The sequence below is a fragment of the Python bivittatus genome, unplaced genomic scaffold, assembly GCF_059951505.1.
Source record: "Python bivittatus isolate LINGU-HERP-01145 unplaced genomic scaffold, Pbiv_v1 ctg000610_np1212, whole genome shotgun sequence".
In the NCBI taxonomy this organism is placed as follows: domain Eukaryota; kingdom Metazoa; phylum Chordata; class Lepidosauria; order Squamata; family Pythonidae; genus Python; species Python bivittatus.
Window position 1 is genome coordinate 28,323,206 of NW_028277088.1, and position 144,179 is coordinate 28,467,384.

General features: G+C 37.3%; 2 protein-coding genes and 1 pseudogene across 3 annotated transcripts; 1 reads left to right on the forward strand and 2 right to left on the reverse strand.

Annotated features, from left to right (window-relative positions):
- Positions 1–17,316: 17,316 nt before the first annotated feature.
- Positions 17,317–22,442, forward strand: LOC112540506 (nucleobindin-2-like; annotated as a pseudogene).
- A 20,403-nt stretch (positions 22,443–42,845) lies between these two features.
- CRPPA (CDP-L-ribitol pyrophosphorylase A) lies at positions 42,846–98,803 on the reverse strand. Of its 2 annotated transcripts, XM_088150660.1 has the most exons (11): positions 98,209–98,803; positions 92,112–92,391; positions 82,584–82,733; positions 72,617–72,721; positions 71,131–71,176; positions 62,311–62,408; positions 61,088–61,177; positions 59,748–59,840; positions 59,144–59,224; positions 58,595–58,717; positions 42,846–46,452 (listed from the first exon to the last, which is right to left on the reverse strand). In XM_088150660.1, the coding sequence occupies exons 1-11, from the start codon at positions 98,415–98,417 to the stop codon at positions 46,348–46,350; spliced, it is 1,380 nt and encodes a 459-aa protein (XP_088006786.1). In that variant the 5' UTR covers positions 98,418–98,803; the 3' UTR covers positions 42,846–46,347. The 2 variants fall into 2 exon arrangements, with proteins under 2 accessions (XP_088006786.1, XP_007439018.1); XM_007438956.4 differs by lacking the exon at positions 59,144–59,224 and having other exon boundaries at positions 42,847–46,452; positions 98,209–98,802.
- An 11,868-nt stretch (positions 98,804–110,671) lies between these two features.
- Positions 110,672–115,578, reverse strand: SOSTDC1 (sclerostin domain containing 1). Its single transcript, XM_007438955.3, has 2 exons — positions 115,169–115,578; positions 110,672–112,110 (listed from the first exon to the last, which is right to left on the reverse strand). The coding sequence occupies exons 1-2, from the start codon at positions 115,365–115,367 to the stop codon at positions 111,695–111,697; spliced, it is 615 nt and encodes a 204-aa protein (XP_007439017.1). The 5' UTR covers positions 115,368–115,578; the 3' UTR covers positions 110,672–111,694.
- Between the last annotated feature and the right edge of the window lie 28,601 nt (positions 115,579–144,179).

Here is a 144,179-nt window from a genome sequence, read left to right on the forward strand (position 1 = left end):
GAAAAACACTATACTCCTTCTATCTAGGATGGTTGTTCTGCTTCTGAAAGATGCACTTGGAGTGGTGAGGGAGGAAGAGGACCCCCATTTAGATCAGCAACTAAATCAGATGAATCAACCCTGGCAATCAATCTGATAATAGATGCTGCAACCAAATTGGTTTCACATGCCCACTAACCATAAGGTAAATGGAAGGAGTGCTTACTGCCATCCCCTGTAGCCCTATCCCCTAGACAAGTGAGACCTCCAGTGTAAGGACCTCACGTACTATAGGACTGTCCATTAAAATGATGGTGAAAAGACCTACTGCCAAAGTAGATAATACTAGGTCAGTGATCTGAGTTAATTTAAATGAGCTTCATGTATTTGTGTATGTTCAGTATTTTGTGGGTTTAGCTGAATTGGTTGAATATTATTGTTTTTATTAAAGATATTACTGTTGATGTAAGTTTAACTAGTAATTTAAACATTTAGGTGAACTTATAAAAATCTGGAGCAACAATATAGGGTTTATTTAAGATTATTGCTGAATGTGAAACATTGCTTCACCAAATGCAGCTAACTTTAGAGTTGCTTTGGGGCTACATACAGCATCTGTTTTGTGGGTCTGAATGTGTACATGTTTTTTTAAAGTATGCACAAGACCTTGCTGTATTTCAAAGTAGGAGGTGACTGCAATGGACCTGAAGAACAATTCTGCATCTGGCTGTTACGTTTTGTTATTATGCCACTTAGCAATAACCTTTCTTTCCACTGCCCCAACATTCTCTTCAATAAATCTGTGGAGTTCTTTTCTCAAAAGATAATTGTACCTGGATTTGTTCTGGCTTGTAAATATATAATAGAGCAGGATGAGCTTGTCAGATATCAAATAATATGTTGGTGGGCTCTTTGGGTTTTTTTCCAGGTGCCATGTTGGGGATACAGAATTCGATGTCAGGGTGTCTGTGTAGTATGTGGTTGACCAGATACTGATCTCAGTTGAGGTATCATTAATCATTCTTTCGTTTCATATGCATATGAGTTGGGAGAATTGGAAAACAAAATCCCTGGGAAAAAAAGTCTCGCACCCTGTCTTTAATGGTAATATTCTGGATTGCGGCTTCACCTTCTCATTTTGCTTTATTAAGCTTAAGAGGTACAAGGGGAGAAAACCACAAACTTCAGGTGCAATATTTTCATATATTGTAAGACAATATGATTGTACTTAACAAGGTAATAGCTACAGATGCTTAGTTTAGTTTAGTTTAGTTTATTGATTAGTCTAATGACCAAATAAGATACAAATGCAATATATCTTGTCTACATAAAAAAGGAAAGGATTGTATTGTCGATTATCCATAATTATGAATGAAACAGGGACATCTGACTGATTTGAAAAGCCTATTTTTTGCTTGTCGGTTGTAAAAGAACCAATTCAAACACAGAGAAAAAGACGTAGACATAATAAACCTTGCTGAATTTCAGAATGGGAGGCGGCTGCAAGGGAAAGAAGAACAATTTGCATCAGGCTGTTAGATTTTGTTATTTTGCAACTTAGCAATAACCTTTCCTTCCACTGTCCCAATATACTTGCCAATAAATCTGTGGGTTGGTTTGTTTGTTTTTTCAAAACATCACAATTGTAGCTGTCGCTGTTCTGGAATTTGGAAATCCATTAAAATTAGAAAATCAACTTTGATGATGTGCAGGAAAAAGATAATTGCAGTAATATGTGATTATCAGCTTTCTACTTTAATTTCAACAGAACAATACAACATATGTTTGTGTAAAATATACAATGTACCGAGCATTTACAATGAAGGCAAATTAAGAATTTATATACCAGAACATAATTGCATTAAAAATTTTTAATAAATAATATATTGTGGATAATAAGTTAAAACCCTGCTAAACAAATATATTTGAATAACTCATTTGACTTTTTCATGAATTGCTCTTGTTTTTGTTACCCCCATAAATCACCAGGACCGTTAAGCAGAGAAGTCATGGTTTTGTGATCAAAAACGTACTTAGCTAAGTTAAAACAATCATGAAAATCCTGGGTGAATGTTGAATATTTTGGTTTCCCTTTTAGTTTCTGGTTCAGTGCCACATACACTGCCTCCAACTGTAACCATGACTGAAAATATTATTTCACTCATTTTAGCAATGACACCATTTGTTACTTTTGCTTTGCCAAAGGACTGGTAAGAGTCAAAATCAATCGACCCTTTTGACACTTCCACCATGGAGAGACATTGCAGCCAACACAACGTGCAAAAGGAGATACAGTAAAATGATGTCATTTCATAAACTGGTAAGCAGAAATGTCAGAATTAACCCTCTTAAGCTTTTCCATCCTTCCAAGATTTTGGAATAGGAATCCTAAAGCTGATAAATAATTCAAAAACATGTTTGTTGGTTAGATTTATATTTAACAAATAACAGAGAACAATAGAGAAGGAATTCATATATTTCCTTTATCTTAAATTGAATCATGATCAGGACAGCTATATGCAAGTCTTCCCAGCTTCATACCCTCCACATGGTTAGTACAGTTTATGGCAGTCTTTCTCAACCCAACATCTCTACTAACCATATGAGCTGAAAATTCTGGAAGTTGGAATCCCAGCACCTCTGAGGGTTTCCTGATGTTGGGGAAGACAACATTTGTCACTTTGATTAGTGATCTCACTAGGTGCCAGGAAAAGCATGGGAGTTGCTAGGTCAACACTGTACAGAGTTGCCAACAACACCTAGATGAACTACTGGCCTCAAGTCTCTTCCTAGTTAGTCAATTGCATACTGTATGCACAACTCAATACTCATGACCCAACCAGTGGCTCATCCAGATGTTGTTGACCACTCAGTAGATGGTGCTTGCACAGTATTAATGTAGCATAAATCATGTTCCATAAATGGAAGATGAAGCAAGCAAGGCGAAGGAACAAATAAGCTGTTTCTTTATTTATGGGAATTGCTAATATAATTGGGTTTTATTTTTATAGTTTTTGTTGCCTGATCAGCCACCTTCTGCTTTTCTCCTCTTTTTACAGGTGCTCTCTAGGAACAAGAGAAAATCTATCTACAGTATGTGGTCACTAAGAGTTGAAAACAACTTAGTGGCACCTAATCAATCTCTAGGAGCAAGGTAGAAAAAATATTTGTACTGAAAATAAAATAAGTCAAGAAAGGTCCTTAAGGATCCTACCCATAAGGATACCACTCTCAGCAGTACTACATTTTTAAGGTGCAACACTGAATGCAGCTATCCACACATTAAGTGGAGCCAGAAATAGAGCTTTTGAAACAGCTTTGACCTGCTTCATTTGGCACTATGCAAAGCAGGGAAGCCGTGATGGCAGAAAGTAGGGTCTGAATGTATACAAATATTGAAAGCATTGAACCTAATGAAGAATAGGTGTTGTTAGGTTCCTGCTTGGACTAGCATTGATGTTATCCAGGATTATCTATCTATATTGGGATCGAACTGCATGTTATATGAATTATTATCAAGCCACTGAATACACACACACCCTTTTTTACTTAAGATAAATGCATGGGCCCTCAGTCTGAACTTGGATCAACATCTGTGGAAGAAAGATTTAAATATTTTAATCCAGCCTTCTCATTCCTGAAGTCTTCCTTCCTGCCATGTGTGGAGGTTTAGAATAGGAGATGAGCTCAGCTGGCATCAATGCAGGCTTTTGAAAAGACCAGCAGGAGAAAAGGTGAAATTTGGAGAGAAAGTAGCAACAGGAGAAAATTTGAACCTTACTACATAAATCCCAGATTTAAGAAGGCTTTTTCCTCATTACCACTACTTGAAAGAACCCTGTTTTGAACCATAAACAGCCATTGCCATTTAGAGGAGACTAAAGTAGGCAGCCTGGTGGCCTCTGGATATGTTGGAACTCAATTCCCACCAGTCTAAGCCAGCACGGCCAATGACATATTTTGGAGGTACTGCAATCCAAAATACAGAGAAGTCACCAAGCGTAGATTCTACTGAGCTGGATGCACTGATAAGGAAACGGCCTATGGGCACGTATTTTTATTTAGATCAGTATTTTCCAAGCTCAGCAACTTCAAGATGTTTATCTGTCAATTTCCAGAATTCTCAGCAACAGCTGAGCTGGTTGGGGAATAACAAACATCCCCATCTTAGGGGCTGGACGGGATCATTATTAATCTGGAAATATTTATTATTTTGATAGATCTTTTTATGAAATCTGAATGGTTTAAAAGAGAATGGAGAGAGCAAAATCATGAAAATTAGTTTTCAGAAATGGGGTTTATCTTGGTAATTATGACACACTGGAGTAACAAAACAGGATGCCATGTCACAGAAAGCCATATACCAACAGATTAATCAACTAAAATACAAAAAATAGTATCACCCCTTTGTATTCTTATAGTGAAACTACTTGCCCATTTCTTTATTTCTTCATTTATTGTATATAATTAATGGCACACTCTCTGAAACTCATCTCTTTATTCTTTGTGGTTTATTCCCCGGCAACAGTGCATATGATTACATATATATATATATATATAAATATATATATATATATATTTAAAAATAATTATTTCCTAGTAAGTGGGCTTATTGTGACAGCTCTGGCAAGATGGAAAAGGTGGAGGAAGAAGAGGTGAAGGAGGATGCAATGCAAATTTTCATGGTTATCTCTCATATGTTCCATAATGTAATAAAACATTTATGATACGCTCAAACTAGAAGGAACCCTGCAGATACTTTGATATTTTTTTCAGTGTTCAGCATTTTACAGTTTAAGAGGGCAACAGTAGAGACAAAGATTTGATTAATATGATTATTCATATTTTAGCACTTCAGAAACTTCGTCTGTTTTTTATATTCAGACTGTATGCTATTGCGATTTCTGTTTGGCTGGCATGGAATACTGTTTTGGAAATTGAGACTGAAGCAGCCCTACAGCCTGAAGGCACGTTGCAAATCCCATAAAGCATTGTTAAAAGCACCTGGTTAGTGTTCCGTACACCTGTTTAATGTCTCCCCTCCCCCTAAGCCACAAAAGTCAAATGTTTTGGCAACGTAATCGGGTTTGAATGACAGCAGTTGTTGGAGTTTTTTTTCAAAACCCAACTGGATCATAAATGATGAAGAAAAGGTCAAAAAGGAAATACAGAGGCAAACAAATTTGAAAAGGAAAACTGCTAATAGCTGTAAACTTTGCATAATCAAAGAGCCGACATGTCATTGTGAATTACCTGCCCTATGAATTACTGATCAAACTGCATCATGATATAGAATTTTCCAGTTCCTTTCATCTGTCACGCCACACTTTCTAATGATTCCCAGGTTTAAACACATACTCTTGCCAGAAGAATTCCTTGCCAGAAGGAACTCCAAATGCCAGGCATTTATTTGTGAGATCGCATGATTACTTATTGATCTGACTATGGGCCTCACAGTGGTGTGCGGGCTTGTTGCCTTCTTCTTTTGCAAGGGAGGGCAACATTTTTCAATCTGTATTCCTATAATTCCTCCATTCGTCCTGCCTGGGCTGGTGGTCACAAGAGGTATAGACGGTACTGTGATATTGCCAAAGTAAGTGGAGAGCAAATTTTCTGATTTATTTTTGAGGAGGAGCTTTGGGAAAATTTTAAGAGACAAAATGAATGTCTTAAACCTTGCTGTAATCTTCCTCCAAGAAAAACAGAGACAACGGGCTTAGTTTCTCAGGGTTGTTTTTTTTTTTTTTAAAGGGGTGTCATGAGTGTCTTAAGTCTCTGGAAAGCTTAAACCATTAATTTTGGTCTTTAAGCCCACTTTCCTCCCAAAATAAAAAATGGTGGTAAGTTTAATTTCTGGGGGGTTCTGAAACCTCTGGAGGCCCCAAATGTGGTGCTGAATCTAGTTGCAGTCCATAGACAGAAAATAAACCAGCCCACCCTAATGCCCATTAATCACATGACCATGCAGGTGATCAATAAATAAATCAATAAAAAATAGGGCTGGTAGATTATCCTTCTGTCCAAATTTTTGTCCTTACCCATAGGTATCCATGGGAGTACAAGGAGGGGGGGGCAAGCAATGACATGTGCGCCATGATACAGTATTTCTATTTGGTATGTGCATGTATCTAAGGGCAATACAAGAACAACCCTGTGAGATAGGCTCAGCTGAAAGAAAGGGATTGGCCCATAGTTAAGGGGGATTTGAAACTGGGCTTCTCTGTTCCTAATCCACTTTACTACACTGGCTCTCAGCATCATCACAGAAATGACAAGACTTATACGTCGCATCAGACATCATAAGCCCAATACGTTATTGCATCATTTGCACATTTTGACATTACTACAGCTTGTTACAGATACTGATAGCCCTGCCTGTCTGGGGGAGCTTTGTGGATGATGGGGGGGGGCACTTATATTCTACACATTGTTTTTTCCCCGCGAGAATATAACTTTTGGGAGGACCCTGTTGTGATATTAGTGATATCTGCTGACCTGACTGTATCTCTCAATGATACTCAGGAACTAAAAGAACATCAAATATCTTTCAGTACTCTAATTCCAAAAATATATTAACTGTCTTTGAGAAATGTTTTCAGTCTTCTGGGATTCTGCACAGTAAGGAAGATGTGTATATGGTTTACAGCTTGGCCTAGAAAACAACAACAACAACATTTTGAATGACTAGAGCAGTGTTTCTCAATCTTAGCAACTGAAGATGTGTGGACTTCAACTCCCAGAAATGCTGGCTGGGAATTTCTGGGAGTTGAAGTCCATGCATCTTAAATTGCTAAGACTGAGAAACGCTGGGCTAGAGACTGAACTCATTTTTCCTAAATGACTTGTAAAGTCTAATTGGAGCAGCAGTCCCCATCTTGGAACACCTATTTTTCTGATGGCACTACTGAAGGCTGTTTCCAAAAAAGAAAAGAAAAGACATTGTTAAGTCCCATTCCTGAAGTCTCACAAATTATTGGAATAGCCTGAAGGAATGTTTTTTTCTGAGCAAAAATCATAGGCCCTGAATTGCCTCTGGGAGAGGAACACTGCAGAAGATGTAAAAACAGGAAGGTAGATAAGCTAATTTGTCCTTGTCAACAATGTTTGGCTGCAAAGTGGTGGAACAAGTTGCAGGGGGAAATGAAATGAGAGAATTAATAAAGTTGGGTGATGAGATCATCCTGCAACAACTGTCTCCCTTACTTTCAATGACCTAAATTCATTCACTAAAACCGACATAATAAAACTGCTTGTGCTAAGATAAGCTCAAAGAATGTATGGTTTTATGAAAAGTCCAATTTGTGATTACACTTATAGCAGAACTACTGTCTCTATAGCTTCACTCAGAAGGACTCAGGTGGGAAAAAGGCACCTTTAAAACAATAGATACAGAAAATAAATCATCCAAGCAAACCTGCAAACAGATTCCAAAACTCACAATGATTAAACAACTAGCTAGAACAGCACTATCTGTGAAAAGTCAGTGATGGGGTTCTGCATTACTCTGAGAGGTTGAGGAATTTGCAGTAAATAACCAACAGGACTGTCTAGTAGTTATCTGCAAGACGGAGGAGCTTCAACTTCTTGAGGCGCAGAAACTTGAGGTGTTTTGTGGTGCTTTTGGGGACTATTCCAACATGTCTAGTAACAGATTTTTCAACATGCACTACTCACATACAGAATCCTCTTTAAGAGCAGATGATTGTGTTGCTTCACAAAACAGCTTTGAAGGGGTACTCTGCTTGAAGTGTGAGTGAAACAAAGTAGCCTCTTGTAGCTTTGCACATTCCTAATCTGTAGGAGAAAGCAAGTTTGGTGTTGCTGTTAAAGGTACTGCATTAGAAACTGAAAAACGGTGAGGATGCAGCTGGGTGACCTTGGGCCACTCACTCTCTCTTAGCCCTAGGAAGAAGATAATGGCAAACTACTTCTGTAAATCTTGCCAAGAAAATTGCAGGATTTGTTCAGGCAGTTGCTAGGAATCAGGGCTGATTTGAAGACACACACACACACAACCCAACAACCCTCTAGTAATATCTGCTGGAAGGACTGCATGGAGAGGAGATTCTGGTCCCCCACCATTTAGAACTTTTAACATCCTTTGCATAAAACTTATGGTTCTATGATTGCACTATGAGACAGAGTTTTATGCAACTTCTCAAACATGAAAAATGGGGTATCTGCAGAAATCGGAAAAAAAGTCAAAATTACAGCCAGGTCCATGTTAACCAATCCTTATTCCTTATGTTTATTATTGTTCACATGGTCCTGGCTGCCATCTTGACTTTATTGATACCCCTCTGCCCCTACCGTCAGAAACCATCACATGCAGAAGATTATTTTGCATGGAGAAATAACCAAATACATTTTATCCCAGTTAAAGATATAGTGAAATCCTGTTGTGCTTTCCTTTCTTGTCGTAAAGCATTCAAGGGGTAGAACAAAGTGGCTAAATTTGGCAAGGATCTGATTATAATAATAAATGAATCCTAGAAAGAATTGTGCCTCTGGCATGTCTTGTGCACTTGGCCATTCAAAGTTTGCTTGCATTTTCTCTGGGTAAGCCTTGTGCATCAGTGATATGACCACAAAATATAATATTAAATATAAAGAAGTCACATTTGTAGTATCCACACAAAGCCACAGTCTGTCAGTCTCTTGAGGTTTTGCAGATGCTTCTCACTGTTTTCTCTAGTGACAATGATGTCATCTAAATAACACGGGATGCCTGGACAGCATTGTAGCACTTGGTCTATGGCTCTTTGCCAAACGGCTGGTATAGATGCTAGTCCAAAACAAGTTTCTATAATGATATAGTCCTTTGTGTGTGTTTATAATCAGAAACACCTTGGAATATTCCTACTTTTTCATCTGTAAATAACCTTCTAGTGTTTCTATTTTGCTGACATTTGCCCGCTGGTGATGTTACCAAAAATGTTCTTAGGTAATGGGTATTAGCCTGTAACAGTAGATTAATTGTAACTTTAAAATCACCATAGATCCTGATAGTTCCATCCTTCTTAGCTACTGGAACCACAGGTGTAGCTCCGGTCAACTTTTGTAAAGAATTCCTTAGCTTCTATCCAATCCAAGTCATTTTCTATCTTTGCATGTGGCACATGAAACAGGACGTTTTGTGAAACTTCCATGTGGCATTTTCATGTAACCCTATTTTACCTTTGATGTTCTTCAGTATGCTAGTGCCAGCTTTGAACACAGGCACAGCATTATCCAGTACCCTTTTCACCTAATGCTTGTTGTCAGAGGGATCAGAAATATAGTTCACAGGCTGTTGATGGAACTCCAATCCAACAGCAGCTTCTTCAGTCAGTCATGACCCTAGAGTGCTGATTCACCTGTTTGTAATATGTCTATATTATATAAGTCCCAATAATCATAGCTGGTTGTTGTATTTTACAGTTACAGGTATCACTCAGTTTGGAATTATCTTTTTTTCCCAGCATAAGTTTTAATTGTATTTCTGATTATTTTAGCATCTCTGAATTGATGTTCGGACTCACACTGTGATATACAGCTGAATCAATGTCCAATTGTATTAATATGGTTTTGCTGTTTGATTTTGGTGTGAGCCTTATGGGTGGCCTTATTTCAACTTTTATGCTATAGATGCCATACATTCTAGATTAGTTATCTTTGTTTCATTAACAAACTCTTTACCTATGGCATATACCTCTGCATTCCTGTTAAAATAGTAACTTAGCTGTTTATCTTTAACAAAGGATTTTTCCCCCCTTGAGCTACAGGGTCTCTGAATATGTTCCACTTTATTACATTTTCTGCAGGTTTCATCTTTAAATCTACCTTGAACTGGTATGCATGAACCTCTGCCTCAAGGATAGCACAGTTCATTTTAGCTGTTAAAGTTTGTATGTTATTGTAACCTTTCACTCCTGACTGAAACTCTAATGTATCTGTAATAGTAGTCTCCATAGAAATGACAATTTTAAATATCATTTTAAATGTTAAATTTGCCTGTTTTCTGAATGCTTTCTTTCAGAATTCCCTAGACTAGTCAGTCTCTGTTTAGTTCTTTATCAAATTTACAATGTTCAGATAGCTTTTTAAGTTCAGTAGCATACGCTTCAATAAACTCTCCCTGTTTCTGTTTGTCTTATGAAACTTGAAACATTCTGCAATCAATAATGATTTTGTCACCAAATATTGCTACATTATTTTTATAATTCTGCAAAGTTGAATTGTGAAGGAGTTCTGGGGCAATCAATAACTTGAATGTTTGCTTCTCATAACACTCAGCAAAACAGGCATCTTTTTTTCAGCAACTATCTCATTTGCTTCAAAAAATGGGAGAAGTCTTTCTGCATATAATGTCCAGCGATCTGTGGAACTATCAAATACATTAAGCTTCCCAACAGCTGAGCTCTTTTTTCCCTCTGTCTTTACTCAGTGCCATCAGTTCAGCATTACCTTCCTGCCCTGCCCTGCCCTGCCCTGCCCTTTCTCCCTCTTCATAGATAAAAGGAAGTTTGTGATGCTTTTTTTAAATATATCCCAGTTAGCCACTACTGTTGTGTCTTTTCTACTGATTAAGCAAAAGATACTTGAGTCAGGAGTAGTTATTTTTGCAGCTTGCTTTACTGAAACCTCTAGAAAACCCAACTCCAGTGAGTCTGAAATAATTACTACAGGCTGCCTACAGTAATACAGCAATAGACAAAAGGCATGGTTAATCAACCAATAACAATAATATCCCAGTACACTACAGCTGCCTATGGCTTGCTGTGATTTCTTGCCTTTATACTCTGCCTTTTTTCTCAGAATGCATGGGCTGAGAGAGACTGAGTGGTGTAAAGTCACTGTTGAACTTCTGCCCAGCCCTACTTCACTCATAATGCTAAGCCAAGATTTTTAAATTATGGTTTATTCAGTAAGCCACAGTAGCAAGCATAATTTGAAGACATAATGGGTCATTCACTATTTCCCTTACCCCAAAATAAACAAGCTACATTATAGCTCTATACCCAAAAAAGTTTTTAAAAAATCATTTGGCCAGTCAATTACATTTTAAGAAAAACATAAAATGAAAGGAATCACTATTTTCTAAACTTCATTGTAGAAACCTTTTAAATATCAATCACTATTTTCTTCATGCCTGGAGACTATGACTGTATTCTGGAATCGAAAATGGAAACCTGATAAAAATTTGATGGATGTTATCAAATCACATTCTAGACAAGAAGGGCATCAATTTCTGTACTTCCAAAAATTTCTAGGTCTGCTTTTCTTCTCATTTAAGCCAGACAAAAACAACTCCTTTCATCTCCTAGACTGAATTGCCTCAGGTATTTGAGGCACACCCTTCTCCTTTCTCTGAGAATAAGAGAGAGAAAAAGATATTGTACCCCAAAGTAAACACACCCAACAGACGAATAGAGGGTCATATTGACAACAATAATGCACAATACTTGTAGAGGGTGGAAAGAAAACTTGACCTTCAGCCAGCAACTCAACCCTTTGGACTGTGATTCCATACAGCAGCCCAATAAAAGGGGAAAGGGAAAAAAACACAAAAGAAAATTGTGTACTGCTATGGATCATCCATTAAACTGTCTGCTGAATCTGGTATAATGTTAAGCAGACCAAAGAGACTCTGGTATTATGCAGCCAGAATTCATAACACATTCAGCTGATCCACTGAGTCTTAGTGCTCTATAAACGTATTCGCTGAAGCCCATATTTCTCTTTTTATTTTAAGAGTGTGGACAGAGTCTGTCTACTCATCAGTATCCCACTGTCAGCCCTAACATCTACAAAGAGCAGACTTGCCGTTTGTTTTTAAACATGTCACTGAAAAAGTGTTTTTAAACTTTTATCTCAGTCTATTTGTTCATATATGTATGCATGAATGAAATTACTTTGATCATTTAAAATTAGGAATTGAATTTAATGTATTTTGACTAAGGATTGAACCAGATGGGTTTTTCAACTTCCTCAGTGTTTTGGTGTCGTCTGTATCAGGTTAGAAATTCACGTTTTTGATGGCTAACCCACAGTTCTTGAATACCCTCAAAAGAGGGTAAAGAGAGGACAAAAGAAGAAGACTATCCCAGTTTCAGACTTTGTGAAATCAGAATGTGTGTGCTAAATTTCACTTTTCAATCTATTTGTTAGGCAGAGAGATATAACCACAATTTACCTTGTTCTCCCTCCATCCTGCCCCAAGATTTTAAGACAGGCAGGTGTAGAAAACCAGATAACGTAAATTAATATAGCATTCAGTGATCCTTAATATAAAGAAACAATGTTGAATTTTGACAGGGAAGAATCTAAGTCTGATGTTCTGATCTTGGGACAGTCTCTGGCTGAGTTTACATATCACACAACCAAAATTTTAAAAAATGTTTAACATGATTGCCTTTCCCTGATTACATCAGCTTGTCCCATTAGATCTGGCAGAGAAGGCATGTTGCAAGTACCATCTGCTAGGGACTTACATTTGGTGGGTCCCAGGAGGCAGGCCTTCTCTGCTATGGTGCCTGCCTTATGGAACATACCGCCCCCCCCAAGTCAGGTTAGCTCCATCCCTGTTAATGTTTTGGTAGTCCCTCAAGACCTGGTTATATCACCAGGCCTGGGGTCCCAGGGAACCAGAGACATGTTTAGATGGCTCCACTACTGAGGTGGATATACTTACTCTCTCCATGCCTGGGGTTTATTTTAAATATTAAATGTTTTAAATTTAAATATTTTAAATATTTTAATTTTTAATAATGATTTTTATATTTTTATAATGATTTTTTTTATCTATTTGTAGTTTTATTTGATTGTTGTACGCTGCCCAGAGTTGCTTTTTGTGAGATGGGTGACTATATAAATTTGATTAATAAACAACTAAATAATTAAAATGATGTGGAAACCAAATGACTGATAATTTGTATTCAAAGATCGTCAAGTGGTACCACCATTCTTCCCCTCTCGCTATATTATACTAATAAGAAGAATGATTACAGTGACAACAGACTCTACCAATCTATATTTTACTGAAGAAATAAATCAGTTTCTTTTTATTGCTGCAAAAATACCATCTCCTCTATTAGTTTTCCATGAAAATGTCATTTAGTTTATGCTGACATTAGGACCAGATTTAGCATGATGGATACATTATGCAAAGATCTCTCTGGAAAAGGCTCTAATGCTGGGAAAGGTGGAAGGAAAGAGAAGAGGATGACCAGCAGCAAGGTGGATGGACTCAGTTACAGTGGTGATGGGTGCACTGTTGGAAGACCTGAAAGACCAGGTTAGGGACAGATTGTCATGGAGAAAATCTATCTGTGTGGTAGCTAAGAGTTGACAACAACTTGGTGCCACGTAATCAATCATTCACAAAATTCATATTATGAAGTTATTTTTTAAGCCAAGCAAATGAGCCATCAAACCCAATAAATAGCAAGTACAAGGGAAAGTATTTCTACACTTTCTTTTTTGATAATATACCTTGGTTCTGTAAGACTGTTTCAGTTCCTTCCTTCTGAATTTACAAGGAAACTGGAGCTCTATAACTGAAGAAATATATCCTTTAACACTTGATCGTTTTCCTGCAAGTGAAAGGTAACAAACTAAATTTCTTCCTGTTTTAAATCTGGAATTGTTTTTAGGCAAGACTGCTATTAATATTGATGGAGGAAAATGGTATGTATTTCTGTGCTGCTGAGTAACAAAACAAAACAATTACAACTTAATAAATTAAGTTGCTGCCTGCAATTAAATACTTATAAAAAGTGATACTTTGGAAGAACACCAAGATTTTATATCTATTCATTTAAAACTGTAGCTGAGATAGACAAATGCAGTTATAAAGTGATGGGTTAAAATAAATGAAATGAAGGCACTTTGTAAGTCAGATTTATAGATTTTTGCTTAGCAGGAAGTGAATATAAAAGCCATTTGTTAAGTCACATGTGGAAGCATTTAAGCAAAACACGGTCACCTATTACTGGGAATAAGCCTTACTCCTGCACTTTCTGACAAATGCTACCTTTTTCACTAACTTCCTGGCCTACAACTCTGAAACGCAAAACTTGCATATGGAAAATAAATTTGGGGTTGGTTTAAAAGGTAATGATGCAAATATTTTAAGATAATGTCAAAACAGTAGTGTAGCGATTATGACGTTTGTTCACCCAGAATTGACAATCTAGAGGCATGTCTGCATTGCATCCTAAAGTTGATCCTCTCCTGTGCTTATGCTGGCTTGACTCTAAGCTGTTTTAAGAAAATCCTGTCTGGCTGAGACACTTTGCAAAACCATTTGCAAATTAGTCAGTCCTCACTGCTGGTGTCCTCCCAACTTTCTGTTTCAGGAAATAATTGCCAGTTGCTTTTCTTCCTGTGGGTGAGTCTTAGTGAATATATGTACTGTTATGTGTTTGAGTCTCTCTCTATATATATACATGGTTAGACTATATAGATACAAAGTTAAAGCATCAAAATGCACATATATACAGGCACAAACAGCAGCTTTAAAATATAAAATCCTTTCTTGCCATCCTGTTGGTCTCTAATATCTTCTAGAGTTTCCTTTAAGAACAGTGCTGCAATAGTATAGGGGTTATAACATTTGCTTTCTAGAGAGAATGCTGCACTGGTGCACTGTTTCAATGACTTATTAAAGAAAAAAATGCTGAGTGGAAAGTAGGTAGCTCAGAGAAAGTAAAATAGTAATTTTAAATAATAATAACATTTCTGCTGGTTTTTGAAATACCAGTGTTTAATATCAGTGTTATAATTACTAAACTCTTGCACTATTGTTTTTAATGGTAGCTCTAGAAAACATTAGAGATCATGGCAGCCACTGAATCAGTTGAGGGGGGCATTCATTCCTCTGCAGGGTAGCTAGTCAAAGTGTAGGGACTGGACTAGAAGAAAGGAACATGCAAAGTGGACAGGAGTGTTTGAGGCAACCAAAGGGGGAAAACAGTCCTTTGAAACCATTTCAGTATATAGCCACCTAGAGTCACTTTGAGTGAGATGGGCAGCTATATAAATGTGAAAATAAATAAATAAATAAATAAATAAATAAATAAATAAATAAATAAATATCAGGAAAATGCAGCCATAGGTTGCTTTCCTGGTGAGTGATGTATGGTGAGTATAGCCCTATGAATAATTCATGAGTCTGAACAATGCACAATGTAGCAACCACTTATTCTATAAATCTTGCCCAAATTGGCCAAATGCTACAACTGGAAGGCCTCTTATTTTTGTGTTATAACAGAAGAATTGGCAGTGCAAATGTGTTTTTGGTGGAAGATCTAGTGCCATGTTTCTCAAGCTTGGCCAATTGAAGATGTGTGGGCTTCAACTCCCAGAATTCCCCAGCCAGCCATGTTGCAGAAATAAGGAAGAAATGGTGTTCATAGGATTACACTTTCTTAGCCCTTCTGAGAGCCCAGACATATGGATATTCATGCCTCCAGTCAAAATAATAATAATAATAATAATTTTAATTACAGGAGTCAAAGGCCATAGAAAAGCTTCTTTATGTCAGGTCAGAGACTGGTCCATGTAGCTCAAGACCATTTGTAGTGTCTTTATCAGTAGCAGGGAATGGGCAGCATATTCATTTGTAAATGAAAAATAAAGGATATCATGTATGTATGGTAATTTATTTGCATATCATCATCTCAAAATACCAACTGAATTTACACGTCTAAAAAGATTTGCTACCTAAGGTAGCGGCTTTCCTCTGTATTATGGATTTCTCACAGCAGGGGTATCATCTGGTACAAACAGCGCTGAGGAAAAAATGACGAAATGTGTATCATGATTTCATGCAATGCACATTCCATTATTTGCTCTCCTCCCCCATCTATCTGACCCTTACGTCTCATGGTTTTATACCCAGATTTTTAAAGAGGATAATATATCAGGCTTGGGTAAAGGATTAACTTGCTTAATTGAGAAAAAAGAATTTGGGAGGAAAAAAAAAAACCCATTTCCTTAGGTTCTATTTTATTTATTTATTTAAAAGGGTTGAGTGTGGAAAATAGGCATGTTTTAATGAAATCTGCAGATAATACCAAGCTAAGTATTGTTAACATAAGAAAAGGAGCAGGAAATTATGCAGAAATGAATTGGGATGACCTCATGAATTGGAACAATATAAATGGAATGCAATTTAATAGTACCAAAAATAAGATCATGAATGTGAGATCAAGCAGTATGTATTTTGTTACTGGCTGAAGGGTTATTAATTGAAAATAACTAAAGAGATACAGGGTTATTGCTTGATTATATGATGACAAAGATCACTGACAAGCCGCAGTTGCCAAAAGGGTAAATTAAGTTCTTGAGTATAATTGTGTGAGGTCTGCAGGTTGCCAACACAAGCAGTTCCAGTTGAGTCATCCTTGGCCCAACTAGAAGTAAAATACAGCCAAGCCAAAAAGAGAGAGTATAGTGTATGTGTACATTTGCTGCTTTTTCTCAGTCAGCAAAATGTCTTAAGACATTCGTGTGAGCACTGCATCTCTCTAGGGGTCATCTAAGGAAGAGAAATAGCAATAACATCCACTAGACACAATGGCTGGATTCAAACAACATCTTAAGCCACCATTGTGACAATCATGATTATTGAATTAGCAACAATTAGCTACCTTTATACACTACACTAGGCTAAAAATGCAAACCATGGTTTAGCATAATGTGTGAATCGTGTCATCAGATGAAGTCAAAACCAACCACATTACAGTTGACTAAGTTATGTACACCAAGAAACATGGTTTGTAAAACATATTTCATGGCTCAGCATTACATATGAATTCAGTCACGTGTGGTTTATTTAAAAACCATGGTTAAACAAATCTTACTTCTGAGTACAATGTATATATATGAACTCAATACCATCTATATAGATGAACGCATTTCTTCTTGTGCTACAAATGTTTGTCTCATAAGTATCTGATGCTCAGCAATGGGCCACAAATGGAAAAGTAATAAACTTGACATAATTAGATGATTATCACTACTGGCCATTATTAAACTTCACAACAATTTACAACAATTAACCTCTTCAGTTATAATTTGCTGTGCATTTGTCTTTTTATCCTCTTAGTAACCACAGGGATTCAACTTATGTTTTAAAATAGCAAAAGCTGTTTCTTCTTTTCCTTCCCCCTCCTATTTCAAATAGCCCCTGTGATTTCACTCTGAAGCCACTCAGATATTTAGTTATATTTTGACTTGTGATTTTCTATTCATTTTGTAGAAGATGACTGATTAAGGTTTCATAAGAGAATTTTGTGTATATATTCTTAGAGAGAGAGTATCTCAAATATAGACTATAGAAATAAAACGGTAATGAAGATTGTTCAAGATGACATCATGCTTAATGTGAACAAGACATGGCCACAAATAACCTACAATAACCTTTTAAAATTAGTTTTTTCCTGACTTTATAAAGTAATATTTGATTTGGCAGCTTTTCATTGGTATGCACGTCCAACAGTTTTGTTTGTTTTCTGTAACCAGGAAGACACAACCAGGATTTTCACGTAGGCTTCCTTTAGTTAATGTGGTTTAGCCATTTTTGGTCTCTTTATTACAAATTGCTGCTGTTGAATGTTTTTTTTCTTTGGAATGTGTATTAAGAACAAGAATATGAATACAAGAAAAAAAATTCTCTATACTTTAACTGTAACATCATTTCATCTAAAACACTTATAATGGGCTTTCAAATACAAGCTATAGCATTTTATGTTTTGAAGTTATGTGACACCATGCAACTGTAAACATAAAAATGGGTGGAAATCTGTCTCTTTCCACTGAAGCATTGCAAGACAGCAAGAGGCAACTGATTATCTGTGCATGTGAAAAAATAATTGCTAGACTGGGGACAGGCAGGTCATGGATGAAGATAAGAGTTGCTGTCATATAAAACTGAGCTACTTAGGCCATCAAATCCAACTCCCTATTCAGTGTAGAAATCCAAATAAAAGCATCTCTAACAGATAACTGTCTAGTCTCTGCTAGGGTAATTAGATCTAATGACAAACTTCTCTTAATGTTAGAAGGTTCCAGGTTTCAACTATAATCTGCCTTCCAATAATACAAAGAATATGGTCATCTCTCATGTAATCAACTTTTAGGTTTTGGAATACTTTAGTCTAGGAAAGAGAAAATAAGAAGAACAATATACTAGAGTGGTCATGTGTATAAAAAGGAATTGAAATATTGCAAAAATCTCATTGGAATCCTTTTCTCTCTCTCTCCAGTTGAAATAGGAAAAGTTCCACATTAAATGTTTGTTCTGAAACAGAAGTCCACACATACTTCTCTTTGTCCCTTATACCCATCTAATCATTTTCTGTCTTCCTGGGAGCAGATCCAGAAGCAACTGTATGCAAATGTTGAAGCCCTTCCAGAAATTAATTTGCAATTCCTATTATCCTTGATCATTAACCATCTGATTAAATCCAACACCTAAACGGCCACAGGTTCCTCATCCCTTGAAAAAAGAGTTTCTATGATACAACTTGCTTGACTTAGTTTTCTGGACTCATTTTACAACATACCAATTGCTCTTCTGGCACAGTGCACCTTGCTTTTTCCTTGAACATACTAAAATCTATTGATTTGGACTTGCTTTATGTGAAAATTGGGTCATTTGATCTTAAAATTAAGTTAAAATAATGGCAACCTTTGCTTCATATTTATTGGACACCTCTAGGCTATTAAGGTTATTTTGGTGTGAAATCCAAGGAACTCTTAACTTTGATTTTGGCACATTATTGTTCCTCTTAGCTATATCTGCAGTATTTGGAATTTTTTAAAATATCAAGAACTGTGGACTTTTCATATTGGAAAGTGGCCAAAAGAATAGTAATGGAAGAATAAATCTACCAGGGCTATAGAGTGCTTTGGATTCAATCTCCAAAAAGTGCTTTGGGGTGCATGGGAATGCAAGGATAGCACTTATATTGAGTGCATTAAAACAGCTGGATTTTTTTCCTGGGATCATGTGGCGGCTTTAAGATATTTCATGCTCCTGCATGCTCCAAAGCACCTTTTGGAAGCCGAGCACAAAGCACAGCTCAGCCCTAAAACCTGTGCCAAATTTGTAGCAGTGAATTGATCATGTGTATTTTTTGTCTATATATACCTTAACGAAAGGATAAACAAGAATTCTGAGCATTTTTAAAAGTCTTACTCTTTCTTTCTTCTTTTTAAAATGTTAATGTAACACACTATTATACACAAAGAGAGAATATTAATATATTTGGTTGGTTTATTTAATATAATAAACATTTTTAAATCTCAATTTTTGCTAAAGATCCATTCTTCTCAAAAGAAGAGGTGAGGTAGGCCAGCAGAAGAAGAAGAAAATATTTAGTATAATTTCCAGCATGACCCTTTTACTAAAAAAAAGTATCATAAGCTTCTTGTGGAGAGTCAGGAAATGACTGTCACTTCTTCAGTCTTATGATTTATCTATCAAAATGTTCCTATGTCCAAACTCTGCCCTGATCCATTTTCATGAGTTCAGCCTAAAAGCTATGACTTAGCATAGTTCATAATGGAAAGATCTCTTTTCATGGCCTGGCAGATGAGATGCTACCTACAATCACTGGAGCTGATTGGGTATTCTCTTCTTTTACCGAAGAATATTAAAATATTATAGTTTATTTCAATTAAAACTGAATCAGTATGAACTCTTTCTATTCTCCTCTTAAATAAACTGCTTAGTTTATCTCATGAAATTTTATTTTCATGACTACATTCAGTGCCGATCGTGCCAGTAAAAAGAGAGAAGAAAATGGGGCAACCTTGTTTTTGACCCCTTCAGTATGCTGCATTGTTGTGATAAAGAACAATTTATTATCTTGGTTTTTTATTCTTTATAAATACTCTATATCCATGTGAAAAAAAATAGAGCTATAACTAACATTTTCCAAAACTACAAGCATAATTGACCATTCTAAATTGTCAAAGGCTTTTTCTGCATCAAGAAAGTTACTAGCGACTTTGAGGGTTTATTTTAAATTTATGCCAATAACATTCAAAATATGTCTGGTGTTGTCTCCCATGTATCTCTTTGAAACAAATCCAGTCTGGTCAGGATATATCATTTTTATTTTAAAAAAATATGTTCTCTTTGAGAGTAAGTTCAATAATTAAATAGGTCTGTATGACCCTAGGTGACTCAACACTTTTCCTTCTTTACAAATCATGATTTGATCTAGCATCATCCATAGGGAAAACTATACCCTAAGAGCATCTACAATCCTCAGAAGGATAACAAATTAGAAATGAAAGTGGAATAGAACTACATGTGTACAGTAAATAGGTCTTGAAAAATGTGGATCAGCTAATGACACTGGTTGAGTTTCCCAAATCCACTCAAGAAAAAACTCTTATACATGTATGCAGTCACCTGTTTCCTTTATGTTTGCAGTCTTAAAGATCTGGATGTTCTCACCTACCTCTTGGATACTCACTTTTATTTTTGAAAATGGAGTTATTTCAAATAAGTATTGGTGTTTCCTTCCCCACATTTATTCAGTAAATTTATTTTAGTGAGATTTAAGTGAAAACTTACCTGCCTGATTTTACTTGTCTTTCTTTCAATATTTGGAAAACTTCTAAATATTTTTTTTAAACTTAAAGAGGATTCCTGGAGGGCTTATACATCCAGTTACACCCAAATACAGCTGTATTCCTATGAACTTAGATATTACTTTGTTTTACAAAGTAAATATAGTCAAAATAATTGATTAAATATGTCCCTTTCCAAGCAGTAATTACTGAAGAACTGAGGGGAACTTTTCATTTGCATAGTTATTGGAGCTAGAGCTCACACTTCCTTGGAAGGGCATTCATTAATTGGAAAACTTCAGTTCTGGATATATTGAAGAAGAAAAAAAGATTATGCCTTTCGGGGGATTAAGTGTCGTGTTGTCCTCTGAAGTTAATTAAAATGGCTATTTAGCTCCTGGCTGCAGCTTTATCTTTGCCACATTGGAAAAAAATTCCCACTTTGGTGCCATCATTTTCTTTTAGGTGAAAATGAAAAATGTGATATAGGAGCTCATTGCTTTTTCCCTTCTGTCTGGATTAAAACGCTGCCAGGTTCAGCCCAAAGAACTCCACGAGACAGTGCAATACAGTTCTGTTGCGTTTATTAGCTTCCACCTCAAGACAGAAATCTCTCCAGACTGAACCTAAGTTCCCAAGCCAGCAAGCCACAACACCATGAATTCCTTAGGGTGGTGCCAGTCTCATCTTCTTAAACTTCCCAAGCTCCTGTTGAGGGCTAAGGAAATGCTTATCTCCCTGAGCGTGGCCTTCATAACACCATTCCATCACAAAAGCTTTCATACAATTTCCATTTTGGACTTGCCGATCCACCTTAGCTATGACCCTTGTCAGCTGGAGTCATTTGTTCTAAATTCAATTAAAGCATTTGCTAAAGTAATTTAAGCATTTAGACCCTCAAAATCAGCATACATTTAAAGCCTGAGATTTGGAGATGCTCATTAATGTCTCTAGAGAAGTATGATGAGCTCACCATGAGAAATTCAAATGATAAACAGCATGAGTGTCAGGAACACCTAAACTTTTCAAATAAGAAGACACTTAAGAGGAGGAAGCACATTATAAACAGCTCAAGAAGTGTAAGAAGCATCTCAAGATCAATATGCTAGACAGCTGCAATCAGGGAAGAAAATCAACAGCTTGTATCCCAATGAATATAAATCAAAGACATTCTTCAAACTGAATGACACCAATGCTGATAGGATGTTACAGGAGGAGAATTTAGAGGCTCTTTTCTTTAAATTGCTGGAGAGCATCTACAATCCTCAGAAGGATGACAAATTAGAAATGGAAGTGAATAGAAGTACATGTGTAAATAGGTCTTGAAAAATGTGGATCAGCTAATGACACTGGTTGAGTTTCCCAAATCCAGTCAAGAAAAAAGTCTAATGAGCCTGAGGGATGGGAGATGGTGGAAGAAGTACAAATCTGCTTTGGCATTTTGAGGTGGAGCTGAGTTTCCATGAGAAAGAGTTAAGCCAACAAGCAAAGCATCTTCACCAGCATCATGAAGAGCTTCAGCAGTGGCCAGTGGATCTTGATGCTCAAAGGAAAGAATATCAACAGATGCATTCCAAATGGGCCAAAGACAATCCCAACAACTGCTTGATCAAGCACCCAAGTCAGTTCTGTGTGAGAGCTGAAATTTCAGACTCAGTCACCTCGTGTTCATGTTACTCTAATTCAACTCCACCTAAGAGCCCCAGAATGGGGTGGAAACTCTTCAAATATGACAAAGTAAAGAAGCATACGTTTTCTACTCATTTTACCACACTTATTTCATAATAACAATCCAAAATATCAAAAGTATTATACATTTTAAATCACATTCCACAATTTTTGAATTCAGGAGTATTTAGATATGGCAAATTACCATCAAATTTATAAGTGCATTAATGAGATCATACACTCACATAGATAAATTCATTATAATTCACATCATGTTTAATTTCATAGATATGCATGCTAGAAAATGATAAATTGAAAACAGAGAGCTGTGTCTGTACACATTATGTTGAAAATACTGCCATTTTGAGAAAATATTTGAAAATGGGGCAGTTTAATCAGTGTCAGAATTCAGGGCACTATGCATCTCATAACAGCAGAGGGCAAACAAATCCATATATATGTAGTTCCAAAGTAAGTGACTGGGAAGCTTGGAGAAAGGGGATTTTGTACTGACATCTAAGACTACGTTAATACGTCAAAGAAGCCATACATGTAACAAAATATACTAATATGGGGGTATAGAACTCTGTTTTACATAATTCTAGACTGGATGACTTTTGGAACAGCTAGGAACCTATCAAGCTTTACAAAATAACAGCATTTATCCATACTTCATAGACTATTTAAATGCAGCTCCCTTCTCTGAGGTCTTAATTATATTACTTTCTTACAACATATGTCTTGAATGGAAAGAAAAGTTTCACTAATGAAATGTGCTCTATTGACCTCGCCAAAATTAACTGGCTTTGTGAGAGTATAGCCATCCATGTAAAAACAGGAAGCTATATTTCCCCAAGTAATTCTGATTCACCATGAGAAAAACAGCTGGTTCTCTCTCTTCATCTGCAAACTTGTGGGCAGGGCTAAAAGGATATATATGTCTGATATCCTTTCTTAAAATGTGTGTGTGTGTGTGTGTGTGTGTGTTTCCAGTGGAAGTTTTCCAGCACTGATTAGGCAAAGTCTTTACTTTGCAAGATTACCATTATTCAGTAAGCTGGGCAGAAAAAAAACATTATTCCTCAACAAGCATAATTTCTCTAAAACTACAATAGGTGAGGGCTTTCTTCATCTCCGTATTCCTCCTCCCCACAAAAAATCCAGAAGGTAAATCTGCCTTAATATTCATTGTTCAAAAGAACAACCAGGGATTTTGTGACAGTTTCTCAGCAGTAACACTACATTTCCCCCCATAGATTAGAGATTAAAAAAAAAAAAATGCTCCACATGCTCACACATCTGCCTAACATGTGTGGTTGGTGGCTGGATTTTCAGGCAGAACGTCCTGCTTAAATGGACAGAGTGGGCAGATGATTCCTTTGAGAGGGGAGAATCTGCCTCAGGTGGATTGCTGCCAAATGCAGCAGTGTAATAAAGAGAAAGAAATCCGCTCATTCAAATTGCTCTGAAATGAACTGTGTCCTCTCCAGAAATGCCATCTGGCTATGATCCCTTGAAGCCTTGTCATCATAACACCTAGCTTTGGCAGACCCTATCTGATGACCGTAGGCAACTCTATGGAGCTTGAATGCTTGAATTGCTGGATCATTAAACATTGTAGGAAATGGGAAACCGTCTCTCTTGCTCACTCTCCTTGCTTTCAAGAAGCACAAATCAAATGATACTGATCAGTGATGACATATAATTAAAAACTGAAGTTTAAATATTGTGGCAGAAATATGCCATCCACACATGTGTTCAGGAACTATGACCAATTCATCAACCAAAGCAGGGTCTTGACCCAGTAGAACCACACACAGGATTTGACATGTCTTTGAAAGATCTGGGATAAATGAAGAGCTATGTCTTGGCCTAATCCCCCTTGGTTTCATTAGTGGTCAACCATTTCAACACTACTGAGGTGGCAGTGACTGAAATATAAATTGGACCTATGCTGAAAAAGTCACAGGAACATTTTGGAATATGCCCAACTTTACTCTCATCAACTCCACTTTTATTTCCATTTCAACCTTGTCAATATAGTTGTGTGAACTGGTCTTCAATCTAATGAAGTTAAACCCAAGGAAGCATACAGAGCAGCCTCCCCAACCTGGTGTCCTCCAGAAGTGATGATATTATAAAACTGAGACTGCTCAGAAGGACATTTGGATGGCACCAATGGGTTGAAGACTGATTTAATCAAGTGGCAATGCAGGTAACAGCTAATAATAAATAAAAAAGAATAATTCTACAGATATGGCCAGTTGACAGAAATCAATGTAGCCACTACTATTGCCTCCACAAATTGTAACACATTTATAGAAACTAAAAATATTTCTCATTATGTTTTATCTGAAGAATAAGAATATCCTTTGAAATAGAAATAGTATAAATACAGGTTCTTTATTACATCCATAGTATGACTTGTTAACAAATGAACAAATAACAGAAATTAAAATGTATTTCACAATGCTTCCTCTTGCAGCAGATGACCTGTACACAATTGGTTTCTTTAGTGCTGATTTATTAAGATTATAAAAGTTAGTGTGGGACAGTATATTGTTATGCGCTACAAAAAATGGAATATTGTCTACCTTAATTTGATGGTGCTTTTAATGTAGGTGGTAGGACAGTTACTGACAGTTTAGCAGTTTCATTTAAAAAGCTACTTAATCTCCTTGTTTACACAAAGTACAGTTCATGCCCTAAGGAAGTTGAATGGCTAATTTGCTATTGATCTAAATGGAACTAGATCTTGGTTGCTATTTCAGTAGTAGACGGAAACAGACATATTGAACTTCTGTTTCATGGTTCTGAAGGATTTGCAACATTGAGCTTTTTTGTAATAGAATCTAGTATTCTCTTCTGTCTTTTTCTCCACTCTTCAGTGCTTAGAGCATTGGTTATGCTCCCCTGTAGCATCTTTAAAAAGCCAAGCGAGCATTTCAAAGGCTTTGTTTAAAGTCAGAGGAGTTCAGAGCTTAAAAGCAAAGGCAATCTTCTATAAAAAGGCCTGACTGACTTCCTAAAAAAAAAGGTATGTGTACTTATCTCTTGTTCTTGTATGAATGTAGAGTTTTATCATGCAGTATTCATAGCTTTATCTGGGGTTTTATTTCTTCTTGTCTGTCTACACCTGCCTTCATTACAATTGATTAACTATTTTTACACTTTGATCACTTGAGGCATGATGTCAGATTGATAATAAAATGCAGAACACTAAACAACATAAACTGTTTAGATTTATAGAGGTATAAAGTGATTTATTGGGCAACAGTTGATCATGCTCTGATCTTGTGGGGAGGGTCAAGTGATAAGGAAAAAAAAATCTGTATTGGGATTTTTATCAATATTTGCTGGTTATTTATTTAGTCATTAACCAGCAAAATAGCTATAACACTAAAACAACGCATAAAAGCAGGCTTAAATACAATAACAAGAATAAAACCACAATATAGGCCTGCCAGTTAAAACATACATGTATAAGAAGTACACAAACGTGAACAAAATAAAGCAAAACAAAATAGATAAAATAAAAATAAAAGATAAAAGCATGAAAGGACTTCTCTGTGACCTCATTCCAAGATTAGGACACTTTATGGCAATAACTGCTGATAAGAACTTGGCAACTCTGTTCATAATAACAGAGTTCCAGTCTGAGAGCAGGAATTAAACCACCTTTCCCGCATTGAAAGCTACAAGTGGTCTGTGTCATGTACTTTTTGCACCACCGCCATAGAGGCATTCTTAGAAAATGAAACGATGAGTGATTGCAGCACAGTGCTTTGTCTTGAAATGTGTCTGTTCATCTGTGTCTGTAAATCCATCAAAAGTAAGCTAGATAGCATTCTAGGAGACTAGAGGATATAGGGAGGAGAGATCCTACCTGTCCCGCTTCTGATAAATGTAAAAGTGAAATGGGCGGCTATATAAATTGAATAAATCAAAAAAATCAAATGGTTGTTTGTTGATCGTCTGTGTCTACCATAACAACCAGTTTGAGAGGAGAGCATGTTAGCTTCTCAGTAAAATCAGAACCTCAATGCCTGCTCATTGCCAAGTATATAAACCTGGCATTCACCAGTCTTGAATGAAATTAACCAATGTGGCATAGTGGTTCCAGTTTTGGTTTAAGTTGTAAGACAAAATCCACAGTCAGGTAGAAAATTCCCTGGCTGATTCTGAACCTCTTGTCATTTCCCTTTTTATCAGAACTTTTATGGAGATCTAACTAGGTTGGGTATCAGAAATGAGGTAACCTCCTGAGCTTTTGGGAGAAAAGGTGAAATGCAACAGGTATAATAATGATTGAGCTTTAAATTTAGTGTTCCTATTTGGCACAATAGACATTGGCAGATTAAGATAAAGCAGATTTAAAGACAAAATACATATATGTACACACACACAAGTTTATGATAAACTGCGAAAGCAATTCACACCGACAACTTATGGAACCAATGCAGACAGGCTATATATCACCACAGTGATTACCAATTTTGCTATAAATCGGTAGCGTGAATTGCCTCCCACTTTTATAAAATCATTTTATAGGAGTATCTGTCAAGCTACAGCAAACTGTTCACAATGCTGAAATTAACCAGGATGGAATCCAGACTGATAATATTTAGATTAGATCCACTGAACTCTACAGGACATCATACAAGTAATTGATCTCTGATTTATTTCCAACTTCAAAAAAATTATTTACTCAATTTTATTGTTCTATTTATTCTCATTTCTTTTCCCTCTTTCAGCAACTACTTGTATCTTGGTAGAAAAAGTCTGAAAAGTTAACATGATTACTGGAGAATGTTGGTCTGAACTGCTATTTCATAAGGACGGGGAAGGGAGGACTGTATATTTTGATTTATCATTTATTATGCTATAGTCCCTCTGCTGGACCAAGGAAAAATAACACACGCTTGGCATTTCCTTTGGAATCTCTAAGTACAAACCAGTATAGCATGCTGGCTATGTAAGATGGCACTGTCAAGGTAGAGCAGCAAATGGTGTTCTCCACCATCCAATCATAATGCATGGTACTGTGAGCCAATCAAATTATTCCAGTACATAAAACAGGAAAACCCTTAAGCACCTCTCCCCATCCCTGATGGTAACAGAGTGACAATTAAATTAACGAGTAACTCTTTGCTTAGCTGCCTTTTCAAGACACCTCAGATCTGCTTCACTCTTATCTTTTGATGAAGGACAATGCAACAAAACTAATTCATGGCTAGAGTACCGTTTTAGATAGTCACCCTAGAGATGGTGTTTTACACCTGAGGAGGAGAGTGGCATCTGGTCTGGGGAGCATCTACACATGATAGCACACAAATGACATCATATGAGAACCAGAACTCCACATATGATTCAATCAATATGCATGAACAAGTTCTCTTCCCACATTGGTTCTGATGTATCAAAAGAAATAATGCCCTTGGAATGTATAATTAAATCAGAGTTGGGAACATGTGATCTTCCAGATGTCCTTAGATTTCAACTGCCATTAAAGCCAGTAAATCAGTAGTGAGGGATGATAGGAATTCTGGTCCAAAAACATCTAAACTATGTGATTTTTCTACACTTTTAGTAGTAAGAAAATTCAGCAAGTGGGATGAAGGCCACATAATTTGGTCAAGATTATGCAAACATGTCCAGCAGTTCCTTCCCTAAAGCATATGACAAATGATTTCCCATGCCCCTAGTTATATTAATTAGCCTTTTAACATTGGGATGTCTCCTATAAAGTTCACAGGTAAACATATTTGCCTACATTAATAAGGCAATTACTTAACTAAAACATATCACCTAAAACCAGGCTAATTTTACTGCTGCCCCTGATATGTACTAGTTGCATGAATTCCATAACACAACATGTTTTGATTGATTGTATTTTACACAGCTGCAATTCTCCCAGTCCTTCGTACAATCAACATATACCAATTTAGGTAAGAGAAAATCACAATCTAATATAAAGGTCAATAGATGCAAATAAGAGCAGTAGTGAAAATCTCATTCCCCAAACGCTGTCTAGAACTATTCAGGCTTAAGAAGTTTCTGGCTGGTGAACAGTGGGCATGCTAGTCTAATCTAGAGAGAGAGGCCGTTCCCACTGTGGAAAGTACAACTGAAAAAATTGCCTGCAGACCTTTACCCACTTTATCTCTTGGCCTGGGATCACCAGCAGACTATGATGGGATGTATACCTTGGGTGGGTTTGAAGACCAGACACTAAGGCACCAAGCCATTTAGGGCTTTCTAGATTAAAACATACACCTTGAATTGCAGGCATAATTCTGAGAAATGCAGCAACCACAAAACAAATGTTTATGGTTATGACAACTCTTCTTCACCAATATGTGGACTACTACATTTCAGGCTGTTGTGGTTTCTGGGTAGTTTTCAAAGGTAGCCCCATGTAGTTGGGTGGTGATAAGATCCTGCTGGATCATGTCAACAGCCATCTTAGTTCCATATCTGTGTCACAGCATAGGCAACCAGATGCATTCATGAAGCTCACAAGCATCAATATAACCCTTTTCTACTGCTGCTTTCCAACAGATGGTATTTTAAAGGTATGTTATCTGTGATTCACAATATAGCTATCAAAAGTGATACAGGTAGTCCTCATTTAGTGACCACAATTGGGACTGGCAACTCAGTCGTTAAGCAAAGTGGTCACTAAGTGCAACTGAGCTTATGATCTTAATTCAGCTTTCCTTTGCTTTACAGACCTGCAAAGGTCATAAACGCAAGGATTAGTCATAAAGTTATTTTTTCATTTTTTCATCACCATTGTAACTGCAAACAGTCACTAAATGAGGCAGTGGCTAAATGAGGACTACTTGTAGCCATAGAATTTGTCCATTTTTTAAATCCATCTAAAATGTAACTATATGTTAGATTAAAAAGTATTTCCTTTTATCAACCTTGAATTTAGTTTCAATGGCTTAACATTAGCTGCACTATTCTATTTTTTTTTCCTTGCAAGCTCTTTTCCAATCATGTCTTATATCAGATGAGTCTGTCATCAGAACAACAGTGTACTATATGGATAACAATGTGCTTTTAAGGCTAGAAATGAGGTTAGCAAAATAATCCCACAATAGAAGATGCAAAGATTGAAAATTGCTCATGTAGCCTGAAGAATACTGGATGCTAAATAATCCCAGTCTTTGGCCCAGGACACCAAGATGAGCTATTTCTATAGCAATCATCATGCAGAGAATGACAGTGTTGGCTACAGGTGGAATAAGGAATAGGATGCTGCTTGGATCTGAAGCTAACACAAGAAACAAGATGGTTGATGTAGTAGAGGTAAACAAACAATTAATTGCCACAAGATCAGATGGAGGACATTAATTTCTGTTTTAAAATGAGACGAAATAATAATAATGACTATATATGATGATAGCTGGTATATAACAATGGTTCTGTACCACAAGAACTAAATATATGCTTACAAGTCAGCAGTGTGAAATAGCTGAAAAAAAGCAAATATATAGTTATGCAAGTATAGTTTTGAAATCACGGAAATTGTTCCACTTTATTCCATATTGGTGGAATCCCACCTTCAGTATTGTGTCCAGATCTGCACAACACACTTTAAAGAGGATTCATGCAATCTAAAGCAGGTTGAAGAAATGCAGCAGTGATGTTCAGGGATCAAGAAATTAAATCTTATGAAAAGGTATTAAAGGGATTGGAAATTAAATCTTGTTGTTGTTGTTGTTTAGTCGTTAAGTCGTGTCCGACTCTTCGTGACCCCATGAACCATATTGCGCCAGGCCTTCCTGTCCTTCACTGCCTCCCTGAGTTTGCTCAGTTTCATGCTCATTGCTTCAGTGATGCTATCTAACCATCTCATCCTCTGCCGTCCTCTTCTCCTTTTGCCTTCAATCTTTCCCAGCATCAGGGTCTTCTCCAAAGAGATCTCTCTTCGCATTAGGTGACCAAAGTATCTGAGCTTGAGCTTCATTATCGATCCTTCCAATGAGCAATCAGGGTTGATTTCCTTTAAGATTGACTGGTTTGACCTCCTAGCAGTCCAGGGGACTCTCAAGAGTCTTCTCCAGCACCACAGTTCAAAGGCATCAATTCTTCGGCGCTCAGCCTTCTTTATGGTCCAGCTCTCTCAGCCATACATTACTACTGGAAAAACCATAGCTTTGACTATACGGATCTTTGTCGGCAAGGTGACGTCTCTGCTTTTTAATATGCTATCTAGGCTTGCCATAGCTTTCCTCCCAAGGAGCAAGCGTCTTTTAATTTCATGGCTGCAGTCTCTGTCTGCAGTGAACTTGGAACCCAAATAAATGAAGTCTGTTACTGCTTCCATTTCTACCCCTTCTATTTGCCAGGAATTGATGGGTCCAGATGCCATGATCTTAGTTTTTTTAACGCTGAGTTTCAAGCCAGCTTTCGCACTCTCCTCTTTCACCCTCATCAAGAGGCTCTTTAGTTCTTCTTCACTTTCTGCCATTAGGGTGGTATCGTCTGCATATCTGAGGTTGTTGATGATTCTCCATGCAATCTTAATTCCGGCTTGTGATTCTTCCAGCCTGGCATTTCTCATGATGTACTCTGCATATAGGTTAAATAAGCAGGGTGACAGTATACAGCCTTGTCGTACACCTTTCCCTATTTTGAACCAATCGGTTGTTCCATGACCGGTTCTAACTGTTGCTTCTTGGCCCGCATACAGATTTCTCAGGAGACAGGTAAGGTGGTCTGGTACTCCCATCTCTTTAAGAATTTGCCAGAGTTTGTTGTGATCCACACAATCAAAGGCTTTTGCATAGTCAATGAAGCAGAAGTAGATATTTTTCTGGAACTCTCGTGCTTTCTCCATGATCCAGCGAATGTTGGCGATTTGATCTCTAGTTCCTCTGCCTCTTCGAAACCCAGCTTGTACATCCGGTAGTTCTCGGTTCATGTATTGCTCAAGCCTAGCTTGTAGGATTTTGAGCATAACCTTGCTAGCATGTGAAATGAGTGCAATTGTGTGATAGTTTGAGCATTCTTTGGCATTGCCCTTTTTTGGAATTGGAACATAAACTGACCTTTTCCAATCCCGTGGCCACTCTTGCATTTTCCAAACTTGCTGGCATATTGAGTGCAGCACTTTAACAGCATCGTCTTTTAGTATTTTAAATAACTCAGCTGGAATACTGTCATCTCCACTAGCTTTGTTGTTAGCAATGCTTCCTAAGGCCCACTTGACTTTACTCTCTAGGATGTCTGGCTCAAGGTCAGTGATCACACCAGCGTGGACATCAGGGACATTAAGATCTTTCTTGTATAGTTCTTCTGTGTATTCTTGCCACCTCTTCTTAATCTCTTCTGCTTCTGTTAGGTCCCTGCCTTTTTGGTCCTTTATCATGCCCATCTTTGCACTAAACGTTCCTTTGATATCTCCAATTTTCTTGAAGAGATCTCTATTCTTCCCCATTCTATTGTTTTCCTCAATTTCTTTGCATTGTTCATTTAAGAAGGCCTTCTTATCTCTCCTTGCTATTCTCTGGAAATCTGCATTCAGTTGCTTATATCTTTCCCTTTCACCCTTGCTTTTCGCATTCCTTCTTTCCACAGCTATTTGTAAAGCCTCATCAGACAGCCATTTTGCTTTCTTGCATTCCTTTTTCTTTGGGATGGTTTTAGTTGCTGCCTCCTGTACAATGTTACGGACCTCCGTCCATAGTTCTTCAGGCACTCTGTCTACCAAATCTAATCCTCTAAATCTATTCATCACCTTCACTGTGTACTCACAAGGAATATGATCTAAGTCATACCTGAGTGGTCTAGTGGTTTTGCATACATTCTTCAGTTTAAGCCTAAATTTTGCAGTAAGAAGCTCATGATCTGAGCCACAGTCAGCTCCTGGTCTTGTTTTTGCTGTTCTCCATCTTTGGCTCCATACTTTATGATACATTATGATACTCCATAATCAATCTGGTTTCGGTATTGACCATCTGGTGATGTCCATGTGTAGAGTCGTCTCTTGTGTTGTTGGAAAAGAGTGTTTGCTATGACTAGCTTGTTCTCTTGACAGAACTCTATTAGCCTTTGCCCTGCTTCATTTCGTACTCCAAGGCCAAACTTGCCTGTTATTCCGATTACTCCTTGACTTCCTACTTTAGCATTCCAATCCCTATGATGAAAAGGACATCTTTTTTTGGTGCTAGTTCTAGAAGGTGTTGTAGGTCTTCATAGAAGCGGTCAACTTCAGCTCCTTCGGCATCAGTGGTTGGGGCATAGACTTGGATGACTGTGATATTAAATGGTTTGCCTTGGATATGCACTGAGATCATTCTGTCGTTTTTGAGGTTGTACCCCATTACTGCCTTTCCCACTCTCTTATTGACTATGAGTGCAACGCCATTTCTTCTAAGGGTTTCTTGCCCACAGTAGTAGATATAATGGTCACCCGAATTAAATTCACCCATTCCCGTCCATTTCAATTCGCTGATTCCCAAGATGTCGACATTCAATCTTGTCATCTGATGTTTGACCACATCCAGCTTGCCTTGGTTCATAGATCTTACATGCCAGGTACCTATACAATATTGTTCTTTACAGCATCGGACCTTCTTTTCGCTTCCAGATACATCCACAGCTGAACGTCCTTTCGGCTTTGGCCCAGCCGCTTCACTCTTTCTGGAGCTACTTGGAATTGCCCTCCGCTCTTCCCCTGTCGCATATTGGACACCTTCCGACCTGAGGGGCTCATCTTCCGGCATCATATCTTTTAGCCTTTTAACATTGTCCATGGGGTTTTCTTGGCAAGGATACTGGAGTGGGTTGCCATTTCCTTCTCCAGTGGACCACATTTTGTCAGAACTCTCTGTCATGACCTGTCCGTCTTGGGTGGCCCTGCACGGTATAGCTCATGGCTTCACTGAGTTACGCAAGCCCCTTCGCCACGACAAGGCAGTGATCCATGAAGGGGAATTAAATCTTACAATGAGATATTAAAGGGATTGGAATGCAGCCTTGAAAATAAGGAAGATATGGTAGCACTGCTTGAATACCCAGAAAGGTTGCATACAAAAAAGGGGCAGCATCTATTCTTTTTCATCCTAGAATGTAGGAGTTAGCTTTAATAATAATGACTTTAACTTGCAGGAAGGCAGATTCCAGTTGAACGTTGGGGAATATTTCCTAACAATAACGATAATGAAACCGGTTACCAGGAAAGGTTAAAATTTCCAAATATGTTCAAGTAGAGGCTAAGTAGACATTTGTTTTGCTTTCATTTAGATTGCTGAGCATGGGTTGAACTTGAAGGCCTGAATAGCCCCTTCATACTCTAATGATTCTATTATTCTAAACAAAATTGGACTCAAAACCATCTTAGAACTAAAGACCAGTGACTGGATAAGGTTAGCAAGAGCTAATGCTTTCATTATTAAATTTTTGGCTTCCAGGAAGTATCTGGTTAGCTACTTGTGGGCCAGCAAAATGTTATATCTACTGTCAAAATTCTTTCAAATATGCATTGAAATATGGCTATACAAACCATGTCTATTTCTAGACTGTATCACTCTCTAAACCGGTGTTTCTCAGCCTTGGCAGCTTTCAGATTGGTGGCCTCCAACTCTGCTGGGTGGGGAATTCTGGGAAGTGGGGGTACACCCATCTGAAAGGTGCCAAGCACTGCTTTAAACTAACCCTCTTGGGGACTTTTTGCTATCTGCAACTGGACAGGAAGTGCAATAAACTTCTAGGTCTGGTTCTCTTCTGGGCCAAAGCTAGATGAATCACTCTTGTACTCAATTAAGCATATATAAGCCAATCAGTTTCCTTTAACCCAAGTAAAAAGCCAGGAGAGACAAGGATTAAGGATACAGGTTGGGTGAAATACAAAGTCCTCAAAAATTAAAACCAGATCAGATGATGCCCTGGCAGCATATTTTGGAAAAGAGTCAATATTGGTATTTATATCAGAATGAATATGAGCAACCATGTTCTTTTAATACCCAGTGCAATTGTCATAGCTTTGTCTCAAGAACTGAAAGAGGTCTTTCGGGATATAACGGAGGTAGCAAATGAGTGATTCTTCAGTGCTGGTTCCTGATTATTGCTTATTCTTCAGTGCTGATCTTCTGTTTCAGTTGATTCCTGGACTCCTGCCTCATCTTCAAAATCCCACACAATGAGACATAAACAGTACCAGCAGCTTCCTATGAAGTGGCCTGGTTCCTTTCACACAAAGCAAAGAAGTATTAGAAAGAAATACTCTCTGCTTCTTGAATGACACTGATTTGGGCTCAACCCAGGATTGTTTTGATTGTGCTATACTGGATATGCTGTTACATATGCTGCCTTGAGCTGCTGAAGGAAAGATATAAAGATCTTTATAAATATAAAATATAAATCTAACAAATAAATACAGATTTCTTCAGTATAACACTATCATAAAGGCAGAGGAACAAATAGGAAAATTATATAGAGTGAATAGATGGGGTAAATAGCCTAGTGTCACTCAACAGATGTGGTCTTGGCATGGGTAATAACCACTTTACCACAGAAGCAGAGAGTATTTGTTTCTACCACTTCTTTACTCTCGCTGTTTAGCTGTTGCTGGTGGACCATAGCATCAGAACATAAAAAAATACAAAGATGCTTGTGAGTTGAGTTCTGCTTCTGGTGACTACATTCATGTAGTTTTTCTCACAGTATTAAGGAAATGGATTGCCACTGCCTTCTTCCAGGTAGTTGTGTTGACTTCTCAGTCTAGCCCAGAGCCCTGGGATTCTTAAGCTCTCTCCCATTCAAGAACTAATCAAGGTTGATGCTGCTGAGCTTCAGATCAGCCAAAGTTCAGTGGATTGCTCTCACTTGCTGAAGCTATGACCATACCTGTATTTATAAACAGGAGATTCTTCCAATACAGCCAGCCAGCCTCCAACATGCCTTTCCTTCTGCTTTGAATATTCTATCTGAAGATTGGAATCTGTAAGATTTACAAGCTAATAATGTGCAGCAATTTTTTTAAAAAAATTAGCCTTTGCTGTGAATTATAATTAGCATATACTGCAATATTGATCTGTGCTAAATACTGAATTTTAGTTGCAACAGTGTGAATATCGCAAATGCAATTTGAGCAACATCAGAGAGGTTTAGCAAGAGAAGGTATCTCCTGAAATCCTCTGCACCGGAACCTAATTTATAAATTGAAATATAAAGCTAGTAGTATATGGACATTTAAATAGACTCCTAATAATATTCAACTGCAGGGGGCGTGAAACTACCATTGCTGAATAGTTAAATGTGTTTTATTCATGGAAATGTTTTTCAGATCTCTGAACTTTCCCATTTTTAACAACTTGAATGTTGCCTCTTTATGTTCATTCTCATTTTCCAAGGCTTTCTGAAATAAAACATACAGGGCAAAACAACAACAAATATGCATTCTATAGTATGCAAACCACCTTTGGTGTTACAAAAGAGTATCACAAAAAGAACTAAAATCTTTTTTTTAGTTTTTGATCTTTAAATCAAGGCACAATCCACTGGGAACTCTTTTCAAGGGCACTTCCATCAGGTTGACATGGGAGAAATTCATAGTCTATGTCCCAGGAAACTGAAAACCCGATTCTATAGGCAATCAGCTGAACTATGTCTTCAGGAAGCAGTTGCTAATGTGACAGAAAGAGGAAACTATTTCATTAATTGGCTTTAAAAATTTAATTATACTATAATTAAGTTAGACAAATTATACCTTTTCTCTGAGACTAGCTAGCTACTGACTCAGGTTGCCCCATTTTGTTGCATTAAATAAATTGGCAGCACCTTTTGGAAGGGCTCTGAGGCAACTCCTTGGTGGGGCTGGTCAGGGGCTTCCTATAGTCTTGCTTTAGTGTTTGGACATATTATCAATGAATTAAAGATTTCAAGGCATACTTCACAACAACTCTCAGCCAAGTATTTAACGAAGGAACAGAGTCAGATCCAGCCTTTGCCTCTCTAGAAAAAGTACTTCCTGACATAGGAATAAAGATTTGGTAGACTATTAATGAAGTAGACTAAATTTTGACCGGAAATAGATATAACTATTTTTGTTTTCAATGAAAAGGAAAAAAAGAGAGAAGAAATCCTATTGTTTCCAAGGCAGTGCAAAATATGGTGCTTGTTGTACTTTGAATGATTGGTGCAGCAGCATCCTGGGTATTATCATAGCATTTCCAGGCACTGAAATCCTGGAACAGGTTGTCCCTGGAAATAGAGATGACTCTATTGTTCTGACATTCTAACTGGTGCTTCAAACTATTCTTTTTCAGCAGGCCTTTTGCCCAAAATGAAGATTATGAGCAGCCATCTCTTTCTTTTTATGCTTGTGTTCTTGCTTTGCTTTAGTCTGAAGATTGGGGCCACATACAAATATTTTAAAATTCAGCAAAACACAGCATTAAATCCTGCAACCACAAGTAATCTGGGATATCAGGGATCCTTGTGTACGAAGTCCTCACTGTTCTTTCTACTGAAACTGAACCTGAATGAAAAAGGAAAGGTGCTGGCTGCAGCAAGAGTGGTGCAGAGCCAAAGTCAAAGAAGAATTAGGCTTCATCTGTGACCTACCATTTTGCTATCATCACTATATGTTGTCATATGTCGTCAGACAGCAAATATCATTTTCACATATGGAGATAGGTAGAGGGGGAAAAAAATCTAAGCATAGGATATGAAAGCTAAAGAACTTCAAGGCCAGTATAGAAATTGATTTGTTACAATTCTATGAAGAATTCAAATGTACATAAGAAAATCAAAAGTGAACCAATCAGTGCTTTAATCCAGAACACTTTATGCCTCAGTGAAATTGTTCAAGCATCATTTCCCCATGTCCCCTACCCTCTCTATTCAAACTCTGGAAAATATTACCTCGCTTTAATAAAAATGAAAGGGTTGTATGTGACAGGATACACATAAGGAATGGTCGGTAGGTAGACTGCAGACAGTCTAATTGTTGACAAAAGAACATAACATGTGGCACAACTAGGAGGGGTTTCTATTTTGGCAATGAGATAACAATTATCTCTATCACTTTCCAAACAGATTGGTGACAATTCTTGCAGCGATTTTACTATATAACCAAAATGGATTGAGATAGGTATCATGACACGGTATCATGTTAGCAATGTGATCCATGATTGGTTGCAATTACAACATCAGTAGGTTACGGAACTGAAACACGTCTCACAGGAACAGTGAACTTAGATGAATAGATACAAAATCATAAAAACTGAGAGGGGACGAGGAAAACGTTGGATGGAAATTGCGCCCGTTAGGTAACTGAGCAGGTTGCTAGTTTTAAATACTTATTCTTGATGTTCAATAGCTGTATAGCTGGGAAGAATTCTCTAGGAAACAGCAAGAAGTCTCTAGGTGTTACAAATTATATGTTTATCACTGGAGATATCTAGGAAGATCCCCCCCCCCATTGGACATGCACAGAAGATTGTCTTAGATGGCAAATCAAAGGAGTTGAATATCATCCATGCTACTGAGCTGATCTTCATTTTCATGGCAAAAGGAGTTTATCCCACTTGTAGGAAGTTTGTTTACATTTTATTTTAAAGGAGGAGATCAGCTATACAATTAGCCTTGCCCAAGTGAGAGTTTAACTACATGTTTCAAGAATTAGACGACCTAGTTCCGGCTGGTGCCATAATAATTGGGAAATGGCACTACTTAGTTGAGGATAGAATACTGAGGGAATTTCCCATTCCTAGAGTATTATAGTGAGATAGGAACTGTGATTCATAACAAGATGACTATCTGTTGAGTTGTACTCAGTTTCCCAGAATTATTTAGACTATAGACAAGAGACATTCTCAAAGTGCTAGCTAATTCCAGGCAAACTGCAGGTTATTATAAACCAGTGATGGCAAACCTTTTGGGCTTGGTGTGTCAAAAATTCAGAAAATGCCTAACTTGACTCTGCTGGCATGTCACCCACCCACCCCCTGCCCACCCTCGAACAAAAGAGTAACAATTATGTATTCATTTATTTTTAAAAAAATACAGTCCAATCATGTGTGGTGCTATGTATCATATAAAGAAATGTCAAATAATTACAAAAATGAAATCCAAATAAACAAACTCAGTTTCTTTGGTAACTCAAGCAGAGAGAACAGTTGTCAGGTGTTGGTGAACACTGGCACGTCTCCTAAAACGTTGTGGCCTTTGACACGTGTGTCATAGGTTCACCATCACTGTCATAGACTCATATTTTTCTTGAAGTTATACAAGAACCATTGAAAAAGGGTTTACAGCAGGTGGCAGCACTTAGCTGATTATGAAACGCAAATAGGGTCAGATGTAGCTACTATTTGATGGGAGATCACTAGAAAATACCAGGTATATAGGTTAAAGTGGCAGTTAAAATACACTGGAAGGCAATGGCATATGATTTCCATCCATGAACATACAGGGACAGCATCAAGGGAGTCTTTACCTTGGTTATAGCATGTGACAGCATTTACCTGACCCTGGCTGATCCTAAAAAGCTAAGCAGGGTTCAGGCTGATCAGCACTTGAATCACCAGGACATCCCAGGGCTGTAGATTATATGGGGAAGCAGAAAGAACATTCCAGTAAAAAGCAATAACAAACCAATCATCCTGTCTCCAAGACACTTAACAGGGACATGTTCATGAAGTTACTAGGTATTAGGCTTAGCTCAAGGGGAATATTATAATGAATAACCCAAAATGGTTAAGCAGAATCTAGGATAGCTTGGAGAGGTAACTTGGTGCTTAATATAAATTACTCAACACATAATTGATTGAGTAGTTCTAGGCCACTAAGAATTCCAAACCATTAATTTGGAAGTTTAATCCTTAACTCAGAGGGGGCAATTGTTACATAATCAGGCTCATCCTTTTCAATATCCCTGAGGAATCTGGCTCAAATTAACCATGAAAGAGACTAACTCCTTACAAAATGAATTTATTTATTTTTTTAAAAAAGCAGATTTCTTTGGTAAACTGCACTGAATTTATTGCTTCATTGCTATTTTAATGTAATGGGTTTGGGGTTGTTGTTTTTTTTTAAAAGCTTCTTTAAGAAATTCATTTCCCTGACAATCACGGACTGCCAGTTGGTTTTACTTATTAAGAGCAGGAAATGCAATAATTCTTGCCTTTGTATTTTAAACCTTTGTGGGAAGGAAAGAAATGTCACTGGAGTCTCTGGGTGGCAGCTTGCATGAAGCTACACAAAACACACACTGGATTAACGAGGGATTGTTGCGATTTCAAACAACAGGGAAAAGGAGGCTTTTGCGTTGTTGACTCAAGGTATTAGGAAGGTTTGTTTTTTCCAGCTTAGTATGATTTCCTTGAGCGGGTGTTAAGCAGCCACTCCCCAGCTCCTTTACAGACAGTTGGCTTCCTTCCTCTCTTTTCTTTCGCCTACCAAATAGGAAAAAACCAAAACAAAATGTAAAACCCACCCTTCAACCCTTAAATCTTTTTAAATATTGTTTTCATGGCAATTTTTAGAGAAAAGCCAGTGGAGGTCTGGAGTGCATTGAAATTGGTCTATTCATCTAATGCATTTACATACAGAAATGGGTTTTGAACAATCCAGGGAAGAAAGGGTGGGTGGATTGACTTAGTTAAGAGCTGGTATGCACACAACTCAGCAACAAACAAACAGCTGTAGTGGTAGTTATCCCTTCCACCAGCTGCTCTTCATCTGTAGTTTATTGGCAGGAGAAGCACCATCTGCTCTCTGAGCCCCACCAAGCAGAGCTGAGAGGTGCCAAAGACTAACAGCCTCAGTTCCTGATCCAAAGAGGCGAGGAAAGAATTCTTGTGCCAGACCACGGAAGGGGACCATTTAAATCAAGCAGGGTGGGCTTATAACAAGAAAGGCTGGCCAAGAGAAGCACAGAAACCATGGAAGTCGGTAAAAAACTGGTTGAGGACAAAATGCTCTGAAAGCTGATGAGATTCTGAGAAAGATGATCAAGAACAAGTGGTGTGAAACATACACTTCCTTTTCTGGTACAGCTTGAACAGAACAGCATTCTATGTCAGGAGGAATTGACTGAGTTAAATTATCATGAGTGTACTCAATGCTGGAGATGCACCTACAGCAGTGATGAAGGCTCAGAGGCAAGAACCTGAAGCCATGTGTGTAAAGATGCAACTCGTTGGGTCTTGACCAATGGTAGCTAAACCATTGCTTTAATCTATCAGGAAAAATAGAAAATAGAAACAAGCAGAAATCAGAAGGTCTTAATTATCATTTCTGGTATTTAGATTCCTGCCTTTCTGAACAAGCTCTTCCAATTGGAGAGAGAATGGGACAAAGTTTCAGATCAAAGCGCCTTCCCACTATTAGACAGTATTTTCTTGTTGCTGAAGTTACTAGAAGGAAATCTTAGCCATCTCCTTCTCCACTTCTTTTTCTCTAAACTACACGGTGCCTTGAAAAGAAAGGAAAAGCCAGCTCTGTCTCTTTTCTCCTAAAGCCCCACTTGGGCCACAACCATTGATATCACCCTCAATAGAAATAGCCACTGAATTATTATGAAAATTGGAGTACTTACCAATAGTGTCATATGTTGGTTTTTTTACAAGACAGGAATCTGTATTATCAGGGTTTGGTTTATGTGGAAACTGAGTGGCACAAACCTCTCCAGTAGAAAAGTATTACTGGAGCAATGTCACTAGGCAAAATGTCTTATCATTTGGTGGACACTCCAGATTTCATAATGCATTGAACAGAGCTAAATTAACCTGTTAAATCTCTGGAAAAATAACATTCCTGACTTCAATCATAGCAAGTGCAGGGTTTAGTGCCTGAAAAAAAAATGTGATGCATAAGTAAACAATATTTTGAGCTGGAGAACATTGCCACAAAATGTGACGTTATTTGCAACTATTAACAAAATGGCAGCCATAGTGGGTGTGATCAATCAAAAAACTTCCATTTAACTAGAAGGCAAATGGGTGAGGTTCCTGTCTTCTACTAATTTAGTTTTGTTCTTTGAGGGAAGCTGAACAAGTTTCCAAACAACATACTAAGCTGCATCCACCCATTTCAATTTTTAAAGAATACTTATTCTCGTAAATAAAGATGCTTTCAGTGGTTGACATTTGCTTTGTAGATTCCCCTTAATTTTTATTACAAATATCTTTGAAATAAAAGCAGGAGAGAGCAACAAGACTAGAGGGCATCAAAGGAAATTTCCACAGGTACCTTGGTACACACAAACCCTACCCTGCCTATTATCTGACGGAAAGTTCACAAGCCTAGGAGTACCTGCTACACTTATTTTCCCTTTTGATTATTTTAAACATGTGTCATGAGGAATTAATATTCCTTTCCAGTTATGCAGATAACTGCTTGGATTCACTTCTCATCAGTGGAAATGGACACACCCAACTCTGACTCATTTTTCTTACAAATCCATGATTGCTCTGTATTAACTTGCTCTCCTTGACTCCAATTGGATAGGATTAGGCCACTTCTAATTGATTTATCATGCACTTAATTGCTTTCATTTTCTTTTCCTCAGCCACACTGCAGAAAGCTAATTTCTGCAAGTATGCTGATATATACTCTCAACTTTTTAATTCCTGCAAATGCTGAACTTTTGTGTTTTTTCAGGACATTTTTTATCCTTTGCCAAGAAAACATGGCTTTGGGCACTTTTCAACACTCCCTTGGCTAAAGGTTGGAAAGTTGTTCTTAAAAAAGTAAATATTAAGAAAAGCAGAAACAGGTTTCCATTGGTGAGGCAACTGGGTTGTTTTCTTTCTGATCCATTTGTACTTGACAAGCTTGGTCAAAATATGGACCCATATCAGAATGTGAATTCTATGGGAAAGAATTCAACGTGAGTGAGGACATCTATATTTGGACTAGACTCTTTCTATATATTCAAGCATCTAAGTGAGCTAGAGCCACCCTGGAGTAAGAGTGACGACTCACAGCTTTGGCAATCCAGGTTAAGTAATCTAGTTAGTTCAGATTATTTTTTCCCATCAACTCAAGTATCACAGCAGATGGCCAAAGCTTGTGGGAGTTCAGAAAATCTGGAGGACACCAGGGCGCTTATTCCTGCCTGCAGCAAATCAAATCAAATCAATTTTTTATTCGGTCATAGACCAGCAAATGCCTGCAGCAACAGAAGTGTCAACAGAGTATTAAGACAGGAAGCGCTGAGCCTAAAGGAATAGATTTTCTTCCTATTTCAAAGGAACAGATGGGGAAAAAAATTACAATGAACAGGAATTAAAAGAAGTTGATTAATGTGGAAAGCACAGTGTCTGCTTTTTTGTGGCAAAAAAATTCAAATCCCTTAAGTAGAAAGCTTTCTAATGTAAATCAAGTCTTACAAAAATTAGATTCAATATTATTTTAGAATCCTAGATTCTGCCTAGTATTAACCCATGAACCATAGCGTTGGACTTCCTTGACGGCATGAAAATTAATATTTATAGAAAGATAGAGCAAATAACTTATTTAACACACACACCCTCTCTCTCTCCACAAACACACACACACAAAAACATATAGGCAACATTGTATTCCCATAAGGCAATAATACATGAGCCAGTTTTTGAAGTGCAAAAAAAAAAAAAAGCAACATCTTTCATGCCTGACACATTTCTAATAAGCTGTTCTTTATTAGATTGCTTGTAGATATTCCCAGTGTTCAAATTCTCCATAAAAGTCCCCCACTCCTTACTCATTTAATAGGACAATCAATATTTATTATTTTTAACTATGTAGCTATTTTCTTTTCAGTCAAGGCCAATGCATTTTGACTAATCCATTTTAGAAAAGTGACTAACAATTCAGCCATAAAAATACTCATGCATAGAAACAACCACAGCAGCAATTCCTTATGCAAAATTGCGAGGAAGAACCTGAAAGACACACATCAATGTGTTCTGCTTGAAAATTGAAAATGCAAATGGTAGTTCTTTATGTAAGACACGAAGGCTGAGTTTTGGTTGTATGATCTGGACAAAATAAAAGGCAATGATGAAAGAAAGATTTTCCAAGTATAGCTTTCGTCAGTAGGTTCTAAAATTAACTGTTTTTGCTGCAAGAAGTAAAACAGTATTTTAAGTTTGAATCAAATCAAAATAATTTATCAGTGAATGTGCAAAGAACAAATGGAAACATGAAAAAAAGAACCAAGATATATCTAAATTTATCTGTATGTTTGCAAGTTCAGCATCAATCAAGCTTCAAGAAGGCCATGAAATAGATCTTTCAGATAGATTTACTATATTACACAAATATAAAAGGCAGCAATTCATGAAAAATGTTATCAACTAGAGCACCTCAAGGGATATTTATTTTGCATGTCTTGGCATCTCTCCAAGTTAATTCAGAGACAAAAAAATTTAGTTGTGGATTCAAGAAAGAGATCCTTGAAACAAACAGGAAATACCTTTGAATACCATTTTTTTTTTCAAAATCACACACACAAAGTTTTTTATACAATAAACCATGTATTTCAAGACAGGATAAATATTAAATAATACATTTTAAATCTACTGAGATTAGAACTAAGTAATTCCACTACAGTATTAAAAGACAGAACAGAATAATTGGTTGGGAGTCTATAAAGATAGCCCACAGAATAGCTCTGAGTGACATACCAGGGTTTGTCTACAACTGCCTTTGTCTACTGTATTGTCAACTTGCTTGCTTAGAGATTTGTTTCTTGTTTCCTGCTCCTTACATTGTTCCTGTACTGGAGCACAACCTCTGCCTCTATTTGAACGGAAATATATTAGAGCAGAATTTTTCCTCAAGAATTTGGTATGAAGAGATTTATAACCTACCTCTCTAATCATATTATTATTTTCCAATCAACAAGCTTGGATTAGATATCTTTGTACTGTTCTCCAAGGCCCAAAAACCTGAAACAAAGCATACAATTATCCAAAACATTTTTTTTAACCAAAGTTAAAATGAGTTTTTTTTAAAAAAAAAGTCAGCAGGCCAACTGCTGCTTGTTGAGTCTATATTAGATTTAATCTAAAACTGAGTTGCTTACAGCATTTGTCTCTAGAAATCACAACTGTTCATCTGCAACACTGCAGGAAGCCAAGGCAGTTGAACAATAAAGTGTAGAGCGTATTTTGTGTGTTAAAATGCATCAGTATTGCTTTGTATATGAATTTAAGGTGAGATCTGGTTGAAGTAAATCCGTAGAATGATTCTGGGCCCTTTAACATAAGAATTGTTAGAAATGAAGTAAAAGTTGGCAGACACATAGCTTTGAAGCTATATATGCTCATTTTAGTATTTCAGATTCAAGACTGTAAAATGTATATTCCAGCCAAATTAACAAGTAAATATATGCTACAGAATCCATTATTATCCTGTTAATAATATCAGTATTATTTTGAATCGGTATTCAAAGCACTTCAGACATTATTTCAGAAATCATGCAACAACCCTATAAGGTAGCCTAGCATAATTATTTCCATATTGCAAATAATAAAACTGTATACTCTCTGCTTCCAAGTCCACTTGTACAAAATTATTAACTTTAATTTATCATTTATTTCCTTAACCACTACATTACATTTTTGATATTCTAATCCTGATATTTAGAAAAACGAGATTTTCTTTTTTCTTTTTCTTTCCTTTCCCTTCAAAAGTTTGACCACAGTCTTGTTCTTTCCAATTGCCCTCCTATGATGAGAGCTTGGCTTAACTGAAAGTGCACAATTTACACATTGCTATAAAGAACTCACAGAATTATCTAACAAGAAGAGGAGAGCAAGCTTTGGGAGCCTCTCTCTGTGTAGCCATTCACCATATTCCAATTGTTTGGTTTTAACTGTTTGCATGACCTCCTCAGTATTGATTGTCTCCTCACTGCACTATTCAGAGGGAAGCTACAACATTTTCAGAAGAATGACTTAAAAATTAGAATTCCTGCACCAAACTGCTGTAATTGATCTATCAGCTCTATCATAATTAGTAAACTTTAACTTCATGAAGCAAGCAGCGCCTAAGAGGATGTTCAAGGTGTCAGGATATAAGCATTTATTTACCTCCAGTTTGTACAAAGGAATGTAAGAGAGATGATTAATGATCTACTCAATCTCAAAGACTTTGTGCACGAATATCCACAGAAAAATATAAAATTGCTTGATGCTTATCTAATATCAGCCAGACTTATTTAGTATCTTTACATACTTATTTATATATTGTATGAAAACATGCAGTTGAGGATCACAAATGCAACTGGACTTTGTTCATGCATACATAGTGGTGTTAGGATACAAGTTATTCCATATGATTAGTAAGAGACAATTAACTATAGCACACTGAAGTTTCTTAAGACAGCACCACAATTTAAGTGGTAGTTTATCATTAGTGTTAAAATGAGGTTTTCTGCAAATAACACACAGAAAATATACAATATGTCAGCATTTTAACACATGTTTGAGCTCTTTCAGTGTTTACTACCAGTATTATAAAGATGTAAATATGCAATCTACACTTTTAACATTCATTGCTGAACACAAGTGGTACAGTGGTTAAGATGCTGGCCTAGAAACCATGAGACTGTGAGTTCTAGTCCTCTCACAGGCAAGGAAGTCAGCCTGCGTGACTTTGGGCCAGTCATTCTCTCAGCCCTTCCCACCTTACAGAATTGCTATAAAAAACAGGAAAACTAAGAGCACAGGACTATACAGTATTTTTCTAAAAGAATAGTCGTACCAAGTTCAATGGAATTTATTCCCATGTAAGTTATTTAGTATTTCAGCCTATGTGCAGATAATGTTCATCTTAGTGAAAATTCATTTTGACAGATAACTTCTGATAGTTTCCTAAATTAAGAGTCCAACAAAACCAGATTTAAACATTTTTCAGTTTAACCAGCTCATTCTCACATACATTTGAAACATTTACTTTTCAGTTATATCTTCTTAGAAGAGAAATATTTTATTTAGCCTATTTCATAACCATTCTCCCTGCTCAAGGCACTTGAGGCAATGTGCAACTGAATCTTCTGTACTTATTATAAATATCTTATATAAAATATTTCTTTTTATTACTAAATACATTAGTGACAAATTGTTTAAAAAAATCTGTATTTTCATGCACCAATAACTGTTTGAAATACTATTTTTTTCATGCTACTAGAAGCTGACCAACAAATGCAGGATTTCGTTCTCTTATTAATACAGTGATAAGTGCAGCTGCTGAATCCATGGTCTCCTGAAGCTTTAGATTATCCTGAAAGAAAAGGAAAAGATATTCAAGAGTAGGTTACATTTCTAGAGGTTAAATATAAAAATTCTCAAAGAGCAATATTGGAAAGAAAGTCCCTAGTTCAGTACTTGAGATCTGCATTTTAAAAAGATCTTAGGCTGACATTACCTGTTGAAGTAGACAGTATTGCTCCAGAAGTTCAAATTCTGTTCACAACCTCATATCACTAGGTTTTTTCCAATTCTTCTAGACTAGATGTTCACATTTTCAGAGAACAAGCTTATATACAATAAATTATCAGACATATCAGAATAGGAAGTAAGCCTTAAATAGTTTGTTCTTGTTCCATGTTAATTATTTCACACTATTACCCACCCACTGCTGTTTCTGAAATTATTGCTGGCACCATATATCCATGCTTATGGATAACATGAAATATTATTACTTGTTACCAAAACTTGTAACAAGGAAGGAAGGTTCTAGTAATTACACTCTCGCTTCCTATGTTTGATAATTGGATGTTATTGAACTATTAATCAAGCTTAGCAACCTTTTAATTAAACCTTCCTGAACTATAATACTAGTTGTTATTATTTAAATGAATGATTTCTTGCATGTACACACCAAATAGCAAAATATTTATTATAACATACAAATGAAATTTGAAAAAAAGAATAGAATCTGGAACCTTACCAATATCATTGGTATAAATTCATATTACAAAGTTTGAATCTACAAAAATATCCATCCATCCATCCCTACCTACTTACCTACCTACATTCCTACCTTTATTAGAATACCTACACCTACTTTTTAAATAACAAATCTTGCAACTTCAGGTAAATTTAGATACACACATGTATTTATTACTAAGACTTCTATGTCATTTCAATCTCACAATAATAAGGAACTGACTGAAGAGGTTTTCACTCTCCCACAGAGGGTCAGTATCTCTTTATAGAAACAATTATACCGTATTAATTTATAATAGCTAACATGATAACCACACAGAGATTACCTACTCTATGCAATTTTTCCTGGTTCAGTGTTTGCTGGATTCTAATATTCAACATATAAATAATAACAAAGATTCTGAAGAAAAAGCCACAAGGTCCAAAGCCTATAACGATGTTGCCTAATGAATTATAACTAGCAATGTATCTACACATGCAGGACCCTGCAGAAGATACCTCCTTTCTCATGGCTATCAGTTTCACTGCTTGTAAAGATGGTCAACTAAGGAGATACTCTATTACTGATTTGGTAATAATTTGATGACAAAAAATATTTTAGTTATGTTATCATTTAAGGGGTTAACAGTTAAAATCCAGTATCTTAAACTGAGATCAGAAATACACAGGCAGCCAGTACAACCAGTGCAATATATGCAAAAGTGTGTGCACAATTGAGTGCCCCTAGGTTTATCCATGCAACACTGCTGCTGTGTGAGCTGCACTGGCCTCCAGTAGGCTTCTGGATGCAATTTAATGTGCTTGTTATCACCTTTAAATTCTTACATGGCACAGGACCAGGTTACTTGTGGAATTGCCTGTGTCCAGTCATTTCTGCCCATCCCACCAGATCCAACAGGGTAGACATGCTCTAGGTCCCTTCAGTGAAAGTGAGCCATTATGCAGGGCTCAAGATATATGCCTTTTCTGTCATGATGCCTACCCCATGGAACAGCCTCCCCCCTAAGATCCAGATGGCCAATCCTGTTGACCCTTCAGAAAGTCATTAAAATCTTGCTTTTCTCTCCAGTATTAGAGATGGGCTATTAGTGGAGCCAATATATGTGCTTTTAGGACTCTAAGTAGTATGTGAGATGCCTCAGATATTGTATTTATTATGTTTGCTTTTAATTGCATTTTTTCACTTTGTTTTATACTGTATTGGTTTTGTACTGTTAGCTGCCAGAGCTATTCGCTTAAGAAGGGTGATCATATATATTTTCTAAATAAATGAATAAATAAACCAACAAATAAACATGCTGGATTTCAAATCATGTTCAAAGGCAATCCTATGTAGAATGGATCACAGTAGTTCTGCTTAGATATCAGTACAGCATGAGTAACCAAGATAAAAACAGACCACTTCAAATAAACAACACACTTGGAAGTAGCAGGTTCAATGATAAAAGCACCCTTGGAAATGCTCAGTAGTACTACCACTTCTAAACAGGATGCCTTGTTTTCACTTTATCAGATTTGATCAAAGTAAAATGTAGTTTTATCATAGCAGTGTTGCTTCAGAAGTCTCTTGAAAATGTTAGAAAACTTCATACTTATTTAAACAGATCTTCTGGAAGAGATACAAATAAGGCTGCATTTAAATGGCTGCCTTTCACACTGTTAAAGATAGGCTGTAAATGATTTTGATGACTGGTAGGAGTTATAACTTAGAAGGCCTATGTGAAGTTAGAAATTTCCAGATTCCTGGAAAACAGGAATCATCAACTAACCATCCAAATTATTTACAGACAATTTCAGCACAAAAGGCAAGGAGGAGAGATTAAGAAAAAATGGTTTTTATACAAAATTATATTAGAGTTCTAGGTAACATCATAGAAGGAAGTTTTCCAAAATTATATACTGTTTCTCTTTTTCTGATTAATACATGCATCGATCATTTAGTATCACAATTTTTTTGAAAATTCAAGTAACAATCAGTCCTTCAGTCTACAAATTGTTGGGAAGGATGAAAGGTTTAGAGGACAGATCACATAAGAAACAGGATGAAGCTGGTTTATTTATGTATTTAACAGATTTATACAGCTGCCCATGTTAACCAATACAATAACAACATTAAAACACACACACACGAGTAGACAAAATGAATTAAAATAAAACCTAATTGACCCCCTTTAACAGTTATCTCCCAACATAAACATACACTGGGTTCCACTAACATCCCAGCCCCAATACCTCAGAGAAGAACCAAGTCTTCAAGGCCTTCTAGAAGGCCAACAAGGTCAAGAGCATCCAAATCTTAAGGAAGAGGTTATTCCATAGGGCTGGTGCCATGATAGAGAAGGTATACTTCCTGGGTCTCATCAAGTGACATTGCTTCACAGAGGGGACCCAGAACACGCCCACCCTGCCAGATCTGGTGGGATAAGCATGCCATGCAGGGCTTTAAAGCACCTTGAATCACACCTGGAAACCTACCGGGAGCCATCACAGCTCATAAAGCAGTGGTATTAAATAGGTGTACTATGGTGCACCCAAAACTGCCTGTGCCACCACATTTTGACCAGCTGAAGCTTCTGAATGTTCTTCAAGGGCAGCCTCATGTACAGCATGTTGCAATAATCCAACTAGGAAGTGGCTAATGTGTGAGTGCCAGAGAGCAATGCCTAGGAATGGGTACAATTGGCACACAAGGTAGATTTCTGCAAAGGCCCTCCTGCCATGGCTGTCACCTGCTGCCCAAGCAGGACCTGAGGATGGCAGGTTCCCCAAATTGTGTACCAACTTTACCTTGGGAATGTTAACCCATCCAGAGTTAACATTGAAAATCTCCAGATGTGAGAGGCCCCAAACCCCACAGCCACACAATCATTCAAGCCTGTTCTTCCCCATCCAGACCCATACAGCCTCCAGGCACTGGGAAATAAGCTCAAAAGCAACATTTGGGCAGCCAGGGCAAAGGTATATAGTTGAGTGTCATCAGCATACTTCACTCAGCAGTTTCATGTAGATGTTAAATAGGAGCAGGGAGAGTGTCAAACCTGCACCATCCCACAAAGCAATGGTATAGAGCCAGACCTCCCCCCGTCCTGCAACATTGACTGGAACTAGCCTTGGAAAAATGAGAACCACTGAAGAACCATGCCCCCACTTCAAACCCCTTCAACTGGCCAGAAAGATGCTGTGATTGATGGTATCAAAAATCATTGAGAAATAAATCACTAAGAAAGGAAGACCAGGATGGATACATTACCCCCATCCTGAGATTGCCATCCACAAGCACAATCAGTGTCATCTCAGTACTATAAACCAGCTTGAAGCCTAACAGGAACTAGATAATCCACTTCCTCCAGGCCCTTTGGAACAAATCAATCACCTTCTCAACAGTGTTCTCCCAAAGGAGAGGTTGGAGCTTGGTCAAAACCATCCAGTACTGCTGGTTCCAGTGGTGGCTTCTTGAAGAAGTGCTAAATCAGTGTAACCTTTAAAATAGGCAGAAATGTTCCTTCCCACAATTGCAATTTAATCCAAATAAAAATACAATGTACTAATAAAATTTAAAATATTTAGAAAAAGCTAAAAGGGAGCAATGACTGTGTCTTATATCTATAGACAACTGGACACACAGAAATACTATTAAATACTGGAAGGTAATTTTGTTAACTAGAAGGAAACTAGCAGGAAAGACTAACCCAAAACAGTTAGCAAAAGAGGAAGTTATAAAGAAATTTGCCTGCTTGGACATGTTCAGAAAATGATTTCAACGGTACAATATCTGTTTGAGATGTTTTATGTATCTGATACCTCTACCATATAGCACAAGGATCAATAAATTAATCTGCTAGATATGTATTCTCTGTGATTCATTAATGTTTCACAGCATGAAACAGACTCTTACTCATCCAAGGCTATACTTCTCATTCTGAAGATACTTAACTCTTTAACACTATTTAGAACACATCCAATCTCAGAATTTAAGTCATTTCAGTTAAACTTACAGGCCTTATCACTGTACCAAAAGGCTTCATCTAAGAAAGGAATTCAGTGGCTTGAGGCAGCAAAGCTTGGCTATCAAAGAGAGATTTCAACATGAAACAAGAAAACTGCAACTCTTCTGGAGGTTTAACTCTACCTCATATAACTTAGACAGAAAAGACTTTTTAAAAATCACCCTGCATCTTACACCAACACAAACATGTCCATATTATCACTGAATTTTTTTTATGAACAGTGAATGATAAAAAAGAAATTATGGCTATCCATAATTTCCCTCTGACTTCATTGTTTGTAATGGCCAAACACATGCTTTGTATATGTTTTGTGATCTTCACTAGTGAAATATGCAGAGACTAGGAAACCATATACATCTTTGCCTTGGAGATGGATGTGCTTTGGGATTCCTTAAAATCTTTTATGGAAAAGAGCAATTTGGAGGAACCTTTATAATATCACACTTTGTGTTTCCTGAACACACCACATTCCTAAACAACTTCCTTGCCTCTTTAACTGATTCCTCTTAGCAGATTAAAATGTTACAATAGAGGAATATATATTACTCCAAATTTAGATCCAAATCTTCAATTAATTTTAATCTTTAGAAACTGAAAATAATTTGAGAAACCAAGTACAATTTCTAATGGCTTCTGAGATCAGATATGTCAACAGGATTTTAGAGCATGATCTTTTTCATTTGTTTTCGAAAGACAGTAATTTTATTGTGTTTTTAAATCAATTTAAACCAATACAACCAACAATAGTAATATATAAACATACTGAAAATAATGAAAATGAAGAGGAAAACTAACTCATTTCATTTAAATTATTATAAATTATTCATCTAAAAAAATTAAACTAAGCAGTAAAACTTGAAGGAAAGAAAATGAAAAGAAAAAAAGAAAAGAAAACGGAAGCAGGAAAATGGGAAAAACCCACCAAAATTGTTTAAAAATTCACAACTTCTCTACAATATCAAAGTAGTAGAATTACATTATCTTATACAAACAAACTTTTAAACAATCAATTAAACCTGGGCCACATAGAATTATAGTCTTTATACTGATTTTCTACTGACAAAAGTGGCAGGATCCAAGCACAGTCTTAAGCAAAGTCTGTAATATGACTGATAACTGAAACTTCAGTGCTAAGGTATTTAGAACTGAGAAGATGAAGGATTATAATCCAACATAAAACTTAAAAAATGCAATAGTATTAGCACTTATTCATATTATGAAATAAATTTTCATGTGATTTATTATGCCAAATATCTTGCCTTACATAATACAATATTAAAATGATGCATACTAAGATGTAGTTAGCTGGCATCATTTTCAAAGGCTTATGATAAATGTCAGGCTAAACAATGCATTAGAATTCATATCCTTTTCAGCCTTCATTATTATATTTAGATCTCATTTGGAACTATATTGGCAGTTTTTAATTAAAAAGTGACAATGTATATGCTTAAATATGCCTAATAGTTCTCACTCAAATGTCTATAATGATTCTCTCCAAACTGAATATATTTAAATTCCATTTTACAAAAGTTATCACAGAATATTCATTCATCTATCTTCAGGAACAATATTAATCCTAAGTAAAATCATACACTGAATAAATGAAGCTATCTTACTAGAACTTCTAATCCATAATGTATGCAACATGGCTTGTCAGCTAAATTGCAGATCTTCCTACTCTTAGTTGCTTCAAATGAATTTTCAAAAGGAGACCAACAGCATTTGTTTTGTTAAATCATGAAATTATAATGATAATTATAGGATCTTCAAGTTTTCATTATATTAATGAAATCCAGCTATTGCTATTTGTAGATTTCAGGAAACCAGAGCCCAGGAAATATGAATTAAATGCACAACTTTAAACCAAAGTGATTTCAGTGGCTGAATATGGTGTCTGAGGTTTAGATTAATGCATTCTTAAATTCAGTAAGAATACAAAAACGACTTGGAGCTAATTTAACCATACTTAAAATAGAGCCACAGGAATCTGTGGAACTTAAATTACATACGACTTAAGTTGCATTTATTTCAAGAGATTTACTCTAATTATGATTAAACTGAATCCTATCTATCTTTTTATTAAGAATGTAGATAAAAATATTTATGATCTTAAAGTAATAAGCAATCTAAATAGCAAATGTCATTATTAAAATTGCAATTTTATGCTCATATCCCTGAAAGTAAGACTTATTAAATCAGAGGAAACACATATAGGACTGCACTATAAAAATGCAGTTTATTTCCATCTGATCATGCTTAATATTATATATGCTGCATCAGATTACGAAATATATGGAGCAATATCAGCATTACATATTCTAAGTCATAGGCTGCAATCCTCTGCTTGCTTAATAGAAAATATGCAAAAAATTTAATTCCACAGTTTACTGGGAACACAATTTAAAGAATGAAGCACCAAATAACTTATTATGTTTCAGATAAACAAACAATTCCATAAGCCTGGATAGGACAACTAACAGCTCACAAGCCACATGCCATTGGACCCTAACCTCCATTTTCATAGCCACCAGAAGGTCCGGTGAAATTCAATGGCAAGAATGTCACATTTCACACACCATTTTTCATGGATTTTTGGCAAAATATGCTGCAAAGCCAATTTTCCTTTTTAAGCCTCCGCACTGCCACCATAAGGATGGGCTATTACAGCCTGAGCCATTCCAGAAATGTCACTTCACGAGTCATATCCTTGCAATCCTCATAAGCAACACACACATATTTTTTCCCCAGACACCAAGATGGAAAAAGTGTATTTTCTGAATAGCATTAATAATTCTAAAAAAACCCAAAATCACCTGTTTTAAAACCCACTAGTGCTGCACTTTGTATCCAGAAAGGCGAGATACCTCCTTGTCCTTTCTTCTTTAAGTCAGAATATGCAATGTATACAGCCTAGACAGCAATGCTGCATATAGAGAAACAGAAGCATCATAACATCTTTCTCCTGTGACAGCAATTATCTCTGGAATATTTGCATCTTTCACTAGCTGACAGCTTAAACTTCAAGCTCCTTCTCAACAAATATACCAGAAGCAACCTGATTTTAAAAAATTAGGAACACAAAGGCATGGACCATTATGGATGTTTGTGGGAAAGACCAGTAACAGAAGCAGCAGGTAACAGAGAAGTTTTGCTTTCAATATTATACACTCACACATCTTGTTTATATTTATACTACTACTCAACATTGCCAGAATCTTACTAGTATTGATTTGAATAAATGCACAAGAGTAAATTACACAAAAGAAACAAAGAAAGCTTTAAAACAACGCTAAGAAAGGCTTTTATGACAAGATACTTTTTATTGATTAGTGATATTTCTGCCAAATAAACATGCTAATTCAGACAGAACACACCCAGAAGATTAAATAATGTGACACTTATGGACTTTTCTTCAAACTAGTGAATTATTCAACTCTTTAACGGAGATTTAGCAAAACAGCTGCTCAGAATGCGATCAAATCCATGTGCCAGGGTATAACTTCTGTCACCTCCACACCATTCTTGTATACTCCTTGAGCAAGTGTAACTGTTATTGCATTTCCCAAATTTCTCCTATTATGCCCATTAATTTGTTCCTTTGTTTTGCTGATTAGTGGTTTTAATTGTGATAAAGAAATAATGAATTTTCAAAATTTCTTTGTGAACGAGTGTACATTTGTTTTATGTTAAGATTTCATCAGTAAAATTAATTTAACTTCATGATTAATCTAAAAAGAATGACTTGCCTTACAAATTAAAACAGAAAATTGATATAACATTCCACATGAGTAATTTTCTCCCTCCAAATATTATAGCTAAGTCAGTTATAGTAAGTGCTTCATGAAAGAAGGTATAAAATGCCTTTATATGCCACAGAATTATCAGTGGCTTCCCCCACCATGTCCATGGTGCATATAAACTGTTACCAGAATTCTTAAGAATGACCTTTATCAATTTTAACTAGGAATTCTGGTTGTTCTCAATATATTTGGCAGGCACCAAATTGGGGAAGGCTGGCCAGTAACACATACAGTACATATTCTTCTTTGCACAGAATACTATAATGGCTTTAATTTACATTGCATGTTACATCCATGCAACTGAATGTGTGTGTGTGTGTGTGTGTGTGTATTCTATTTAGGGAAAATGAAAATGTTAAAGATCATTCTTCTAAACATGCATAAGCATTCATAAAAACAGGGACAATGGGTGCAGTCACAGTCTTGTCCACTGACAACATGTGGAATTCAGTGGGATTTGTTTCTTGGGAAGGCTGCTTAGAACCGATATGAACTCAGAACTATTAGGAGTCTGTCATTTCTGAAAAAGAAGAGGGCTATCATTTATATATCAAGTACTTATGAACATATTCTTGTTCAGTGAAAAATGCTTTGAACATCTGCATTTTCAGGATGCATGCATGAGCAGGTAGATGAATGTCTTGTGTCAATATAAAGTGTTAGAACTTTGGCAATAAATTTATAATTATAAATTAGGACAAAATGAAGATCTATTACCTGTTACTGTAATTATATTAATAAAATCACTGTTGACTGATGAAGACATGTGATATTTATGCTTGAGGGTTTATAAAGGAAAACTCACTGACGGTCAAAATATTTGAGCAATTGCATTTTGGTTGAGATTTTTACCAGAAAGATAGTATAATTTTTTCCAAACTCCATTTGGATAACTTTTCTTATTCTTGTACATGAATCAGCAACTCAGCAAGTCAATGACAGTGTATTTTTGACTTACTTGCTCACCATTATAATTTATTGAAGATAGCTATGGAATAGTATGCATTTTATACATTTCAATGCAGGTAAACCATTTTCCAATTAGGTTAAATCAAAGTAGTTATAGTAAGGTAATACTTTAATTCTCAATTACCACAACTCACAGCCAGACCTATAAAATATACAGGTTTATTTCTCAAATGGTTGATGATTCCTGTAATACCAAACCAATCATATTTTTTCTATATATAGAATACAAAATAAAACATTCTTACAACCCCCCCCCCCTCAAAAATGTTGGATCTCTATTTTCTTATTTTACTTATTACTTAAACTTACATACAGTGTTTTATTCTATTATCTATTATTCTGTATTATCTATGACTTCTCTTTTTTATCCATGTTTATGAAGTTTAGAACTCCTTATGTATAAGTCTATATTGTATAGCACTCATACTCTATGGTTCTACGTATTATAACTTTTTTTTCTATGCTACATTTTGCTTTTACTCTATCCTTAATTTCTTTACTGATCCCACCCTCCCTAGCCCACAATGTCCCAGAGCCACTTGTGTGGCAGACTGGGTTGTGAACTGAAGTCACTTACTTTTTGTTACAGGTCACCTGTCCACGTAAGAGAGGGTCCTGGGCTCTTTTGTGGGTACAGGTGGGTCTTTCCAGTCAGAATCCTGGGCTTTGGAACTGAAGAAAGTGCCAGCACCCCTGGGCTCTGACAAAGTTGCCAGCCTTCTAACTCTCCTGCCATACCACCTGTCACTGGTGTGCTGCTGCGTCACTGGGATTGCTGTGGTGGCTACTGTGACTGCTATTAAAACAAAGCCTTCTAGGTCACCTGAGAGCCCTGCTGCCAGGCTTTGGAAGGTCTCTATTTGCTAAGCTTCTTTTCACCATCATACTTCAGACTTTCACCTCCTGCTTCTTCTAGTCCTCAGCTGCCAGCTTCTATGGATATTCACCTATAGTGTGTCCTATAGTGTGTCTGGGACTTAGGTCTTCTTTTTCTTTTCTTGCTTTTTTTATTTCTGTGAATGGCTACTTGCCTCCTGAATCACAGGCAGGAAAGCTTAAATTCCAAGCTGGTAGGAAGCACCAGTGAAGGTGGGCTAATGTCTTTCTGTCCATGCCTAGATGCTTCCTGAGTGCATATGATGCATATGACACAGAATGCTGGACCAGATACCCTTTGGCCTGATCGAGAAGAGCTCTTACATTCTCACTTGAAAGCTTTGAAAATAGATTAATAAAAGAAAAAATTGCCTTTATAAAACAAGTATTTCAAACGTTAATTAGTCTTTTTAGACTTTTAATTTAAACTGAACAGCTAAAACACAGATTTACATCTGAACTGACAGCTTTTATAACTTTCTTTGCTTCCTCCTAGTTCTCAAGTCAATACATGCCTCACAACAATGCCGTAAGGAAAATTGAACTAAATTACAGTAACTGACCCAAACTCACCCACCTAATTCAATCACCATGATTAAGTGGGAAAAACAATTCCAACACTTTCACAACACTACACTGGCATAACTTAAATGGCAATCTCCACAAAAGTATAATGCATGAAAGGCAAATATATTTTGTTCATCATGTCATGCAAGTGACCCATGCAGGAGACATTCAGATTCCTAGTTTTTATTTAGTCATTGAACATGTCTTTCTATGCCCTTTTCTGCTACTGATAACCTATGCTGTTTTAATTAAATTTAATTATTAAAGTTTTGATCAGGACTCCCAAAGTATATAATAAAGCATTTAGAACTATTTAAATTAGTTAGATTCCTTGCATTCATCCTGAGGTAGAAGAGAGAGGAAGAATATCAAGTGGCATATTCATATATGCAATGTGTGATCGTTGTGAAAGGCTTTGAAGAACCCCACTCCCATCATAAAACTCATACAATTTTTACAATTTTTCTCATGCACAACCCATGCTCTTAGTATTCCACTGACTTTAGTAAAATTATTTATGCAATAAAGGAAATCTAAGCTTGCCTCTTTTAAATTATACTCTTACTTCAGCATGTATGTATCATGATTGTTTTTTAAAGCAATAAAATAGGTGTCAGAAATAGAAATATATTATTTTAAAGCATTCATCATCTTCTTTGCCTGCCTCCCCTTCGCTGGGCTCGCCAAGTCCAGCTGGCCTCAAGCCATATGACACAGGGGCTCTGTCCGCCATGCTGTGCAGGGCACTCTGACTCTCGCTGACACATCCCCCTCCATCCGTGTTACTGCATGGGAAGTCCTTGGCTGAGTAGCCGCCAGGCATCCTGGCCACATGTGGGGGAGGCACCAAGGAAGCTCCCTGGTGATTGTGGCGGGAGGATTGTGATGCCGAGGACTCGCGGCCCCAGCCCCTTCCATGCGGGGCAGTGGCACATACCCACCTGTGTTCCCTAACACCTGCCCGCGGCACCCACTCCCTAGCACCCACCCATAGCTCTCACCCCTCAGCCTGCTTGCCTCTTCTCACATTGCAATCACGTGAGGTCCTCATTTAATGACCCACATGGTCCTGGACTTACAACAGCAACCAGGACTGCCAGGATTACCGTTGCTAAGCGATGAGGTCACATGACATTGTACTTTACAACCGCATTGCTTAGTGATGGAAATTCCAGTCCCAATTGCCGTCATAGCCCGAGGACTACTTCTATGTCACAAAACACAAATAAATACAGATTTTTGCAATTCATACCTTTTTATACTGTATAAAGAGACCATAAAGTAAGATATTTTTCTTTTTCACTTCCTTTGCAAGTTTAGTTAAGCTTTCAATTTCACTGTTAAAAGATGCATTTTCTAAAATACCCAAGTATACCTGCAAAGGAAGGACAGATACAAATTATTTATTATCAGAAATGTTTACATTCTCCACAAATGAAAAGGGAAAAGATAAATGATTGCAATTTAAAAGTTGACAAAATAGTTTTTTCCCCTGAAATTTTACGTATACAGTGGTACCTTGGTCACAAACTTAATTCGTTCCACGACTCTGGTCGCGACCCAAATTGGTTGCGACCCGAATCAAATTTTCCCATAAGGTTCAATGTAAATATGGTTAATCCATTCTGACCCCTACGAATTTGGTCACCAACCGATTTTGGTCGCGACCTGAATCAAATTTACCCATAAGGTTCAATGTAATTACAGTTAATCCATTCTGAACTATATGTATTTTTTTTTAAACCACAAAAATATGAAACAAAGTATAGTACAGTACAGTATGAAGAGAGAGAACACTAACCTTGCTCGAAGCGACTTCTGGCATGGAGGACAGGAAGGCGGGTGGGGAGGCGGTTATTGTTTGGAGGAAGAGTCCCCCTCCCTACAGGAAGCCACAACCATGTGTCACAGCAGGGAAAATGGCCGCGGATCCTGTTCGTCACCCGATACGGAGTTCACAAACGGAAGCAAAATTTTGCGAACGGTGCTGTTCGTGACCCGAATTGGTCGTGAACAGAAGCGTTCATGACCCGAGGTACCACTGTACTTTGTTCATAGTTAGCATGCTAACTAGGGAATAAACACAACAGAGTACAGTAGTCCTATTTCTAAATAAACATGCATAGGGACTGAATCCCATATCTTATAGTTCTTTAATATTTGGTCCATCTGCATTTTAAAGCATTGCTTAAAACTTTTGTCTGGAATGAGAAATCATAAAATATCCAACAAGAGCATTGTTGGAGCATATAAGTCTATAACTAGTTGAACAATTTTGGCTTCCTTTTACCAGATGTCCCTTACTTATTACAGAAGTCACAACGATTTTGAAAAATAAAATGTTAGATGTGGCCCTAGATAGAGCAAGTATTTTATAAGCTGAATAAAGAAACATATTAACCTACCGAGATGAGAACAACAGGGTACAAAACCGAAGCACTTGTGTTTTCAAGTATGTCTACCAGCTGAGAGATTTCCTCAAAGCTGGACAGCTTATTCTAAAGAAATAGGAAATAAGATTCATTTTAAAAACCTGGGATTTATTATGTTCCTTTTCTTTTGAAAGATAGGAAGTTGCCTTATGCTGCATCAGATCACTTATAAAAGCTTAATATTACCTACACTGAATCTAAGATGTGAGCTTTACTACTAGGATTCAAACCTTTCTTTTTCCAGGAAACTTTGGTACTCTTCTCTAGTCCTCCGTACTCCAACTAAACTATGTACATGTACTGAATACGGTTAGTATTATCAATTATTATCCTGTTTTCCCATCCATCTGTGGTCTTCCCTGTGCTGAACTACAGAATGTAACCTGGGTTTATCCAAGTGTACTTGATGAAGATTATATATAAATGTTGTATAAATGTTGCAATTGGTATAGAAATATGTATATAATAATTAGCAGGTGTATAGTTTTATTATGCACTCTTTTCCTATTCCCTGTGCATTCAGAGCCACAGAATCAGAAGAGTTGGAAAGAACAAAACATAAAATGCAATCATCTTCTTAAGAGCATTTGTATAGTCACAGATAAATATTCCCATTCACATTAGAACCATGTGCCTGGATGAGACATCTTCTGCCATGTATCTGCATCAACACACCATCTATACAGAATATAATAGCCTATTTTTTATGAGCAATTTGTTCAGAAAGTTATTTAAAGAGCTTCAAACAATTAAGATTATAATAAAATTGCCTAGGTAAGCCAAGTTGCAAACATATCTAAAAAAACTAAAGTTGCTAACAAATCTGATGTCCTCCCATATATGGTGAATTACTTACATCCTCTGAATCTGAAAGCACATATTTTGAAAACTTTGATTATTTAAATATCTAGCTTCTAGTGGTGCACAAAACATTCTGAATTCAAAATAACTATCTCCATCGAGAAATGGCTGTTACTAGTACAAAACAGGTTACTCCAATCATTTTGAAAGTGTTTCAAGCTCATAATAGCCCTGGTTCAAGTATGGAACCATTTCAAGCTCATATATTTCCAAAACGATCAAAACAGCTGATTTTGCTCTAAAATGCACCATATAAAATTTAAGCTATTTTGCACAGGACCAGTATGTCCATATCTATGAATGTGATAATTTTGTGAACATATAGCACAAATTTAGAAGAAAAGCTTAAGTAATGCTGTATGGTTAAAACATCTCTATTTTGGGGGGGATGGGGCTAAAATTACATAAGTACTTTTCACCATAAAGCTATTTTTACTTTCTGTAATACTTACTTTTATGCAAATAAGGCTGTAGCACTGTCCTAACAAAATATTTTGTAGATTATCATTTTTATGAAGGGATACTGCTATATCTTTAACATGCTGAAAAGGGAAACAGATTGTTTTAATAAACTCACTCATAAAACTTGTTAGTTTTGCATGTCTCAAATGATTTACAAATGATTTACCAAAGAATCCACATGTTATTTACATGATTTATAATACTCAGTGAAGAAAGCAAAATAAAGTATCACACTGCAGAAAAGAAAAAGCATTTTGCAGACTGTTTTCTGGCCAAGATTTTATGTATTAAACAAATTTATGTAGCCGCCCATCTACCAAAAGGAACATCTACCTCAGTATGAAAGATTTCACAAAACCTCTGATATTCTGACTGTAATAAAACCTAATGCAGGAGGTGATCTATTAAATATATTGAACGCAAACAGTTACTGACCAACAGCAACTTTTCTGCATCGTCTAAAAGAAATACCTGGGATTACAATTCAAAATAAGAAGCACTTATTTCAAAGCAAAATTCTTTTACATCTGTTAGTTCATTCAGATACAATAAGGCTCGATGTAACCATTAGTTACACTATATACAGGTAGTCCTCGACTTACAACAGCAATTGGGATTGTAATTTCCGTCACTGAGCAATGCTGTCGTAAAGTGCAACTGCATCGCTTAGCGATGGCAAACCCTGCAATCCCGGTTGCAACTGTTAACTGAATCCCATGGTCATTAGGTGAGGCAACTTCCTGCCGGCTTCCCACAACCAAAGTCAGTAGGGAAGCCAACAGGAAGTTGCAAGTCCCAGCCCTGCAGGCGGTTAAGTGGCTGCTGCCAGGTGGGGGAGGGAGCAAGGGGGTGCGCAAGAGGTGCTGCAGTTGGAGAAAGTGGGGCGGGTGCAGGTTGGAGAGGGTGCGCAGGGGTGCAGCGTGGGTTGGGGAGGGTGCACAGGTGTGTGGCATGGATCAGGGAGGGTGCATGAAGCCGGCATGGAAGGTTGCAAATGGCGATCATGTGATTGCGGGGCACTTGGCAACCAATCCAAGCACCCAGATCACCATCACATAACTGCAGGTGTGTTGGGATGGCTGCAACTTCAAGGACTGGCCATAGGTCTCCTTTTTCAGCACCATTGTAACTTCGAATGGTTGCTGAACAAATGGTCATAAGTCAAGGACTACCTGTATTTTTTTTCTGTTTACCTGCTGCTGAAAATACTTACTTTCACATGATTCCTCATCTTTTCATGAAGGAGAAATCCCATTTGCACGGCATCTTCCTTTATGTCAGTAATAATGCAAACTTCCTGTGATATAGTGTCTGGTAAACACAATTTCAGTCCAAAAGAGAAAAAAGAAAAGGGAGGGAGAAGAATTATTTTCTTTGCTATTATCTCATTTCCAGGATCCTTTAGTCTCTTTATATAAAAATCATTGTGTGTATATAGAAAATAGAATGTTGTTTATGACAACCATTAATTTTAATGACATTTCTAGGCTTAAATTTTTGGTTACTAAATAGAAGTTCTATTCCATGACTGCCCTGACCTCTTTACTAAATTATTATGAGGGGAATATATTATGGATTGGTCATGAAAAATTGTACAAAACACTTCCAGAAGTCAAAATATTATCTGTTCTGGGCATGACTGTTTTCTTTCTCATTCATAAAGCTGGGTCCTACTCCTGGATATTCAAAAGAAACCTCTGTATTTCACTAAGTTCAATTGGTCATTCACTTCCACATTAGATTGATTTGATAGACTAGTTTGTAGTGGATTTTTAAAGAAAACTGATCTTTATATAACAAGATGTAAATGAATTTAAAGGATACAGTAACTTTTTTGGTTTTTCTTTTTTTATTGTATTAGCTGTGTTTACAGTTTTAGACACAAGCAAAAGAGATTTAGTTGTTTTATTCAAAACCACGTTCCAGGTGAACAGCTAAACTGAAAAATAGTATGCTTATTCAACCAATCAGCTACAATTTTTTTTTTAAGTTTCTGTACACACAAGCTTCTACTGGCTGCCCAATGGTTATCCTGAATTATGCTCTGTGTGAGGGATGACTACTGATGAAAAAGTCTTGATATCACCCATGGTTTTTAGCATCAAAAAATATGTGCATGAATCTTCCTTTGATAGGCTCTTTTTTAATTCAGATCTCTAAACTATATTCATCTTCTAGATTATTGAGCTAAAACACAGTAACTAGAGGCGGGAGGAAGAGGGAGAGATAGAACAACTACAGATATCACTAATGTAAAAGATGCATTTTTCTTTAAATAATAATAATAGTAATAAATGCCTTGGGTGCAATTCCAAAACATCTAGAGCATTGGTTCTCAACAGGGGCGGTACCATCCCCCGGGGGGCGGTGGGAGGATGCTGAGGGGCGGTGAACTTGTTTTGGGCGGTAGGGGGGCAGTGGGCATGTTTTGGGTGGTAGAGGGGCGATGAGCATGTTTTGGCATTCAAACTTAATTTTAAAACTCCCCCAAAAATTTATTAAATTGATTATCCGGTTTACACCATTTGTACCAGCAATAAAACGAACTTACGCAACGGCTGCCCTCACGCACTTCTAAAAATGGTGAGACGAATTTGTATTCTAGGTAGGCTGACCTTGAAGAACTCGACACTATGATTCTTCTCCGATCCCAACCAGCACAGCACATACGTCAGCTGTCTTCCCTTGCGATTAATCGCAGTGCGTGCGTTGAGCGTCCTTTCAATATGAATGTTTGATTTGACCCGTGTTTCTTGAGTTGCTTTTCGTTCGCTTCATTTCTGTTTTTTCCCCTCAGTTTCGATTTACTTTCATTGTTTATTTGGCCAGTCGGCTAGGTAAGTGCGCTTATTAGTTCTTTATCTTTATTTTTTTGCATTAGTCATTTTAATTTTAATAAAAGGAATGCAATTACCTTCCAGGGCAAAAGTATCGAGTTAAATCGAACAAATTTGGTAAGTCTACTGAAAAAAAATACTTAAAATTTTTGCCTTTTATAATTCAGTAACTGCCCCCCCCCATACCCTAAATTACAGGATTTTCACAAAGGGTGGCGTTGAAAAATTTTCCGCTCCTTAGGGGGGCGGCAGCTTCAAAAAGGTTGAGAATCACTGATCTAGAGCACCACTTGAATACCATTGGCATTGACAAAATCATCATCAGTCAATTGCAAAAGGCAGCTTTACTTGGAACAGCTCACATCCTGTGACAATACCTTTAATATTATTAAACAACAGCATCTGCCTATCCTAGGTCCTTGAGAAGGACTTGATAGGTAGACAAAAATGCCAAATCCTGTCTAAACATCTGGCTGACTCTGCACCCAACCACAATAACAACAACACCTGACTGGTCTGCACCCACTCATTGCCAAGCAGTTTAACAACATACTACAAGGAGGCTTTATGGCTGTGAGAGCTGGACCATAAAGAAGGCCGAGCGCCAAAGAATTGATGCCTTTGAACTGTGGTGCTGGAGAAGACTCTTGAGAGTCCCATGGACTGCTAGGAGGTCAAACCAGTCAATCTTAAAGGAAATCAACCCTGATTGCTCATTGGAAGGATCGATAATGAACCTCAAGCTCAGATACTTTGGTCACCTAATGCGAAGAGAGGACTCTTTGGAAAAGACCCTGATGCTGGGAAAGATTGAAGGCAAAAGGAGAAGAGGGCGGCAGAGGATGAGATGGTTAGATAGCATCACTGAAGCAATGAGCATGAAACTGAGCAAACTCAGGGAGGCAGTGAAGGACAGGAAGGCCTGGCGCAATATGGTTCATGGGGTCACGAAGAGTCGGACACGACTTAACAACTAAACAACAACAACAACGAGGTGAAATTGAAGATTTGTTAACACCTGGCAAAACCTACCTGATAATGAAAGATCCAACAAAAGGGGCAGCACCAGGCAACTACAGACCAATTACCTGCTTGCCAACAACTTTCAAATTGCTAAGTAGTGTGGTAGCTGATGCAGTTCAACAGCATCTAGTTGAAAACAAGCTTTTTCCATCTGAGCAGAAAGGAAACTGCCCAAACAGTGGAGGGACAAAAGATTAACTCCTAATTGACAAGACGATTTTGGAAAACTGTAAGAAAAGGCTACCAAACATCAAAAACATCTGCCAGGCTATCCCACCTCCTTTACATGGATGATCTGAAGCTGTATGGAAAAATACCATCTGAAATAGAATCGCTGCTAAAAACAGTCTGAATATACAGCCAAGATACCGCAATAGAGTTTGGACTGGACAAATGTGCCACCTTTACCATCAACAGGAGAAAAATAATGAAAACTGAAGGGATCAAGATGCCCTAAGGAAATAACGTCAAGAGTCTGGATGAAGAAGATCACTACAAATACCTGGGCATCCTTCAGGCTGACAACATCAAGTACACTGATATCAAGGAGAAGGTTAGTAGTGAATAAATCATGGGAGTGAAGAAGATCTTAAAATCCAAACTCAATGGAGGAAATACCATCAAGGCAATTAACACCTGGGCAATTCCAGTCATTAAATATACAGCTGGAATAGTGGACTGGACTCAAGCTGAACTAGAAGCCCTGGATAGGAAGAACAGAAAAATAATGACAATGAATCACACCCTTCATCCATGCAGAAACTTTGACAGACTCTATTTACCAAGGAGCATAGGTGGGCATGGAATGTTACAAGTACACCAGACAGTTGAAGAAGAAAAAAGGGAATTGGAAGAATATCTGAAGGACACTGAAGAAGATGCACTGACATACACCATGAAGACTTACTGAATACCAAAGAGACCAAACTGGTCTATGAGAAAGACCAAATGAAGAATAGAAAAAAACCATGGCAAGGCAGAGTATTACATGGCCAGTACATTAAAAAAAAACCTAGCAGGCAAAGCAGATAACAAGACCTGGCAATGGCTAAGAGCAGGAAAGTTGAAGAAGGAGACAGAGGGGCTAATTCTGGCCGCACAAGACCAAGCTTTAAGAACAAATGCATATAAAGCCAGAATTAAGAAAACAGCAATAGACAGCAAATGCTGCCTCTGCAAAGAAGCTGAAGAAACAGTGGACCACCTAGTTAGCTGCTGCAAGAAGATCACACAGACTGACTACAAACAATGGCATGACAAAGTAGCAACAGTGGTACATTGGAATATCTTCAAGAAATGCCACTTGCCTGCAAGCAAGAACTGGTGGGATCACAAAATAGACAAACTGATAGAAAATGAAGAAGCTAAAGTGCTCTGGGACTTTAGAATTCAAACAGACAAGCATCTGCAACACAACACCCCAGACTTAATAATTGTTGATAATAAAGACAAAAAGTCTGGATTGCAGACATTGCAATACTTAGAGACAACAGAATAGAAGAGAAAGAAGTGGAGAATACAAAGACCAAAAGAAAGCAAAGACAGTACCAATAGTAATAGGCACCTTGTATGCAATTTTAAAACATCTGGAGCACCACTTGAACACCATCGGCATTGACAAGATCACCATCAGTCAGTTGCAAAAGGCAACTTTACTTGGAACAGCTCACATCCTGTGATGATACCTTTAACACCACCAAACATCTGCCTATCCCAGGCCCTTGGGAAGGATTCGATGGATAAAAATGCCAAATCCAGTCTAAACATCTGGCTGTGTGACCAACCATAATAATTATTATTATTTTATTGCACAGTAATGTCAACTGCTGAAGCGGTGACAAGTCCAAGCAGGACACACTAAGTTATGTACTGCCTAAGGGCAATCCCCCTGTGAACATAACAATTAGCACTTGATTAAAAAAAAAGGTAAGCTGAAACTGGAATTCAGAGGGTCATATCATCATAAGAATTTGATTAGAGTTCCAAAAATATTAATTCTTCACCTATTTTTGAATATACATTTTAGGGAATACCTTAAAGGCAGACTGAAATCTTCAAGCTTACATGTTTCAACTAGAGGTTCAAAGATGTAGTTGCCCTGGGGGAAGAAGTCCTTAAAGAGATTCTTTCAGGATGTTTTTATGCTATCCAGGTTCTAACTACTTTTATAAATGAGTCATCCTAACTGCAGGATGAGGTTTCCCTATTTGCAGACTAATAAAAGAAAAAGAAAAAAGGAGAGACATGCGCCACATTGTCTGCACATCCAGCATGTTATTACCTGTTTTATTTCAAGCGCATTAAGACTTATCTTATTAAATCAGTATTCTATTATTTTCCAATCTACAATTTAAAAGACTTACAAAAACTAAAAAAATGCATTTTTGTATGTTAAGAAATCATTTTTAAGGTAGCAACTCAAATTGCTTTACATACTGCAACTGCATTGCTTAATATCTGAATCATTATTATGTATTTCTTGTGAAGTCCTTGATGCTCTCTGAGCTTGGTTGTTTGCTTGCAGACGTTTCATTACCTCACTAGGTAACATCATCTAAACATCATCACATAGAAAAACTATATGTTTTTCTTACCTACATCAGTGTTCAGTTTAATAGAATGGAATGTATCCTTTATCAACAGCTTATTCTGCCTACAGTAAAAAACTTGAATTTTTCCTGAAGCATTTGAAATTTGTTAACTGTATTTGCATAGGTAGGATTATATTTGTAATACAAAGCTTCAAATAGGGCTCACATAATTAAAAACAGGTGATATATTAATTTCTTCTATTTTATTTTAGGCCATGTATCTCCAGTTGACTATCAATTACTTTAACAATCAACAGGATAAATTATCAGATACTATTTGAAACTCCTGTAAAAATATCTATACAAACATTATTTAGTTGTAATATTTATTTACCTATTTATTTAACAAACTTATATGGCATTTACCAGTAGGAACCCTGGGCACAAGAACAAGAATAAAAAACACAATATAATTAAAACAAAAACCCACTGAAACAAACAAAACCTCCCAAAACACTGAGGGACAAAAAAACTTGCATCTATCAATCAATGACATAATGCCAATTATGGATCATTTATAATTTAGGCTATGTGAATTCTAAAGCAAATGTCTACATTTTCACAACTTTTCTTTACTATGTTTCAGTTGAAGTTTCAAGAAAAATTGCAGCTGGATTACTTTCAAAAGCTATCACAACAGCTGATTATTTTCGCTTATGCAGAAACAGTAGACATTGTGTACTATGTCACACTGAAATGCCCCTAATGTGGCTATGGTATGCACTGTGTTACCAATAATACCATGATACATGTGATATCTGTCTGTCTGTCTATCCATCCACCCATTCTCTTTCAATGAGTATCAAGTTTGGATTCAGATTTAAGACTATTAAATCAATAGACTTCATTTGTGACTAAAAATTTCATTAATTTGAATGAACTTAAATATGATGACCCTGATGCACTATGTACTTTTCTGATATATTCAAACCTGGGTAATTTGATCTGAGAAATACATAGCATTGGAATGGACAGACAGCTGGAAAAAAGTAATGGAACTTTGTTTTTATATTTGCAGCGAGAATATTATAAGCTCAAAAATGGAAAGGTTTGGCACTACCCACAATGGAGGAATGGTTGGTAAAGATGATGGAACTTGCAGAGATGGTTGAATTGATTTCCTTGATTAGAGAAAAGACAATATCTACATTTATTGTAGACTGGAAACCCCTTATAGACCTTTTGCATGAAACAGAAAAAAAATGGACTCATGATTTGTAGTTTTCATGACTAGAAAAATAAAAATCTAGATAATAGAAAAAAGAGTGTTTTTCTTTTTTAACCATAGAGTAAGATATAATTTTGTAATTATATTTGTAATTTCTGCAAAGAAAATTGGAATCTTCTATTTTTTTATCTTTTCTTTGCTATTTCTTTTGTCTTCTTTCTTTTCCTTCTCTTTTTTCCTTTATATTTTTATCTTCTTTTTAAAACTTTTAATAAAATTTATATAAAAAATAAATATATAGCGTTTACCTCATGATTACTCTTTAACGGAAACTATTTACATTTCATTTTCAGATTAATCATTAATATAAGTTTTTCAACAGTAAAGATAACACAGTTAATTTGAAACTGTATTATACAGAATGGAAATAACTGGTTGATTCAAGTTTAAAATTATTTAAAATTTTTAAAATTATTTTAAAACATTTAAATTTTTGATATTTAATTATTATTTTAGAGATATTAGCTCAGATGGTATGTGGGTCAGAAATCTGGAGGTCGAATAATTGTTTCATCCAATTTTTTGGAACTTATGCATAACCATTTTTCATAAATAACTCTTAGTTCTTCCTTCTATAATTTCTAGCTGTTCTTGTATGGGAAGAACTTGATCTACTTGCAATGAAATCTCATATTTATCTCATATATTTTTTATAATCTCATATGAAAATCTCATATATTTTTTATTTATTCATCTAATATTGTACTAACAGGTATTACCAGCCTATTAAATAGCTACATTCACAGGGAAATATGCCCACAGACAATACATAGGTTAAATAAAACACTCATATTACAGAGACAGAAATTATAGTAAGACAGAAATATTTTATAAAGTAAGTTTCAGTATGAGGACCCAAAGTGCCACCCTACTGTGTGCACACATATGCATACACACAAATTAAATGGAAAATAAGAAACATAAATGTGTCTGGATATTCTCATTTTCTACTAAAATAACTAGTAGGCCATTTCTCAAGAAATGCTCATTGAAAGAAGAAAAATATCGTCATTGTTCTAGAACAGTTAATTGATGTAAATTAAATTCAGCTTTTTTAGTTTTGGCATTTTTAGCTGATGTAATAACTTGTTAGTCTGAGCTTATGCAATTAATAACGGGTGGGCACAAGAAGTCTGCACAACAAATACAATGTTGCCTTGTAAAGTAATATGTTCATATACCTGAATAAACATACTACAGTGTGGCTTAGGTTTATTGAAACCAGATGCATTTGCTACTTGTAAATTTTTAGATTTAGTAACAATAATTGGTGTTATTATAATTTCTACAGTTACCACTTTGGAATGAATCTTTTATGTGTATAGATATATGCTGGTTCAAAAGACAGGCTAGAATTTTGTTTATAATATAATAAGCATACATTCTACTTGATGCCTCAAACTTACAGAAATGTTGCAATGATTCCAGCAATTTCACTACTGAAAACCAGAGTAGCAACCAAACTTCAAAATTAATTGTTTCACTACTCAGCTTCAAATGCATTCAGACCTGACTGCTTCTGGTACAGCCTTGCCCAAGCTGGTGCACTTTAGATTTGGAGCTGGAAAGGATCGTAAACCAAAACATCTGATGGGCACCAGGTTATTCTAATGCAGAAACAGGAAGATGCGCCCCTTCAGATGCTGTTGAACCACTGATTCCAGCCAGCGTAGCCACTGATACCCTTATGACTTATGTTAGGATTCAACAATATTTGGATGGTCAAAGTTCCCTACTTTTGTTCTACTGTAATGAAAGAGAACCATATTGTATTTAATAAACAATTCTAAGATTACAGTAGCTTACTTCTATAAGAAATTGCAAATAGTAATAGCTTATACCAATCTGCCTCTATTTTTCTCTAATCTTACCCTCTGCTGAAATGGGGGAGCAGACTAATAGTACAGCAATACTGAAAGGAAGACCCTAGAATGATGTCATGTTCAAAAATAAACTCAAAGGGCACCACTGCATATGACAGCAATATATCTGAAGCTATGAGGGTTATAAATAATTATAATACTGTTTCTGCTCTTCCCAAAAGCAACCTTATATATCATGTCACTCATCATCTATTCACACTCATTGGCCATTTCCCATTAATGCCACATATTTAACAAAACTGACATTCTACAACTCTCAATGAATAGTATATTTTCAAAATTACCAAATGTAGTAATTACAGAAATATTTTAATTCTCACTACTGTTCTTTTTATATGCAGGAGATTTTCCCCTTGTTTAGAAAGCAATCTCATATAGAAGGAACTGCGGAATTTATCAGAAAGAACTGGAGACTGTGTCCAAGGCCTAGAAGATAATAAGTAAATTGAGGGAACAAGGAAAAACACATACCTTTGATTAAACAATCAGCTGCAAAAAGATCCCACTTGTAAGTTACCTAAAGGATAAATAAGCCTAATTAGATATTACAGAACAATGAATATAATACTAATCTATAATCCCAATCAGAAGAGTATCCAAAGAGAACTATTTATATATAAGTACCTCCAAGAAATTATTGATTTCTTAACCTTACTTAATTTTTTTTTAAAGATTTAAAATAGATTTTGCAATTTTTAAAATCTATTGAGAATTAATTTTTGAACCTTGCAAAGAAGTATATGTTTCATTTAACGGTATTATTTACTATAATTTACAATTAATAAAGTAATTATCTTTCATTTAGTAAGAGCTATATATCTGAAAATTATAATCTTCTTAATGTGCAATATGATCTACAAGTGTTTGGGTTTCTAATTGTTCAACTACTTTTTCCTCAGTAGAGAGACAAAGAGATGACAATTAAAGTAAATCCAACATAAATTTAGAAAATAGTACAATCATATACTGTAATACTCTCCATGGACTGGTGATTTCAAGAGTTTGTATTAGCAATGATTTTGACATAACATTTAACTGAAATACCTTAACAGAAATGAAAAAGTACGCTTGCCACTCTTGCTTGGTTCTTCCTGCAAGTCAGAATCGCTAACCCTGAGGCACACAACGCATGGTAAAGGGACAAGATCAGCACTTGATGATTTTCCTGCATTTGCCACCAAATGGTGATGCTGCTTCCAAGGCTAAATATTTTGTGGGACTGTCCCAATCACCAACAGAGGAAAAAAGTCTGTAATTTCTTTTCTTATTTGCAGCTATAGCAGCAAAATCCAAGCAATAAGACTAGGAGACCATCTCCTTTTCTCCAATGGAACTCCTAAGGAAAGAGGGCTCATTGCCTCCTTCTTCTCCAAATCAGATGGAGAATTAGAAGAAACATGCAACCCAATCTGGCAGGCCATGAACTTGCATATATAGTCCCATACATGTATTTTATCATCCCTGAAGGTTCCTCTGATAATTGCTACAGAAAATTTGACTGTGCAGTTTCTTGTAATGTGTAACTGTAATATAAGCCCTAAACTTGACTTTGCATAGATCAAAATACAAAGGAACCTTTCCTGCCAACCCAAAACAGGGAGAAACAAATCCAGCCCTATCCACTATGTGATACATTCTTTGTGTTGTTCTCTTGCCCACTGTTGTCCTAGTCCCCCTGCTCCCTCCCATGTTAGATATTACCAAAAGATTTCCCACTCTCCTCTATGCTTTCTCTTTCAAGATGTTTTAATGATACCACTGATGGTCTTCTACTGAAATATTTTATTGACCCCAAAGGTTACTAATTAATAACATTAATTTAATAAATGTAACTAGATGACTAGATGTTTTTATTATATTCAGTAATATTAACACCTAGCCATCAACCCCCTGTAAAAAATTCCATATCATAAGAAAACGTTTTACTATTAATAAGCAGCAATAGCAATGCTCTTACCTTCCATAGGTCAGAAGGCCCTTCAATAAGTTTAGCATTTATTTTGCTATAGTTTAGAGCTAGATGCAAACATTCTGTTCCATAATCCAGATCATAGTCACTACACTTTAGAGAATAAAAAAGAACAAATTATAGAATATTTTTGAAATAAAATATGGCATTTAAAATATGACACATCATCTTCTATGGATATACATAGCTTCAACCAAATAGATTATCTTGAGCTATGCTTGGTTAACTTTTGGAGAAATATATATTTTGCTACAAATATAATATATCCATCTGGGCAAAAAAGTAGAATCTAAAAAATTTTTAGATTCACACAGCAGTTCCCAACCATCTCTCTCTCTCCCTCTCTGCACAGTTAAATGCCCCATATCGTGATGATAGCAGTTAACAATTTTAATGCTGAGATATATCACTTTAGAATTCAGCCTGTTTGGCTGCACAGCTATCACTGTGCTTCAATTAAACACATATTTACTAATACTAATAATAATGTCTCATAGCACCAGGATACAAATGTAACATTATATAACTATTGTCTGTTTACTCTCAGTATATTGATAGTGTTGTATCATGACAGATTGTAAATTGGCAAAGTGATAGTGTCACATATGTAAGTAAGCCACAATAGCAACATCCAAGAACAAACTCAAAATAATTAGTAAAATACCAAAAAGTGTGATAAGGATGGATATGTAGGCATCTAGGTTAAGTAGTTTACTCAGAGGCCCATTAAAATCTTTCTATCTCTCTGTTAAGTTACAACAAGCACTGCGTTTCTCAATAAGAATCTTGGAGGCAATCAAAGCAAGATAATGCTGGAATATGTGATTCTGCCCCTACTAAACCAAGTTTACTGTAGCTGTCAGAGGATCTTGCATTAGGAAGAAGCAGATACTGACATTCAGTCTCTTCACAATGCAGTCTCTCTAAGCTTGGTTGCTTTTATGGCAAAGAAGATATATTGAACTAAACCCATGCATGCCCAAAAGGAAATTGAGGTTTACATATATACACACAAACACATAAATACACACACACAGATACATGCATGGCTGGCTGGGGAATTCTGGGAATTGAAGTCCACCCATCTTAAAGTTGCTGAGGTTGAGGAACCCTGTCTTACATGTTAATTTAAAGCAATGAAGGAATTCAAATGGGTTCGGTTAAATAATCAATAATCACTAACCGATATGAAATAACTTTAAATGGTACTTCTTTCTCTTGCAATATTTGTGTGCTACTTCTATGATAAAATTGAAGAAACTATATAAACCTTAAAAAAACATTTTAGGCATGTTATTTTAAAAGGCTTATAGCTGTGTTTTGCTATAAGATGACAAGCAAGTTATAAAAATGTGATTACCCATTAGTAAAATGATGCATTTTTTCCCTTCCCAGTGTGTTCTATAGTTTTTTTAAAATAGCCCAACCCTTACCCTTATACAACAACAAAGTTCATATTATATTCAGAATCTGCCAGTATACCAAAGAGATAATCAACACAGAACTATCTAAAACTTTCAAGTTCACTCAGACTACCAATCCTGTTTCAGATTTTGATAAATTAAAACATTGAAGTCTTATGCAAATTATTAATCAAAACTGAGTAGAACTTGTTTATACTCTGCTTTCCTGAAATACAATAGGGTGTGCAGATGGTGTACTCAAACTTCTTGCTTATGTTCTTGTGGAATGCTAGCATCAATGCAATTGCCATGAAGCAATGAAATTGAAAGCAGATGAGTTATAAAAACCAAAGTACTTTTTCAGCCTGCTACTTCTCCTTTCAGGCAATGTTTATGGTTACGTCTAAAGTTTATTAAAATATAAAGAACATATTGTTAGAGATGAAAATCTAGAATCATCAGGTCTTGGTCTATTCTATTCTATTGATCATTAGGGGCTTTAGGAGTTGAGATGAGCAGGAAAAGGACTCTTGTTTCTCTGTCTCTCTGCTTTGCTCTTCCTTAATTGTTTTACATTCAAATGCTACATCTCTTAAGGAACCTAAAACAGCAGATACTTCAGAGGCTGCTAGCGCATCTGGGCAATACTGTTTAATACATCCTTCTGTTATATATATTCCCAAGTAAATACTATAGGTAAGTTATACTCAATATGCAATCTCTAAGAATATTTACAACAGTCATTAGAAATCAACTGATTTAAAGTGATGATCCCTTGTTCAGCATAAGCATCCCAATAAAACATCTTTCCCACTATTTTCAAATTTGCGTAATGCCCCAGCATCAATTTCTCATGTGATTCAGAATAAATAACCCCCTTGGAGCTTTCAAGGCTGCAAGTGAAGATTTGTTTAACATACCAGGACCACAAAACAAATATATAGTTGTTAAAATAAAGCCTGATGATATAGATGAAAATCAGATAGGCTAAAGCAAGCATCATCTTAACATAACCTCAGTTTGGCCAAAGATATTCAAAAGAGCTTTAGCCATAATCTCGATGTAATGTTCATTTTAAAAACATTGATCTTGCCCAGTATCTTAATGGGTGTTTTTATCACTAAGTGAAATTGTATCTACACTGTAGTCATGTTTAACTGAACATATTGTGATATATTTCAAGAAAGATATAAACCCAAGTATTGTATAGAATCTGTACAAATTGTAAATCCTAACCTCTTCAGTAATCACTAAATATAATAGACCTCCTAAAGAGCATATTAGACTAATTTCAATTGATGGTATAACCAGAATATAAACTATATTGCTCTATGACTTCAAATAAACTTTGATAATGATATTGCATAATTATAAAGGACAGCCATAAAATCATCAGCCTATAAGAATGATTCATATTCAGTGCTGAGTACCACTATAATATTTTGAGACTATGTAATGGAAGTAGCCAATGGTTCAAATAGCACTTTGAAGATTACTGTATATACTTGTGGGTAAGCCCATCCGTGGATAAGCTGACCCTTGAATTTTTAATCAAAACACCACGAAAAATGCACCACCCATGGATAAACCGACCCTCAAAATGTTTGTAAGTTTTAATTTTCACAATTGGCTTGTTTGCAGATGGTGCATTTTTCACAGTACTTTGGTTAAAAATTTGAGGGTTGGCTTATCCGCAAGTATATATGGATACTTTAAAATAATATTGCTATATATACTCATGGATAAGGCCACCCATTGATAAGCCAAACCCAATTTTTGGGGTGTGTTCTGGAACCTAAAATTCTCAGTTTATCTGCAAGTATATACAATAAATGAAACAAGGGACACCTTTGTTTCAAATCCATTATGAATGGATTTGTCTCTCAGCCTATTAAGTAATGTAGGTTGAGAGACAAATAACTTAACAGGTTGAGAAACAAATCCATTCATAATAATCCACTGGGTAAAGATCCCAATGCACAAATCTAATGTAATGAATAAAAGATGATGGAAACTTATTTCTCCTTAGAACACACTTCATAACTTCAGCCTGGAGCATATCAAAGACCTTTTCAGCATCCAACAAAATTAGAACTGATTCCAATTTATCTCCATGATATTCAAAATCATCATATTAATCACCAGGCAGATTCTGCAAATGCCTCTCTATTTTTTATAAATCCAGATTGAGATAGGTGAATTATAGATGGCATTATTTTCTGTTAAAATATTAACCCCTGCTGCAGTTAATATTTTAGTGTCCAGATTAACAGTGGTACTAGTCTATAGCTTGCACATCTTGTAGGACTTTTTATACTTTAATATTACTGTAATATAAGTCTTATAAAATAATAAATGAAAGATTGAAAGATTTATTATGGAAACCAACAATTCTATAAAAGCTGTATACCATTCAACTGGAAGTCCATCTGGTCCAGGGGTTTTCCCCAGTTTCATAGTTTGCAAAGTCCCTATGATTTCTTGCAATGTCAATGATTGTGCCAATTTATTTTTATCTTCCTGAGAAATCTCTTCCAATTATTTCCCAGGAAACTGGTAATTTAATGTTTGGTTACAGGAACCCCTAGAAGATATAACTGCATAAAAATTATAAAACTGATGATTAATAGATTCTGTCTCATTAAGTAACAGTCCATCATGGGCCAAATCTCCAGATAAAAATTTGGGATGGGGGTAGGAAGGGGTTGTCTCAAACAATAAGCAAATAATTTTCCAGCTTTCTCTTCTGATTCTCAGTATTTCTGATTAATCCATTTAATATACTTCAGAGAGTATGCTCCATCCTCTGGAACAGCATCCCCTCAGAGGAACATATGGCACCCACTTTCCTGGGGTTCTGGAAGGACTTGGCTCTGTTCACTGGCCTGGGGCCTGGGGTTAATGTGTTTGCGGAGCCTATCATGTTTAAAAACATGATTGTTTTTAATCTGGACTGTCACATTTTTTTGTTTTTAATGGTTTAACTGTGTATTTTGAATTTTGTAAGCCACCCAGAATCTATTATGGGTAGCCATAATAAATTTAATAAATAATATTCATTTTTTTCTGAGTGTAGAAGCCCCAATTTAAGCTTTACTGCTATATATACTTAATGTATTTATCTATGTGCTTTCTAGCATATAACAAAAGCAAGGCCATAGTAATTAATCAGAGTAATAGGGATAGTAGCTATTTACTACCAAAAAAAATAAAATATTCTTTACTGTTGCCATGTTCATATTCCACACCAATTTTAAGATTGCTAAAACAGCCACCTCACATGCTTTATTTGAATATCCACTAATATAAGGTTGTCCAACCCAGCTCCTATGCTTCATTAGGGAGGAAAGGGCTTCTTGCAACATAATAATAATAAAATCTGGTTGTAATTTTTCCAGCTTGTTGCACATTTGTCCCTTCTTTTTCTTGTTTAAAATCTAAGTCCATTTCAAATGACTACTATACTTTAAATACCTTGATGACAAAATACTTGTCAAGGTTAGTTTCCCAGAGTTACAGAGATCTTGCACTGTAATAAGTATACTCAACAGCACATGCATATAGACTGATAAACATGGATCTAAGTTTTAAAAAATTCAAAATACAAAACATAAAAATGTGCCCACCCCAAGTTTGCTGATATTAAAAACAAAAGAAAAGAAAATAACTCAATTTTGTATCTCCAGTTTGGCTTAGGTTAATGTCCTTACTCCATTCCCCCATCTGGGAATAAAGACACAGAAAAGTGTCTGGATAAATACCGTATTTTTCCGTCAATAAGACGCCCCCATGTACAAGACGACCCCCACTTTTCCAACCCACAATTAAGAAATCAATATTTTAAAGATAGTGCAAAACATTTTTTTATTTAGTAATTAGATAACATTTACCTGATACACTCGGTGGGAGGAGATCCAAACCGTCTCTTTGCAGCTCTATTTCCATGCTCTTTTGCATAACTGATTACATTCAGTCATGAGTGAAACTGCCGATAGCTTGTCTCTGCAAACAGACTTCCTCTAATTGGTTTGTTCAGCATCAGCTGACGTCAGTTACATAAGGCTCGTGATTGGAGGAAGTCTGTTTGCAGAGACAGTATGGGCAGTTTCACTCGTGATTGGAGGCTCGTGATTGGAGGAAGCCTGTTTGCAGAGTCAAGCTATTTCACTCGTGATTGGAGGCTAGAAATAGGAGGAAGCCTGTTTGCAGAGACAAAGTATGGGCAGTTTTGCAACCACGCGGTTGTCTCCTCGGCTTACTTCCTTGAATAAGATGCCCTTCAATTTTTAGCGTAAGGATTTTAGAAAAAAGTATCGTCTTATAGTCGGAAAAATACGGTACTTATATAAGAAGGAAGGAGGGAGGGAGGGAGGAGAGAAACAAAGTTGTTACTCATCAGATAAGCTCAGACCTTCTAAAAATTCTACAGTGGCAGATAGGTTTGTAAATCTGCTCTCTTTTCCAAGAGATATGTAAGAGATTCTGGATACAAAAAAATAATATTTGACTTTCTTAGTTTTTGTGAGTATAAGTACTAAATCAAAGTCTTTTCATCACTGAAGCACTTATAAAGAAAGATCTGGATAAAACATAATTTTATGTCCATGGTGTTTCAATTTAGTAGCTTGTCTTGAAAGTTGTAAAAGATTATCTCTGACTAGACCTTAGAAATTAACAAATATACAGGTAAATATCTGTGAGGGATTCCCTCTTGCTCTTAATCTGTGAGCATCCATTATCTCACTTTAAAATCAATTGGCAATGAGAAGAGTTCCTGAAGGCACCCTTCTGTGTAATTTAATAAGGGTTTCCGCTGCTCATCATCCAATGAAAGGTTAATTATTTTTTAATTATTTCTGCTGAATTGCCCCTCTACTTTAAGTAGTTCTGTTTGTAATTCTGTAATTACTTTATCATGAGATATCAAAATGAGCTATCATTTTGTCTAAGGTCTTAATTCTAGTTTCATGAGAATAGCAATAATTCTCTTTAACACTTCCAAGGCTTGAGTTTTCATGATTTTAAGATCTCCATGGATCCCAGATATGCCAGTTTCCAAACCTGTAAATTTAATATCAATCTATTTATAAATGGGCTGGAATTTCACTAATAATTCAAAGTTTCTTATTTGTTCTAGCTGGGTTAGCAGTACATTAGGAATTAACAAAGTTCTACCCAGTCCATTAGAGAAGGAGCCATCACTCCTTCCTCTCTATCTGGCATGTCAATAGATTGCATAAGCTCATCCATTTTTTGTCTTCATTTCTGGAGCAGAACTCTTGACTTGAGGTGACTGAGGAAGAGCTGTTTTCTTTATTTTATGAGGCATATTGTTAAAATAATGTTACATCTAAGTTACTAGACAAATTAAAAGAGTTCAGGTACAAATCATTCATCAGCTATCTATATGAGCAATTACATCCATAGAGTTGGAAAAGGATAGAAACGCTATAACTTAAGCAGCCATGAAAATCAGGTCTGTAGAAGCCAGGGTTCCAGTCTCCCTCTCAGCCAAAAAAGGACTGAGGGGCAGAAAAACAGGTCAGAAACTGGATGGAAAGGGACATTCCACAGGAAACAAGCAGAATTAATTAGAGGTGCAAGTTTGCCAATGTCATTTCCAGTTGCATTCCCATTCACTTCATTGACTCTACATAGCATGTATATAGCATACAGACGTGGGATAAGAGGGAAAATGCCACTTCCAGAGAGAACCACCTCTCTTAATCCTCAGGCTGACTTAGTTGCAGATGGATAATGAGACACAGGCAGTGACAGGTGGACATGTCCTTGGAAAATAGAAGACTGTCCTTGCAGCAGGAGAAGGAGACTGTGAGGGTCTGCCCTGAGATCTGCCTATATTCAAACACTAATTCACAAGCCAAATATCTAGCCAAGCAAAAGAAGTATTACAACTTCTTCTTCAAAAGAATACAGATAATTCAGAGCTTCTGGGTGAGGAATGGTGACCTAAGATGTCTCTGAATGAGTTTGCTAACTCACTTTCTAATCACTCTCAGAAATTACCTATTAAACTATTGTAAGGATATTAGGGATCTTCAAAACAACAAGTCTGAAAAGCCACTAGATGAGTTTACCTTCATTCTTAACTAAAAGAAGAACTGAACTTAAAGAATTAGAAATAAATGGCAAAAAGCTAAATAAGAATCTGATTTAAGAAAGTTATAAACAAATTAAGGGACCAGACAAACTTGGAATAATGGAGTATTTGGACCTTTGCAATAAGAGTTTGGAAATAATTATATAAATAAACAACACATTTGTGGGAATCAATTTATTTAGTCTATTTAAGTCAAAACAAAAACTTGAGAATTTATTATTTCAGAAATTGAACACTAGAGGGGACTAAAGATTCCATGCAGAAAGGGAAAAGAGAAAAAAAAGGTGAAAAGCCTCTCTATTGTCTTTGGTCAGCATTGGAACTTGTCAAGTGACAGAAAATGCTATGACATCTGAAATACTTAAAGAGATTTTTGCAGAATGGAGTCAAAAATAGCAGCTTCAATCTCAGCAATGATGCATGCTTCTATGAATAGATTTTGTCCAAAAGATATCAAAAAAGAAATTATTAATGTAAGAGAGAAGATTTGGGAAGATTTACAAGATAAAGAGATGAAACAAATTTTGCCTGATGAAGAAATATTAGAACATAAAAAATTTGAAGAAGTACTGGAAAATAAAAAATTAGAGACTATAAGACAAAGAAAACAACTGAAGTGAAAATACAAATGACAAGCCAAGAAATTGACCTGATAGGGACTTTTTAATGGACTTATAAAAGAAGTTGGTTAAAGTCTTGAAAAAATCTTCAAGATGAGAAAAAGAAAAATGGAAGCGAGATCAAATCCTACAACAGCATCTGAATGAACTAAAGATTAAGATTGTTACAAACAAAAGACAGGAATGCAAAGTTGGTTTGTTTGATCAAGGTTAAAATAAAATGTTTGAGAGCCAGTTTGGTGTAGTGGTTAAGATGCTGGCCTAGAAAGCAGAAGATTGTGAGTTCTAGTCCTGCCTTAGACATGAAAACCTGCTGGGTGACTTTGGGCTAGTCACTCTGTCTCAGCCCAACCCACCTCACAGGGTTGTTGTTGTGGGTAAAAGAGGAGGAAGGAGTATTAGATATGTTCACCGCCTTGAGTTATTTATAAAAATAATAAAGGTGGGATAAAAAACATCTAAAAAATAAAAAAATGTGTTCGTATAAATCTGGGATCCCTTTACAGACTTTGTGCTGACACTAGGACTAGAATGTTAATTATTTTATTTGCGTATGGATAAGTGATAGATTATGGGAGGAAGAGATACTTTCATATTACAGGGAGTGATGAATTATTAAGTTTATTCATCACTTATTTGTGATGAAGATTGGAAGCTATTTCTTTAAATATTTTTTCTCTTTTTCTCTTTTTCTTTCTTTTCTTTTTTTCTGTACACCTTTTATTTTTTTTCTTTACTTTCCCTTCTTTCTGAGTTTAGTTTGTATTCTCTTTTACTATTGTTATTAAAACTTTCAGTAAAAATTATTTTGAAAAAAAGAATACAGATAAATCTAAAGTTTATTTTATTTTTAGTTATTTAAACGATTTATAGAGCTGTCCATCTCACAGCAGTGACTAGATTCATGTAGCAATGACTAAATTCTGCAATGAAATGATAGATACAAGTTTCAAGTTGAAAAGCTACCAAACTATTATTCATAACTTGAGACAAGAACATCATCACTAAACTTGACTTTTAAAAGGCATCTGTCTTTTGCATAAAGACATTCACAGATCAAATACAAAAATAAAGTGCCAATATAATTGCAAAAGAAATGGCAGTATTCACAGCCCTCATTCTGAAATGAGCTTTCTCCAAAATAACTACAAAACAATACTGGTTCCTTCTGAGTCATTTATGCTTCTTTAAGAAACCACAACTGCTAAACAAATTCTCCTCTTTGTGGGGAGGCTTTGTTTGTTTGGGGATATTCTATATTTAGTAAGATCCAATTTTTGGTACTCTTTTTCATTTTATTTTTTAATATATATTACCTATAATATATATATAAAGTTTACCACTTATGCATGTTTAGATTATCTGAACAAGGTCTGCTTTATAGCAGAGGCTAGAAAAAGATATTTATAACTATTCCAGATTTGGCAGGCAACATCTTTTCAGTCCTTTGGGATAATAAAAACATAAAATTCTGTTTGTTAAAAATAAATGGATGTAAAATATTCATGAAAAATAATTTGTATTTTTAATTGGCTTTTTAATTCAGTTTTTACAATATATAAATCTATACTTTTTTCTTTCTTTTTTAACCAAAAGGAAGAAAGATTGAGGTATAAAATTCACCATCCATTATTGATTTTCTTTGTCCAGAAGTACAATAGTACAATAACAGAACATCATAGAACATTGCTATTCGGTGACAATAAGGCTGCCAAAATCATTATGTAGATTTTTTCTTTTTTCTTTTTCAAATACTAAGTATTATCAGTTGTCCTTTATATTATTCTGGGGAGAAAAAGCAAAATACTTACCTGAAGATATGCTTGATGGATTTTATCAAATAAGAAAGCCTGAGGCATTTCACTTGCTCTGTACTTGGCACGATCTAGGGAATGGTCTAAACATCCATCCGTAGTGGAAGCAATAACTGTGGAGACAAGAGGACGGATTGCTCCTGCTGCCTAGGGTACAAAAAATGTCTTTAAACAAAGATTTAAGAGTTTATCTTAGTTTATCTCAGCTTTAAAACAAGTCCAAACAAATTAAAGACTTTTATCTCCACATAGATTATCAGCCTAATATAGACACAGATGAATTCCCTGTGAATAAACTGCACATCCTAATATAATTACACAAAATATTTATATATCAGACTCATCTATGATCAACTATTTGTACTAGATAACAAAATGAATGAAAAATTACTTCTTCCACCCATCTAGAATTCAGCTGCATGTGTACAAGCATAAGCAAAATGCAGTATCAGTATGTGTTTTGTAAGTACCTTAAAACCATGTACCAATGTTCACTTTTTAATGTTATCAATTCTCTATTTCACCAAGATAAACATTAACATTCCTAAAAAACATATCCATTTGAATCTTGTTTTCAATCACAGCACATAGGTAGAAAGAGGGAAAAATCACCCAGATCTGATCACTGACTTTGTTGGGAAGGTTTTAGTTTACAGAATTGACCAACATTTCTTCAGACTCCTCATTTACCCTATTCTGCCCAGTATTTGCCCCTCTTACTGGAAGAAGTCTGCCAATGGGAATCACAATGTTACTGTCACAAAAACTTGCCCCAATTTATTTTCAAGCCCTTCAAAAACAGAGTAACTTAGAAGAGATTCTCTCTTTGCCCAGTAGGCATATAATTTAATTGAGAGACAGCATAGCTATATAAATCAATATGATTAATTCCTTTTCATCCTAATTAAAAAAACCTTTTCACATATTACTGCACAGTGAATATTAATTTACACAATTGAAACAACTTTTATTTGACAGCATTCATAACCACATGTGTTATAAATTCTATATTCAAGCAGTATTAACTGTGCACTTATTTTTGCAACAAGTAGGAACATGTACTTCTCTTCAGACATCCACACTCTCGCCAATTATGTCTCTAGTAATCAACATGCTTTAACCATAACTGTAATTACCACTTCTGTTAGCAGAACTTTCTTAAAGAAATACCTATTTTACATTTTCAGAAATGCCACCTTCAAAGATAAAACAACCACAATTATGTGACTTAAATATTTCAGTTATTTTTTCAGAAAGTAAACATTTTGCATTATGAACATTAAACTGATATTGAATTACACTACTTCTTTGGCATTAAATTGATTTTGGAATTATTTTAATTAGCAACAAAATTGAAAATTAATTTGTAACAACCAAAGAACTGACATTTATATGTTATATTATTTATCAGTAAATCCATAGTTTATGCTTTGATATTGGACCCAGATTCATTTTGGACACTATCAAAAACTTCACAGCATTCTAATATTCACAACTAAAGACAGCTACTTGCTTTCAAGTTCTGGTACTACTGTGGGTATATATTTTCACTGAGCATAGTCTATGAAGCAATGAAGAGAACAGATACCATGAACAGTTATGTGAGCATCATACTGCTGATAATTAGACATACAGTAGTGTTTTGAGAGAGAAAGAGAGACAGTCTGGTCTAGTGGTTAAGGCTCCAGGCTAGAAACCAGGAAATTCTGAGTTCCAGCCCCACCTTAGGCATGAAAGCCAGCTGGGTGACTTTGGGCCACTCACTCTCTCTCAGCCCACGATGTCAAGCTCGACAAGCCGGTCAGTCAGTTACTGTTGCAAAAAAGTAGTGTTTTGAGAGAGGGGAAAAAAAACTCCTATCTGCTTTTTATATCATTTTATACACACATCTCCCCTCAGTTGCCTTTTTCTAAAGATTCCCAAATCTTCTAGTTTTTTCTCATAAGGCAATACCCCTAATTTTTAACAACTAAAGCTTAGAGTTTAGAAACAACAGAAAACACTAAACTGTAATTTGGCTTAGATCCAGTTCTTGTCATACTTTAGCTAGACCTATCCAAATCTATTTAATCTGTTTAGTCTGTTTATTCTAGGTAGTCTGTTGGATTTATTCTAGGCATAACTGGATCTCCATCTAAATTATTATCTTGAAAGACAGTTTCATACCTCTAAGAATTTGCATGCATATGCAAATACTGGAAATTGCAACACAGAAAATAAATAGCAGCCACAGAGAATAATACGCAGATCACCTTTCCCACAGCTTAGTATTTTAAAAATAGGAAATTGTGAATACATATTCAATAAAATGTGTAGTCTGAGCTGTAAGCATGTCTTAGTTAAAATTATTAAGCTTGTTTAAAAGGTTTCCATTGCAAAAATGATCATGCTCTTCAGAGAAAATCATCTAATTACTGTGGTAAAATCACTCAAGCAGTTTCTCTAGAACCAACTAACCTTTACAACTTATTAAAAATAGATGAATATGAAAAAATAAGGATTTTCATCTCTGTAAGAGAGTTAGAGCCAAAACCCATATGTAAGCAAACATAGCCCAGGATGCTATTATCTGAAAATGAAGGAAGCATGTCCATATCTCACTAGATATCTGGCACACCCAGTGACTTGCAGTTGCGTCCAAGTTGTGGTGTCAGCCTCTTCGACACATGAGGTGTTACCCTCTCTCCTCAAGAGCCATCCCTGGACTCAAACAAATTTGGACAATTATCATTCTTTCTCCAACATTCCTTTTTTGAGAAGACTGTTGAGAAGGTGGTCAGACTACAGTTACAGAGCACCTGGAGGAAGGGATTGTCTGGACCAGATTCAGTCAGGTTTCAGGCTAGGATTTAGTACAGAGACAGAATTGCTTGTATTTGTTGATGACCTCTGGCAGAGCTGGGATGGGGATGATGCATCCATTCTTATGCTCATTGATCTCTCAGTGCCTTTCAATACCATCAATTACAGTATCCTTCTGGACCACTTGTGGTTCAATGGTTGCTGGTGTGCTTCTGGGTGCAATTCAAAGTGCTGCTTTCCACCTATAAATCCCTACATGACACAGGACCAGGTTATTCAAAGGGCCTCTTATCTCCCATGGGTTTCTCCTCATCCAGTAAGAACTAGTAAGATAAACCATGTTATCTATCAGGACCCAGGAAGCATGCCTGGAGGTCACAGTGCCTGCCTCTGGAATGAGGTCCCTCCACAGATACATGTAGCTCCCACCCTGATGGCATTCCAGAACACCTTGAAAATCTGGCTGTTCTCCCAGCCCTCGGGGTGGCATGGATGTGGTCCCCTTATTAGATGTGTTCTTTGTATATATAGTAGGTTGTCTGAACATTTGTATATTGTCTACTGTATTTTGTATATATTAATTCAGCATAGCACCACCAGCTTCAGCTCTGCTGCAGCTCCACTAGCCATGGAACAGCTGATCAGCACTTCCAGTATTTGTGACCCATGAGGATTTTTAATTTATCAGTGTGGCCCTTTCCCCTTGACGAGTTGTGCAGGCCTGCTTTAAATAGTGGAAATTATACTTCATTTCAGCAGTAACAGAGTGACATGGAACATGATGGAGTCCAGATGAGCTACTCTTCTTGTTCAGGATGTGCTAGGGGTAACCATGCACAATGGTGAAACTGACATGAAAGATCAGCCCTGGAATAGATTGATGATGAATTTCATCATCTGCCATAGCAGAGATTAGTGACCCCCTTAAAGAGGTTCTTCCTCTTTTTGGGTCATGCAGGTCCAAAGAAAATATATCTTTAAGTTCAGAGGGCATTAAATAGGTGGAGAACAGGAAAAAGCACAGTGTATTTAAAATGCCACTGACAAGTACAATGACCATGTCCATATCAGATCCAATTTCAGATCCAGTTTTTCTTCTTTGGATTTGAATAGCTGCGCTTCACTACAATGAACAAGAACAGAGATTTGTCTAATGAACGAAATACATAGCTCTCAAGATGAATTCAAGGCAGAATGCAACCAGAGTGGAGTACTAGTACCAGATTCAAGGACTTCCTTCCAGAAGTCTGGATTCTGATTTAAATATAAAACTAATAAAACCTTCCTGGCTTATCTAGCCACTGTCACTGTCAGGAAAACCAAGCAGTAATGAATCAGCTTCAACAATTATATTTGCCTGATCATAAGCAGCCCGAATTAGAATTCTGGGTTATTGTTACATGTGAATAAGCTTTATTGTAGCTAATACAAAGAAGAAGGAACTGTTTTTGCTAAGTTATAATGCTGCATAAGAAAAGCTGCTGAGTTATTGTTAGGTAACAAGTTACTGCATGTTTATGCAAGAACAGTAGCTTGCTTTACAATTACACTGAGGCAAATTGGAAAGCAGAAAAAAGATGCATGGCTTAAGGCTGTTGATCATTTAAGTTATGGTCTTGCACTTTTCAATGAAATGACATGCACTAATTGCATTAGGAATGTTTTGAATGGATCCCTGGAGCCTGGTACAGATGAGGAGGGGGGAGCCAAGAGACGTTGCACTTCTAAAGGCCTTGCTTTCAAGGATATTTATCCACACTATCAAAAACCTTCTAAAGCAGTTTTAAGAACCATGTTCCATGTATATTCAGTGATGTTCTTGAGGTTGACTAGAAACAATGACAGTAGTAGGGTTGTTCTGCTTGGGGTACTCATATCTTGAAAAAGAGGGAAAGTTAGGATATCCAAGAAAAGCTGGGTCAAATTGGATGTACGCTTGCATTACATTTTATATACTTGTATCTTGCTTTTTCTTCCAAAATGGAGCCCTAACAATTTTGAGCAAAAAGAAATCCAATAACTTCAAAAGATAAATGATGACAAACTTACTGAAAATAAAAGTACTACAGTATAATAAATTTGTAACTTTTAATTCAAGAAACAACCAATTCAGTCCATAAACCACTAAAAATTCCTAGATAAATAAAATAAACATAGAGCTCTAGAAACAGTTGTATAGTGTGTGTGTGTGTGTGTTGTTGTATAGTTAAGGTGTATTTCAGATCTCTATATAAATCTTGAAAATTCTGCTTGCAATAATGTAAAATGTTAACTGTTATAATTCAAACATTTTTAATTACATTTTTGGGAGGGAAATATGGCTGTATTAAACTTATTATCAGCATGGAAAACTGAATTCCATGTAGCATATGACAAAAACACAGATACACATCATTTACAGCAACCAAAACATTTAAAAATAATAAAAACAGCAGTTTAAAAAGTAGATATTATACAAAAAACTACCCAAATATATCATATAAATGAAATATTCATTGTGCATTTGCATTGTGCAAATATGAAGGTCTAAATTATTTCATTATTTAACTAAGGGCAAGTCATTTTAGTACATGTTCATGATTCCCCAGGTCCTATTTTAGGGATCCAAAAAAACAAGACCTATGGAACTGTGCAATGAAACAGAATCAAGTCCTGGTTTGGAATTGTAAGCAAAAACCCCATGTTTGTCTATTTTCCTAGCTAGATTTCTCTAAGGCTGAAATAAGAAAAATAAATGGTTCTGTGACTGTTTCTCCCTTTGAAATAGATCAATATATATTCCAACAGAGGTGAATATGTATAGCTCAGGGTTGAACTGTAGAGTCCAAGCTCAGAGAACCCCAAGGACTCTACAATATATACTCCCAATGGGCTCTGAGGCCTAAAAACGCCAACAGTGTTTTAGGACAGAATCCTATGCAGATTAGCAGTGTACAATTAGCAGTCTGCATGCCTTTCGGGGATACCAAGTTTGTAGCTTCAGAACCTTGTCCACTTCCTCATACCTATCAGCTAGGCAGCAGGGAATCAACCGCCAATGGCAAAAGTGAATCAGCAATCTTGGGAAGGATTGCTGGGCAAGGATGCAGCATTAACCTAGTCCTCAACTCCAGCAATTTTGCTAAACCTGCTTTCTAGGCTGGTGTGTAGTATTGGCAGTAGTATGACATAGCTAATTTACACTGTGACTAACACTTAATGCCAGTTTCTTTAAAAAGAAAGTACATTTATTTAACATATGTATATACCCACCCCCTCCAAAGCCAAAAGATACAGAATTGATTTCTGAAGGTAGGGTGGGGGAAAGAAATTAGCATGAGCACGTGCTCACACACACACACACACATATATATATTATAGAAGGTTAGTTCATACTTCTCACACTCTATCATAAAAATACATGTAATATAAACCATATCTAACAGTTGGATTTAGAGCATGTAGACTAATCTGAAGATTAATAAAAGCTCAAAGAATCAGACTGGGATTACAAGGATTGGCAGTGGACCAAGTATTACCCCTGCATAAACAGAGGCGTCTGGCTAGAACTAGATTGGTGTAATGTATTTCTTGGAACTTGGCACCATTCAAAAATCAGCTATTATAATCACAATTCATATCAAAAGCTATATTTATGTATTTGACTAGGTGTAAATCATACACCACTAAATGTATATCTGAATGTCTAAACATCCTTATTTTAACTTTCTTTTGCCATTGAGGTAATAAGAATCTAAGTTTTAAAGAAAAAGCACAAGTATAGTGTTAACTTATTTCTGAAGCTATAACAGATTATAAATTGAAGTTTTAGTTATAACATTTAAAGTTTCAGGGAGAAAATTGGACTTTTAATTCAATACTTTTTGCAGTTAAAGAGACTTCTCTCAGTCCTATCTTTCAAGATTGACAAGTTTCCTTAAAAAAAAAACTATTGAAAACATTTCTCTTTGTGGTACTGTTAAAATTGTTGGCAACAGAAAGTTGCTAGGGGCTTTGGAATGCTGCCTTCTTCTGTTTTCACTACCTTCCACAACTTGTATTGGCAACAAAAAATAGGTTTCTAGAAATGTATAATTTGAATTATGAATTGCTTCAAAACATAAATGGAATTTAATTGGTTACAAAGCCATATTCTAACATAATCAGGAGATTGTTTCATACAATTAATTTACTAAGGCATAATTTAGTAGTTCTTATAACCTGCACATTTTGAATCCTGCAGGCAAATAACAAACTGATTAGTAAATGTAATAAAGTAATTTATTCTACTGACAAGTGGAATTAAAAAGTGCAATATCCTACTTGATCAATTGCCATTTTAAGAACATTAAGACTTCATACAATTATGCTATCCATATGGTATGCAGAATCTGAATTTACAGTATCATTGTTGCATGAGTGATTTAATGTTATGTTTCAGCCAGGTTTTTTTTTTTAACTAGGAAGTCCAAATACATAATGTAAAAAGGAAATAATTATTCTTCATAAAGAAGGTTTAAAAAACAGTATTTATGTAGAGTCTCGTTTATCCCGTGTCATGTTTTAGGATAGGCTTTCCACATTTTTGCTAAGTGGTCATTACCTAAATAGGGAAGGACTTAGATGACACTTCAGTTTACCGTGCCAAAAAAAGAGGATGTTTATATTGTTTATCTGTGGATCCAGGCACTAGATATACATAAGCTCTGCAGGAGCAAATTCAAAGTGTGAATATAAAACTTATTTCCAAAATATAACAGATATTTAAAACAAACCTTCAGGATCATTAATGAACACTGCTTTTCAAAGGCATTAAGGGTTGGCTGGTGGATCTCCATATAGTAATTCCTCCCTCTCTACTTTTGGCGTTTGTATTATGGGCCTATTTATTATTTACTTGATCACAGTGATTGCACCTAAACAGGACCATAATTGCAGCGTAGACTATTCCATTCCTTATTTTAGGAAAAGTGAGTACTGAACAGGGTCCTACATTTATTTGAATATGATATCATATCTGTTCAGCTATATACTTCTCATTCAAGACAAGGTATAGAAAAACTGGGTTTACTGTATTTTTTTTAATTTAATCCCATTTTTTTCCTTCTTTTTGAAATTTATTTTTATTGAGGAAGTTTTTACAAGGTAAAAACAATACAGATTTAAACAAAAATGAAAGTAAAGTTAAGGAAAAAAAGTGATAAGTAAATAGAAAAGAAAGAAAAATGACAAAGAAAGAAAAAGAAAAAAGATATCACAAAGTGGCTTCTGATCTTCTTTACAGCTGTTATAAATGCATTTATATTTTATTCTCTCTCTCTAAGGTTACTTCATGGCTCCCTTCTTTCCACATTCTACCCTTTTTAATCATCAAACCCATAAATCACAAGTTCATTTTTCCCGTATTCAGCAAAAACTCCAAAACCAGGTTTACTTAGTCAAAAACCACATATTTTCTTCTAAATTCATTCTGGAGATAAATATACCTTAAAATCTCACTGCCACAACCCTAAAATAATAAGCACAAAACAGGAACTCTAAATTTATATTTGCTGTTACTGATTTTTTTCTGGAATCTTAGATGAGATGGGGGTATATGCAATTATAGTTAGTTAATTATGAACAACTCTTTTTACCAATAACACCGTGTGAACAAATATATATTTTCTCTTTTAAAAAGTATATAAACAAAATTCTTCATTGATTCTTATTTACAAAATGATTCTTTAACTTGTCATAAGGTCACAAGGAATTTTTTTCTCTTTTAGTTTTTTTTATATATTGATTATGTCCTTTTGCTTTCATTCTTTTTACTCTGACCCCATCAAAAGCCTCTCTCATTCCCTCCCTCTGTTTATCCCCCACTCTCTTAGTTTTTGGTTGTCTTCCTTACAACAAAGTGTCCAGTTAACTCTTTCATTTTTCATTGTTATTAATACTTCCTCACATAGAAAAGAAGGGGAAAACTAAATCGTTTGGGAGAAATATTTAGAATATTCTGATATATTGTATGAAATATTGGTGCAAAAGATGCAAAAGATTAAGTCAAAAGCAATATGACTAATATTAATTGTAATAATTATTTCAATTATATATGTTATTAATTATGTTAACTATTTCTGACACCCATAATATACTTTCGATTCTGTGGCTAATGAACTAAAAAAACTCACAAAAGTAAGGCATTTCTTATTTACTTTTTCTATTAGTAGATTCAATTTCAACATTCAGTATTTCATTGGTTTAACCATTTAAATTATAGAAAAATAAACAATGTTACTTATGAAACTTTTAGATGAAATCTGATAAGCCAATAAAACATTTTGCTATATATGTGCATGTGACTAAATCCCTTAAAAGAAATTTTAATATATTTTACTGAAGTTAATTGGATTTTCAGATATGGCTAACATTCAAAGGTTACAAGGCAAGCATTTTAATGTCCAATGGTATTTTTTTCTAAGTAACCCATTCCACATGATTTACTACAAACTGCAATTAACACCCATTCATTTTCAAAAGCAATGTGCCCATTTTGTACTGGGGACTCTTCTCCATTCAAGAAAAACAAATTAAAAGTTGCCATGGTCATAGAGCACTTGTACCTTGTTTCTTGATTTTTTTGGATCTTAGTCAATAATTCTTAGTTAGGCATATTAATGGAGGCCATCAGCTTGAGAAAGACTGACTTACATATTGTTATTAGTGCAACATTAAAGAACTCTGTGATTTTTAAATACTTACCCCATGTTCTTTGGCAGCCATAACCACTTTAAAGAGAATATCCTCCTCAACAAATGGTCTCACAGCATCATGGATTACTATTATTTCTGGTTTCTGGAGTGGGGAGCAGAATGTGTTGCCTTTTACAAATGTTTTCAATCCATTGAAAATAGATCTATGACGGGTTAGTCCACCTTCCACTATCGTTGTCCGCTCATGGCCATATTTTCTAACAATAGATTTCATTGTTTCAATATTCTCTGGAGAAACCACCACAACAATATCAGAAATCCAGTTGATTCTATAAGACATTGAAGAAAATAATTTAATGTCTAAATGTTCTTGGGACTTACTTAATGTTTAAACTTTCTTCTAATTGTAAAATAAATAAGCATACTGCTTTAGAACCTTGGAAGAAAAACAGATAAAAGCAAACATGTACTTTCACAGAACTATAGTGAAGCAATTACCATACTGGGCAAATAATGTTTTATATAACATATATAGCTACTTTTTACTATAATACTTTTTAAAGACACAGCACAAATGTTTACCTTTATAAGTAATATATATTAATGTAAGTTCAGTGAGTCTGAAATTGCAGCCTTAATAATCAAGCCTGTGACTAGAATTTATTTGCTACTACAACCATTTGAATTTTATATACAAATATGTTTAGAATATTCTACTTGCCAAAGGATATGAAAAACCTCCTTTAAGCATGACTAACTTAAGTCTTACTGACTTTGATGGGTTTATTTTAAGTTTGACTGATGATCAGATCACAGTTTACAATTACAATTTAGGATCCATTCTAATCTTGGGAGTCAATTCAAATCAAATCACAGACCAGCATTCAGTAGCAGTCTGTGTTTCCTGAATCAGTATGATGTGATGGTGGGAGAGGAAGTCAGTAAAACGAGGATCTTGGGTAGATGCAAACCACCCAGCCACATTCCAGGTTAGAAGGGTGACCTTATACTGCTCACTTGGATGTCAAGCAGTGACACTTGCACTGTGAGTCAGGAGCTGGATGGATGATTTTTGCAGGGACAGTTGCTTTGTATTAGTTGTTGGTTGAGATGGTTGTAATTGTGTCTCCCTCTGTGGTGAGGGGGGAAGGTGGGGTACCATCAAGTTCCTGCTCTCCCTTCTCTTCATCTGTTTGTCCATCAAGCTTTTCTTCTCATGAAGCGGCAGGGGAGCTTATAGTTCTGGTAAGCATGGGCAGCAAAATGGGGATCACTGGCAAGCAGGGATCTCAACTCTTTAGCAAGGGGAGCATCCTCTGACTTATCCAGTGAAAGAAGAGGTGAGGGGAGCTGTTTCTCCTGTGACTTGGGTTCCCGCAGGGCCAGAAGAGGCTTCTCAGGTTTGAAAGCAGATAAAGGTATAACTCCAGTTTGGGTTTCTGTAGTGCTTGGCTGAAGTTTGTTTTGTCTGCAAGGCAGTTTCTTTTGGGTATCAACGTCTTGGGATTGCATGGGTTCCTTGAGTATTGCTGGTGTGGAGCTCTCAGAGGAGTCACTGTCAGGGTCACTTTCATTGTTATTGGTGAGGAAGTCAAAGTAGTGTGCTGACAGCTTTCTGCAAGTTCGAGTCAAAGGAGAAGCAGCAGTGTGCGATCGTTTAGAAGATGAGTAGCTCAATGAGGCAGACGTATTAAGTTGGTTCTGGACTTCCGTATCGTTACCTGCTCTGGGAGGGTATGTCAGAATTGTTTTAATGTCTGCTAGTTTTTTTTTCTCAGATTAATGAGTTCTATGTTTATAGATTTAACTTCCTCCCTTGAAGTGTGCTTAGGCTCTTCACTCTTGGCATGGCTGGCAGATTTACTACATTTGGAGCATAAGTTTTTATGGCTCTTATCTGCAGGGTCATGACCATTTGTCACTTTCCCAGTGATGAGGAAACTTGTCCTTAAAAGACTCTGACAGTTTGGATGTGATAAGTCTGGCATAGGAAGTTACTCATTTGTGTGAATCTATGGGGAGAGATGGCTGGTTGAAACTCAGGAGTATGCGTTTAATATTTCTTGGACTGGGTTGGTAGTGAAAATCTTTCAAATCAATTGTTCTATTTTGGAAAGTTAGAAGCTGAGATAGGTCACAATAATTTTACAGCTGTTCCATCTATGAGCATTCTGATGGATTTCTAGGAGGAGTTGCTTTTTCTGTAACACACAGTGGTAGTTGACTACATCAACTGCTTTTGGATGCCCTGTTGTCATAGGGCAGGCTGCTAGAATGGCAATATGGCCAGCTTCTGCTGCCATTTTAACCCTGATTGCCATGGAGGCTTTGCAGATCAAGGGCTTGTTGGAAGCTGTTTATCTTGACTGCAATGTCATTTAGCCGTTGCAGTATAAAGATCAGAGTTTCTGCAGACAAAAGACAGACTTCATGTAAGGCTGGATAATGTAGATGTGGGGGGCGCAGGAGACTTGTTCCAGGAGGTTATCTCTGCTATCTCCCTGCTCCAGGGAGTGATTTGGATTGAAGTTTTAGAGGACTGGGAGCGAGGCCTGTCTTGTTACTGGCTTCTGCGTTGTCATATTCTTTGGGAGTGAAGGGGATCCTGAAGCTGTAGATCTGTTACTCATGTTTTGTGTTGTCTCTGTGGTGGGGAGATAGGAGTCAGTCCTCATCTGTTTCTCTGCTTTATTGGGTTTATGGCCCCCAGTATCATTACTTGGGCTGGTCCGGGTTCTTTTCTTGCCTCTGGATGGTATTTTTGGGCTGTAGGGCTGAGCCAGAAAGGGTGAGGTCAGTCACAAGCCAGGAGCTTCTTTCAGGAGCTGCTAGTTTGTCACCATCTTGGTTCCAAGATGGAACTCTTAATCTTAGGAGTTTTCCATGAGGTTGTCAGCTGAGACAGAAAGTTGCAAGGCAGAGGTAAAGCTTTAAAACTAAAGCCAACAGCAATTAAGATGTTGGACTAGGTGTGTGGAGACTCAGGTACTATTCCAACCTTGGCCTAACCTAGTTAACTAGATGACTTTAGTCAGTCACTCTAAGCCCAATCTACCTCACATCTGTTTAACTTGCACTGAGCAGCTAAGTGAGAATCAGGATATAAACTAATAAGGAAATCTCCTGAAGAAAAAAAACACTGAATTTTATCACATTAGTGATTACAATCATAGGAAACTGGAGTTGACAATTCCACTGCAAATTTCCCCAAAGCAATATTCTTAATATCTTTATTTCCTGTTTAACATCTTAAGCACAGAGTACATATTCTCATATTAAAAGAATACTCAAGACTCATACATCCAAATGTCTAATACAAAAGTTTATTCTATAAAAATGTGAAGATAAAAATTCCACTAGCATAAAATATACATTATAACACTGACATTTTATCATGCAACCATATATATTTTCAGATCAGTCTATTTGTTAATTGAAGCCAAAGGAAGAACTACTGTGCTTTTTTTAATTATTAAAGCTTGTTAATTAAGGTTTTGAAAGGAGATTGAAAGACAGTATACCCAATTCTGTCACAACGTGTGTATGTATATGATTCCCTACTTACAATGTAATATACAAACCATATGTGGTCTTGTCAACCCTATTCACATGGTCTGCGGAAAAGCTGAAAGCATCACCCTGCTGCTGTACAGGTAGTCCTCAACTTATGACCATTTGTTTAGCAACCATCGAAGTTATGATGGTGCTGGAAAAAAGTGAATTATGGCCGGTCCTTGCACTTACGACCATTGCAGCATCCCTGCAGCCACATGATCATGATTCGGGCACTTGGCAACCAGCTTGCACTTACGAGGGTTGCATCATCCTAAAGTCACATGATTGCCATCTGCAACCTTCCCAGCCAGCTTCCGACAAGCAAAGTCAATGGGGAAGCCAGCAGGGAAGGTTATAAGTCGTGGTCTGTGATGTCTCGCTTAACAACTGCAGTGATTTGCTTAATGACAGTGGCAAAAAAGGTTGTAAAATTGGGTGCAGTCACATGATACCTCACTTAACAACCACACCACTTTTTACCCTAAAAGTTACCCTGGCAGACAATCCCCACATCCCCTAAATCTGATTGGCAATAGGCATAACAACTCACCCTAAAGTTACCCCTCACATAAAATTGAACTACATAGCTCAAGGAACCTGGGTAACATCGGCATCTTTCAGGTTTTCCAATGGTGCGCCCATTGCTGATGTAACTGAATCCATCCACCTTGTTGCTGGTCATCCTCTTCTTCTTTTTCTTGCCACCTTTCCCAGCATTATAGATTTTTTCAGAGAGCTAAGTCTCTGCATAATGTATCTAAAGTAGGAGCCTGGTTATTTGTGCCTCAAGTAGAAACTCTGGGTTGATGTATTCAGTGATCTATTTGTTTGTTTTCTTGAATATCCATGGTATACTCAGAAGCCTTCTCCAACACCAAAGTTCAAAATCATCAATACTCTTTCTGAGAAAGCCTTTAAAACATGGCACTTTTAACAGGCCCTGAAGCAGGGCACTTTGTCACCCTGAGACAGAGCGCTTTGTGACCCTGCATTGAGATTCTATTTCTTGGTTCTAGTAGTATCATTTCTGTTTGTCTGGGTTTTTTTCCTGCCTTCTACTTGTTTTAATATTTTGCATGTTGCCTAGATTTTCTTGGATGACTGAGATGGCTTATAAATTGAACAACCAAATAAACAAAATCCTTCCCAACTTTTCTTTCATCCAATTTACTGTTCCCCCAAGGGATAGCCATGAGGAAATACAATAATCTGGCTGAACAATTTCTCCCATTCTGGTTTATAGGAAACAGTTCATCACCAGTAACACATCTTAAAAAGAAACGGTGAAAAAAAAAAAGTTCTGTCAACCCAATTCAAACTTTGAAATAAAGTACATGAGATGAAGTTTTCTCCTGCAAGGATATAATAATTTGGCACCCAAATAACAGAAATGCTAAAAGAAAATATGGGAGCACTGATTTGCTAAATGGGGCTTTTTGTTTGATGGATAGAGTTTCAAGGGACATCCTTCTTTCTCTGTTCCCAGCAATGCTTCTGATTTGCTGAAAATCTGTTTATCTGCTTTTCCCACTCCATTTTATCTAACTGGGAAAAAGAGATGACCTGCAACTATGTTTTAACAGCTGTTTTGTGTATATTCTAAATAGCTTTATAAGTTATGGTCTCTAGATTCTAATTCAGTAACAACAATGATTTTACATAACATGTTTTTTCTCTCTCTCTCTATAAGGTAATTTATACTCAATGCTTATTCAACAGAGCTACATTAACCTGGAGAGTTCACCTACATCTGAATTGGGATCATAAATAAGATAACTACAGTACATAATCCAGGAACAAGCTATGATTACCAATCATGGCTAAGGCATTTCTCCTTAAACAAGATCTGGGTCCTGGATTAAATAACAGATAATCCGTTTGAATTTGGTTAAATTATTTAATTCTGTAAAATAGCATGGTGGGCTGCGGAATTCTAGGAATTGAAGTTCAGACATCTTAAAGTTGGCAAGTTTGAGAAACACTGGTGTAGTGGTTAAGGCACCAGTCTAGAAACCAGGAGACTGAGTTCTTACGCACAAAGGCAGCTGGGTGGCCTTGGGCCGGTCACTCTCTCTCAGCCCTAGAAAGGAGGCAATGGCAAACCACTTCTGGAAATTTTGCCAAGAAAACTGCAAGGACTCGTCCAGGCGGTCACCAAGAGTCAACACTGACTCGAAGGCATACACACAGAGACCAGAATAGGAAATATCCAAGCTGTTCAATGGACCCTACTACTCAGAACTCACACAGCCTCGCTTCACGGGCCTCCATTCCGAGACAGAATGAGCACAACAAAGCTGTACGTGTGAACCGCATCCTTAACCCTTTCCTTTGCCATGCTTCCCACTGTGCTAAGCAGCAAGCTTCCAAGGCCGCCGCGTACGGACAAGCTGCTCTTAGTACCGCCATCATCTCAACGCTCGCTCCGGCCGCTTCCCTGTGTGCGCATGCGTGGTAAGGGAAAGCCCTTGGATGCACCTGACCCCGTCACGCGTTTTTTTCCCTCACGAGCACATGAGAAGGGGGTGCTGGGTGATGAATGTGCGTTTGGGGGGGAGGGATGCAGCAGCAGCAGTACAGCTGTTCTTTACCTTTCTATTGCCCGCACGGTGTAGCTAATGAGCGGCCTCCCCAGCACGGGACAGAACTGCTTCGGCGTGCTGCCGCCCAGCCTCTCCCCGCTTCCTCCGGCAGGTAGCACCGCTGCCACCGACACCGGAGGCGACCGCCGGGGCGGCCCGGGCTCCCCTGCTGCATCGAAGTCACCGGCTTTTCCGACTCCAGCCCCCGGCGGCTCCATTACGTGCTTCCCCCTCAGAAACGTCTGTCAGGAGGCTGCGTTCAATTCCTCTGCCTTAGATTTGACGTCAGTCTGCCTGTGCGTTGCAAGAGCTCCTTGTTTTAATCACCCCACCGTCTCATGGGACTGATCACAGTCCCCCTTTTTAGTTTGTTTCTTTAAAGCTCTGCTGGCCCTTTAAAGGTCCCTTCGGAAGTGGAGGGGAAGCTGGAGAACCGGCGGAAGACAAGAAAAAAAGCATTTTTGCCTATTGCGCATGCGTCACGCTTCCTAGCCGGATGGAAGGTAGTTGGCTGGAGAAGCAAAAGCTTCATGCCTCGCAGTCAGTGGAGAAGAGCCGAATGGACGTTCCTGGTTCAGACTGTGCCCGCTTTTTTTGTGTGTGACGTCGAGGTGCCTTTTTCGCTCTGAGCTTTTGCCCGTCGCAGCGTGTTTGCTGGATTTTGTCGAAGAAATCTGCTCTGTTGGGTTTTTTGTAGTAACGCTCCATGACAAGAGTGCTGATCAGCGATATATGGGCAATATGTCTAAGGAACCTATTAGTATGTTGTTGCTGACCATTTTAAACATTGTTTTCCTAAATCTTCGTTTTTATGTAATACGAATCTTAGTTTATAAAATACAGTCCAGTTAAAGATCTAATATGCTTATGAGGAACTAAATGTTTAATTCAGTGGTGCTTACTCTGAGTAGACATGCAAATTGTATATGGAGACATGGATTGGATTGTGATGTACTATTTTAAAATGTTTTTTATTTATACATATTTGTTTAAATATGTCTCGACAAAAAAAAGGCTTTTTAAAAACCAAGCAGGTCTAAAGAGAGAACCAATGTTCATCTTTTGCCACAGAATCTTACCTTCAATATTAACAGCTGTAGTATACCATGAAGTATACATTAAACTGTGCTTTCTATAAATATAGACTATCGTGGATACACGCAATCTATACAGGTGGGCACACTTTCAGCATTTATTCTTCTGAGAATACTTGACGTTCACATGAACCTTAAAGATACTGCAAATACAATTTTAGAATCTGGTGGGTTTTATGCTAACTTTCCATTTTTTTAAAATTAAAAAATACTTAAAAAAAATAAAAACAGGCAGTGTCAGTTTCTGGTGGGCACCAAGAAAGGTGTCTGCTGGTACATTGGTGCCCATGGATACCATGTTGCCTATATCTGAACTTAGTATTTCCTCAGATCTTGGGGAGCTTATTCGTGAGAACATAGGATACTTCTGAAGCTCTTCAGCCTCTCCATTCCACCTGTGGGAAATATGCTGGGAGAGCTTCTCACAAGCAAGAACACTAGTTAACGTTAGCAACCTGCTCCCACCAAGCGCCGTGGCTGAGAAATGCAAAGCAAAGTGTCCTTTAAGCTTCAGAAAGGCAAAAACAAGGACACTGGATTTACAACATGTCAGTATATAAGTAGGGACTCACTTTTAAATTGAAGAGGGCAGTCAGCTGCCTAGAATGGTTTCATTTTCGTATGCAAAAAAGGTTATTATCTAGCCTTGCTGTGTCAAATATATGAATAGCCACACCTGAGTCCATGCCAGGCAGACTGACAGTTTTATTGCTTTCCCCCAACTGCACCACAGTGGAGATGAACCAGTGCATGGCTATTCCAAAATGGAACAGTGGGGGGTGATCTTCTGGAGGCACTGTCAACCAGTAGCCAGTGCTTTGCTCTAGTAGCAACACCAGGTGGCTGCCTAAATGAACCCAGCTTGTCTAGACTATGAACCAATCAGTCTAGTATTTGGGGCAGAACCTAGCAGCATATCAGTTAATAAATCAACCCTTCCCCAAGATGAACACCAGCAACATTTAACTAGGGTTGAAGGCTTGGTAAAATAAAACTCTTCTTAATTATTCTTCCAAATGCATGTGGTCAGGGACTTTATGAACTTTTGGAGGTAGGGAGTTTCAAAGAATGGGGTTCACCACAGAGAAGGCCTGTTGTCTCATCTATGTTTCCCTAACTTCAGATAAGCGGGATTTTTAACAGGCCTTTTTAAGATATGTTCTCACTGGATGGACATAATCAGTTCAATGGAATCCAAGCAAATATACTTCCTTACTTAAAGTGTATTTCTACAACTATATATTTCCCTGAAACAGGAGGACTTCTACACAGATTGAGCCCAGAGTTGGAGGGTTCTTAATAAGTCTAATGTCTGAAGGAACTGTAAAGTGAGCAGCTCCGCTTGTCATTCAGCCTAGCCCTGTTTTGTAACCTACACTAACTTTCTAACATGCCTGAGAGTTATTTTTGAGGATTCTGTCAGACAGCCAAATGCAAAATCCACCAACTCCAGCAAGATGAGCATTTGGTGCAGAAATATGCTACAGAGTTTCAGCTGCTGGTTCAGGATGTGGGCTTGAATGAGAGAGGCTTAATTGACAAATACAAGCAGGGCCGGCCTAATGAAGCACATAATCTGTTCGTTAGGGTACTTCAGACAGAATGATTGCATTAATTCACATTTGCTTTGGCATAGATGGAAGACTTAAGGTGCAAATAAATACTGGTAGGAAAGGTCACCTTTAGTCACTTTCAGCCCCTTCTTCCCCTTCTGATGCATTTTGGATACTTTTGAAGTTGAACTCATAGAGATGGGAGCTAGTAGGATTTTAATTGCTGCCCAAAATAAATTACACCATCACACAAAAGGCTCATATTTATACTATGAAAATCTGGCTATTAAGCATGAAAGTGACTACTAAGACTTTACTTCCCAAAGCATCAGCAAAGTGCCATAATAGTGGAGTAGGGGACATTCTGCCTACAGATGCCCACTGCTCATCTGGTTGCAGGAAATGAGATGGTCCCAGCCCCAAGAACTCCAAGTCTAGAACAAACAAAAGTTAAGCTGAGTGCGAGTCTGCAGAACTACATACCTGTATTTAGTCATTCCAGTTACCAAACCTGGACTGGCACCAGAATATAGCTACAGGGTCTAATAGTCTTTGGCGCTATCGGCAACTTTAGTGAATCATCCATTGCCCGCTCTATCTGCTCAGCCTTCTCAGCCTTGCGTTATCATTGAAAGTACTGATGGCTAGCTATTTTGCTTAGGTCCATTCATGGAGTGCATTGAACCACTACAACTCATTTTCAGCAGCCATCAGGAGCTCCTGCAACTTTACTTGGCCTCCCATCTGTATTTTCCAGTAGTCCTGGGAATTGACAATTTGTAGCCTCACAACAACATATGCTTTGGGATCACAATATTATCATCTTCAGCGCTCCTAGATGTAAGACTCATTACCTGCAGACCTCTATCAATCATCACCATCACAAAATGAGAGATTGCCAGCTTGTTTTCCAAATACAGTATTTGGACTCTGCAGATCTATTTGGGAAAAACAGTTTCAGACCTTGCCCACCTCCATCAATTCTGTGATTGTACCTGTGATTGACTGTATAATAGCAGTTGTGTGATTCCATATTCTTGGAAGTCAAATTGCCAATCATTCCATAGATTTGTCAAGTTCTGCAAGCTAGCAAGCTCAGGAAACAAGAACCACTTGTTTCTGGAAAGATCTTTACTGCAAGAGTAGAGTAATGTAACAGAATCTTGAAAGCTTGTCACAGCAATTGTCTTGCTCAATTTATACTTAATTAAGGCAGAGTCGCTTTCAGTCTTTCTCACACTTCCCCCACCTTCCCCGGAATGAGGTATCACTTTTGCAACAGTTCTTTTTCCTCCTCCACTTTCCAAGAATCTGTTAGACATTCTGTCACAAGATCCTCTGAAACAGAACGGGTTGGCCTCATGGAATGCATCTGCAAAATCTGCAGATGGGTTTTGTCTATGCCTTCTGCTTCCCTGTTGGTGCACCCAGCTTTTTTGTCAAAAAGTAAGATAGCTTCCTACATGTAGCCCATGATTACTGCCTCCTCTACTCCATAATGATTAGAGGTCCTTACAATCTGTCCCTGACTCTTAAAATGGATATAGAAGTCCTGGGTCTTCACGAGTTGGACCTCAAGTGTGCTGCAATCTAATTTGTGTAAAGGGGGAACATAAATACCTAATAACCTTTGACTGTTGCTAAAAAAAAAAAAATGAATATACTGTAATGCCCTTTAGAATGGCAAATTTTCTGTCTCTCAAAGATGTATGAATCACATTTTCCATGATTTATGGTCTATTTACTATGAGACCCTGCTCTTCATAACAACTATGTTTGTGCAGTTCTTCAATGAGTTGGCAACAACAGCCTCTGTTAAGCTGAAGACATGTGCCTTTAATCTGCCAGTGCTGAGCTTTTTGAGATACTCTATTCCTTCTGAAAAAATTCTGGTGGTTACAGCTAAGATACAACCCATTTTTCTTGGGACCCTTCCTATAAAGAATGTTCAGCAATTCTTGAGTTTCCCCATTTTTACTGTAAATTCATGGGTAAGAAAACATCTGCAAGAAAACAGCCAAGCTCAGAGAACCCCAAGAACTCTACTGTAAATTCATTCCTTCTTTTGCCGTTTTGACTGCACCACAGATTTGACTTATGAAGAACAGTTTCTCCTTTCTATGGGATTCCAAAGCCCAAAAATTAGAGATAGGATTGTGCTGTGATTCATTTTTCCTTGAAAATGGTAAGTTTTGGCCCTGCCAATGGAGAAACTACATCACAATTTAGACAGCCGCTTTTGATTTAAGGAATAAGTATAAATATGAATAAATATAAATTATGACAGTTATTGACTGGAAAACAGCTATGTGCTAAAGTTAAAATAATGAATAAGTTTTCATTATTATGCTGTTTTTCTCACATACATGTATTGTTAAAGTATAGCATCTCTTGCACGTAGAACGTTCTTAATCCTCTTAGAATCACGCATATGCTCTCCCTGAACTGCATTTCCTTTTTTTAAGAAATAAAGAAAAAAAATGCTCGATTTCCCAAAAACACATGAAAGAAATGGTCCAGTAGCTGATTCACTTTGTTTGAAATAGCTTTTCAGAGTAACAATAAATGCAAGTATCTCTAGGTAGAGTACCACATTGTTCGAAATGCACTGATGCTTTCTTCACATGATAATCAATCTGTGGCATTTGGTAAGTTTTCCATTCCCACATGCCCACTTCCAAGCTTTGCAGTTTTGTTCCTCTGGAAAGACCATGTTTATAAGCTGGCATCCTTACATGTATACCTTTACATTGCTTGTGTAGCAGCTGTCTAGATTTTAGAAATGGTGGTAGATTTATTCACTGTTTTCATTTGTTATATTAGCATAGTCTTGCTGTTGTGGCCAGAATATGTTCCTATAGACTTTGTGGATCCTATGCAGTACATTTCTTTTTTCTATATTCAAAAGCAAGCAAGTTCCACAAAATCAGTATAAAGAAATGGAGGGAAGCCTGAAATGACCACAACTTGTGGTGTACCCAACAATAGATTTAATAATTTTAAAGGGGGAGAGAGAGGGAGAAATGAAATAGAGAGAGAGAGAGAGAAGGATAATGAAGAAGATAAAAAGGAGGCATTTTCTAAAAAGTACTTCATTGAGAACCATGGGCAAGCCTTAGTGACTGTAACTAAATAGTTTCTTGGAGACATTTTGAAAATATTTAGTTCCTAAAGGAGGCACATTTAGAAGAAGCCGTGGATGATATATGTCTACTTTGTTTCTTGAGCATAGTTTATTTTGCAAATGAAAAATATAATTAATCTCTGAACCAAAAATATTGTAGCATGAGAATCTATGTCAAAATATATGACAACAAAAGTTAAAGATTAAAAGAAAATCAATGACAAATTGCTACAACAATTAATTCTTAATAAATAACACCATAAAATTAGGTAATTAATACATTGGACAGCTGCTTGTGAATTTCTGATTTATGATAAACTTTAAGGTAGCATCCCATTAGAAAACCATGAATCTTACCAAATTCCACTGATTATAAGCAGGAACAGTTCTTCTGTTGACAGTAAATAGTACAAAACGTAGCAGCTTTTACACAATGAGCAAAATATCATTAACTTTCCAAAGATACAATATCAAAGTAAATAATAAATTCCTTGGTCCCCAAGCTTCCTATTTAAACTTACTGTTAATTAATATACCATGAGTTACAAAGCTTACCCCCACCCCCCATGATGCTTTCCTTTTCTTCAAATGACACTGTAATTATGGCTTTACTCAAAGCAAATCTGCAGTTTGGTGTTCTGGTTATTGCAAAATACTGGCCAGGTTGATGGGACATGTTGAATGATTTAATAGTTTGCTTTACATTATGTGTGAATACAAGCACATGGCTATGATACAGTTAAGATAAATAATATAAACAAATGTAGGTATAGTTTGACATTAATTTACCAAGCCAACTTCTGGCTTCCTATGATGTTTGAATTCAGATTAATGGCTAACTTTGTGACCAAGCAACCACTACAACGAATGGGTTCTATAGCGTGTCTATGTGGCTTCCATTTCATTTACCAGTGTATAGCTGTATGGGGTTCTTCTGAGAACAAAGGACTTGAAAGAGATTTTCACTGTGCCTTGTATCATGCACATTACCATCATTGTTAGACTGTATTTTTATTTCTTAAAAGATGATCATATCAACCTGGAAATGATATTTTTCTAGCCAGAGCAAAGGTAGAAAAAGAGGGGCTTACAAACTGCAGGCAGAAAGATTTGCTTTCTCATCTTTGTTTGTGTTGGGGGTAATTCTTTTATTTGTAATAATGTGTTTTCCATATGTGCTTTCACACAATCTCTTCCATCATATCCAGCAGATCTTTTGTCTGGCAAAATATTGTTGAAGTGTAATGACTGATAAGAGACTCAAAGGAAGGCCCAAAACAAACATGACAGTATCTTTGAAAGAAAAGAAATGGTTTTAGATATGTTTTATGTTTTTTTCAATTTTGCTGCCTCAGTCATGGGAGATCCAGATGACAATCCCTTAATTTGTCATCTTTCCATGCTTTTCTGTCACTTCTTCCATATTTTTTGTACCAGAAAACATTTCCATAAAAAGGAAAAGCAGTAACTTCATCAAGGACATCAAGACGGCTGCTGTGATCAAAGTTTCACATCTGTTTTATGCACATTGCACAAGCAGAGCATGCCCCCCCTCCAAAGGAAGAGCTTCAATTGCACTGTTACAGCTGCCATCCCGATTTTATTTATTTTAATTTTTTGACCCCCTGCCCTCCCATCTCCACCCCATGCAGGCATCTCTAGTTGCTGGAAGTATCAAAACATAAATAGTAGCTGCAAGAACACAGGCTATGATCCACATTAGTACTGTAATACAAACAGGGACAGGGGAGAAAATCATAGCCTGGTTTACACATCATCATCATCATCATCATCATCATTATTATTATTATTATTATTATTATTATTATTATTATACTGAATAATAATGGAGCTTTCTGCTAGCATATTGTGTGAACGATGTTTCTAAAACAACGCTGCAAAGTTTGAATCCAGTTAATTGTAGATTAGGCCACAAATCATGGTTCAAACAAACCTAGGCAAATGACACACAGAAGAATGTACATACCCAAGACTTCTAATTCTAAATTTTAAGCCTTAAGGCATTCTTGGGCTAAATCTTTTTCTTGCAGATTACTTCTATTATAAAGTCTGAACTTTACATAGATCCTAATCCCACCAAGTACTAGTCGATGTGGAAGTAAAAGTTTGCCGTAGGAGCAGAAAGCATCTGGGGAAGCACCACACATAAGGCAGGATTCAGCCTACGGCATATAACAGATATGTGAATAATTTGTGAAACAATTATTAGTACTTTTTATATCTGGTATCAGTAAGGATTCACAGCTCAGTCCTATAAATCTGGGTTAGTTACAGTGCAAAATGTGTATATATTCAATACACACTGGTGCCCCTCATTGCATTCTACATTTCAAGATGTTACATTCCAAATTCTGGGCATTCTTTGTTTCTCATTTCAGGAATTGAAATAACAGTGCAGGCAATTCTACCTTGTATTCAGTGTTTTTATTTTGAAAACATGTCAAGAGCAAATTGAGAGCAGGATTGAGGCAGGCACAGTTTGTAAACTGCTATTAGTATGCAGCATAATGTATACAAAGTAATTCTCTAGTTAGGAGAAAATATAGTTTTGTATTTATATAAGTGTATGTTGAAATAGGCAATGCCTTGGAATTTAAGGAGAAAGGAGAGATGGGCAACGCATTTCTATTTCACTTTTTTCCTCAAAGCTAAGGTCCGCTGTGCTTCATAGAGTTTACTATCCACTGGAGTTGAGTGGCTAATACATTTGAATGAATGACTGAATGAATGAATGAGCAGATAAATAAATTACTGCCAGGTAAGTCTGCACAGAATCATGGCTGCTTTCTAATGTAATGAGGGTCGTTGGGCTACAAAGCAAAATGGGAGAAAATGTGAAATGATTTGAAACTTTGTCTGTCTTTCAGAAAAACACTCAGGCAGGTTTAGTTGTGGGGATGATGTTGAAGCAAAAGGAACAAGCCCCATAACAGAATGTCTGCCTGTCTCATAAATCTGCAGACAAATTTAAGTTTTAACCTGAAGCTACATTTACAAGTATGTCAGTGAAATTAAAATCAAAGCTTTCTTGCCTGGCCTGCAGGAAGGGAAATGCATCATGAGAAGAGAATGCTTCACAGCCCTCACCAATCCTTCTGTGTTTCTCGAAACCCTCTGGTAGCCACAAGAATCCCAGAGTGGAATGTGTTGAACTCACACATGATTAATGTGGCACTCTTTCAGGAAGGATGTAAAGGTCAAGTTTAGGGGGATGATGGTTATTTATGAAGCAGAAACTTTTTAGGTATTTCCAAGGGTGTTATTCAAAAAGTCAACATTATTCTACTACCTGTACTGAACTTGGATTTGATGTTTCTAGATTGCCAGATCATTGAAAATGACAGAATTTCAGATGTTGTGATTTTTGTCAGTATAATAATTATTATTTTAAGGAAACAAAGGGGAACAGAACAAAACTCCTAATTTTTGTTACAAAAAATTGCATGAACTTTATGTTCCAAATGGAGAATATTTTCATGCCTTCCTAATTTGCCTGTTACAATGACTGTGCATTTATATTTCCATGGTGCTATCAGATTAACTACTATACCACAGGAGAATATATTCCTTTTCATTATTTTTTTCAGTTCTTCTTAGCAGTGGGCATTTTTTAATCAACAGGCAACAGTTCACTAATGAAGATAAGCTTGTTTCTTTCAGCTGTAGTACCTAATTTCATTTGAGTACTGGGTTTTTAACAATTAAGAAAAATCATTCCATTCCTTAAATGTAACTAATACCTTACAATGCACACTTTCTATTTTAAAACCATATAGCAGGCTAATCATGACTCTTATCTATTCCTGCAGACAGATCTGTTTACATTGTACAACACCCCCCCCAAAAAAAATGCCAGATATTTTATTCAGCAAATGAAAAACCTATCAGATGTAAGCTATCATTTTACAGTAGGCAATACAGTTAATATGTCTAGATTTTTTTTTAAATGCTCATTATACTTTAATCAGAATGTAGCTAAGGTCCAGAAAGTAAAGTTACTAATTCTTGACAGAAATAATTCTGATACTCTGCCAAACTCAGAGGTCAAGGACAAGACTAAATCAAGGAGCAAAAATGCTGTGTCAGATCCAGAGCCATGGAAGTGAGCAAGAGAAGGCCTTCCAGATATTTAATCACAACTTATTCCCCTTTATTTTTTGCTGTTGGCTCATTTTTATTAATTTATTAATATTTCAAATTTAGATACCACCCATCTCACAAAAAGTGACTCTGGGCGGTTCACAATAAAATTGCCCTTTCCTAACATCATGTAGGGCTCTTTTATGTGACACAGTGTCTACTGTATGTTCAAACAGTGTGGTTGATATAATCAGCCATTATCTGAGTAGAAATAATCTTTAAGTGTCAATATTTGTACCTGGCAGCACATGACTTAGTGAAATGGGGATCAGTCATCTGATGATCTTCCAGCTACTGCAAAGGTTGCTTGGAGGCTGTCACTTCCTGCTGCTTTTTTTCCAGTCTTCTTTTGAAGATGGAAATTACAAGCACTACTACCAACAGCACAGTTGTAATGGGCTGTGAGAATAACCTTGGGAGAAGGGGAAGGAGCCACAGTCTAGACAACTGTCAGACAAAAGATCTCAGCCTGCAGAAGGAATGAGGGTGTAGAAAATGTATCAAAAGGGACTCTCCCTAGTTCCCTGGAAAGGAAAGGAAAGGAAAGGAAAGGAAAGGAAAGGAAAGGAAAGGAAAGGAAAGGAAAGGAAAGGAAAGGAAAGGAAAGGAAAGGAAAGGAAAAGGAGGGGAGAAGTGCTTTCAGACTTGCAGGATTCTGTTATTGTAACCTTACAATAAAGGTAGTGTTAGTACTCATGGTTTTGGTTTCTGGACTACCTCGAAGGGCTGACAACATTCAGCATCATTATAGGCAGAGTTGGGACAGACTTATCCACCCTAAAAGCTCAGTGATGGAATACCTGCTCTATATGCAGAAGTTCTAAGGTCAGTCTTAGTGACTGCCTATGTATAGGCTCAAGTAGCAAATGATATAAAAGCCTGCAAGACCTGCTACTAGTAAGAGTAGACAATAGCAAGCTAGATGGACAGATAACCTGTCCTTAATAAAATACAGATTTTCTGAATCCTTCTGATACACCTGTCTGCTTTCCATTACAGGCACTAATTTCTAATGTATTCTTGACTCTTTGTGAGAAATGCTTGGAAGCTGATTTCATCAACTGTAAGGTTTTATGAATTAAAAGTAGAGTTTTCAATTGCTAATGTATATGATACTGAAAATATGAGATTTTGAATATTATAGGAATATTTGTACAAATCACCATAAATACCTCTAATAAAATGGGTGATCTTAGTGCCACAAGGTATCCAATTTTCCAGATGGGCAGTGAAAGAAATAGTAAATAATAAATGGCTTGAACTATTAATAAACACTACTTATTAAGAATTTCATGAGGATTTTTGAAGCCAAAGCAATTGACTGGAATATTTTCTTTACACTAAACATTATTGCCAAATTTGTTTTCACATTTCTAATTCAAAGTAATATTTTAGCCAATTTCTTAACCTACAATTTCTTGAAAACACACTATTTCCAGACAATCTCTGCACATATTTTAAGTATGATCCACATAAACAGCACTTGTTGGAAAAAAACATCCAACTTGTAGGCAATTGAAAATGGGATAACAGAGAAATCATTGTTTATCATTTTGGTAATTGTTTTATTTACAACCAAGATTCATAACTGTTTTGCAGCTGTAGGAATAGCAGTGTTCCTTTTTAAAAATTTAGAGCCTGCGTGGGTCTTAGTATACACAGTGAATGATGCAGGAAATTTATTGGAATGAAAGGACTAAATTTCTGGGCTCTTTTGTAGTGCAGTTGGAGGGGATTCAAAGAGCAAAACAGATATGTTAGGCTGTACCCAAGAATCTGAACAATGAAACCAAGAAAATAGCAAGTTTTGCATTGTCAGCATCTTAGGGACTCCAAATGGTATGGCAATCCTTAGTTATCCATCCAGTAGTTACTGGGTTGCCATTCAAAACCAACCTCTCTCTCTCTCTCTCTCTCTCTTAGTCTCTCTTTCCAAAGTTGACAGCAGGACAAAAGTAGTTTGATTTTTAAACAAGAATGCTTGAGTTCAATTCCACTGAGGTACAAATACAATAATGGAGGGCAGATATAAGGCTGTGCAATTCATTCTGAGGGGCATTTCAATCACTTGCTTGTCTGCCAACCCCAACACAATTTTATTCCATGTGTGTATGGGCAGATGACCTAGGAAGGCCATTGAAGTAGCTCCCCAAATGTATTTTCTCTACTACTGTGAACATCATCTCATAAAAAAGGCTGTCAAGTGAAGTTTCAACATATGTCTTCTCTGATGGGCCAAGCTCATTTTTCATATCCCCCAAGTCTCCTGATGTAGGAGGGATGCAACAAGTCACCCTTGCAAGATGATTTGCATGAATCAGATAATTGGTTATATAGCTCAGTACATTGGCTTTGCATCACCAGAGACTGAACCTTGCATGTGCTCTGTTGCTATGTGCCTTGCTGGCAGCCTATGGTCCTTCATACCACTTATTTTATTACATCAGAGAAAACCAAAGACCTTGTTATTGGTATTTTTTTTTAATTAAAAATGGATAAAATTGACAAGTCAATCTTTTGACTGCTAAAAATGTATTTTACAAAGTATTTACAAAACATTTTTAGAATTTCTTACTTGAACTGTATTTTTTTTTTAAAAAGTATAAAGGTTAAAATATCTATTTACATTATCTACAAATGTATATTCTAATTTGGTAAGAAATCATAAGAAAATATTTTGATGCTCGGAAGAATGGTAAATATATCAGACAGCCATCTTAAAAAATAGAAAGCACATTAAAATTCATTAAATAATTACAGTGTCAAATAAATAGATTTTATTCAAATTTCCTTTTTCCTGCTATGTATGCTTTTCCTTTTTGTTCAGCAATTTGTTCATATACTTATTGTTATGGGGAAGAATAATCCCAGGCAGATGCTTGGATTCATGATTAGAGTGAAATTATAACATTTGTTTTAAACAAGATATCTTTGCTGTCAGTAAAATACTTGATCTGGAAAGTGCCCCTGTAAAAATTCACAATAGCTGCTGTCTGCAGTATAAAACTGACTGACTTCCCATGGCAACAAATATTCATTTTCATTATTTAGATATTCATATATAAATCAATAAACTGTAGGCTTATAGGCCAGCTTTAAAATACGAAGGCTCACCTCCAAAAGATCCTTCAGAAAAGAATGCCCTTCTGAGTTTGGTCAAAGCCACAAATGTATATACAGGTAAATCTTAAATCCCCACTTTAAGAATGAGTTCTGTTCCCAAGGTCTGTCCTTAAGTTGAATTTGTATGTAAGCTGGAACAGTGTTATTGTATAATACTGTGTAAGTAGTATTGTGTAATGAACTCAAACCACCGTGCATTTAATTCGAATCATTGTGTATTTAACTCAGATTTTGCTACAACAGGCTCTGTTCTTAACTATGGGTCATCTGTAACCAGACATTCTTAACCTGGGGACTACCTGTATACCCAATGGAGAAGCAACAACAACATAAGAGCGGTTTTGTTTGGTAGTGACGTCTGTAAAACAGACAATCATTAATAAGTTTGTGTGTATATATGTGTATACACACATACACACACACACACACACAATTAAATTCTAACTTGGAGATTGCTTCACAGATTTGCTGTTCCTTTTTCTCTCCTTATGATGTTGGTTTGGCTTGGCTTGAGTTGCTCCTTCAAAGTTATGACTGGATTCATTGTGTTGTCTGGTGTATCGTTTGCACTTACAAGCTGTAACCACAGTTACTTTGTAGGTTCTTGTGCTTCCATCTTGGCACTGCAGCTGAATCCTCTGGGTGCGAGTTTTATCATTGACACATCTCCACTCCTGTGAGCTTCTTCTGCTCCAGTACTTGGATCCATAACCTCCCCCAATCCAGTTAGGTAGTACTGGCAAAGGGAGGCATTCCCCAGCACATACTAACTCTTTCAGAGGGTTTATGCTGGTACATTGGCCATCTGAAATATATTTTGTTGATCGCAGTTCCCGACAGCCAACTTGAACTCGACCTGTCAAAAACAAAACAAATCCTTCTTATTTAGAGTTACTTTTTGTATCAGAGATAGCAACAGCCACAGTCCTTCATATGGTTTAACAATTGTCTCCTCCCTAGTTCACTGTATAGATAACATCAGGAAGTCCATTATCAATTCTATTTGCAATGTCTTTATGCTGTTTCCTTCTTATTCCTTCTTACTGCAAGATAATTCAGCTACCAAAGAACTCACAACAAAATCCATGATTCCTCACATTACATATCACACGGCTGTTATTTGCAGAGATACACTGTACCTTCAGCATCATTTCTCCAGGGAAAGGAATTCAAACTGAGTATAGAACATAGAGCACCCAGCTCATTTTACACTATCTGTATTTTGAAAGAATGGCAGGGTGGATAAGATGCTAATTCCATATTATACTACAATCAGTAGATACTTCTGAATGTCATGGATGGATCTGCATACTCATCTTTTCCTTATATACTATACAAGCCGTTCTCATTCTGGGCATTCATTTACCACATGCTTGAAAGTTGAAGCCCACCTTATTGGAGTTTTGCTTGTACCTCAGTCCTAATTTGGGTTCCTGAGGCTGGAGGGAACCACCCCACAGAAACAATATACACACACGTGTAGTCTGCTCCCAAGCTAAGGAGGCTGCTGTTAGTGCCGCCTTAGCTACTGATGCTATCAGAAATAATTTCATGTTGTAAGGTTCCCTTTCATCTGCCTCCCTTTCATAAAAAAAAAAAATAGTCCTGGATCTCAGTTCAAGGTGGATTTTCTCCAAGATGTTAATTAAGTATAAGTTTTGTGTGAGGTTATCCTGAGTGTTGGTTTGGTTTAATATATTATATTCAGATGACCCTAATCATAATAACTCAAAGCATGCATGTTACCTATAAAGGAAACTAATGCTACTTCTGAGGACAATTCTTAGAGGACTATATTCTTCATACATGTTCTTAATTAACATATAGAGCTTTCTTTAGGGTGCAGTATTACAGAATTGCACCGCTGCTTGCAAGTGTCTTTCTGAAAAAATGGGTAGCCCCGCACAACCTGAGGCAATGTTATTTCATTTTTTAAAAGGCAACTGACATTGTACCAAGGTGCTGAATTAGCTGCAAATGCAGGCATGTTTGTGCCTGCTTCCCTCTGTAGATATCCTGACAGAAACAAGCCCGATTCCTTATTTTCATAATTATCCCTTTGAAACGAACACACACCATGAATTTCAACACACACCATCTTTGAATCTTACATATTCTTAAAGTAAATGTTATCATGGAAACAGTGTTATGTTGTCTTGTTTAAAAGCAATGCAAATAAATAGAAATGGAATTCATGATGTATGTCCATAATCATGATATTTGGGTGTATAGTGCTTCTTTGAAATCAGATAGAAAGAAGATTTTTTAGAAAAGAAAAAGAGAAAGAAAAGAAAAAAAGGACAGAAAATTTGTTTTGCTATTGCCTTATGATAGGAACCTTCCTGATGTGCTGAACTACATCTCTAAACTGCTGGACATGCTAACATTCTGGGAGATGTTGTCTAGCACATTTGGAAGGTTGTCTAGCACATCTGGACCAGTCTTGGAGACCCCTAAGCTTGTTTATGGGAAAGGTTTATCCAAATCAAATATAGAAAACTTATTTTTTAAAGAAATGTTGAAATTGAGCATTATATATTAGGTACTTCTACCAATATCATTCCTTGAGAACCAGCGTGTCTATTTCAAGGTACATGCCACATGGAAATTCTTCTATGTAAAACCCATTGAAATAAAACTCAAATATGGTCAGATATGCACTGAGTTTACACAAAGTGGCAACATGACTTGATTGTATTTAGCATCAACTTTTCTCTTGAGTCAGAGAGGGACGCAACCCCTTTCCTCTAAGCAGTGGACAAAATGAGGCATCAAATAAAGCAATTGGTTTTCAAGATGATCCCAGCTAGACTGTTTTCAGAGGACTTCTGCACACTGACTGCTGCCTGAAGAATTCTGCCCCACCACTGTGTCCTTGTGAATGCCTGCCTGCATAATATGCTTCCCTACTATTTCTTTTTTCATTCCTGGTGACAGTGAGTAACTACTGAGCTATTTCAGTAATCTTGCACTGACAAGATAGTTCCTGTATCTTCTTTCCAGTCTCCCTTCCTAGAAAAAGTAGTTAAGCATTTCTGTCACTGAAAGATGAGACTATTTCCTTTAGAAATCAAGGTGTTCATAGCATGTTCCTTTTATATCTTTTACACCTGGGATAAGACTCAAGACAGACAAAAGCATTTCTGGTTCCTTGTACATCTCTCTCTGAGCAAAATCCAAGCAAGGTTGGTGGACCGTGGGCTGGCAGGTGGGGAGAAGGCACACTTTTAAAGGCAAGTTGGAGCCAAGGTGTGAGCAAATCTGTTTGTTTACACCATCTCAGCAAGTTTAAGATGGGTGGACTTCAACTCCCAGAATTCCCCAGCCAGCCATGGTGGGGAATTCTGGGAGTTGAAGTCCACACATCTTAAACTTGCTGATGTCGAGAAACACTGATCTAGAGGATTCAGACAAGTGAGTATTAAATCAGGACGTTTCTCTTTAAAAAAGGAGGGGGGCGCTGGAACAAAATCAAAGCCCAGGGACTGAAGGTAAATGTTAGCTTTATGAAGTAGATGGAGACAAATACTTGGCTGGAAACTCGTGTGGTACAGCAAAAAGACAAAAGAAGCGGATGAGCAGTTGCCCCCAATGGTCGGGTTTTTGGAAGAAGCAGAGTTCCCGGTGAACGAAGCCAACCTTTCCCCAGGGCGGCACGACTGATCTCCGCCGCACGGGAGGCCGTCTAAGTGAATCAAATGCTTGCACCTGGTGCTAAGCTGACCCTCAGTCTGCCTTACCGGGGAAGACAGAAAAGGTCGTGTTTATTGTTCTTCACTGCAGGTATCTTCGCGACCAACATCCCTTCGTAACGTCTGGAACACCCGTTTTAAAAAGGGGGAGACGCTACATATCTATGCATACATGCATGCATGCACGCACGCGTGTAGGTATGTATGTATATAAACACTTACTGCTCCGATCGAATCCCGGGTGCCTGCCCCCGTGCCTCGCTTGATTCAAGGTGCTGTTGTTGCTGCTGGCGCTGGCCGGGGCGGGCTTGACAACGTGGGAATAGAGGATCTCGGTCGCATCGTTTTTGAACGCCCCGCAGCTCTTCAGCAGCGCGCAGGCCAGCAGGAAGCTCGGGAGGTGCAGAGCGGCAGCAAGCATGGCCAGAGCGAGCGCGGGGCCTCTTGGATCGCGGCTCTCTCTGCTTCCGCGGCCGCTCCTTCTGCGAGTGCCGCCGCGGCGCCTCCGGAGCGCCTTATATCGTCCCAGGGGCTTGGCGCTCGTTCAGGTGTGAAGCTCGAGATGACAGCACCGCTTAGGCGAGGGTGGGATCCCCTGGAACGGCAGCGGGGTCTGCTGTACCAATGGAAGCCTGCGGTGGGGAAGGGGGAGGAGGAGGAGGAGGAGGAGCGAGGAAGTCAGCCGCGACCTCCCGCAGGAACCTTGGCTGGAAGCGAAGCGGCGATGACTTCTCTTGGCGCTGGGCAGCAGCAATGCTCGCCCGGGTCTGCATTGGGGCGGAGGAGACATCGCCTTGTCTGACTTGGAACTGCTTTAACGCCGGCTGCTCTGCTGCGTCCCCTGCTCATACACCTGCAGGCAGGGAAGAGAGATGGGCGAGTTAGGTGGGGAACAGTTAAAAAGTGCTGTGCTATAGAACTATACCAAAAAACCCTACTAAGAAAAGATCTTTCTCCCTCCCTCCTTTTCATCCCTGTTTTCTCCTTCTACCCCCCTGACTTTTTCTCCCTCCTTTTTCTTTTTCTTTTTTTTCTTCTTCTGGGCTTTTCTCCCTGCACAGAGGGGGGAGATGGGGAGACTTACAGCTCACTCTCTGACCAATTTAACATATTTATTTATGTATTTAATTTCTATAGCCGCCCATCAAAACAAGTGTCTCTGGGCAGCAGGCAATCATAAAAGCATAAAACAATTAAAACAATACGAATAAATATACATGGTTGCTGGGTAAAACAATTGCCATAGATATTAATATAGCCAAGAAACGTGGCTCTTGTCCTTACCTGCCAACATTCCTTGGCTGACGGACCGGTAACATGCCCAACCTGCCAGACTGAATAGGTAGAAACAACGGGGAAAAGATGATCCCTTAGGTAACTGGTCCCAAGTCATGAAGACTTTAAAGGTGGCAACCAGCACCTTGAATTGCATCCGGAAGCACACTGGCAACCAGCGCAGCTCACGTAGCAGTGGAGTTACATGTCTCAAATATCCAATACCATTGACTATCCGTGCAGCTGCATTCTGCCCCAGCTGAAGTTTCCGAATACTCTTCAAGGGCAGCCCCATGTAGAGTGCATTGCAGTAATCCAGATGAGAGGTCACGAGGGCATGAGTGATTGTGAACACAGCCTCCCAGTCCAAGAACAGACACAACTGGCACACAACCCGAAAACGTGCTAAGGCCCTCCCAGCTATGGCTGCCACCTGCTCTTTTAGCAGGAGCCATGAGTCCCAGATTGCATAACAGGTCCATCTGGGGCAGTGCCACCCCATCCAGGACCAACAATGGAAAAACCTGGTAACCGGATGGCCCAAATACCCAAAGCCACTCAGCCTTGCTTGGGTTGAGTTGAAGACCATTGCACCCCATCCATACCCTTACAGTCTCCAGGCACTGGGACGGGATATCCAAGGCATCACTCAGGTGGCCCAGAGTGGAGATATAAAGCTGGATATCATCAACATATTGATGATACCTCACCCAAACAAATTTATTTTATGTATTTATATATCCCATTTAGATAGCCGCCCATCTCACACAAAGCAACTCTGCCTTGAGAAAGGTGTTAGTAATGCAGCTTTGATCAGCACATCATCGTGTCAGCAAGATTTGTACTGGGAATTGTCTCTTTTCAAGATGCAGAATACCTGTGTGCTTCTCCTGCTGAGCATGCCCACATACTGCAACTTGGGCAGCCTCAGGACAGCTGCCTGAAATCCGGTGTGATATTTAGGATAACTGGTGCCTGACTTGGAGCCATAACTTCGTGAACCACCTATGCCAGTGTTGTCCAAACTTGGCCACTTTAAGATGAGTGGACTTCAACTCCCAGAATTCTGGGAGTTGAAGTCCACTCATCTTAAAGTGGCCAAGTTTGGACAACACTGACCTATGAAGATTTGAAGAGTATTAGAGTATAGTTCACATAATAAGCATAGTAATCATAACCTGTTTTACAAAGGAGGGGAAATTATTTTGGCTTGCAGAGTTATGGATATTAAGCATTAATATCAGAATCATTTCCCTTGGTAGCAGTGAATTTCACTACAATAGCAATGTAATTTAAGACTTGTGCAATTCCACAAATATAGCTCCTAGCATATTCCATCCTAAACATCCCATATATTGGCACAGAATAACAGTGTATGTCTACCCAACTGTTTTTCTCATTTTCCCCTCCAAGACCAAGGACATGCTGGGAATGGCATCTACTATTTGCTGCTTTAGGGAAAGATTCTTGACTAACTTTCCCGCAATAGTTTCCAGGCAAGTCCTCATTACAGTTGTCATTTCAAATGTCAAGATGGTACATCAACCTTTAAGTAAATGTACAAACATGTAGATACCCTAGTCTGCTATCACCCAAGGCAGGTTGGAGGCACCTACTCCCAAGCATAACTGTTTGCAGGAAGGCAGCCTAACTAACATTTGAAGCAGCACATTTTTAATGTCTATTTCAAGGGCACAAACAGTAACATGAGAACAAAGGACAGAAAACACAGCTTGTGGGCAGACTTTCCCCTTCTCACAAAAGTGAATGAGCCTTCACCAACAGATTTCTGGGACCCCAAAACATCTGGAGAGCACCAACTTTTACTAACCAGGTGCTTTCCTGATTTGTTGGGACAACAACTCCCAGAATACAACTCCTCAACATGTTTGGCAGAAGCTAGCTTATATTATCTCCACAGCAAATACCACATAAGCACTGTTTGCTTCACTGTGGGAATCTGGCAAAGAAGGAAGCTGTTTTCTGCCATATTTCAGTGATTGATTGATTGTGTGCCATCAAGTCACTGTTGACTCTTATCAACCACATAGATCAGTGTTGTCCAAACTTTGCCACTTTAAGATGAGTGGACTTCAACTCCCAGAATTCCCCAGCCAGCATGGCTGGCTGGGGAATTCTGAGAGTTGAAGTCCACTCATCTTAAAGTGGCAAAGTTTGGACAACACTGACATAGATAGATTTTCTCCATTGCTGATCTGTCCCTAACCTGGTCTTCCAGGTCTTCCAATAATGCGGTCATCACCACTGTATTTAAGGGACAGTCTTTTTAAATTTCTCCTGTCTTCTCAGATTGAGCAGCTTGTTATAGAAATGTCAATGAAGTTGTTCTCAAATTGTCCCCCACTGTGGAATGGTCTGCCTGTTTGCCTGTATTTGCATCAAAATTATGGGTTCTATTTTAAAGGCTGTAAGTTATGGATCACAATTCACAGCTACTAACTTAACAGGTGGATTCTGATCCTACAGTTAAATAACATATAAAAATTAGGGGCTAGGAAAGCTGTTCCTTACCAGAATCCTTTCCTTCTCTTCTCCTTCTTTTGTACTACAACTGTCATGGACGTTACTATTGGACCATGCTGGGTTAAGTTTATGGGAGCCACAATTCAAAAGATCTGAAGGCCACTAGGTTGTCTATCCCATAGCTCAGTGTAGAGCACAAGAAGATCCCTGTACCAGTCATTGACAAGTCTAATCAAAAGGTATCCTCTGGAGGACCTGGGCAAACAGTGCTATAGCCCCTTTAAGGGTAGGCTCCAGAACTCAGCATTAGTGATCCCAGTTTGCATGCAGAAATCTCCACTCCTATCTGAAATTCTCAGGATCATTGCTAGCCAATGCAGATAAACTAGAGGGAATAAGGGTTTAACAGTGCAGGAAGTTTCCTCATTCTGTTCTAGAACATGAGAACTCCAGCTATTTTTATGGGAAAAGTAATACAGGTAATTGCCCCAAGCTCCACATGAGGAAGAAACCTCATTTGAAGTATGATTCAGTATTTAAAGGACCAGTTTAATTTAGACAATAAAATCAGTCTTAAAATATCATATCAAGAGTTATTTCAGTGTTTGGGAGTTTCCACACTCATACTTGTTCACTGGGCTACTGACCTCAATGGAAAAAATTGTGCTGCAGGAAGAAGAAAGAGTAGGAAGCTCAAATCAAGATATTGCCCGCAGTCCTCTCAGAATTTTAAAAGTTCTAAAAAGTTCCCACAAGAACTCTTTTCCTGATTCATATATTCCTAGATGGATAGGATTCAGGACCAAAGTAGCAATTGTATAAAAAGCTTTTAAAAGACATACAGCTGGTCCATTCTGGATTTGAACTCTGACATAGGAATGAGAAAAGAAAATGTAGACATAAGGGTTTTAACACCTTACCTACATTTTTGTTATATACAGTCAGGAAGAAGTCCAATTTCTTCCCAGTACAAATAACAAGTGGATTTCAAGGAAGCAAAGACTGTCAGTGGCTCCTAGTTATGATGTTGTATTCCAGTACAGAATATGAATATCAGCTGCTGAAGATCTTGAGCAGGTACATCCAATTTGTGGCCTTCCCAGGACAATCAGGTTGGCCACTGGATAAATAGAATGCTAGACTTGATAGGCCTTTGATTGATCTATCTATCTATCTATCTATCTATCTATCTATCTATCTATCTATCTATCTATCTATCTATCTATCTAATATGACTGCCCATCTCACAAGAAGTGACTCTGGGTGGCGAACAAGAAGAGCTTTGCTAATCCAGGAGAGCTCTTCTTATGTTCTAAGGTATGGATGGCTCAGTCCAAATCAAGACCACAGAAGGAGGCAAAGGGCTAGAGCAAACTTGGCCACTTTAAGATGAGTGGACTTCAGCTCCTAGAATTCCCCAGCCAGCCAGAATTCTGGGAGTTGAAGTCCACTCATCTTAAAGTGGCCAAGTTTGGACAACACTGGGCTAGAGCATCTTACCTTCAAGCCAGGGTCAAAATTGGAATCATTCACATAGAAACAGACACATTCATTTGGGGAGATTATGAGAATATCTGGAGGGCACAAATTTAAGAAGGGCTGGCCTCACACCTGCAGGGCACCAGTTTCACTTCATTGGCCTGCTTTTGCCTTAAGTGCTTGATATTGTAATTACATTAACTGTGCCCATAATATTTGAGTGATCCTACAGCATTTAAGCTCCTGACAATAACACCACTCACATCAGCAATGGAACATCAAGCAGCAAAATGTTGCTTGGGTGACAGCGGGTTTGAAAGAGAGGAATAACAGGAGCATTGAAAAAGCAGAGGCTAGAAATCTTGGCAGCTAATAAGTAGGGAAAGCTCATACCTGCCTGCTTTATAGCTGGCCACACCCTTTGCTGGAATAGCAAGAATGTTACAGGGTGGAACAGAGGCGCATTAGCAGTGCTTTTGTGCAGAAAGGCTTGATCAGTATTGGGCTGTCTTGCGTCTAGCCACAGTCAGACTATCAGTTCTCTGCTTTAAAACACTTCCAGTTTTACCCACAAAGAACAAAAAAAAAAAAAAAAATACAGACGTGGTGATGAGATCCATTTTTCTTTCTAAAAGGCAATTACAAAATAAGGTTTTCTTACACTGAAGATAAAGACATGTTTGGTGAGGAACCAGCTGTATCAGAAACATACATGATCCCTTCCTCCAAATATGCTTCTTTGAAAGGAGATATACTTCAATATTTTTTGCACATTTGGTAACGGAGAACATTAACGGCTCATGGAAGTGAATGTTCCCCGTGTAATAAATAGATCCCTAGATTTTGGATTTCTTAATGCTTTGGGGCATTAACTGATGCATTGGGAATTGTCTATTGTTTGTTCTTCCTTTCTGAAACAGAGCAGCATTCATGCACAATTTGGTGAGCCTTTCCAGTTCCTTCCCCTTCTTTCATCACCAGTGTGCTTAGTTATCTGTTTAGGATCTAGGTATCTGAATATCAGTGTTGGAATGCATCACAGTGCAGCTTCAGCACTGTTCCCTTCCCACACAGCCAAGGACAAGACTAATAATCAAATCTGCTGAAGGATCATAGTAATTTATATGGGTGCTCCTTGTTCTGGCAAGTGGATGAGATGATAGTGATATATTCAGGTTCTACTATTGTTTTGGCAGGTTTGCCATAGGAAGAAGTGAGAGAGGAAAACAATTTTCTTTGGCGGGACTCCGACTCCTTGCAATTGCTTCAGCTTTTCAGCAAATAAACTGGATTGGTTTTAAGCTTTTGTTCTTATTGTTTTCATTGGCTTTTAATGTGTTTTTAATAACTCGAATGCTTTTATTTGTTACAATAGCCGAGCACAATTTTTGGTTTTACTGCTATTTCACAGTTCATTAGCCATTTTGACAGCTGATGATGAATAGAAATATATAAATTTTATATTCAATACAATGGAATGCTAATACATGCCTCCCCCATTCACCTGACTGTATACAAGTTTTCTTATGATCCTTTCTGCCAGAATAATCAGAATATTAAGGGATTAAACTTTAGTGCAAAATCTTGTTGATAGATTATTGAGGTTATGAATGCAGGTGTTCTATTAAGCTAACAATGCAATCTTATATATGTTTACTTAGAAATAAATCCCACCGAATCTAACTGAATTCAATGGGGCTTACTGCTATGTGGCAAAAGAATTGCTATTTAACTGATTATGCTATAGCGTTCCAGATGGATGAAAGAATAACAGACTGCAGTGAACTTCCGAACAAAAGAAACTGGAATCATATTTAGGTGTATGAAGGCAGATTCTTTGGGTTACATTTATTTTCTAAACCTAAGGTAGCTTTTTTTTCTAAAAGTTCAACTAAAATTATGCCTTTCAAATGTATGATTTGAAGTATTTTATTCTGATTTAATATTTGAGAACTTACTAAAATTAGAATGGCTTTCCTAATTAAAAGTTGCCCTATAGACTACATGTGTGCATCAGGCTTAGTCAGCAGGCAGCAGCATCTAGATGATCTTGGTTGATTTCAAAAGTTAAGCAAGGTTGGGCATGGTTAGCACTTGCACAGAAGATCATATGGGAATCCCAGGACTGTAGGCTAGATTGGGAAGTGAAAAAAAAAAATCCAGGAAGAAGGCCTTGGCAAACAATTTCCTTAATGTTAACAAGAAAACCATATGGACATGTCCATGAGTTATGTTCAAGTTGATGGAAACTCTACTTGTTTTTGTAAATTTTATTAAATTTCAGAAAGATTAAAATACAAAAAAGTCAAAAGGAAAAGAAAAGAAACATCAAGAAACAAAAAAGCATGGAAAAAGAAAAATAACTTGATTATTTTGGTATAACGAGTTTATTTGGTACAGGTATAAATGTAAAATACGTTCACCTCTTACTCTAATATCTAAAAATTTACATAGTAAAAATAATGCTTAATCTAGCAGAAACACCCCCCCCCCATATAATCAATCTATTGCAACAATACATATGCTTTGTACAAGATATTTCTATAGGTACAAAATATATCAGTCATCAGAACCTAAAATCAAAATTACATTTTTTTGAGCATCAAGCAAAGAGTCTAAGAGTGGTTTCCAATTAGAAACAAAGCTAGACAATATCTTCTCTTTAAGCAAAGTAGTCAATTTTGCCATCTCTGGAAAACTCTACTTTTTACCTGTATGTATCAACTGAGAAGCAAGTAATTTTCAATGAAATAATTTCCAGGTAAGGGTTTACAGTACTCCCCCCCCAAAAAAAGTATTTACTTTCAAGTAAAAATGTACAAGATTATGTCAGCCTAGCATGTTAAGACTGAGTTTCTAACTAAAAATGAGTCATTTTATGTTATTCATTTAAACTCAGGATATTACACTCTTTCTAAAGCAATTTTCCAATTAAAGAAATTTTAGTTGCAATTCTATGCACGCTTACTGAACACAGTATGAATTATTTCTAAGTAAAGATGCATAGGACCAATTTCTTAGTGAATGAATTACATGGTTTGGTTTCATTGATCATGATACATGTGGATTTAAAAAAATAAAAGTAATTGTTCCTAGCAAAAGATTTGCATACAGTAGGTTTTCTGTGATGCACATTTTTACGGCTGAGAGAATTTTAGAAGAGGAAACAGCTCTTCTAAAATGAGGCTTTTCATTTGCAGTAATAATTACCAGTATTTTTTGGATGATTAAAAGATTCTTCTTTTAAAATCTAATTGTAATATCCATCCTATCAAGAAATTTTTATGAAATCAGGCACACAATAGGATAAAGAAATATGATCATTTCCCAGTTGCATTGTAGGATATTTTCAGCTGTGGAACGGTTTCTCTCTCTTTTCACAGAAGGGATCTTAGAGGTGAAAACAGAATCATTGAGAGCGAGAAGTGATCCAACATCCTACTTGGGGTTTGGGATATTTTGATCTCAAAATTTCTCTCATGGCACTATAGAAATCTTATTTTATAAACAGATAATGTAGAAGCCCTGAAAATATAATCATAATGGAAGTTTGGGTTGTTAAGGCAAACAAATAAATAGAATAATTTGCTTTGGACTAAACTGTTTCATTTGTAACTTCTGAAAATTGCTTGTTGTAATATACTTTCAAAATAAAGTTTGATCCTGTTTAATGTTTTTCATATGTTCACCATATTTTTGGATATTGGTTCCCAGAATTCTCTGCCAAATTCTGAGGTTGTTCAGGGTTAGGGTCCAGGAATATATTCCTCCCCCACCCCCACCCCTAGGCCCAACTGGTATATCAGAGCTCAAAGAACAATAAATTGCAAATATCCATTATTTTATTGTGTAGGGGAAATTGGATTTTATGTAACAAAGTTGAGTGATTTTTTTGTATTTACGTATTGAATTTAATATCTGATTGCTAGGTATATGTTGGCATAGTGGAGCCATTAAGAGCAATTGTGGGTTAGTTTAAATGCAGCTAAAGGCAATTATGACCTAAAAGTCCCTAGTTTAAATATCAACTGGGAACTCATTGGGTGGCCTAAAATGAGTTGCTCTCTCCTACCCTTAGCCCCAAAATGTGACATGTGAATAATAATACTGCCCTAAGGGTTGCTTAGATAATTTATGTGGAACAGTGTAAATGCTTAGGGGAAATGTTATGTCAATTCTCAGCTCATCCATGGAAAAACTTCCACTGGAAACTGCTGAAAATATATCTCAGTTCAGAAGATTAGATCAACCTTTCCCAACTTTTAATCTTCCAGATGCATTGCTTAATTCTCAGGATACTCAGGTAACACATCTAAAGGTGCCAGTTTGGAAAAGCCTGGATTAAGCAAAATAGTAAATCTCCTTGATTTGACACCCCAGTTGATTGCCAATGGGTTTCTGGGCATAATTTAACATGTTGGATCTTTAAAACCTTAGACAACTTGGAACATGACTATCTTAAGGACTGCTCATCTCAATATGAACTTCAGGTCTTGGAAAGTGATGCCATCTTTAACAGGGCCTCTCCTACTCACTTGCTTCCTCCTCACACATTTTGACTAATTAAGAGTCTAATGAATTTAAAATTTGGCAAATTGTTTGGCATCATTTGAATTGACCTAATATTGAATTATTCTAACTCTAGTACAGGTAGTCCTCGACTTACGACCATACGTTCACTGTATGTTTGAAGTTATGACAGTGCTGAAAAAGAAGACTTAAACCGGTCATCAAAGATGTGGCCCTCCCAGCATCCCTGCAGTCACATGATCACGAGCTGGGTGCTTGGCAACCCGTTTTCTCTTACAACCAGTTGCCAAACACACCATGATCACATGATCGCCATTTGCAACCTTCCATGCTGGCTTCCCCAGAAAGTCAAAGGGGAAGCCAGCAGGGAATATCACAAGTCGCTGGGGTAAGTCTCCCCCACACACGCACTTTCCCCCAGCCCTTCTGCACTTGTGCCACACTGGCCATTTGCACACCCCTGCACACTCTCCCCAACTTGTGCCACACCCATGCACCCTCCCTGACCTGCACCACACCTGGCTTGAGCTGCACTCCTGTGCACCTCTTTGACCTGTACCGCACCGCCGTGCACTCTTCCCAACCTGTGCGGTGCCTCTCATGCACCCTCCCCAACCTGCATGGCATCCCTGTGCACCCTCCCCAACCCGAACTGCACCCTCGCACACCCTACCTGACCTGCACTGCACACTCTCATGCACCCTCCCTGACCCATGCCACACCCCCACACACCCTCCCCAACCCTCCCCCATACCCATGCCCACCCCTTCATTCCTTCCCCCGCCAGCAACAGCCACTTACCTGCCCGCAGGCCTGGGACTTGCAACTTCCCGCTGGCTTCCCCACTGACTTTGGTTGTGGGAAGCCAACAGAAAGTTGCCTCATCTAATGATCGGGGCATTCAATTAACAAAGGCAACCATGACTACAGGGATTGCTGTCGCTAAGTGATACAGTTGTTCTTTACAACCATGGTCCCAATTGCTGTCGTAAATCAAGAATTACCTGTACAATAAATACATCCAGTTAGTTTAATATAGCTTCTAAACCTGAATTGCAGGAATACGTCTTCTCATTGACTGACAATAGGAAATATTGGAAAACAAATAACTAAATAGTTACATCTTTCTCAATGATTTTGCAATTTGGCAAGTATTTTATTGTTTTTGTACATTCTTCAAAGTAGCTTAATTCTACTTCTGGGATTCCTAAATCTTGTCCTGGGTAGTTTCTGCATATGATAAAGCATATATTTTTTTCTTCCTGGTGTATGTGTATTTATGTGTGCATTATGTACACACATGCGCACACACATGGAGTATGTATGTACGTACACATTTGTCCTAGAGTTTACTAAGTTTACTAAAACGTGTGTGTGTATACACACACACACATACCTTACACTCATGGATACATATGTACACACTCTAAATAGGTTTTGTAAAAATGTTTCAGGAAAAGCCCCTTCCCATATACTGCTGTGGTCATTTATAAATCTGTCAAAGTCCTGTCCCTGGTGCCCTTGGCATCGAGATAGCCAAAGGGCAAAGTATTTTTCAGAGTAACCACCTGTCATCCAGCACAAAAGATCCAGAGAGAATTGGAAGATATGCATAGACAAGGATAAATGGCAAGAACAGAAGCTTGCCCCCGCAGCACTCTCTTCCGCTGTATGTTAAAAAGCTAAAATATATTTCTTACATTTCTCTAGTAAAAACGAAGGGATGCTTGCAACTTATTCACAGGACACAAAATGTATGTTGACTGCATTCGCAACTACAGAGAGGCAAACGTTTGAGTGAAAGCAAATCATTACAATAGAAGCAAGGTCTGCAATCAAACAGAACAGCTGGAAAGGGCCAGCCAACCAGGCTTTCTCCAGGTAACTCCATTCAATTGTCCCTCCAACACCTCTTTGCATTCTTCCCCCATGAAGATTCATCAGCATTTTCCTGCATAGCTACTGAGCATGCTCCGTCTTTATTAGGCTGTTTTGGGGTCCTATTTCATCTGAGTTTGGTAACTCTACAAGATTAAAATTCCCCAGATCCTTTCTTTGTATATGGATACTGTCATTTTAGCTATAAAAGATTCAACTTTCACCTCTGACTTTTAACAATAGAAGACATGATTCTGCAAACTAACCTGGATTTGTAGCTAGTCTTCAACAGGAATGCACGTTCAATAAAAAAAAAAAAAATGGACAAGCAACAACAGAAAGAACACTGACATCAATTGTTTTACACAGTGTAACAATGGAATGTGGGCTTCTCCCCCTCCTCCCACCAACTATGTAAGAAGCCTAGCAATGTACTTCAAAGCAGAATAAAATACAATCTGGACCATGATAAAAGAAGTAGTTCAAAAATAAATATAAAATTATAATCCACATTAAATTCTCTAGGACTTACAAAGGGTTATTGAGCAACAGGTCAGCATAATGTAAAAACTTCATAAAGGATATATTAAAGCTGCAGAATGGAAAAATGGAAACTTTAGAAAAATGGTTCTTCCATTTATCAGTATAGGTTTAATTTATTCCAAAAATAAACAGATAAAGATGGAGATAAAAATGGGAGAAACATCCCTTTAGCTCACATTTGAAGGTGAAAATAATTTAAAATTTGTACTTTTGCAAAGTTTGCCTTCTAAAAAATGTGTATTAGGACCAGAAAGTGCATACTTTTTAAGAAATGTGCACCAAAATGATGACTTGATGATTACATACCATCATGTCATTATCAACTCTTAGTGACCTCATAGACAGGGTTTTTCCGTGATGATGTGTCTCTAACTTGCCCTTCGACTATTCCAGCAGTGCACTCATTGCTACTGTAACTGAGTCCACCCACCTTGCTGCTGGTCATCCTCTTCTGCTCTTTCCTTCTACCTTTCCCAGCATTAAAGCCTTCTCCAGAGAGTTGGGTCTTTGCATAATGTGTCCAAAGTAAGATAATTTGAGACTGATCATTTGTGCCTCTAGTGAGAACTCTGGTTGATTTGTTTGATGATCCATTTGTTTGTTTTCTTGGCTGTCCATGGTATTCTCAGGAGTCTTCTCCAACACCGAAGTTCAAAAGCATCAACACTCCTATCTTGCTTCTTCAATGTCCAACTTTTGCTTGCTTCAGGATTTCAAAGTGATTCCTGATGTTCTCCTTGAAAACGCTCACCAGTATATATATTTAAATGCAAACTTTTAAAAATCTTAGTTTTAATCAGTGGAACTTGACAGATTTGTAAAAGCAAGAAATTGAAGGGGGAAAAAAAACTTTGACATTTTTATCCATGCCTAACTGGAAAAGGGAAAAGAATTTTTAAATTATAGCTTGGATGGAAATGGCCTAAACCTTGCCTCTTTCCACCTACCCCTGAAACTGCTTTTCCTTAGTTACTTCTCCTGCCTCAAAGACCCATTAAAAGTGGTACTGGACACATGCTTTCAACTGGAAAAGGGTTTTGCAGGTGGGAGATTAATTCCCCCTTTCCACCTATATTTTCTTCAATTTATTCCCACAGTTAATGCCACCATGAATTGTTATGACATGGATCTGAATCTATGTTATGTGGATTGCCACCAGACTTCACAATGATAAGCCCTTGTCGCTGTGTCATTGTTCAGCAGGATGGGCAACCCACAGCCTCCAAGATTAGGTTATCAAAATTCCAGTAGCAAACCTCTGAATAAAGATTACATGGTTTCCACCCATTTTCTCTTAGTTTATATGAGTACTTTAAGTCTCCAGTAGGTCTAATTCGCCTATAAAATGTAAGCCCTGTGAGAAGAAGTAGGCTTTTCTTCAAGGCCATTTGCCCATTGCAGCCTTCAGCAAACAAATTAATAATAAGTCTGCTTATCCCTGCTGTTCAAAATACTGAGAGGTTTCTGGGGAAAGATTCCTCATACTATTCGGTGTCTCAGCTGTTGTTCTCTTCTGGCCCCAGCCATCAGCAAACAACTTTGAAACTTGCATCAGTGTGATGGTATATTTTCAGCCCACAGCAACAGGTGAAAACTAACCAGGGTTGGGACCATGTAGGAATTCCAGGGCTGATGGCTAAACTGGGAATTTAAAAATGTCTCAGAAGAAGACAGTGGCAAGAAAACTGCATACTGTATATACAGTCAATTAGTCCCCCCTTAAGGCTCTCATTAGGCTGTTACTCAGCAGAGCAACACAGAAAGCTTAGGTTCAAATTTCCATTAGTAAAAAAGCTGAATGGACAACTAGGGGCATTATTGCCTTTTGGCATAACTTACCACATAGACTTCTTGTAAGAATAAAAGGAAGAGAGAGATAATAGGCTATCTTGTGCTCCTAGTAGGAAAGTAGGAATACTAATGTAATAAATAATTGCATCATACTTAAAAATAGAAGTCTAGTACTCTAAAATATTTCAAGATAAGCAACTTCAATGAGCTTAACAAAATTTATGACCGTGCCCCAGATTGCAGTTTTATTTGTGGCCATCCTAAAACACATTGAAACTTTTAAAACTTTCTCCTGTCTCTGCAATCACTCATTAAATGTCTGGTAAATTAAGTCCAAAGGGTGCATCTTAACAAATTTAATTAACACTGAAGTAAATTATGGATTAACTTGATATATAACATTGTGCTAATTGTGTTTAAATTTGCTACTTTGTTTCTAATTATTTAACTGCTCTGAAATAACTACAAAGGAGCCTTAGAAAAATATGTCCTCCCCAGCAAATTCGTCTAAAAATCTGGCAGAGTTGCAGAATTGTCTAAATATGTGCTTGCCAAACCTGTCCTTTGATCCAGCAAAACAGCCATAATTTAAAACAAGGCCTACAGCCTTTTAAAGGAACCAGGGAGGGATTTCATTCCTTTCTGTTTTCCCCAAGGGGACCATTCACCTTGCTCTAACTATAATCTACAATGCGCAGATCCCGCACAAGCTGTATTAAAATAAAAGGATCTCCCCCTCCCCATCTCTCAAAATCCAAAAAACAACAGCAGCAGCAGCAGCAGCAGCAACAACAAATCAAAATCTACTGCTCCATAGCATTGAATGGAATGCAACATGTTTTTAAGGGCAGCAGTATTTTTTAGCAAGAAGCACATTCTTCTTATGCACTCAAAGACTGGAGAGCATTAAAGTTTTAAAACTGCTGAAAACTAAACACTATTGAATAAAAATAGCCCCAACTAAAAATGAGAGGTAGTGATTGAACTTTTTATTTCTAGGGAACATGTTCTGTACTGACTGGCCTGCCATCCACTTTGCGAGTGTGTGTTTGCATACACACATTCAACATGGATTTCTGTTAGACTGAAATCCTTGATCTCTCAGAGTAAAGATTGCCATAGCAGAGATGTGGATTATTGCCATTCGGCCTCTTGCATTACCAAAATTCATGCAAATTACTGTATTTGAGATGAAGTAATGGAAAAATAATTCTATTTAATCAAAAATACATGAAAAGTAATGTATGCTAAAGCAGCTAGTTGTTATAAAACATCCATATATAAACTTGCATAGAAACAATACACAAAGAAGGAATATTTGCAGAGACAAAGGTGACATGAAGCTAGTAGTATAATTTATGTCTTTCTTTCTGTACACACACACACACACACACAGAGAGAGAGAGAGAGAGAGAGAGAGAAGAGAGATTACAGAAAGATTCTTTCCCACATAGAACGATGGCTGTGAATAGTTTAAAAACATCTAGCAATTTGATGAATGAAATGACATGAGCACCCTTGCCACTCATCTAAAAGTATTTGGACTGATCCAAATATACCGACATGCAGTACAAACTTTCTGAAAGTTTGTCCAGAAATATATTTCGAGTATGAATATTAACCAGTTTAGGCTGATATACAAGTTGCAAGTCTGTGTGTACAATGGCAGCTTTGTTTATTTGAAAATATGTTCTGCACGGTGTTCAATGCCTTGTATGTGAAGACAGTTTAGAAAGTCCAGTTAATCCAAACTAGAGCTATTAGGCTACCAATTGCAAGTTATCCTACAACACTAATGCAAATCCATTTCAGGGCCCAGTTCAAAGAGTTGGTGCTGAAATATAAAGTCTGGAATGGTTTCAAGACATTAAATCTGAACTAACTAAAGCAACACCACTTTCAGTTCAGCCTCTGATTATTTTAGAGTTTTTTTCAGACGCTCCCATAAAATGAAGTTAGAGAGATGGCTAAAAGCAATAGGACATTGTTAGAGGTAGAGCTCTGCTTATGAAATGCCTTCTCCAGAGAAGCACACCTCTTTCAGAATAAAGCACTTTTCTCTGCCTGCATTATGGGACTTGTTTTTGTTTCTTTCATAGTCAGGTCTAAGTGAAATATTTAAGATGAAAGTTGAGCTGTATATTTATATTTAGATATAAATTCCACAGAAGTTAGTAATACTTACTTACAGCTCAACTTTCATCTTAAATATTTCTAATTTGCACAACATTTTTTCTCTGCCTGCATTATGTGACTTTTCACTTGTTTTTGTTTCTTTTGTAGTCAAGTCTAAGTGAAATGGACTTCTGTTTTTCCTGGCTCATTTAAAAAGCTGAACATTATCACCAGTAATCGTATGTTGGTAATACAAATTTTGCTCATGACGCACAACCCAGAAACAATTTTCTTAATTATAGTATAACATCTAGTAGCCCTATATAAATATTGCTTTTTTAAATGGTTTGGTTTGGTTTTCCAAATTTTCTGCTTTCTATTTTAGCTCTGTGCCAGTCTAGACCATAAAGATAATGGTCCTTTTGGGGGCTGAGATAAACCTCTAATAATTCAAAAATCTGACATTCCACAATTATTTGTGTAAATGAAAATGTAGCCATCTTTATATAGTCCTCTAGGAGGCATCCAAATATAATATGTATATCTTTTTCTTCCCCAAAATTCTTCCCAAAGCAAATTATAATTACTCATTTTATATGGAAACAATACAGCTATTAGTTCCTGTTTGTTGAAATTTAAATCAAAAACTAGGCTACTTAAAAGATTCCTTTGTGTATATGGATTGGTTTGGTCTCAGGCCATAAAGCAATAAATAATAACATGGAGGAATACAAATTTAGAACTGGTTATCACCTGAATAAAATATTTATCTCATCAAGAAGACTGGACATGATCATGCAGGGTGGAAGCATCTGGAGAACTTCCTCTTGGATCAGCATACACAGGGATGAACCTGCTTAGTATTGGATGGGGGACCATAAATGAATACCAGGGGTATAAGTTAGAAAGGGAGACCAAAAAAATCATCTAGAAGAACACAAAGGGCAAACAATTGCTGAATTGCTGCCAAAAAAAGCTACATGGAGTCTGATAAATCAGGCAGCATGTACGTTTCTATAAGTATCTCTCATTTTTGGATTCTTTATCTTTTCAAGATTTCAGACTGGAGCTCTATACTACATAGATATGAAGGCAGGAAGGGGTGGGGGGTGGGGAGATCATTTAAAAACTCTTTGGAATTCCTCAGTAAAATATAAGTTAGACTGAACCTCCTGATGCCCACTAGTCTATGCTACTGGGGAATTCTTAGCCCTTCTGCCCAGGACTTCTCCCTTCAGCCCAGCTGTAGGAAAACCAGAAAGGAAAGTGCTTTGGATCTTCCCACCCAAAACCCAGAAGTCTACATCTTAAACCTTATGCCAATCCTAAAACACTACACTATGTAACTGTGCAGTCCTGCATGTGGAGAAAGTTTTAAGAAAAAAATCCTTCTGAAATCAATAATAAAATCTCTTAACAGAGAAATATGTTTATTGGAAAAGGAATATAGGGAAAACAAGGGAAGGAAACAGTCACACATCCCACATTCCAAATAAAAACAATACACTTGGCCTAGCTAAACTAGTTACTTCCTATCCCTTGAATAAGATCTTGGGTTTCCACCTGTGTTAATTGCAGAAAGGATAGCAGGAGAGATGTTAGCTGGGCTTCTGTTTCATAGGCAGATCCTCCCTGATTCTGTCAAGACTTCACACCAGGCATGGTAATAAATCTTGGCTCATTCAACATGTACCTAACAGCAGTAGCTACGTAGACTTGACACAGCTAGATAAGTTGTTTTACTGTGGACCACAAAGAAGTCATATACAGTTAGTGCTTGATTAACAATGGTAACTGGGACTGGAATTTCCATCTCTAAGCAATGCAGACATAAAGCATGATATCACGTGACTGCATCACTTAGCGATGGCAATCCTGGCACTCCCCGTTGCTGTCGTTAAGTGAGGATTGCAGATCGTTAAGCAAGGACCTCCTCACAACTTCCTGATGGCTTCCAATGAGCAAAGTCAGTGGGGAAGCCAGCAGGAAGTTTCAAGTCCCAGGCGGCTTGCAAGTAGGCTGGTGGACAGATAAATGGCTGCTGCTGGGTGCGGGAGGGTGTGTGAAGGGCCCGTGTGGCATGGTATGAGCGTGGCAGGGCCTGGGGTGGCTGCTGCAAGGTTCAGGAGGGTGCAGGAGGGCGTGCAAGGGGCCAGTGAGGCATGGCATGAGCACAGTGTGTCTTGGGGTGGCTGCTGCAGGGTGTGCAAGGGTGCACGAGGGGCTGGCATAGCACAGCGCAGCTTGGGGTGGCTACAACAAGGTGCACAAGGGTTCATGAGAGGTTGGCGCAGCACGGCACAAGTGTGGTGAGGCTTGGGTGGTTCCTGCAGGGTGCACAAGGGTGCACGAGGGTGCTCGAGGGGCTGGTGCAGTGTGGCACAAGTACAGCAAGGCTTGAGGTGGCTGCTGTGGGATGTGGCAGGGTGAAGGAGGGGCCAGCCTGTAGCAGCCACCAGAAGTGTGGTGGGGTTTGGGGTGGCTGCTACAGGGTGGAGGAGATTTACCTGAGCCACTTGCAACCTTCCCTGCTGGCTTCCCAATTCTTTGATTGTGGGAAGCTGGCAGGGAAGGTTACAAATGGCGATCACGTGACTGTGGGATGCTGCAACCATCATAAATGTGCAAGCCAGTTGCCAAGCACCCAGGTTGCAATCACATGACCGTGGGGGTACTGGGATGGTCGGAACTTCAAGAAGCTGTCATAAGTACCACACATTCAGTGCTTCAAACAGTCACTGAACAAGTGGTTGTTAACTGAGGACTGTCTGTATATGTAGAGGATCTGCTTATTCAATGTAGGAATCAAGCCCTATATAAAATTATAAAAATACAGTCTGGTTTTCACCAGTTGTGTCACTGTATAATGGGATTACATAGGAGAGATTTTTTGGGGGGAAACAAAAACTGAATTACAGTAGAGTCTCACTTATCCAACATAAACGGGCTGGCAGAACGTCGGATAAGCGAAAACGTCGGATAACACACAGTAACGATTGAGTGCGGTAAAAAAAAAAAAAAAATCCTCTGCGCCTGTTGCAATTGATTTTTGCGTTGCGGCGCCACACCGCCAGGAGCAACTCACGCTCGCAAACAAGCGGCACACTTTTCTCATCGCCAATTTATGTGTGTTGTGTTTTTTTTAGGGGCGTCAGATAAGACGGAATGTCGGATAAGCAAAGGTCGGTTAAACAAGACTCTACTGTATATCTATTCAAGCTTCTTGGCATGGCTTCAATTTATCAGATGCTTTGCTTTGGAGGCATCTCCAGATAAAGAATTCCTTAAGTAGAGGATTGCATTAGATAAATTAAGATATATACCTACCCTATTCGAAAGTGGAATTATCCATAAATGAGACATGAAGTCAGAATTTAACACAACTGATCTTCTGAAAATGAAGTAGCAGGGCCCTATGATAACATAGAACTTCTCAATATGAAGCTCTGACATTCTGAACTTTCAAAATATGTATTGGTCCAACGTATAAAATACTTACTTTAGAGTGAACAAAGGCAATGGCCTTGTGCAAAAATCTATCAGAATATAGTGCTGGCAGCAGATGCCATCCCTCATGTTAACCTATGGAATAGGTTCTCCACACATATACATATCTATACATGGTTCAATACATAAAACTCCAGTTCTTTATTTTTTTGGAGTAGAATACTAATACCAAACAGACCCTTGTTCCTGTGGGCTGCTATATAGACTGTTCATTTCATGTACTGCATGTTCAGTGGAATTAAAAAAAAAAAAAAAAGCTCTAACATAGGAAATAGAATCAGAATCATCTTTATTACGGTCACAGACCAGAACCACAAACAAAAGTATGTTAAAAAATTCATTAAAGTGAATTAAAATACATTAAAATAAAATAAAACTAAACATAATAATATCTTTGCAGATGCTATTTTATTTTAATTTATTTTAATTCACTTTAATGAATTTTTTAACGTACTTTTGTTTGTGGTTCTGGTCTGTGACCGTAATAAAGATGATTCTGATTCTGATAGGAAATAGATTGTTGGACAGTCTCTAAATCAGGGCATGGTCTCCTACATCCAAAATGGTTTCTACAATCAGCCAAACATACATTAAAACTTTGCCAAAAGCGTTGGCAATCAAACAAAAGCATAGATCCAACATGTTTCTATTTTGAAAGCTTTATGATGACTAAATTCATATCAACAAACAGTGGCATGTTAATTTACTCCCAATCTAGGAATTACAGACATGATCTTATCCTTATATAAATCTAAAACATACAGCTTTCATTGGAATGTTTCTTTAATATAATTGGTTTAGATAGGCCAGATGTTTAAATAAAATAATATCAAATAGAAGAATTTCCTGCTCCCAGTGTTTTCATATCATGTATCAAGCTTGGACAAAAATCAGGAAAATGTAATTAAAACTGTGACTTTCAATTTAAGTTCTGGGGTCCTTAGAAACGTACTCGGGCAAAGATAAGTACAGTAATGGCAAAATAGTTTCCCTGGAGAAACCCCCAACCCACAAATATTTCCTTGCGCTGTACAGTTTTTGCTTAAAATATTTTTATTAAGAATTTTATTTAGTAAATTTAGCTAATTTATTATTAGTTTTAATAGTAAAAACTAATACAAACTAACTTTAGAGAAAGAAAATAGAATTGAAAGAAAGAATAAAAAGTACAGGAAAAGGAAAAAGAAAGGAAAAAAGAATATAGTAAAGAAAAAGAAAAATATATAAAGAAGTGACTTCCAACCTTCATCACAAGAAGTATAAACAATTTTAATAGCTCTTCACCCCCCATAAAGTTAAACAGATATTTCTTCACCCCATATCCCATCCCTTATCTTTAAGCAAATTCATAAAACATCAACTTTTCAATCCTGGTGTCAACGAAAGGCCATAAGGGTTGCCAGAACATTGCAAAAAATGTCTTTGTTTAACCTTGATCGAATAAACCAACTTTATTTCCCTTCCTTTTACTTCTAACAGTCTTAATCTTTCGTTCAATCAAATATTGTCGTAGGATTTGACTTCAATTCTTTATCCCATCGCACAGACTTCTCCAAGGCTTTAACAAGCCTCTCTTGTAAATCCAATAAGAAAACATTTTCCAGGTCATTCTCTTGGTTTATCAGTTGTATTTCCCTTTTAATTTTTAAAACTTCAGCCAGTTTCTTTTGTGTATCCAGTACAAAAACATCCTTTTCCAAATCATTCTCTTGGCCTGTCATTTGTAGTTCCACTTTCAATATTTTCTGTCTTGTCAGACAAAATTTGTACCACATCTGTCATTCCTTCATTAACATCTTTTAGACATAGTCTATCCATAGAAGCAGACATCACTACTGACAGTGTTGATATTGTAGTTACTAATTTCCGGCTCCATTCTTCAAAGATTAATATTTCTGATGTTATAACGTTTTGTGTCATTTTATAAGTCCCAATATTAACTTACATCAGGCTTGTATTTTTTTTCCTTCTGCTTAAAATCTTTAGTTTGTCCTAGTGTCCAGCTTCTAACATCATCACATGAGAAGTTATTTATTTTTAATATGTAATTTCAAAATCTTATGGTAAAAGTCAATATTCCAGATTTATCTGGACTGTTAATCAGTTTATAAATTTGACTCTTTGCTTTAACCTATTGTTTCTCAACCACAGCAACTGTAAGATATGTGGACTTCAACTCCTAGAATTCCCCAGCCAGTATGCAGAGGATATAGTATGCTGGCTGGGGAATTCTGGGAGCTGAAGTTCATACATTTTAAAGTTGCTGAGGCTGAGAAACACTGTCTTCATCTGATATTGCTTTTTGTCATTCTCACTGAATCTTAGCTTCTAATATGGAAATTTAAATATTTTGAACCTTGGACTGCACTGCGATTAAGACTTTGCTTATCGTTTCTACTGATTTTGACTCTGGATTGTTACTGCTGTGCTGAGGCCTTGGCACAGACATCCAACGTGCAGCTAGCCATGATGATGCCATAATGAAGAAACATAGATTGTGAGGTCAGAATGCAAGTCAGCACCATCGGTGACAAAAGCAACAACAGCCTTCAGACGCCACTGATGCCAGTCTGCCCTTTAGTACTTATGTTGCAATATTGCATGTCTGCACATAAAGTGTGGAGTTTGCATCGCAATATCACAGTGCGGATTTCATCACTTGCTCTCCCTTGCCCCCAACCCCATGTAGGCTGCTGGAGGCCTCAGCATGTGCCTTATAGTTTAATTAATGACACCAAAAGCTGCATCAGAAACAGTTCCTGCTCGTTTCACTGCATGAGTTTTTGCTCTTGCTTTATAAGATATTGGGGTTGATCATTTGCTTAGCAGTAAAACTAATGATGAACGAGTGGTTGGCATTCAGCCACAAAGCTTCCCATTTGCTTACTTATGCATGATGCCAGCTTATTTGAATCTGGGGGCAAATAGCCAAAGGGATCTCTTTTTCACACAGTGTGTGGGTGTGCTAGAGAAACACAAACTCAAATCCCCCACTACAGTGTGAAAACTCATAGGTTTATTTTATTTGTAGGTATTTGTTTAATTAAATCATTAGATTTATATGCCACATTTCTTTACAAGCTCAAGGCGGCCTACATAGCACTCCCCCCTCCCATTTTTCCCCACAACAACCCTGTGAGGTGGGTTGGGCTGAGAGAAAGTAACTGGGCCCAAAGTCAGCTTCCATGGCTGTGGATGAACTTGAACCTGGGCCTCCCCATAAGTGTTGCGTGTGGGGAACCCTGACACAAAAGAAACTTCATCAGAAAGTTTCCCAAGGCATAAATGATTACTATCACCTCTAGCGTAATTTAGGATGGTAATACAGACTTCAGCACTAGGGGACAACCACTTGCAGATTTGTTCAAAGTAAATTTCAAGACTGTACCACATAGGGAGGGCCCTGTAATGTAACAGTGCTGAGTCATTAATCTCACAGCCTTAGCTGGCAAGACCAGCGGTGAGGTTGCTCAGCTACAACCCTAAGCAGCCGTCTGAAGTACCACAAGTGCATTACCCTTGCTAAAAAGACTGACTGCTCAATATTCTCACATTTTCATTCACCATATTATCCTACTCCTAATGAACTATATTATAATTAATATGCGGTCATTATACTATCCTTTTATCACCCTAATATTTTTGAAATGAAAGGTGAATTTCTCTAGCACCTCTGGAATAATAATAATATAATGATAATAATAAATACATACATACATAAAGACTGACTACAAACAACAGCATGACAAAGTAGCAACAATGGTGCATTGGAGTATCTGCAAGAAATACCATTTGCCTGCAAGCAAGCACTGGTGGGACCACAAAGCAGACAAAGTAATAGAAAATGAAGAAGCTAAAGTGCTCTGGGACTTTAGAATTCAAACAGACAAGCACCTGCCACACAACACCCCAGACTTAACAGCTGTTGATAAGAAACACAACGAAGTCTGAATAGTGGACATTGCAGTACCTGGAGACAGCAGAATAGAAGAGAAAGAACTGGAGAAAATCACAAAATACAAAGACCTGCAAATAGAAGTAGAACAACTCGGGCAAAAGAAAGCAAAGGTAGTACCAATAGCAATAGGTGCCTTAGGTGCAATCCCAAAACATCTGGAGCACCACTTGAACACCATCAACATTGACAAAATCATCATCAGTCAATTGCGAAAGGCAGCTTTACTTGGATTAGCTTATAACCTGCAACAATACCTTTAACACCATCAAACAACATCTGCCTATCCCAGGTCCTTGGGAAGGACTTGATAGGTGGATAAAAATGCCAAATCCAGGCTAAACATCTGGCTGACTGTGCGACCAACTATAATAACAACAACTTTGCTGTTGCATGAGGCAGGGAAAATGGCAATAGTTTTCTTCTTTTTTTTAAAGATGGCATCCAAATAAGATAGCCACCTCTCAGTCTCAAGGGTTTGCAGAGTTGTTGGGATGTCTGGAAAAGTGGGATATACCATATGTAGCTCAGGAGGTAGAAGGGTGGAGAAGAGTTGGGAGATTGTAGCTGCAGGGAGAAAGACTATGGAAGACCTGACAGAATGAGATTGTTTAGGCTCAAGTGAAGAGGGAGCGAAGTAAAAGAGGAAGGAAGATAGTGTGATGGAATGTCTAAGAGACCCTGGCATCATGGAGGATGAAGCAAGATAAATTTCAGAAGAAAATTCAACTGTTACAGACCAGATTCCTTACTCAAGGGCAGGGGGGAATGGGAGAGAGACTCAGTAACTCCAGCTTAATAATGCCAGGTATATGTTGATCTGGAGATTTGCTTTGGCAGGCTTTCAAGATTCTGTTACATTACCCTACTAGCAATAAGATCCTTCCAGAAATCCAAGTAATTCTGGTTATCTGAGTTTGCCACCCTCAAAGGATTTGACAGAGGAGAGAAAGAGGAAACTAGGATGATCAAAATAAGGAAAATCCAGGCCCAGCTTCAAATGGAATTAATAGTTGGCTGGTCCCCAATCATGGCATAACCATTAACCAGGGAAGGGCAGCAGAGGCCATGGCATTCTTTAGAGACCCACCTACAGAGGACTAAGGATGCAGCGTGGCAGCTGTCACTGTAAGTCCAACAGCTGTGTGAGTGAAGATGCCAACAGGAGTGAGAGGCTGGCAGTGGCTGGAGATGATGCTAACAGACATGAAGAGTAAAGAGTAGATGAGAATGGAGAGGAAGAAGTTGGGCAGAAGATTGAAAAGCAGGTAGATTCAGATGGCAATAGAAGATGGAAGAGAATAGCAGTTGGAGGCTGTGGTGGTCTCAGCTGCAAAGAGAACGAAGTTAATTGCCAGGGACCTGATTGATTTGTGGACTTTGGGAGACCACACCCTGGGTGGAAGCTAAGAAAAGTGAGGAGAGAGCCACCTGGAATGAGAGAATAGGGAAGAGATCATAAACTCTAAATAGGATTCTGATGAGAGTGGTGTCTTGGGGAAGGTTCCAAGGATATTTAGATTAGCTGTAGATGGTTGTATGTGTTTAAGGGACTGAATTGTTGTTAGTGGTGGAGGGATCAGCCAAAGTCCATGGGCAGACTGAGGCTACTCCTGGGTGGTTAGTGAGGTAGAGAGTGCTCACTCCACCCTATAAGGAGTCAGTGAGGGAAGATGGCTGGGGATTTCCACCTTGGGAATTATTGTTTCTGTGACAGGGAGAGGAAGATAGGGCAGGGGGACAGAGATGGCCACTGCAGGAGTGGGAGGCACATATTGCTGCAGATTTCCACTTCTGGCATGGTGATCCCTTCCCTGGGCCCAAATGGGCATATCATTGGATGACTTGGCCTCAGGCTTCTACTAGAAAATACCAGATCCTTATCCATGTACAACCTGATGGTAGATAAACACACAGACCTGGCATGTATTACTGAAACATGGTTGGCTGGCAATGGGGATATAGTCCTGTTGGTACACCAAGGTTGTGGGAGTGGGAGTGGGGGTGGGGATGAAGCAATGATCCTTTCTGAGAACTTAGCAGGAACCAGATATGCTGGTCTAGAGATTATCAGGCAAGAGTGTCTCTACATGAAACTGAGCTGTAGGCACAAATTGGGACTGCAATCATTGTATTATTTGGCCTTCAGAGCCCTTTCCAAGTTCTTGGATCTCACAGAGGGCTGGTGTTGAAGTTCCCTAAGTTGTGCTGGGGAATTTCAATTTCATTCCCTTAGAGTAGGAAATGTATAGCCTCCATGAGCATGTTCCAGGTGATCTGAGCCTTAAGTCATAAGGGTCAAGGGGCACATGTTAGACCTGTTTTCCCTTCAGAGAAGATGGCATGTAATCTGTAGATAGTAAGGAAGATGATGTTGACTGAGATAAGCCAGATCAGTTCACAGAGCGCAACTCAAGTCCAAAACAATCTGAGGGGAGGAGGAAATGACTCAGATAGACACCTCCTTAGTTTCTCAGGAGTGTGTGTGTGTGTGTGGAGGGGGGGAATAAAATACAATCAGACTTGCAAGATTCTGTTACAATATTTCATTGTAATAAAAGTAGTTTTAGACCTCCCTGGAGTTTGTTTCTTGGTCTGATCTACATTGTGGGGCTGACATAATATGAAGATGGAAGAAATAGTCATCAGTCTTTTACCATGGTCTGATCACTGTCTGGTCAAATTGTGGATTAATAGCTTCTTGGACCTCTGTGAGAACTGAGGACCTATTAGAATGTCTGTCCATGGTGCCTCATGGATCCTGAAGTGGGAACATTGGGAACTCCTGGTGATACGATAAGTAGTTCTGCTTTCACTTAGTAGACCTCTAGTATCAGGAAATAACTAGAGTGTTGGAAGAGATTGTTCCAGCAAGGCCTCTCTAGTTGCTGATCCAGGGGGCACCTAGGTTTACTGATGACTTCTGGGAAATGAAGTAAGCAAAGAGACACTTAGAGCAACATTGGTAGATGACCAGGAGTGGTTATGGTTAAATATAGCATGTGCTCATGTTCAGGCCCACTCTGTAACAAAAAAAGCAATGAAGAATGACTGTGCCTCGTAATGTGATGCAGGATTCTTTTGACCTTCTGGAGCCTGAAGAAGTAAATAGAATTCAAAAAGCGAATGTCTTATTGAGGAAGTATGGGTTGTCATCATCCTTGAAAGAGGCAATGGTGTACCCTCTCCTGAAGAGGCTATCAATCCAGCTGTATACAGGTAGTCCTCACTTAGCAACCACTCACTCAGCAACCCTTCATAGTTATGATAGCACCGAACGAGGAGACTTACAGCTGGTCCTCGAAGTTGTGGCCATTGCAGCATCCCTACGGTCACATGATTGTGATTTGGGCGCTTGGCAACTAGCGCGCAATTATGGTCATAGTGTCCTACAGTCATGTGATCACCATTTGTGACCTTCTGTGTTGGCTTCTGACAAGCAAAGTTAATGGGGAAGCTGGCAGGAAGTCACAAGTTTTTTTTTTAAAGTATATTTTTAAATAATTTTTTAAAATATAATTTTATTGAAGAAATTTTTAACAAGATAAAAAATACAAATTAGAAAAGAAACAAAGAAAAGAAGAAAGAATAGTGAATAAGTAAGAAAGAAAATAGAAAAAGAAAAGGGAATAGAAAATAAAAAGAAAGGAAAAAACAGAAAACATTATAAAGAAGCAGCTTCCGATCTTTTTGACAGCAGTTATAAATATATTTATATTTTACCTTTTCTCTCTAAGGTTACATCATAATTCCCTTCTTTCCATAAGCTACCCTTTCTAATCTTCAAACCCATAAATCCACAAGTTCATTTTTCTCTTTTTTCAGCAAAAAGTCTATAAGGGATTTCCAGTCACCGATAAATGTAGTTGTTGATCTCTCTCTAATCAAACAAGTTAATTTTGCCAACTCTGCTAATTCTGTCATCTTCACCAACCATTCCTCTGTTGTGGGTATTTCAGAGTCTTTCCATTTTTGCACATATATTGTGTGATTCGCTTAACAACCGCAACCAGAACTGCCAGAACCACTGTCGCAAGTTAATGCAGTCACATGTTTTTTTGCTTTACAACCGCATTGCTTAGTGACAGAATTCCCAGTTCCAATTACAGTTGTAAACTGAGGACTACCTGTATTCAGTTTCCAATATCAGCTTTTGGGGAAACATTCTGAAGGAGTTGTTGGTGCATCAGCTATAGAAGATTTTAGACTGTCTAGTTCCCTTCCAGTTCAGAATATAGATGTGGACACAGGACTGAGACAGTACTGGTTGTCCTTCATCATGGCCTGAATGGGGGAAGTATGCTTCTTGTCATTTTGAATTGCTCAGTGGCCTTTGATATTATCGACCATGGACCCCTTTATGAATAGGGAATAAGGGAGCAATTGAGTCTTTGGCCACTCTAATGAAGGGTACCACAGAGCATGGTCATCTCATGATGTTGTTTATCATCTATATGCTAGGAAAGGTAATCCTTTTGAGGTAAGATATCAACAGGACACTGATAATACTCATTTGTACATTGCTACTTCAGACCAGACTGGAGATGATGTGTAGGACTTCAGCCAGTGCCTGGAAGCTGCGTGGGATCAGATGGGGCAAAATAAGTTCAGATTAAATCCTGTTTAAACTGGGTTTTTTTCTTTTGTTATTCAGAAAAACCTTAGCTTTAATTTACTTCCAAGGATAGTTCTGGACAAGGATAGTCCCTCTGAAAGAGCAGATTCATGCTTCACAGTTCCTGTTAGATAAGCAGATGGAAACTGTGGCCAGGGAAACTTTTACCTAGTTCCAGCTTGTGTGCCATTATGACCCATCCTGGATCATGAAGTCCTCGTGACAGGGACTCATATCCTCATCAGCACACAGACTGTAGCAACATGGGGGATGCCTTTGAAGACAACTTAGAAGCTACAATTGGTACAAAATGCAATGGCCACACAGCTGATAGGCAACTCCTGCTTTTGAATCCCTTCTGAGCTCAACTCAAAGTACTGCTTATAATCTATAAAGCCATATATGGTGCAGTACTAAGCTATCTGAGTGACTCTCCCCTTTAAAACAGTTCTTCCTATCCTATGAGGTCACTGAGAGGCAGGGTTCTAGCTCTCATGAAGAAGCTAGAATCAAGAGAAAGGCTTTCTCCATGGTAACCCCAATGCTTTGAAATACTTTGCTTCCAGAGGTGTTTATAGTTCCCTTGTTATTAGCTTTTTGCAAGGCCATTAAAACTACTTTGCTTAGATGGCTCTGTGGGGGTGATTTGGGCTGGTGTTTTGGGGAATGTTTTATATCATCTTGATTTATATGCTATACACCACCCAGAGGTCGGTGATCGGGGAAGTATTGAAACAGTTTAAATAAATAAATGAATAAATAGATATTTGGCATGATTCAAAGATATAATCAGCAGGATGTGAACATGTTGCTAAGATAGTAAACCCAGAAGAGAAGGTGTGTGGAAATAGGAAAGTACACCACTCTTTCCTCACATCAGCAGATCCTCATGGGGAAATTCTTCTGAACATTTTTGACAATTTGGTGTTGAAATATTTAAGGCAGACAATTGTCTTCATAATGATAAAGATACAAGAGTCATTTGTGGTTTCATTAAGATACCTATTGCATTGGTACCTGAGGGTTTGAACCAGAGCCTGCTGACGTCAATGGAGATATTT

Coding starts and splice junctions, on each gene's coding strand:
- CRPPA (XM_088150660.1), bottom strand. CDS start 98,417: ATGGAGCCGCCGGGGGCTGGAGTCGGAAAAGCCGGTGACTTCGATGCA. Junction 71,177..72,616: donor GGCCTTCTGACCTATGGAAG/GTAAGAGCATTG, acceptor TTTATCCTTTAG/GTAACTTACAAGTGGGATCT. Junction 59,841..61,087: donor ACAGCCTTATTTGCATAAAA/GTAAGTATTACA, acceptor CTATTTCTTTAG/AATAAGCTGTCCAGCTTTGA.
- SOSTDC1 (XM_007438955.3), bottom strand. CDS start 115,367: ATGCTTGCTGCCGCTCTGCACCTCCCGAGCTTCCTGCTGGCCTGCGCG. Junction 112,111..115,168: donor CCCGGGATTCGATCGGAGCA/GTAAGTGTTTAT, acceptor TGTTTTTGACAG/GTCGAGTTCAAGTTGGCTGT.